Source organism: Bacillus rossius, chromosome 7 (genome assembly GCF_032445375.1).
Source record: "Bacillus rossius redtenbacheri isolate Brsri chromosome 7, Brsri_v3, whole genome shotgun sequence".
Classification (NCBI taxonomy): Eukaryota; Metazoa; Arthropoda; class Insecta; order Phasmatodea; family Bacillidae; genus Bacillus; species Bacillus rossius.
The window spans coordinates 55,374,856-55,497,328 of NC_086335.1; the positions used below are offsets into that span (position 1 = coordinate 55,374,856).

General features: G+C 38.9%; 3 protein-coding genes across 10 annotated transcripts; 1 reads left to right on the forward strand and 2 right to left on the reverse strand.

Annotated features, from left to right (window-relative positions):
• Positions 1 to 17,333: 17,333 nt before the first annotated feature.
• Positions 17,334 to 63,137, reverse strand: LOC134534064 (nucleoporin Nup188). 2 transcript variants are annotated; one of them, XM_063372056.1, is made up of 25 exons: positions 62,964 to 63,137; positions 61,222 to 61,456; positions 60,153 to 60,371; positions 59,439 to 59,690; positions 57,371 to 57,495; positions 53,163 to 53,400; positions 49,674 to 49,961; positions 46,820 to 47,074; positions 44,334 to 44,473; positions 41,153 to 41,432; positions 39,916 to 40,237; positions 36,739 to 36,869; positions 33,846 to 34,001; positions 32,399 to 32,686; positions 31,538 to 31,689; positions 31,013 to 31,157; positions 29,558 to 29,817; positions 27,430 to 27,587; positions 26,791 to 27,053; positions 26,272 to 26,415; positions 23,581 to 23,865; positions 21,998 to 22,161; positions 20,605 to 20,821; positions 18,288 to 18,506; positions 17,334 to 17,787 (listed from the first exon to the last, which is right to left on the reverse strand). In XM_063372056.1, the coding sequence occupies exons 1-25, from the start codon at positions 62,993 to 62,995 to the stop codon at positions 17,434 to 17,436; spliced, it is 5,322 nt and encodes a 1,773-aa protein (XP_063228126.1). In that variant the 5' UTR covers positions 62,996 to 63,137; the 3' UTR covers positions 17,334 to 17,433. The 2 variants fall into 2 exon arrangements, 1 of the variants encoding a protein (XP_063228126.1); XR_010075441.1 differs by lacking the exons at positions 17,334 to 17,787; positions 18,288 to 18,506 and having other exon boundaries at positions 20,716 to 20,821; positions 23,581 to 23,821.
• An 89-nt stretch (positions 63,138 to 63,226) lies between these two features.
• On the forward strand, positions 63,227 to 67,881 carry LOC134534066 (mevalonate kinase). 5 transcript variants are annotated; one of them, XM_063372059.1, is made up of 3 exons: positions 63,227 to 63,567; positions 64,865 to 65,884; positions 66,984 to 67,881. In XM_063372059.1, the coding sequence occupies exons 1-3, from the start codon at positions 63,562 to 63,564 to the stop codon at positions 67,239 to 67,241; spliced, it is 1,284 nt and encodes a 427-aa protein (XP_063228129.1). In that variant the 5' UTR covers positions 63,227 to 63,561; the 3' UTR covers positions 67,242 to 67,881. The 5 variants fall into 5 exon arrangements, with proteins under 5 accessions (XP_063228129.1, XP_063228130.1, XP_063228131.1 ...); XM_063372060.1 differs by having other exon boundaries at positions 63,227 to 63,520; XM_063372061.1 differs by lacking the exon at positions 63,227 to 63,567 and adding an exon at positions 63,586 to 63,774.
• A 1,760-nt stretch (positions 67,882 to 69,641) lies between these two features.
• Positions 69,642 to 118,834, reverse strand: LOC134534065 (SET domain-containing protein SmydA-8). Of its 3 annotated transcripts, XR_010075442.1 has the most exons (10): positions 118,737 to 118,834; positions 105,445 to 105,560; positions 98,010 to 98,150; positions 96,645 to 96,806; positions 95,810 to 96,005; positions 92,135 to 92,326; positions 90,037 to 90,272; positions 84,916 to 85,175; positions 71,658 to 71,747; positions 70,043 to 70,179 (listed from the first exon to the last, which is right to left on the reverse strand). XR_010075442.1 is itself a non-coding variant. In XM_063372057.1 (9 exons), exons 1-9 carry the CDS (start codon positions 118,758 to 118,760, stop codon positions 69,968 to 69,970), a joined length of 1,539 nt encoding a protein of 512 aa, XP_063228127.1. In that variant the 5' UTR covers positions 118,761 to 118,834; the 3' UTR covers positions 69,644 to 69,967. The 3 variants fall into 3 exon arrangements, 2 of the variants coding, with proteins under 2 accessions (XP_063228128.1, XP_063228127.1); XM_063372057.1 differs by lacking the exon at positions 71,658 to 71,747 and having other exon boundaries at positions 69,644 to 70,179; XM_063372058.1 differs by lacking the exons at positions 71,658 to 71,747; positions 105,445 to 105,560; positions 118,737 to 118,834 and adding an exon at positions 100,175 to 100,749 and having other exon boundaries at positions 69,642 to 70,179.
• Positions 118,835 to 122,473: the final 3,639 nt, after the last annotated feature.

Here is a 122,473-nt window from a genome sequence, read left to right on the forward strand (position 1 = left end):
CACCATAGTACTACTCACCGCCATGATGAAAAATATGACTGACTTCCGGCTGGAAGTCCAGGGCTGCCAACTATTGGCAGAGGATGCTGAATAATGGTTGCCACTACACAGCAGCGCGGGAAATACAAATTTGAAGTATTCAGAGACTTCTCAGAAGCACTGATTACGTTGAGGTCTAATAAATGTTACTAACACGAAATTACACACACTAATATACAGTCTGAACAGAAGGGCTATAATTAGGGACAAGATTATATGGTAAATTGCAATCAGACTGAAATAACACTACAAAGCATGTAGATAACACTGAAATGTAAGTTTACACCGTTTAGTACCGAAATGTAACTAAAACATGAAATCAAAAAACCAAATTTTAACACAAATGTTATCTTTAACTATAAAAAAAAATTGGTTGTCTGTAAAGTCGGTTTAAGGACGATAGTTTAACGTGATGTCATAACAAAACATTGTTGAAATGATTGCATAGTTTTATGAATAAAATTGAATCGTTTTTATTGAATTATCACTATTTTCTATGGATACAGAGGAGAAGTGAAATGAAATCTTCAATTTAATTGATAAATTTACTTTTATTTGCACTCATTAATTCAAATATGTTTATTACTTACTTTAAAGCAGTGGTTCCCAAACTGTTTCAGCTGGCGACCCACCTTTCCTCATAGGAATACCTCCACGGTCTATCGGTCCATGGTGGAGTATCCCTTCCTTATGTATTTATATAATTTACCATCAAATAATGCAAATATATATACACTTATATCAATGCTTTTTTTAAGATACCGATTGATATTGATAAACAATTTGTGTTTTGATTTGAAAATGGTTGACAAAATATAAGCACTTTGTAGCAAAACAGTTATTTTTTTGCACACAATTCGATTAGTTTCGATTTTTTCTTATATTTTCTGATGGTTCATTCGATGGTTATATACATATAGTTTTAGGATATAGTCGCGACCCACCTCTGACCCTTTCGCGAGCCACCAGTGGGACGCGACCCACCGTTTGGGAACCGCTGCTTTAAAGAACAGATTATTTTAACTATAATTTATATACATGTTTGCTATTTAACTTCAAGATCGTCGAGAATGTTTTATGCTTTTTCGCAATTACACATTTAACGACGAAGTTTGTTCATCGTGAAATTAAAAGTAGAATTTAATAAAAATGCCCTTGCAGTTAATAAAATAAGTATTAGTAAGTTTAAGAAAGAATTTCGGCTTTAATATCCAACCCAGACGCTCGTGGTGCGCTGGGGCCGAGATTTAAATTCGTCGAGAATATTTTACGTTTTTATGTCTTCCAGTGCTCAAAATGATATGCAATTGTGGCCCCGGGCACGAAATTTTATTTAATTCACTAGCAGACCCGGCCACGTATTGCTGTGGCTGAGTGATTTAGAAAGGATTTAAAAGACAAAATTTAACACAGATTAACATAACCTTTGCAGGAAAGGTAGAATTAATTAATACTTACAAATTTTTTAACATGAAATAAAATTTGATGAACTCTGATTTTCTAGCTAATATTGTTTCTTTATTATTATATCTGTAGATTGACAGCTGAAGATAGAAATCAATAATTGTAATAATACAAAAATGCGAGGTTATGTAGTACTACATTGATCAACAAAAATGTGCACAACATGGATAAAAATAAAATTTGAATTGAAACGTAGCACCATCTATGAGATTATTATGTCAGACAGTACAACAGTTGTCTGTAAAAACTGATTTAAGGCGCCATCTGTTTGTGATTTATGAAACTTACAATTAATAACACCAATCAACATTGATAATCAGTTTATTATTAATTATAAAAATACATTATTAAGACCATTAATCGAAATAAAAACTGTCCTATCTCTCAAGTTGGAAAAAATTACACATAAATGCCAATTTTCATCGAAATCGGTTGACTTGGTGAATAGTTCACTGGAAACAAACATCAGGACACTGGATTTATATATATTAAGATTAATAATAACGCCCCTTGCGATAAACAAAGGAAAATATGTATTAAAGAGTGCCTGGTTGCCGCGGAAGCGGATAGATAGCGCGATTTGATCAGTTCGCGTCCGTCACCGTAGATGACAGCACCGTAGGGGAATAATATTATTTTGTTTTTATAATACGATTTTATAACAAATACGCATCCCAAATACACCAAACTTGTTTATAATGTGTTACAATATTTTTTAAAACATTGTGCAAAAGATCCCGGGTGTTATTTGAATTATTACGTGTAACTGTAAAACACCATTGTTCATACAAAAACGTATTTGAAAATTCAACGTTACTTTTAAATAACCATACCGATTGTGCTGAAAATCGGTAGACGATCGTTAAATTACATAATATTAATAATTCAAATGACGAAAACATGATTGAAAAGTCAAATTGATGGTTGTTCCAATCGAGTGGACGAGATGCAGCGCAAGCGTACAATGAGCGTAGTGGGACAGTGTGCGTTACGGGACACTTTTTCGTGCGTGCAGCCGGCGTTCATCAATTTATTAGACGTCACGTCAAAAATTAATTAATCAAATGTAATTGATCTATAATGAATTTCGTACCAGAATGTACAAACCAAATGAATTATAAAAAATTAATATTTAATATATTATGTTGTTTGAACTTGCATCTCTCATTAGTAATGCTAATGACAGCTCATTTTTCAAACATACAAAAATTTGCTAATTGATTTTATTGTATTAGTGAATCATGTGTCATTCAAAATGAAAGTTTTGGTGAAATATGTAATTATATTGTTACGATTTCCCTGCGGGTTCGCAAAGGATAGCCCAATTAATAGATTTTATTTCACACACAGTTTTATTTATTACTACTACTTGTCACTTACAAATAATCTTCTAAATTGGCAGATAATTAATTACACGTAAAGAAATGTCAATTCCCCAGTCACTCGTTTCACACACCTCGCTGGGCCGCACTTCCGGCGCAACTCTCGTCGCAGCACCCCTCGTGGGTCTCCGCCGCGGGACTCCGTCGCCGCACTCCGCCGCCGCCGTCACACCCTTCGCCGAGATCCCACTCGACGACTCGCTCGCCACTTCACTCGGGACTCCGCCGCGCCCGCGACTCTATCGCCCGGAAACTCCCGACTCCACTGAACTCACTCACTCCCTGCCCTGGAACCTTCGTCCAAGGACTTCGCCACTATATCGCCCGGAAACTCCGCCGCGGGAGGACTCCCACTCAGTCTCTGACTGACTGACTTGGAACCCTCGTCCAAGGACTTCGCCACTCTGCCGCACCTGCGGCACTATCGCCCGGAAACTCCGCCGCGGGAGAACTCCCCACTGAACTCCTTACTGACTCGAAGGTCGGCCCAACCTCCTTAAATATCCCTTGGGTTCCCGTCCAGAACAATCGGGCATGTCTCCGAGATATCGCGCGACCTTCGTCGTCGAAATGCCCAGAAACGCGTCGTGAGTCCTCGAAGGACGCGGCGGCTGCTCAAAGAACGCCGATAAACTCAACAAGCATCGGGTTCCCACAAAACACACCGATAAACATGTCTGAGTCCCTCCATTCCGCAGTGCGGCCTCCCTTAAGTAACTCGATCTGAGGCAGGTGCGCGCCGCGACAGTCAGGATGTCGCGAGATAGTATGGCACGAGATACCAGGGAGAGGATGCAGGTGGAAGGGGGCGCAGACAGGCCGAACGAGCGCGGCGACGCCAAGCACTGCAGCCAAGCGCGATCGTAACATTGCCCCCTCCTTAAACCTGTTCGTCCCGAACAGGTAATGCATCTCCTCCTGGAGGTCCCCATGCTACTCGAAGTTTAGGCCTCCTGCCTTTTCTCCATCGCGGGCTGTACAGTCTCACCAGGTAACCCTCTCTCGCAGTAGATGTTGCTTCTCTCGTCACCCAGTGACACTTCTGCGTTGCTGATGACCAATGTCGTTCAGTCAGCTGCCCGAGACGGGCCGACCGTTGCCTTGGACGGACCCGATTCTCTTGAGAGCATTGCTCGTTGCCTCCCAATGGTTTGCTTGTTTCTTCCCTTTTTCTCTCTGTTTGTTCTCTCGTAGCTACTTGTTCACAAAGCATTTCTTCCCAGCTCTTCTTCGTCTCTTCTTGGTTCCTCATTCCCTCTTTGTTCTTATGAATATCGTCTGGACTGCTTTCAGTTACTCCTTGCACCATCTTCTTCACTCTTTGTGTTCTCATTTTCTCTTCTCGGTCTTTATTCCCCTGTTCTTGGTCCTTCTTCACCTCTTCTTGGTCTTCCTGTGTTTCTTCTTGGTCTTCCTTCGTTTCTTCTTTGCACTTCTCTATCTCTTCTTGACTCATGTACATCTCTTCTCGGCTTTTCTTCAGCTCTTTTGTGAATTTTTCCCTCTCTCTTTGGTTTATCTTCATTTCTTCTTGTTCAATATTCTTTACTTTGTAACTCATCTTCACTACTTCTATGCTTTTCTTCAGCTCTTCTTTCATCTTCATGTCCTGGCTGTTCTCCTCTCCTTGGCTAATGTCCTCTTCGCAGTGTTCTTCGCTGTTCTCTTCGCTGTTCTCTTCACTGTTCTCTTGGCAGGTCTCCTCTTCGCTGGTCTTCTCTTCGCTAGTCTTCTCTTCGCTAGTCTTCTCTTTGTGGTTCTTCTCTTCACTGTTATTCTCTTCACTGTTCTCTTCTTGGCTGGTCTTCATTTCTCTGTTCTTCTCTTCGCCGTGCTTCTCCTGACCGGTCTTCTGTTCGCCGTTCTTCTCTTCGCTGTTTTTCTCTTGGCTGTTCTTCCCTTCTATGCTTAACTTCACTTCGGTCTTCATTTCATTCCTCATTTCTTCTTGGCCATGCTTCAGTTCTTCCTGACCCTTCTTCATTTCCTCTAGGCTATTATTTGACCCGCTCTTCTTTTCTTCATGGTGGTTCTTACTCTCCTTCCTTCCACTCTTCATTTCTTCCGTAAATTTCTTTATACTGGTTACCATTTCTTCCTTAAAGTTCTTTGTACTAGATACCATTTCTTCCTTAAAGTTCTTCATACTAGCTAACATTTCTTCCTGACCCTTATTTATACTGGCTAACATTTCTTCCTGACCCTTCTTCATACTGGCTAACATTTCTTCCTGACCCTTCTTCATCTCGTCCAGCCTATTCTCCATTTTCTCCTGGCTACTCTTCATCTCGTCCAGCCTATTCTCCATTTTCTCCTGGCCATTCTTCATTTCTTCCCTGTTACTCTTCATTTCATTCTTCATTTCTTCCCTGTTACTCTTCATTTCATTCTTCATTTCTTCCTGGCCACTCTTCAGTTCGGCCAAGAATGCCAGGACATTCTTAAGCTCATCGGCAGCCATCTTTCTTGTCTACAAGCCTAAATATTTTTTTTTTCTAATACTGTTATTAATTTTAAATGACCTAGCCGAACCTTCTAATTTAACTAACAATAACTCTATTACATTCAAAACTAACACTGACTACAGTATACTCAAACTAACTGTAGAAAATTTCAAATTCACTGAAGTTCTAAACACTAACTATATTCTCGTAAACTAAATTCTATCCCTAACTTTTAATCTAATACTGTAACTGAATCCTAAATCTATTAATTAGGGCTATCCCACTTCTGACACCAAAATGTTACGATTTGCCGGCGGGTTCGTAAAGGATAGCCCAACTAATAGATTTTATTTCACACACAGTTTTATTTATTACTACTACTTGTCACTTACAAATAATCTTCTAAATTGGCAGATAATTAATTACACGTAAAGAAATGTCAATTCCCCAGTCACTCGTTTCACACACCTCGCTGGGCCGCACTTCCGGCGCAACTCTCGTCGCAGCACCCCTCGTGGGTCTCCGCCGCGGGACTCCGTCGCCGCACTCCGCCGCCGCCGTCACACCCTTCGCCGAGATCCCACTCGACGACTCGCTCGCCACTTCACTCGGGACTCCGCCGCGCCCGCGACTCTATCGCCCGGAAACTCCCGACTCCACTGAACTCACTCACTCCCTGCCCTGGAACCTTCGTCCAAGGACTTCGCCACTATATCGCCCGGAAACTCCGCCGCGGGAGGACTCCCACTCAGTCTCTGACTGACTGACTTGGAACCCTCGTCCAAGGACTTCGCCACTCTGCCGCACCTGCGGCACTATCGCCCGGAAACTCCGCCGCGGGAGAACTCCCCACTGAACTCCTTACTGACTCGAAGGTCGGCCCAACCTCCTTAAATATCCCTTGGGTTCCCGTCCAGAACAATCGGGCATGTCTCCGAGATATCGCGCGACCTTCGTCGTCGAAATGCCCAGAAACGCGTCGTGAGTCCTCGAAGGACGCGGCGGCTGCTCAAAGAACGCCGATAAACTCAACAAGCATCGGGTTCCCACAAAACACACCGATAAACATGTCTGAGTCCCTCCATTCCGCAGTGCGGCCTCCCTTAAGTAACTCGATCTGAGGCAGGTGCGCGCCGCGACAGTCAGGATGTCGCGAGATAGTATGGCACGAGATACCAGGGAGAGGATGCAGGTGGAAGGGGGCGCAGACAGGCCGAACGAGCGCGGCGACGCCAAGCACTGCAGCCAAGCGCGATCGTAACAATATATTAGAAATATTTTTGTCTCATATTTGATGAATAATTTAATTTTTCATTAATAAAGCCAAGGTATAAAAATAATAAAAAAAAAACAATAACACCAAAATCTCTAGCACACACATGAATTATGCTAGTGGGCACCATCGGGGTAGGCGGAGGGACAGCAATATACATTTTTTTAAAGGTTGTGTTTTCTTTAACATTTTTTGTAATTTTGCAAGATTCAAATTATGCACATTTCTCATTAAGTTATAACAGCGTCTGCCTACTTCAGTCAAGATGTGTAGTAGCTGCCTTGTATAACAAACAAAAAATTTATTAGTCCTTCTTAGCAGGGATGGACAAATACTGGTTTTTAAAATTAAATAATACACAAATACATGTTTTATTCAAATATTAATATATTTAAAGGAAAAAAAAAAAATCTAAATGCAACAAATTTCTGTTTACATTTACATGTTCAAAAATATTTCTTGATCCTTAAAACCTTAGTTTTAACAGGCTTTTATCATTAACAAATTCTGCTATTGTAATATTGCATTTGCAGTGCATATATCCATAGCAAAATATTTATCAAATTAAAACAAACTGCAGAAATATTATATGGCTTTCGAAAAAGAAAAAAAACTTTGTAAGAGATCTTCCAACTTTGCGATGGTTTCGAGCAGTGTTAGAACTAGACTTTACGCCAAAGACTTTAGTTCAGTAAATCCCCATTGCTACAACCTGTTTCGAGGAACTGTGAATTTTTTTTTTTTAAATTGAAAAAGATTTTTGTTAAAAAGTTGAAAATTTTAAGAAAAACAGCTGAACATATGACACAGTGTATATCCCCTTCCCCCAAAGAACAGTTCCATGACTCAGCAATATGGCCACCTGGCACCCGTCAAGTCAACCATTGTGACAGTTTCCTTCTGGACACACTACCCTCTTTGTTTGCAACTGTTATTACAACTTAAGATTAGTGTGATTTTGGATCTCTCTTGGCATTATAAAGGCAATATTTACCCTTTATAGAAAGTAAATATTTAATTTCCTTAGTATGTATTTTGTTTAATTACAATTTATTCCGCATGTTTACATTTTGTCATCTATGAGTAATTCAGATTTAAAGTTCTTTGGTTATCGTTTTGTACATGTATTACTCTATGTTAAATTTTATTTTAAATAATTGTCAAAGCTAGTATAGCAGTATTTTTTTGAAACTAATATTAATTTAAAGATGAACAACGACAGTAATTAGCAGTAATTTTAATAGTTTTTGTTTTATCAACAACTTTAAGAGAGTCGTTTATTAGTGACAGTGATAAAGATTCTTTAGAACAAATGGAGACGCGATGAAGGCAACATCTAAAAACGCAACAATTTCGACTTTAATTGATAATTTGACTATTCCTAGAAGAATTGAAAATGCTTATTAATGCTAATATTGAATCAGATTTAGAGGGAATTACTAATTTGAATCAACGAAGATAAAACTCAAACGTCAAGAATTCAAACCATTATTTAAGAAGAGAGGGCGACGAATATCCAGACTTCAAGAGAGCGTCGAATGAATATAAATTGTATTGAAACTACGAAGAATAGATGTCGTTGATCATCCTGAAGAAAGAAGAATTCAGTCGAATAATGAAAAGTAGCAGTTCGAGCCCGGGAAGGATGACCGTCGTGCAGTCCAGCCCAGTTCCCGCACGCAGCCCGAAGGATGGAGTCGTGACGGCGCGTATTCCTGCCGCCCGCTAGAGACCGGAGGAGCAACACCAAGTTCGCAGTCCTGACTGAGGCGAACCAAGGATCCTCCGAGAACCTACACGTCTCGTGGGTATTCTGCAGCAAGGTTTGGTCCCTTACCCCATCACCCGAAGACTCGCTGATTAAACAAGTATCCTCACTAACGACGATTTGAACAAAACGAACATTTTCACCGAACTAGAATTTTTTTTGTTATCAAACGTATTCTTTGTATAGAAAGACCGTGTACTTGTTCATCTTTAGATTTATCATTTAAATTACGGAATCGCGATCCCGAACCTAATAACATAAGACAGTATAGATGGAACTTGCTATTGAAAGTACATGTTGCTATTTTGTTTGACGGGTACTACAAGTTACGTACCCAGTAGTCCACGCTCTGCGGACTGAAGCTAGTTTTAAAATAAATAATACACAATTGATTAACATTTTAACCTAAAGATAAATTACTCTAATGAAAGAATTGGTAGAATCTTTGAAGTCGAGAATCATAACAAATTCCATCTGTATTTTAACATAAACTACTTTAGTTAAGATATTTATAGAAATTGTAATATTGTGTTTGTCGAAGTATATTGTCACCGTCTGCACAAAACCTTACACTCAAATATAAATATTACATTGGAATTTGTTTACACGTCATTACCAGGTCTAGCTACGAAATTAGCATTTAACATACTTTTGACACACTGTAATTTTGACTCTCAGACACAAGCTTCTAGAAACAATTCTTAAAACTGATAGAGGAAGGCTAGAGAAACTGGAATTATTAAGTACATTTAATAATTTACATAATTACACTAGCTGACTTTTCAGTTTAGGTGAACTATAAGATAGGAACACTTAAAACTGAAGATACTCTTCAGCATTGATTACTGTTTGTTGATGACTAAATAAATTTTGTGAACAGTTGTTGACAACTCGCACAATTTTTAACATAATATACAGACTTCTGATTTGTGTAAAATTAGTAGAAAGTAGGACTGTGTGGGATCCCATAATTGGGGAAAAGTTTAAGGATTGTTAAGACTTTTTTTTTTACATTGAACAGGTAACATTAATTTTTTTTTTTAAGGTTCATTTATTGGGGGGGGGGGGGGGGGGGTGTTATTTTCCACTACATTTTGTGATGTAAATTGAGAGAAAATTAATACAGAAATATACTGATTTTACATTGTTGGATCAGAGACATAACAACCCTGGTATGGGCTTACTTAATTTTACTAAGAGTAAAAATATATTAGAATGTTAGCAAACTCATAAAAAAATACATGTCAGTAAAACAGCTGGCACAACACTGGCCTGCAGTGTGGGTAAGGAATAAGTGTGGATCAGACAGAAAATATCCAGCTATAAACGTAAGATATGACTGTTGTGCCATGTTTATGGTTTGTTTGGTGATACAGTAAAACCTTTTTGTTGCGACCACCTCTCTATTACAAACCGATTTCGAGGAACCGTGAAAAAATTGCCGAAAATCCAAAGAAAATCAGACAGAAAATAAGTTTCTTGTGGTGAGTAGTATGTTACTGCGTTTCTCTTGCCGAGTGCTTCCTGTCGACCGCTGTCAGCGCTTAACAACCCCCATTCCACGTCCCTTTGCCGGCAGGGTGCAGATAAAGGTTTTTGTGGCAACGTATTTACATTTAGCTTTTTGCGAGTGTCTAGTGTGGCACACAGTTAAGGCAAAGCTACCTGCTGGATTTCTCTTGATTTTTGATTACTATCTGTTGACAATACACAGCGACCGACTGGATGCACGCCCGCCTCGACTTGTTTTAACTGCCGCAGCGATGTTTATTTTGACAGCTCAAGCAATTATCTTATCCCGTGTGTTGATAGAAAAAGGTCGCTTCACCCAGCATAAAAAAAAAGGCTACGCCACTTATTCCCCGCGCAGGAAACACACTGGCTGTTGTCTGTCTCCCCCGTATTTATCTTTCTTCTAACATTCCACGTCTCGCGCGAGCAATAACTAGGGCCACGATTATATGGTGAATCGCGAAATCGCGAAATTTTCCGCGAATTTATATGGAAAATGTGAAAAAAAAAAAAAAACCTATTTTTAAGAAAAACAGCTAAATAACACCGAAATTACACAATACAAGTCTCTTATGTTTTAATGTGAAAAGCTTGATAGTCAAGACTTGCCCGGGTCCTGGTTGATAAGCTGGAAAAATTTCCTGCCTTGCATTTATACATGCTTCCTCTAATCAGCTTTAGGGCGCCGTCTGGTCAGCGTGTGTGAAGCGGGATGATAAGAGCGACGCTCAATGGTAGTTCTAGCGCGGTAAAACCTCTAAGTGCAAGGCTCTGAACTGGCGCGCAGTCATCTCGTTCCCGTCAGATAACTGTGAAATTTGAGCGGTGACCGTAACATTATATGGCGGAAAAATAAAGATAAAGGTGTAATGCATTTCCCTCTGATACTTTCAAGAAATTTGTAATGGGTTTTTTACACCTAAAACTTCGAAAACATGCCTTTTAGCCATTTTATCTCAATAGAACCAGTTGGGCATTAACAAATTCTTAAATGCTTTTCGTAAACAGACTCCAGTCGGTTATCTAGTGTTTTTTAGAAATCGCGTAGGTTTTTCGTGGCTGTGCGTGGCACACGACTATAGTTTCCATGCGTCACGGGCCGAGAATGTTGTCCGGCAGGAAGGGCGAGTATAATTCAATTACGGTAAAAATGAATACTTTTACGTCCCTGCTAAATTTTTACATTAACCTTCCGTTAGGCGCGCGCGCCTGACAGGTGCATTCTTATCTTGTTTATGTTCCCTGCACGAGGTCGTGTGTCGGGGAGGGGGCTGCTATCGTCTAGCTTCCTAACTTTTGTTTCTTCTCTGGTTAGTTCATGCATGACTGTTGACGGAGTTACTTCAAGGCTGTGGCAGCCATTTTCACCCTGCAGGTGCAGCGCGACTACTGACGTAAGTTTTTCGACTATGATATTTTCAATTGCTATCTTCACCAAATTGCTTATTAATTCTATTCAATTACACACTTATTAGCTAAGATTGTGAATTTAACATTAACTACTGAAAAAAATAGAATCACCTAGTAGGTGTGACGCGACTTCATGTGTTTGTTTTACAATATGTGTTTCAGGATGGCTGGGAAAAAAATAATTTATAACTTGGATAATCCTGAAGACGTCAAGAAAATCCATAGTATGCTGTTTGATGATACTTCGGGAGATGAGGACTTTGGAGAACAATCTGATTCTGATAGTGAAGATCAGATACACGAGCGAGAGGAAAATTCAGACACTGAGCAAAGCTGTAATGAATCAGATGGTGATGATCCCGGTAATGCATCTTACTACATGGCAAACCATAAGAAAAATGGTTAGATCGTCGATTCGTACCAATGGAACAAATGCCCATGTCCGAACAAGAGGAGCAGAGGTAAGCAAAATTTGTTATTACACATCCCTGGGGTTATAGGAACAGCAATGAATGCTGAAACCATTTTAGATACCTGGCTTATTCTTTTTGATGAGTCAATACTCGACTCTGTTGTTGCATGGACAAACCAACATATTGAACTTGTAAGACCTCAATTTAATCGCCTCAGAGATGCACGTTCGACGGATGTAATAGAGATGAAGGCTTTTATGGGTTTGTTGTACCTAGCTGGTGTGTATCGTGGGTCACGCCTGAACTTAGAAGACCTTTGGGATCCCTCTGGGGATTGTGTTGAAACATTTAGGCTCACCATGTCCTTAAAACGCTTCCGATTTTTGATGAGGTGTATTCGATTTGACAACAAAGAGACGAGAAATGAAAGGAAAGAACTAGATCGAATTGCACCAATACGAGAATGTTTTGAAACATTTGTTGCTAATTGCCAGAAAAGTTACTCTCCTGGAGAGAATGTCACACTTGATGAAAAATTAGAAGCATTTCGGGGTCGTTGCGGTTTCCGCCAGTACATTCCCTCAAAACCTGCCAAATATGGAATCAAGATCTTTGCACTTGTAGATTCCAAAATGTATTACACTTTCAACATGGAAGTATATGCTGGGAAACAACCAGATGGACCGTATGCTGTCAGTAATCATTGTACAGATGTTGTTCATAGGATGGTATCGCCCATAGTCAACTCAGGACGAAATGTTACTACTGATAATTGGTTCAGTGATGTTCCACTTTTGAGTGATCTGGCCGATAAAAAACTATCCCTTGTTGCCACACTGAAAAAAAATAAATGGCAAATCCCTGACGTATTCAAACACATGGCTAACAGAAGTGAAAAGTCCAGTATATTTGGATTCAGAAAAGAAGGGACTTTAGTTTCCTATGTTCCTAGGAAAAACAAAAATGAATTTCTCATATCCAGCCTTCATTTTGACGATGCAATCGATGATTCTACTGGGCCTTCAAAAAAACCGGACATCGTAACATTAAACAATGAAACTAAAGGTGGTGTGGATACGGTGGATAAATTGTGTGCAACGTATAACGTGGCGAGAAATGCTCGGCGTTGGCCTTTGGTAATATTTTTTGCTATGCTCAATGTGGCCGGTATCAACGCACAAGTCATTTACTCTGGAAACGGTTATGTTGTAGCCAACCACAGGACATTTTTACGCCAACTTGCCAAAGGTCTTGTTTCAGAAGAAATGACACGACGCAGTGCTGAAAAACAGAATTTACACATAACACTTCGGCACAGATTGACAGAAGTAACCAAGCAGCCTCTCAAGTGTAGGGAATCGAACAGCAAATCACAAGAGATGAACGACCAAAACAATAAAAGGAAATTGTGTGAGCCTTGTCGCGAAGACAAACAACGCAAAAATACCAAATATTGTTGCGCTACTTGTGGCAAATATTTGTGTTTGAGTCATGTCACTATTATTTACAAAGATTGTTATGAATGTAAGACATCTTCTGCAGATGATGGTTTGGAAGTTGATAGTGAATAAGTGCAAAAGGCCTGTGAGTTGGTGAAAAAAAGACAGCTGAAAAACAAACAGTGTCTGCAATTTTTATATTTTATGTGTTCTCTGAATTTTTAGTGCTTTTGTTTTTTCATTTTATCATGCTATTTTACTTTAAAACATATTTCCATCTGGACTCATTTATACGAGAAGAAAAGTTTGTATATTACCTATTAATTTCACAAAGATTTGGATTGTGTATGTACCAAATAAGAAGTGTAAATAATGCATGGAATTAATCGAAATATAAGAACTTACATATTTCATAACATATCTCACTAAATTATGTTTTATTTAAATACTGAAAAATAATTTTAAAATATTATACCTGAATTTCTTTGTTACTGATCTACAGCTATTGTTTTGGATTTTTTATGCATTTATACTGTGGTAATATTAACAATAAATTATGAAGATTCTTATGTTAAATAAATTTTAAATTTACATTTTAAATCTTTACATATATACAGTTCAAATTTACATGGTATTGTAATGAAACTCTTCAGTAGTGGGGATTTATGTTGGTGGAAATAGGAGGAGCACCTCACAGGTGCATTGCGCCAATCCATGTTTGAAACATAGGTGCGCCTATCGGAAGGTTAAAAAAAATTTTGAAGTTTCAGTGATTTTCCAGCAGAAATAATGTTGTGTAACTAACAAACAAATTGTATCAAAACAATTAACGGCAAATGGCTGTCGTGGGGGCCCTTAAAAATTTTTCATTTTACCAGAAATGGACTATACAAACCTTGCTTTCGTTGCACGCAGTTTGGAGAAGGGGAGGAAGGATGTTGACAGTTTCACATGCCAAAGGACGGTGGAGAGAGACACGATGGTTTGTATGCCTGGGAGGGATGAACCTTGAAGTCTGGACAAGGGAAGGAGAGGTAAGCCGTATGACGTCATGCATCCGCCGCCTGTGCTGCCGCCAGCCTGTCTAGACGATATTCCCGCGCTCCCACTTACACTAGGCGCAATATAACTCCGAGCTTGAGCTACGTCACACATGAGGAGTAGGGACGGCAACACGTGTGGGGGGTCGGGTGGATGAGGAGGGGGTATAAGCAGATACGGCGACCTTTCACAGCAGGTAGAGAAAAGCAGAAAACATTGACCACTTACCACTGACGTTCCAAGCACTACCTCAGTTCTTCAACGCCACTGACTGTTCCATCCGAAGAGTCTGATGTGTAAACGTCACTGCTGTCACTGTTTGCATCACCTAACTGAACAATCACTTTATCAATTTTAATGTCAAAACGCACATCCTTATCCCAGTATTCGTTCTCGAGTGTCTTGACGTGATTGCAAATCGGTATCCAATTTTCTGGACCCATTCGGTTAAATATCTCCTCGCAAAGTTTTTTTTTTACATTTGCCAAATTGCAAGTAACATTTCTGGAAGCGACTTCTCCTTTCACTTTAGCCCTTATGCTTTCTATCGGATTCAAATCCGGATGATGGTCTGCCGAGTACTGCACTTGCGAAGGTTTGTGCTTCTTCATGAGGTTACACAAGTTTTGTTTGAGCATGTCGCTAGTAAAGGAAATATTCTCCTTACTTAACCACTGCTGCATTTCCAATTTTGTCGAGCTGGAGGTAGGCGTTTTATTTATTTTTACATTATGATAGGGAGCATTATCTATCACAACGACACTGTTTGGTGGAAGATTTGGTATGAATTGTTCGGTGAGCCATTTTTCATAATTATCTTTATTCGTGTTTTTGTGATAATCCCCTGTTGCCTGGTGCGACTTCCACATTGCAAGAGCAATTGGAATAAAACCTTTTTCGCCACCTGCGTGAATCATTATTAATCTTTGACCCTTCGCGACAGGCACTAATAAACCATTTGAGGACATGTCACTCCACATTTTATTTTTTACATGAGACGACAATATGTACGACTCATCCATGTATATAATTGTGCATTCATCGTATATTGATGCATACTCTTGAGATATTCTATACATTTTTGCTGAATATCTGATTTTTCTGTTAAAATTAAGCGCTGCGATTTGGTTTTCTGCCACCTGAATCCTAGCTTCTTCAAAGTCGTCCTTAAGGTTGTATTGCTATCTTGGTAATTTATGTCATTCTTTAGTTTACGTCGTACAGTTTCGACAGTCGGCACACGTTTTTCAAGTAAGTAAAAATTGTACACAGTACGTCGTACCACAGCTTCATCAAAGGTGTCAAGTTCGTGTTTACATGTTTTCTTTCGCTTCTTGTTGGGCGTCTCGAAATATGTTCCTTCACCAGCTTCATTCCTCTTAGCCTTCCTTTTAATTGTTTGTACAGTCGTGCGAGACACACCCGTCGCCTTAGCTGTTCTCAGCTGTGCTTTCTCTAATGAAATGGAGGGTTCCTGCAATCGCGCTTCATTTTCCATTAACTGCAGAACGTTATAGACGATTTCCCGCGCCTGCGAGTGCAGTTTTTTATTCTTAACTTTTGACAACACTGGAGGCATTTTATGTATAAAGTTGTACTTTACTGAAGTACTGCACTACATATGTAACACTGGCTCTGAACAAAAGTGATACACTACATGCACACAAACCTCAGATCCAAACTGTAAAGGAAAACGTTTAGTAAGTACCACGGATGTGTTAACGAACGTATTCGTCGGATTTCACCGAAGGACTACATTTTCACTCTGTGCAGTAGCGTGTAGCCCCTGTTATCAAGTTACGCATTATCGCTCGTTGCCGCGCCACGTCTGCCTTCTCCAATGTCGTGACTCACGTACACACATCCATTTTCTAACCGTCACCCAGGCTCGGAGTTATGCTGCGTCTACTATACGTTGCACAAGCTACTGCTGCCGTATTTTTAAAGGAAATGTCCCATTATTGTTTTGTTATTCTTACATGAACATTATTGGAAGTATTAAAGCCGACACAAAAATACGCTGTGTGTTAAAATTAACAGATTTTAATGATCTTTCATTTCGTTTTTTTTAAATTTTTTTTCTTCTGATTTTCACATTTTGGTCAAAATGTCCAATTTTTTGACGGTTCCCGAGAATGTATTCGTAGAATCACTGCTTCGTTAAATCCGGAGTTCGTGACATCGGGGTTCTAGTGTATTTAACTACGGCAAGCAGAAAACGTACATGTAAACTAACCAGTAAAAATAAACTGTCTATTGACATATTTTCTTTAGAGGTGGCCTGTAGGGCGACGGACTTGTCATGAAGGTTGAAGTGGGTTTAAAGCAAAGCCGTCTAGCATTGTGAGTGACAGCATCCTGCCCTTGTACGGCTGGTTTCTTAGCGAGTAGCGGTTTGGGTAGGGGGGAGGGGGGGGGGGGGGGGGGGGTTGAAATCAACTGAAAATTTCGGAAAACATCTATTACGACCCTATTCCTGGGAACCGTGAGAGGTCGTTTCAGAGAGGTTTGACTGTAGTTAAGTGGTCCAATATGCTTATCTTTTCGGAAGACTACTGTTAAAATAAATGTATATTTGAGTTGAAAACTCGTCAATTTCTTACCAAAGACGACAGAACACAGACTTGGCGAGAAACATTATTTTGATGTAAGGGTTCAGGGGGAAGGTCAAACAGTCCAAAATGTTTTATTACGAGTATATTCCTGGGAATGGTGAGGGGTCGTGACGAGGTTTTACTGTACAACATTCCCCTCGATGCCTACACACTGTAACTACTGCTGAAGATGGGGATGAGACAACCACAACACTCTACAGACTCGTACTGTTCCAGCCGACATAAAGGCAAGAACAAATGCCGTAAATCTTTACGTGGGCTCACATCTCTCTCAAATACCTCCAGATGGGTTAATGGAATCAAGATATTATTCCGAAACAAATTACTAGCCCTCACCCACCAAATTTTTTTTAGTTCCTAGAGCAAATACTTTGGCAGTGGTTAGCTGCTAAAATAAGAGATAATTGCTAACAACAAAAGCCCCATAAATTCATAAAAAGATAGGCAACAATCTTTCTGAGAATCTAATGTTGCAAACATTCACAAGAAATAAAACCACACTAGCATGGAAGAAATTAAATAAAACAATAAAACAGTCTGTCGCACATTAATGAAATTGTTAATAATACAAACTTTTCCATGGTTGTAACAATCACATACAAAATGCATTCAGTTATGTACAAGTATGAAAATCTATCGGTGGTGACCGAACACATTTATCAAGCACTGCAGACAATCCTCGCGTGCAAACAGGAACTGCGGAGGCACGTCGTTCTCCCCGCTGGACCTCCTCCGACCAGAGTCGGTGACCGGCGACTTGCCGGCCGAGCGCGGCACCGTGAGGTTCCTGGTAGGGGTCTTGCCGGCCCTCGGGGTGGCGGGCGACTTGGTCGTGCCGGACGGCGACGAGCCCAGCGACCTCTTCAACGACGTGGAGCCGGGGCTGTCCGCCACCGACGTCTCCCCGTCGCTCTGGACCACCGAGTGCTGCCTCAACGAGTCCCAGCTCTCGCGGAAATTACGGCGCGCGTACTCCAGCAGCAAAGTCTAAAAATAGCCAAGAGATAAAATGAACATGAGAAACATCTGCAGCCAAATTAAAAAAAAAAACGTTGTAGTAAAACCTTAATAAATAAAATTTATGAAAAACGAAATTGATATTACTTCAACAGAAACCAACCTTGAACCCACGCTGGCCCTTAAATTTTGATGTCCCTCCACCGTAATGTTAGTTATACTGGATTTATTGTGACAAAATGTGATGTATTTTGGGCATAGCTTGAGAGTAGAAGGAATACATACAGGAAATGAGGTATCTATGTACACATACATGTGATGAGTTTTAAGAGTACATATTCCCTCAATTTATACTTTTTTTCTTTGTTCCCCCTGAAAAGTGCAAATAAGGGTTGCTGCTGTACTAACATTATATAATTAACAAAATATCAACTCCGCTCAGCTCACTATAAGAAATATTTCTCATTTTAATCACATTTAAAAAGACTTGCACAGACGAAGGTTAAAAGTGAGAATGATGTGTCGCTCACCAGGACGGAGATGAGCTCTCGCTGCAGGTGGTGCTTGTCTCGGTCGGGCACAGTCGCGCTACGCAGCAGCAGTATTCCCTGAGCGCACGTCAACTGGAGGCTCATCTCCAGCGCCACGGCCACACTGCCCTTGTCCAGCACGCCCACCCACGAGGGGTTCAGGGCCGGGTGCACGGACGACGCGGAGAACATCCTGCGCGGGGACGGAGACCGCGCTGTCTGGAACACCCCGCCTCGCTCCGTCACAGCCCAATACACTTTGCATTACGGCTGTGCGAGCACTACGCAGTGAAATAAATACCAAAACATTCAGAACATGCACATCAAAGAAACAAAATTTTTGGAGTTAAATGAATGTGTGAGTACCTAACAAATGTTCATTTGATTTATGAAAAATTATTGATCTAGACTGAAGCATAATTTAAATTTTTAACAAAAAAATAATAATATTCTATCAACCAGATTTAGCATTACGTGTTCAGTTGTACATGATGACCTTAAATATAAGACCACCATGAACATAATACTAACTCAATTCTAAGACGACCTTGAATGTATTTCAACCTCGAAATATATATAAATTACTCCGCATGAAACGGTGAGCTGGAATAAAAAGGAGATCTTAAATATGTCAATACCAATAATGACTGATTGTAAATACTTGAATGCAGCAACAGCTATCATAAGGGGCAAAAAAAGTTTATATTAACTGTAACAGGGTGGCCACTCTTCTGGGATAATAAAATTCCTGGTTTTTTCCAGGTTTTTTCAAGGGTGGTTTTTATCAATATTTGCATACAATTTGTATTTTTATTACACAAAGCACACACAATATGATGTTTTATTGGCGTTAAACAATAGACAACTTAACTATAGGCTTAAAAATTAAATCAATGAAAGTGCTTAAAACAAAACCTACCACCAACAAAAAAATTTATAATCTCACGTCACAAAAATTACTTGACACCAAACGCACGTGTTTTGCCCCTCTTGCGTGGCTGGCTAATGCTGTTCTTCCCATCCATGCTACCGATATTGATTTTAACATTACACAAATTGCAAATAGCGTTTGTCCTGCACTTTGGATCTTTCTCCACCCATTCAAACTCTTCCGTATATTTGTCATTGTATGTGGTGACCGAACTCGTTGACATTTTGATAGTCTGCGCCAATTACATGTTAGATTAAAAAATTCAAAACAACGTACAGCACAACTAAACTTTTAAAAAAACTCGAGAAAAGTATCCGTGATACCGTGACGCAACAACACGAGTGCAAATAAAAACAAATATACATACAAAACTAGTGCTACCAACATGCTGTGCGAGAAATTACTACCACCCTACAACAACATTTTCAGCCAAAATGCTGTTGCTTTTGAATACAGAAACATAATAAGTATGGAAGTCTGAATTGTTAACGGTTTCTTACGCACTACAAAAGTTTTTAAATGCAATATGAACAAATTAACTTTCACAAAATATAGCTCACGAGCATACTGTCGTGCTTCGACGGGTGGTGAACGTGCTCATTTAACAGCCGTATGTTATTGCGATCGTTACTTCATAAAAAAAATTCCCGGTTCTAATAAAAATTCCTGGCTGATTCCAGGTATTCCTGGTTTTTTTAAGAAATCCTGGCTATTTCCCGTATTTCCCGATTTCCCGGTTGGCTGGCCACCCTGTGTAAGACAACGAAAAACTCTAAATGACTTTGAAATTATCTGAAAAGTGACCAACCTCACTTGTGAAATATGTATGTTCAATTTTAATTTCTGTCATATGAAATTTTGTAATACCTATAAATTCACGGGTGCGCGGGAAAAAGGGGATATGTCAAAATTACTTAAATTAAGATATTAAACATTTAATGTTCTTCCAAGTACGCAAGATCAGTAATTAATAATTCCAAAAGTTCAGTGCCGTAGAATAACACACAAGGGTGCTAGACTTAACCCATTTGGACCAATTTGTAGAGCTTTTTCTCCTTTTTTTATACCATAAAAAACATTTTTGCCAATATTTGACTTATCCCCTTATTCCCGCGCACCCGCAAATTTATATCATACCAAAGTAATCTAAAAAATAAAACACATTGTTAAAATGTAAAGGATACATACATATTACAATATAATTATAATAATAATAATAAAATAATAATAACTTAAGATGCTACAATTTTTTTAAACTTTTCTAAAAAAATATTGTTATTAGTAGTAGCTGGTTAGCGAAACTTCTAATCAGGCCAGTTGGACAATCACTATAATCAAATGTCACTGCCAGTTACAGCTGCTGAAAAACAATGTAACCGCATGTACCTTGAGGAGTGACTGGACGCAGGTGTGAATGATCTTCACGACGGTGCCAATGGCGAGCACGGACCTGGGCTCGCTGTGGACGCACGGAAGAGCAAAGCTGATCTCGACTATCGGCAGCCAAGTCCTCTCAGTCTCGGAGTACGAAGTGACCAGGTCATCCAGCCGCGGGCTGAACGGGAGGAGGCACGCTAGCGAAATTATGATGAGCTGCAGGAGCCTGCAACAGTTAGGACACCCGTAGTGATCATGTTGGCTTCCACCGAGTTTACACACGCACAGTTCTTTCAGAAGACAGTGAAAGGTTTCGGCACATTCTGTAATTTTGCACCAATTGATTCGCTCGTGTTTAGATTTTTTCCAGTGGGTTCCAGCTGTTGACCTTGTCGACCAGGTCACATTACCCCTCTGCTAGCATTTTTAGTTTACTCAGATATTATCGATACTGTCAGTTTTAATTTCAGTACAGTATTTCCGCTTCTCTAGCAGGTTAAATTTCCCCTTTCACATTTACACACAGGACATTCCTTTCAAAACTAAACTGACTTTTGATGATTTAGGCAAAATCGCTAATCTGGCATGTCCTTAATCCTGAATGGCCGTGCTAACAACCAGTCACAGAACCAACATAATTTGATTAAATTATCATTTTTACCTAAATATAATGCTATGAATTATACCACAACTGTGGAAACTAAAAGGGGGGTCGCATTATAATCGCAAACTTGAATATTGCCTCTGGGAACAACTTAAGTTGAAAAACTACGGGTTCTGCTTCTTAAATGTGTCATTAAAGCCCCTTTAGACCACTGTTAACACCATCTCCTAAACCTCCACTTAGTTGAAAAACTGCATCACTTATGCCAATTTAGTCCGGGGCTTCCTGAACCTCTGCACAGGAATGACAGAAGACCCAGGACCCACGAAGGAGAGGGTGCAAATGGAGTTTCACTGGATTCTTTCTGCTTCTCTTCACTGTGGCTGCTGGTGACGGCACCCTTTCCCTATTCTTTCACCCTCCCAGACAAGGGACAGCATTCTTTACTATCTGAACAGCCACTTTTGAACTACATAGTCATAAAAAACTTTTGTTTTCTAACTGTGGCTTGGTGTTCCACAAGCAACCATGTAACTCACTCTACTGATGAAAGTGGCACCAGAAAGGGTCTAGTACATATGAAATGAATTTAATAATTTAAATAATTTTCAAGTGCTATTATATAGTTGAATTGCAATTTCCAATCCATTAAGTTTTTTTTCGTGAACCCATTTTCAAAAAGTTTGGAGTCTAATTAGTTTCGGGGATACGGTAATAAAAACAGCTAGCATGTCATCAATACTACACTCGTGATATTGATTCATCATCTCAATTTGATACATAACGAATCCAACTCACCTATTACAAACACTGGCAAACTCGGCTGTGTGCTCGATTGGAGCAGACCGAAATTCATTTAATTTCTGTTTATTAGTGAGGAGTTTCTTTTCCAGCACATTACTGATCACTGCTGGTTTCACCCAGAACGACACGCAGTACTCCAAACAACTGATGATGCCACTCTATAAAATATAAAACATAACCACACAAAAAAAAAAATCAATGCTGAAATTTTTCTAAGATATATTATAAAAACTTTCAAAACAGGGCCTTTTATTTTAACTGTGCTAGTACAAATAAATATAATTTAGTTTTAGAAATACATATTAATTTTTTGATTTCGGAATTACATATATTTTATTGTTAGATCACTCATTGTAGCTTGTAGTGAAGAAAAAAAAAATTGATGTATAACTTCTTATTTAACAGCATTTTATAATAATTGTAGCATGCTGCATATTTTAAACTTTCCAAAAAACTCAAGATTCAAAACCAGAGTTTGATAACAGTACGAATAATTTTATTGTCTGCAAGAACCCTAAGGAATACATATTATTTTACTAAAGCAACAGACCCAATGTCTTTAGCCTGTGCAAGAAGTGAATGAGGTGAAATGTGATGGATACAGAGGAATGATGAAATGCTTTAGTAACAAAATTTGCGCATAATTTATAACTTGCAAACAAAACAGCTCTGGATTAATTGGGATTAAAAATAGGACCACCAAAAAACTGGTTAATTTTGTGGTTTTGAAATGACAAAGTGATATTTGAACTTCATCTAACAATTTTTATGCGCTATATCCCTAAAAACATTGATACCATTAATACTTGAAGAATGGTAAAGAAGAGACATGTTTTTAAACTGATAAAATAAATAAGTGAATTATTAGACAGACAAATAAAATTTTTGAAAGAAAAATTTAGTATGTTCCTAAATTTATTCAACATAATCTACTAATATTCCTAAACATAAGCACTATTAGTTCTAGTACAGCAAACAAGCTTTACTACAGCAGAATATCACACCAGTATTAAAACTTACTTAAAGACTGGTGATCATGAATTTTAAATACATAATACAGTAGTTACTTATTTATTTTAACCCTTTAGTTTCCAGCATTACATATATGTCAAGTGAAACATGCTTTGCCTCACAGAATACAATAAAGTAAGAGGCGGTACTGATCAGATGGATCAAAATGTCAACCAGTACAGGATAAAAATCTGAAATAGAAAATGCTACTGGGAATTTTTTTAGGAGCACTTGGACGAAACAATTAATAAAGCCTGGCTACTTCACTGCTAAACAAGAAATATATCTCGCAAAAATTTTTTTGCAAAGAAAAATGACTGGTCTACTTTAAGAAATATACTAAACCTACCGAAATTGCATTTTGGTGTTTTAGGGTGTATAAACTTGAATTTCGGTATTATATGGCGTACTGACATGTTTTTCGATGTTAATTCAGTTTTACTGCAGTTCACAGAATAATCTTGCCCGTAGGTATGATTTAACTTGCATTTCAATGCTGCACAGTATATTAAGGTGCATCTTGGTGTTACATGAGGGTAGAGGATGGAGCGAGTTGGGAAACTGACCAGTGCGTGGGTGAGGGACTGGTACTGCCGCTGAGCCCACTGGGCATGCCAGCGAGTCATCTCCTGCAGCAGGAGGAGGGCAGAGCGCGCCAGTTCGGTGTGCGTCTGCTCCAAGGAGTGCTGGGTGATGAGCATCGCCGACACCAGGTGGCGCTCGTGCACCGCCACGAAGGTGACAGCGTCGTCCAGGAAGTGGACCCCGTTCCTCCGCAGCAGCGAGGTCACAACCGTGAGCAGCGACCTGTACAGCGTCACCCACTGCGTCTGGAGCCACACCGCCTGTGGCTGCGCAGGGCACGCACGCTTGCATTACAACACAGCGCGCACAATACCATCGTGACAAGAATTGCACCCTATGATTCTGTCTCTGTGTCTGCCATGGCCTTTTGCAGGATAAATTCGAAGGAGGGTACAAAATGGCCATGAATAAACTTCAGATGCCCTATTTGCAATTAAACACCCTATTAACTAAAAAACCCAATAAAAATAGTATATATATTACATACATACCAATAGCTAGACCAATATAATATATAAAATGCATTCTTGAATGAATAAACAAATGAACGAATTAATAACAGCTTAACATCTCGTTAACAGAGAAGTCATTAGAGACAATGGTTGGTGACTGATGAGATGAGGGAGTATGTATTATAGAATAAATAGTTAGGGAAATAAAAAATCTAGAGAGAGAAAAACTGCAAGCTCTACTTGTTTTGAGACTTTTGGTTACCGTATTTACTCGCATAATGTCCGCAGTAATTTGGCTACATTTTTGACAAAAAAAAAAAAAAAAAAAAAAAATGGGTTGCTGACATGAGGTGAAGTCCAAAAAAAAAAAATTTTTTTTTCCCCCTCAAAATTTTACGTTTTGTGTAGAGTAAAAAAATTGTTCTCTCATAATTAGTTTACTAGCAGAGCGCTGGTGACTGGCGACCCTCCGCAGCAGACGTGAGAAATGTGACAGGTGTCGGCGATTAGTAGAAGACGCCACTCATTTTTTTTCCTTCTCATCTTTTTTTCTTCTCTCACTCGCGTGTGCGCTCTTACGTTCAGAAGCCGCAGCCAGCCTACACAAAATAAACGCTTTGCGTGAAAAGATATTTTTTTAATCTTTCATTGAGATGGCCACTGTCGGCATGGGGCAGATGTCTAACGTCTGCATTAGCCGGCGCCGGCGAGCCTCCCTCCCTGACCCTTGCCCACTGTGTGTATAAAAAAAACAGTGTGCATGTACCCCCACCACTTCTCCGCAACCTCCCCTACTTTGTGACGTAGTGTGAGTTGACGTGTACTGGCTTGTGCTATATATAGCTCATCCCCTTGCAACTCACGTGACGTCGCAGGCAGCTGCGCAGTGGAGTGTGAGTTTCTGAGTCCGGATGGTTTCACCAAGCTACAAAACCCTCTCAGCGACCGCTCCGGAGAAATGAACAACACAAGGTCAAAGCATCTGTAATTTTCCATCACGTTACTGTGCCTTTCAGGGGTGCCCAAGGTTGCTTTGTCTGGTGCGGACTTTATGCGGATTTTAAAAAATTGAAATTCCATTTCAAGTATTTAAAAAGAAATGTGCGGACATTATGCGATGGCGGACATTATGCGATTAAATACGGTATGTTAGGAAATTTTTTGTTACAAACATTGTGTGGTCACACTGGCTGGAAGTGTAAAATAATGTCTCAAGATGGCTGACAGGTAATGGTTGAATCATACATGGTCCTCCAGGAATTTTGTGTGATTGGAAGATGACTTTGTGTAATACCACTAATAAAAATCCAGGTTTGACCTTGCCAGGAATTGAACCTACATCGCTTTGGCAACAAGAGGGTAACAATTCATAAACTTTATCACATTGCCCCCCCTTTTTTTTCCCTCACCAAATCAAATCTTAATTAAAATTTTTACTGAACATAACATTCACCCAGTATTTAAACACTGAGCTAGTATGCTCTTTGCAAGCAAATTATCCACATGCACTATCAATTCTGAACTTCTGTAGTAAATATTATGGTTCCACCAATATACACTATACTCAAGTATGGAATTATTTCAATAAAATAACAATTTGTATTGATTCCATAAACTTATTAAGTGAAAAAAAAAAAAGTGTTGAATTTTTTAACACCATAGTTAATATATATTATTTCTTGTATATTATTTTATTAATCTATTTTAGACTCTTGAAACCTAAGTTCAGATTTGAGGGGTAGATTGGAGGAACTCATTGTGATACACATTCGAGATTTGGATTTGAGAAAATTGGGAGTTGACCCATCACTACGTTAAAAATCGAACAATACTTAGCAAGATCATTAATGAATTTTTAGTTGGATTAAGCAGAATCCAATTCTTTTATTGGCCTATCTATATATTTAATTGCATTCAAAGGATTCATAAGCCAAATGGTTTTTAAATCGAAGCTGTTTGCCTATGACCCAATAGATATACATATGTATTTGACTATTTGATTATAATTTTCTTTTGATTAAAACTAAAACATCATTTTTTACCAAATGTATCACATATTTGTAATTAAAACACCAAATGTTTTTTTTCTCTTAACATCACTGTACACTAATACAAATATTTTATATAAAGTAATGTAAAATTATTAATACAAGATGGTCATGATGGGTTCTACTTATTTAATAAAAAATTAATGAAATAAGTGAATGTTAATGTACTTACTCCATGAGTCTCTATAGGCGGCAACAAATGTATGAACAAATTCGTCGGCAAGTCCAAATTCTTTAGACTGGAGGAAAGCGATGAATTTGCAATTATTGCAATTACGTCCACACACTCAACCGCAAGCGGCAGGTGTGATGTTATCTGGAAGAGATGCGGTAAAAACAAAATCATTTATGGAAAAAATGTCTTATATTTTGAAATTAATGATCAAAAGATAAAAGTCACATCCACATCTGTATACAGATATTCATCATACATACAGAATAATTCTCAATTTAATATGAAGCTACAATTATGGTGATACATATTAGAACAAAATTTAACAAGTTTGCAGCATGCCAGAGAAAAATAATTTTGAATCAGCTGAACTGCAATCATTTTATTCATACAGACTGCTTCCATCCAAAATTACGGTATTCTCACGAACGCCAACTTTATTACTCTAGCTTTGATGCAATGACCTTGATTTTTCAGGCACAAATTTGTGAGCCACCTGACCCCAAGTACAAAGAATACCTGAAGGAACCTTCTCGTCGCTGCGAGAATAATGTCCATTATCCTAGTGGCTTTGAAGTGTGCTTTCCACGAGTCACTGCTGTCCAGTTCGAGCACCAGCTTGGACAGCAATCGCATTGCCAGCACGAAGGGCATAGACTTCTTGCTCAGTGCACTGCCATCCTTGGTCTGCTGTTCGTCAATGTCTGGAGACTGGCACAGGACAGATATCTCGTACGATACAAGAGTGATGCAGGACTGCATGATGCTTGAAGAAACCACGTCTGCAAGCAAAAGTTGCACTCGGTTAACAAACATATCAGTCACAGGCATAGGAATTAAGGATGGGCAAATCAAATCCTTAAATAAAAAATTCTATTTTTGTATATAACTGTTATAGTACAAGGCTGAATTGTAAATATTTACTTGATAATAGTGGTATCAGAGTTCCCCAGTTTAATACTCACCAAAAATTTTTAAGTTTTGTACAATTACTTAAAAATAATGATCTCATTTATTGTTTCTGTGTTTTTATATCATGCCAATCAAACAAGTTCTCTAGCTTGTCAGGAGGCATGTTACAAAATAAATAAATTATAAAAACTTCGCTATTGTAAAAACTTAAAAGATAGTCTGTATGTGAGTGTGCAAGTGGCACACCTTGTTTGAACTGTCCACTCAGGGCAGTGACTGCCGGCAGCGACAGGCCAAGCACTGCCTCCACGCAACGCGTGTGCAAGATGCTGCACGACTCCGCAACTGTCTGCAGCAGCCTCACTATCTGGTCCCGACCACGAACCTTATCTGCAAAACAGTCCCTGCAACACCCACACAACCTAAATTAGAATCTGCTACACGACTTTACAAACCAACACAGTAGATAAGTAGTAAAATATAAAAAAATTAAAAATGAAGTGACATTTTTTTTTACATATTAACAACAATTAAAAGTAGATGGAATAAATACATACATACTCTGTGAAAAAACTAGTCAACTCTCTATTATCCGCAGGCAGATTATTTGCTTTGCGGCCTACCCGCAAAACCTATAGAATCATAGAATAAGCTTATTTTATTTCCAAGAAATTACAGGTCCCAGGAAAAGTGGAAGAAATACGTAGCATGATAATTGATTTAGTGTATTTGAGCTCACTAAAAATTTATTGTAGGGGTTTTACTGTCACTACCCTTAATTTATATGCTCTATTATATCAAGATAATTAAATTTAAAAACTAAGACAATTTAAAAACTTCAGTCATAGTAGTTTGGAACCACTTCAGTATACTGCCCATGTAACCAGCACTCATATAGAAGAGACAATGGCTTCTTTGTTTACACCTGTCCCTCACTTCTCCTCGCTGGTATAGAAGATTTTGCTGTTGACAGTCTCGTACTGACTTATCAAACTATCCCTCCACTTCCACATGTAAGATACTCAAATTGCATACAGCCAAATGAAGCACACTTAAATGCATAGCCGTATACACGAAGTTGGTTTGGTAAAGTTCAACATTTATGCTTATTTTTTACACCTGAGGAGGCCTTAACTCATTTTGCAGAATGATTACGTATATATTTATTCCCAAGCCGTCTTTGTAATTAGAAAAAAATATCATTCAACTTTACTGAAAGATGACCTGGAAAATTAATTTCATATGTGCAAAATTTACTGAGTGACAATATACGGACTTTTCAAAATAATGAGAATTAAAATTTATAATCTAAGATAAAAACTTATTCAGAAAGACAAGTTGCAAATCAAAAAATAATTTAAATATAAGTTAATTTTTCTTATCTTAATTTAAATTTAATATGTTTAAGGTTAATGATGCTACCATATTTAATTTTTTTATAAACAGATTCTTGATTATCTTTATTGTTGTTATATAATTATGAAACTTGTTCTTGTTTATGTTAGTTGCTTGCTGTATTGTCTTGTGTATGTGTTATTATAGTATTGTCCTCAATGTTATTCGTTTTGTTTTATGTGTTCATTTTGTCTATGTAATTTTTTTATGTGTATCGTGCCTACCACCCATGGCCTCATGCCGTTGGTAGGCATGTAACAAATTGATAAATAAATAAATAATACTTCTTATACTCTAGCAAAAGAATGATTGAAAATAGTCTTGGCACTGGCCGCTTGTTACAAGGTTTGTTTAGTAACAAACTGTACATCATTGCCATAAGTTACCACTAACTAGTAAGTACTGTAGTATATATTTAACAGTGTTAGTTTGAAATAATTTCTTAAATCTATGTATCAGATATACTTACAGTTAGCAGTTTATCTGCAATTTTGGATTTTCTAAGGCAGCATTATTCTCGATTAGCACAAATGATCAAGAGTTTAGGAACTAAAACACAAATGAATAGCTGCTAAGCCATTATGGAGAATTGTTGTTTGCTGCTTTTTAAAAAAAAAAAAAAAAAAAAAAAAAAAAACACACCTAATGTGTACGGTGCCATTTGAATCAGGAACTACTGGTATGAAATATATTGATTTTTGCCTTTTACATATATAAAAAACTAAGGTGTTCTAAGGAGTTTAATACATTTTCGATTACTTCAGACATTAGTATTAACTTTTTTTTTGCAGTTATGAAAATAACCGGTTTTACTGTTGACAAAAGAATTACAGGCACTAAGAGTATGCAATAGAGCGTTGTGAAAAACTTGCAAATTGCATGTGGAAAACATTGCTTGCTGCTGAAGTCCAAAACAAATGTTTTTTTAAGTAGCTAGAATGAGGACCGTATGTAAACAAGGAGCAGAGGCCGCACGCACCCCTTCCAGTCGCCGATGAGGTAGAGGTAGAGCTCGGCCAGCAGGGCGCCGGTCAGCTGGTTGGCGCGCCGCCCCAGCTCGTCCAGCAGGGCCCCCATCACGCTGCCCGCCAGGAGACCGCGCTGCTCCGGGGCCACGTGCCGGTCCTCCATGCCCAGGGCGATCAGCAGGAAGTTCTTCCAGAGCAGCAGCAGCGCCACACCGTCCAGGCCGCCCCGCCCCTTGGCGCGGTGCTCCTCCAGCAGCGACGCGGGAACAAACTGAACCCCCCTTCCTTCACACCCTCCGCTGCTCGGGGACTTCAACCGGGCATGCTCAGGACCACGGCCATTTGTCAGCACATTGTGGTTTTAACGGTAGAGAAAAAAATACTTAACAGTATCATGGCATTTAAAACTACATAGTTGTAATGAGATGTTCTACAGAATGAAAAAAAAATACAGACGAGTGTTGGTCTCCCTTAAAAAAAATCATTACTGAAATGAGCGAAATGTAGCTAGCTGTGAAATGTAATGTAAACTGTTATCTTCACATCTCTACAAGGTATTCTACATTAAATAATGGTTCAGTATAAAAAACCTTTTTTTAATCCATTTTTTTTAAAACAGAGGATTTTGGTGTTATAATTTTTGTTTTTATAAAAAGCTCATTTTTAATACTTTCTCCACCAAAATAGGGGTAAAACTTATATGCTACATTTTTATACTAAATTAATCTAACATATAAAAATTAATGGGCGAGATAGAGGATAGAGATAGTGCTATGAAGAGATATATAGATATAGATATATATACAGGAAGAGTTAGAGTGATATAGGGAGAGATATATAGGGAGGTATACAAAGATATAGTGTATGTGTACCTATTTAAAAGTAATTACAAAAAAATTTAATGAGGCATTGCAACGCATGCAAGGCAATAGCTAGTTTTAAATAAATTGTTCTAAAACAGATATACTATTCAGAACAATAAAAATAAATTAGCAAGCATTTATGGTTTAAAATTTATTCAATAAGAAATCCACAATAAAACAAATTAAATCAATTTTTCTGATTCATACACTTTGGTACAATTTTTGTCCTGAAATAATGACATTTCTTGAATTTAAAATATTAAAAGATTCCTGTTTTTTTATGATTTGAATAAGTTTTGATTAATATTACTTAATTCCAAACTTGCAGTTTGATGCTATATGGTGTATTAACTCTTGCATTCAGGTGTTACACAGTGTTTTGACATGCTTCGGTGTTATTTCAGTTTTATCGCAATTCACCATATAATTTTGTCCCTAATTATTGAGTACCAAAATTATTTTTATGAGGTATGTATGTTGTAATGAGATTTCCCTGTAGATGTTACAGTAAATTTCTGTAAAGTATCAAAGATCCATGCAAGATCTTGTCATTGAGAGACTACAATGTGAACGACAGCATGGATCAGGAAGAATGAAACTAACCTTGGCCCACATCTCCAGGTACTTATTTGCTGGATCAAACAGCTTGTCGAGGTTCTCCTGCAGCTCAGGAGCCACTTTCCCATACAAGTCGAACAGTTCCATGCTGAGTATGTTGAAGATGTACTGGTAGCCACAAGTGTCAAAACTGGAAAAAAAAAAGAAAGAAGAAGAAAAAAAAAAAAAAAAAAAAAAAAAAAAAAAAAAAAAAAAAAAAAAAAAAAACTAGTGCTCTGAGCTCTACAAATATCACAACTCAGAGGTACTGAGGTCTTGAAATCTGAAATGCATCCAGTTAAATGCTTGATTAACAATAATAATAAAATACTCTCATAAGAAAATTTACTTCTTAGTTAAAAAAAAAAAACTATTTATACAAAGAAATAAATACCTACTTTCAACTTTTTAAAAAATAGTTTTTTAAGTACTAATAAACGTAAGTAGGTACCATCAGAAAGTCTGGGTAAGGTTTTAGAAACTAAACACAAACAACAAACATGACGAAAAAAATTTTTTTTTTAAACTTACTAAGGATTAATGAAGAGAGGATAGCAGAAATGGTTCCAAAAATTTTTTCGATTTCTTAAGAATTCAAGAATGCCAGTTCTCCTGTGAACCCATAGAGCATACAGCAGCTTCATGACTGAAGTGTATTCTTCGTGCTTTATCCTTTCAGGTTCCTGGTAAAAAAAAAAAAAGAAAGTTTTCCATGTCAATAAAGCAACCAGCCAAGAGAGCGAGTGAAGATTAGAATCTATGTCTTTACAAAGTTGTGGTGGCTCAAGGAAAGGGGTGTTTCATTTCAGGCTAGCATACAGCTGTGAATACGCTTGTCACATCCTCTCATCCCTCGCCTACAGCTACAAGTGTTTTAATGACTAAATCTGGAAAATATTTTGCCTACCTACTCGTCGCTACATTTAAGTTAGTGTAATCAAATTTTTTATTTTTTAAAGTTTGAATGTTTAAGGTTTTGTCCCCAAATTGAGTACTTATCACCAGAGACCCGGAAATTTCGCGGATTCATTTAGTCGCAAGCTAGAATGCAAACCTCCACACTGTCGCACTGTGTTCATGATTGGCACGCAGTTGTTTGGACACGCCCGTCTACGACCGTGAGCCAACGATGCCCAGCTAGGAGAGAAGTAAGCGAATCCAGGTAGTGCCAAATAACAAGGATAAAAATGTTCTTGCTAAGAAATCAACCAATGGGAAAGTAAACATGCGTCGAGCACACCTATGACTATGAATTCCATCCTGAGGCCAGAAGAATCCGCGAAATTTCAGGGTCTCTACCAAAACATAAGCTTGGCGTGCAAAAATTTGTGTCGCACACCCGCCAGTTAGCACAGAAGCGAACCACAGTGACGGGAAGGACGTAGGACGTACACTCAGCACGCTCTCGAGGACGAAGCAGGCGTACACCAGGCACCCGCCCTGCTCGCGCTCCTTGAAGGGCTTGGGAGGGAGCCAGGACAGGTCGTCCCGCTGCGGGCTCTGTATGCAGAACAACACGTCCGCCAGCCCGGCCTGCTTCTCCACGCACGCCCTCACGAAGTTCAGCACCGCCGCCTTCAGGTGGGGCGCCTCCTCCTTGTTCTTCAGCCCCGACAGGAACGTGAAGCGGATCACGTCCGGGTCCATGCCCATGCACATCTTCAAGGACGTGGGCAGCGCCTGCACGAACAACACGCTAGGTCTGTGCGAAGCTTCCACTCAGTGAATCAAATCAAAACTCTTTTAAATATTTTATTTGACTTCGCCAGGGAACTTCCTACTCATTTAATTTGAAGCTTGAAACGTGGTGAAAAGCTTCGCCTTTGTAGCGAAACTTTAAAACACTGGCCACCTAAGAACCGTCGCTTCTCAGTCGTAAGCCCGAATTTTTTTATTTTTGAAAGTGTGTTTCTTAATTTCACAAGTGCAAATGATCATAACTAAAATAAAGAGTTTTTTGGTTGGTGTGATTAGCTACATTAGTACAAGGAAACATATTTACATTATTTTTACATTTTCAGCAATTTATGCAGTTTTTGAAGGTATATTTGACATTTAAAATCACTATTAAACATTTCTTAAAGTATACTTCACAGAAAACCTTTTTTTAGGAATTCCAGTTTCCAATACCAACTTATCACGTGCGGTGGCAAAAATTCTTGATACTAAATATTTAATAGAAATATGTTTCATGTGGTTGCTTTGCACAGGCAATAGTAAAAGTAATTTACATTATGTGAAACCCTATATTATTGTTTTATTTTTTAAATTATATTTTGAAAACTTGGCATAAGTTAATTTAAAAATGTGTCCATCATAACATTGCAAACATATCTTTGCAATTCAAGCTATTAGTATTTTCCGTTGTTTGTAGTGGCAGCCATGCTATACAGAAACATCCTTTGTTATCTTCCAAGCAGCTTTGAAATTGTGTAACTGATAAGTGATGACCAAAATATCAGGTTTTTTTTAATGATAGCCTATATCAGAAAAAAAAAACCATTGATTAATACTGTAACAGTTAGATATTGCCCATCACTAATTCACACAACTCCCTAAAGACACACAACAAAGCTTTTTTTAAATAATAATAAAAAAAAACTGTATTTAAAACTATTTTGACACCTATTACAAGTAATAAAATTTAAGTGACTATTAAAAATCACAGCAGTTGGAAGATATTTGGTTTTATTAATAATTAAAACTATGAAACACAAAAGAGCTCACAAAGTGCTCAGGATGTTTCACTTTATCACTTCAAAACTAATTTGCAATAGAAGGAAAAATATTTAGTTAATAAGAAGCTCCACTCTTACAACACATCCAATTGCAAGCTCACCAGTGCAAATCTTCTGAGGACCTCCACGGCCAGCGTAGCGAGGTAGGAGTTGTAGCTGTTATGAACATAGCTGACCACCACTTCGATGATGCGACACCCGCAGCTATCGTTCCGGTCAGAGTAGATCAGTTCTTCCAGGGGGGACAACACACCTTTCTGAAACCGTTAACACACACACACACACGCACACACATTTATTTATGCCATATAATATATAAAATAAAAATGTTCGTTCGTTCAAAATCTTAAATCTCCGAAAATTCTTCACAGATTGCTTAAAAATTTTGACACAATGTTGCATTTGAATATACGTGTATTTTATATACCTATGTCACACCTGTGAAAGGTAAAAAGATATATTAAAAAAAGATAGGTAAAAACATATGTAATATTTTCATATATAGAGGAGAAAGAGAGATATAGAGGTACATATAGATAGGTATAGAGAGATGCTTTATATGAGTATGTATCTACTTCAAACAATTGCAATGCATGCCGGGCTTTAACTTAACTTATTTATATATTTTGTCCTTTCATTCAATGGCAGCACAGTAAAATACAAGTTAAATTGAGCAAATAAACGAAAAACATAAAAAATAACATGAATACAATTTGCACTAAATATAAGAACAATATTACTGCATTAACAAATGTCCTAAAATCTTCGAGACACCAAGAAAAAAACCTACACCTAACATTTAAGATAAATAAGAAAAACTAAACAATTCTGTAACCGCCATCAGCTAACTACATTTTCAATAGTTAAAACACATTTATTTTATAAGTCAGTGTTTTAGATAATAAATATAGAATTTGCCAATAATTAAAGGCCTGAAAAAGAGGAGGTTATTTTGTCGTTCATCAATCAAGTGTATAAAAAGTAGAAGTAAAATGGGTTGCCTTGATGTGAGAATTAGAGGGGGGGGGGGGGGGGGGGGGGGGGGGGTGAAAGGAAATGACGAAAAGAAGCAGAGAGAGAGGAAGTGAGAGGGACTCTATGACAATCTCCATTAGCCCAAGCTCTCCCCCCACCTCCTTTCCCCAAAATGTATTCCAAAGTGTTATTTTTTCTCATCTTTCACATCCCTGCCATTTACAATGCAGTAAAAAGTGGCTTACGTGATGCAGTTTAGGGGCAGAGCATGTAGTTTTTAAACTAAGCTCTTCCCAGCATTCAGGAGGGCTTCGTGTTACAGCAATAGAAGTACATAACAGCCACACAGCAGGGCATATAGAGATTTTCCAATTAAATTAAAGCATGAAAGATACAAAAAAAAAATTAGTAAAAACCTTTATTGTTCTAAAATAAAATTTGCAACAAAATTTATTGGCTGCATTTCCCTACATTTGCTGAGAAAACTGTGAAAAGCCAACATTAGTAAAATGAGAGGCACGTTTTGTAGGAATTAGTGTAAAGTGGAAAAAGATTAGAAAATCATATTTTAACTTTAAAGCAGCAGATATCTCCTTATTTTTTAAGTTTATAGTGATTGCAAATTTTTCAGGTACCTACCAAATCATGTATTCATATTTATACATTTATTATCCGAAAACACTTAGGTAATTATAACCATACATATTCTAATTGTTTTGGTTTTATGATAATATAAACTTTTTTTATTGTAAACCAAGAAGTAAATTTAAAAAAAAAATACTATAAGTATCATAATGTGATTTAGGGGAGTTGAACAAACTTAATGTAAAACTTGCTGAACCTAATTATCTTTCATAATGTATGTCGTAGGCCTGTGTGAATATTCAAATTTTCAGATACAAATACAATTCAATTCAACCTCAAATACTCACTTCGAAATAACAAATATTCATTTGCTTATGAATACTCATGAGTTTGTCGTATACCAAAGTTCACTGGTGAGATGAAGTCATTTGTGTGATAAAAAATACCTTTTTTTGGTGTTTAATGGAACGTCATAATCAAAAACGTGAAATATAACTACCTATATAAGCGACTTTTTTATCATGCAAAAATTATTTAAAGTTTTTTTTTCGCTACTGTATTGTGAAACAGTAACGGAATAAATCACATAAACAATTCAAAACACGACATATTAGTCATTTCATACTTGAAAACAAATTATTATTTGTATTCTTTTCACCACACACCAGAATTGGAAAAAATTAAAGAATCAAAAACCATAGATGAAATCATAAAACATGGACACTCCATTGAGATGGGCATGAAAAGAAGTAATTGCCATAGTTTCAACTGCATATAAATTGATAGTCACAATCGATCTAACACCATGTGATAGCTACAGCAGCAGCTCACCTGCTGTATATATCTGACGAAACCGATGTTGCGACTCAAAAGTAGATAAAAAAACTTAAATAATGGTTTAAGATGCACGATGAAATTAGCAAAAATTCGCCAACAACAAAAACTTGTGAATAACTAGGGTTTAAATAAGTAAATATGAGCTCATTCAATCACCAATTTGAAAATATAAAATTTAAAAATAAAAAAAAATCCACGTTTTTCGTAAAATAGACCGCAATTGAATTCACTGTATTTTGCAAAAATTTTCTGGATCAAAATGTAGGTAGAGTAGCAGGTTGTGGAAAATATGGTAAATAGGACCTGAAATGAAAGGTTGGTTGTTACGGTTATGTTAGGTTAGCAGCACAATTAAAAGAAGTTATTTCCTAATTTAATTAGTTTAAAAAACATTATCCATATAATTATTGTAGCTGACTTAACTTAGCCAACCTTTCTCAGTTTCAACTATGGAATAATTTTCTATGTAATTTGTAAATACCATAACCTGTGTAGTTTTTTTATTAATGAGGTTCCACTGTAAATAATAATTAAACCTGACTATTCTGTAACAAACAGCGCAGATCACACGAAGACAGGAGACATGGCAGCGGTCACCTTGTTGGAGTGAAGCAGCAGCACTCGGCCAAGGATGGCCAGAGCCAGCCGCACGATGCTGATGTACTTCAACCCCGGTCCCTCCAGCCAGCTCATTTGTTGCTCCATCAGAATGCACAGAACCTCGTTCCCTGCAACACCAACACACGTCTCCTCAAGGAAACACACCCCTGTACTGAGCTGATCACGGTGCCACAGACGTCAAGTACACTTCTGCTTTAGACAATTATACAACCAAGTGAAGTTGTTCATGACCGGGAAATAACAATGAAATCTGCTAACAATGGTTTATCTTAAATATTATGAGTCTTGAACAAAGTGTCTATGAAATAGCTCGAGAACCAATTTCAGGACCTTAAAAATTAAATTTTCTTAGAACTTTTTTATAACAAAGGGTCATTATTTGTACACAATAAGCAAAATTAAACATAATCAAAATAAATCTAGTATTCACAGGAATAAGCTGATCTTAAAGTGGACAGTCTCCACTAACTTTTTTTTTTTTTTTTTTTAAATATTTAATGTTTAATGTACGCTATAAACTTAAGTGAGACATCAAAAAACAAAAAGCAAGCATGCTGGATATTTAAAGTTTCTTGATTTCCACCACCATTAATATTTAATTAGGAACTTTCTGATGACTTTCATGACCAATCCTTCAGTTTAGCTACCTGTAAACATCTTGTAGAAGCTGTAGCATTGAAGACTCCTGCCCTCTCAAAGTTTGTAGAGTATTTTTATGCCATGTCGTTGGTCGTCACTTGCACATCTGCGAAAGTAGCTGTGTTAGGGGCCGCTCGCCAAATTTACCATTTAATGTAGTTCAGAATAATTTCATACTAGAGGTTTAGGCTGTGCTGAGGAACACGGTTTTGGACACTTTTAATTAGAAGTTTTCGACTACAGGCAGCAGTGTAGGCCCAGTTGGAGCCGTTTTTGTGATGGTGGCCACGCCAAGTAGACAAAAGGTATTTTGGACCTTTGTACCGTGCATCGCAAGCAATTGCAGGATTTTCGTTAATGAACTTTGAGTACAATATGATGAACTTTTTTTTCTGAGAATTTTTGTTTGTTTGCGATATATATTTTTTTTAGCTGTTTTCGGAGTTTAAATACTACTGCCTCGTCAATTGGCAGCTGTGTTCATCACTTGATAAAGGAAAAAATATATCAACCAACAAACTTTATTTGTGACTTTATTTATTCGAGGCAAAATTCAATATTAAATATTTTGTTTTATAAATTTAATTTTTTTGTTATTGGTTTTTTTATAAAAGCTGTTTTTTTTTCCACCAAAATTTATATCCTGCAATTTTACAGTATACTAATTTTAATGAATTGGTCTAAAACAGATAAATTCAGAACAACCAAAATAAATTAGTCAGCATTTTAGGTTTAAAATTGAGTCAATGAAAGTTGAACAACGAAATAATTAAATTAATTTTTCTGATCCATGCACTTTGGTACATTTTTTGTCCAGAAATAACTACATTGCTCGACTTACAAACTTTATATATTTTTTTATGAGTTTAATTAAGTTTTGGTTAAGTGCTACTTAATCACACGTGAACTTACATTCCGATGCTATATGGCGTATTAAATTGCATTTCGGTGTCATGCGGGTTTAAGACATTTTTTTAGAGCTGGGCGAACCTCATACAGAAATAATTGTTTTGAATTAAAATGAACCGACGACCAGCATTTTGGTCTTTAACTGAATGGTGAGAAAGAAAGGTTCTCCAGCCATATGTATGTAAAATTAAAACAATATATAGCTTAGCTTTATTAAAATATTGCAAAACATTTTATAAATAAAGTTTATGCAATAAATAATGAAGGAAAGAAAACAGTTTAGAGAAAATCATTTCACATTTAATTTCTTTATATACATATATATACTTTTAATTCATGAAGAAGTTCCATCTAAATTTCAAAAAGACTACCTTTCTTTTTCAGTGTACACTAACCTTCATTTAAAAAAAATATATTATTATAAAGATGACGAACATTCAGCATAAGGCCACATAACATATTTTTGTGGTAGACATAACCTAACATTTTTAATAAGTAAAACTTTTTAATAGGACATTAAAAAAAAGTTGAATGTGAATTAAGTTACCTATCTACATTACAAAACCCGCTGACTGCAGTTGCTGTTTTCTTGGAAGAATGCTGCTCGTCAGAAGAAACTTTAGACATTTTTTGGGGTGGTTCTAGGTAATCTGGGTCGTCATTATCTTTTCTCCATTTGGAAAACTTAAAACGACGTAAGCCTGCTCATCGCAAATCACCTCTGGAACAATAATATTGTAAACTTAACGTAAGAAGTGTGGTTATAAAAATTTGCGTCGAAAAAAAGAAAACACGAGAAATAATGATGGCTGCCGCTACTACGCTAGTCAACTTAGTGCCGTACTGTAAAATTTACTGAACCAGTACTTTTAATAAACAAGATTAAATTAATATTTTCAGTACCTGACTGTTATAACCAAAAAGGCCAAAGAAAATAAATACATCCCAGTAATTTAAAATACGTAATTTACGTAATAATTTCCTACCGCATTTATCTTGTGTTAACTTGATCACGTTAGTTTTGCCGAAATACGAGAGTTCTCGTACATGCGTTTTAGTTTAACGTATGGGGTACGTAATCTTTGGTGATTTTACAACACTTCTCGTACAAGCACTATAGTTAAAGGTATAATATACAATACCTTTGGCATTTATACGATAGTTTATATTACGTAGTACGAGAAATGCATAAAAAATTCTCTAAAGTAAACAAAAAACAAAGCGCGCCTTTATGAAAAAATGCTATGCGAGTTATTCAACGATTAATATATTTTTTATTTTTATTTTGTCTGCGCTTGAAACCGTTGAGGCGACGATTATGCGATAAAAGTCGGAATATTACAAGTAATGGAATTTTGTTGTGCTGTTTTGTGAATGGTCTCAAACGGGGGTTAGAAAAACATATTTTTTTTTTAAACGAACATTCGGTTTTTCGAATATATTTTAAGAGGTTTCGAACCGAACCGAACGTAAGGGTTCGGTTCGGTTCGGTTCGAAATTTTCGAACTTCGCCCAGCACTACATTTTTTTTTTTGGCGTTATTTCGGTTTCATCGCAATTCACCACATAACCTTGTCTCTGGTTATCGAAATAAAATGGAAAGACCTGTGCCGACAATCTTGAGCAGGGGCTTGGCCCCCTCCTCCTCCAGCAGGAACCGGTAGCACAGGCCGTGCAGCACAGACACGGGGGAGCTGCTCGCGACGCCCTCCTCGATGGCCAGCACCCTCTGCAGGGTCTGCAGGCAGGCGAGCGTCACCGCGTCGCGCTCGCCCCTGCTCTCGTACTGCCAGAAGCCGTGCTGAGGGAACACCTCCTGCAGCACGTACTGCACCGCCGGCAGCAGCAGCTTGTAGTTCTTCTCTATCGCAGCCTCCAGGGGCTTGGCCGAGGCGTCTGCACTCGCCTGACCGACGGCTGCGTCCGGCTGATTGCAAGGGGCGTGAAAAGAAAACACACACACACTGTTTGGGCATAGTGCTAGAATGTGTGGTGGTTTGGATATTTGAATTTGGCGCCATCGATCGTGAGTGCGTCACTGTGGCGACCATCGTGTTCAGCAGTGCCATCTGTAAATAGTTTCGTCAGTCTTTTACTGTTTCTCCGCGTTGCTGGGCGTCATGCAGCTAAACTATTAGTTTCAATTCAGTTTTGTGAACACACACTATTCATCCAATGTTGAATAAGCACTTTGAAAGCTCTGTCCAGCATTTAATATCAGCCAATAAATAAGAGTACAAATTTAATAGATTTCTATTGTAGTCCAAACTTGTTTTTTACTGTGTAAGGGCCACTTTCACCTACATCGTTTAAGATTTTAAACAAAGCTTAACAACCCTTAGGCTTCATTTAGTAACAAATTGCATTTCATAAAATATTTACCCTCATTTAAGATGAATAACCACTGCATAACTTTAAACGACCAATTTCTGTCTAACTTTTTAACAGCTGTTTAGCACACACCAAAACGGCCACACAATAGTGTCAGCTGATGCTTGAAGATGAAAACAAGTCACTTAAATACCCTCAAATTTTTAAGCAAGAAAAATTAGTTAATTATGATGGCGAGAATAAGACATATGTGATTTTTTTTAACAAAATAAAGAATGTGCTAAAGTAAACATTCAGGGTGGAAAATTTTAAATATAAGATGGTTTTTAAAATTTTTGTATTATTTTAATAACTTGCACTACAGTGTTACACAGTGTATTAAGATACATTTTGGTTTATTCACAATGCAACATAAAATCTTGTCTGTATTAATAAGACAAGACATGAAATTACTTTTTCTATCATTTGAAATTTAATATAAATTCTTAAGTAAACTACAGATAGTAGTTACCTTCATGAGTAGCTCCACAAACTTTAGGTAGCTGATAAGAAGCGGGTAACGCTTAGCACCACATTCAGTATTGATGATAATCAGCCCTAGAGAGCCACAATGATACATTTCTAACATATTGGAGTCAGTCGAGGGCAATACTTGGGCCTGGATGGACGGCAAGAACTTCAAAACCCCAAGACGAGTTGCGATTTCGCTGGAATATTTTGGCCACAATGCGGTCACTATGTCCAAGCAACGAGCTAATATCTCAGATGGAATCGAAGGAACATTGCTGAACCTACAATTAAAAAGAAAAGAAAAAGAACATTAACACCATGACATTAATATTAAAAATTATAATAAACATTCCCTTTTTTTCCTAGCAATAATATTTAAATGTACAATCTGCATACAGTATGTAGTACACCACAAACTAGTGTGCTTTTATAAGTCAATTTATTAACTTTTAAATTTGACAACTGAATTTTTTATATAATTTCTGGTAAATTCCTAGTAAATTTTTGACTAGCCTTGTACTTTGGAAAACTAAGTACTTCATTTTATTAAATGAAACAACTTGATGGAATTACAAATTAATGTCACTATCCACAATTTCTTAAAAAAATGTACACCTAAGTTTCAATATCCCTGCATAAAACAAAAAGTACACAAAAAAGAATTACAACAAATACATACTAGGCCAGTGCGAAGCTTTGACTACGCTAATCATGTAATCAATCAAAGCTCATTTTAATATTTGATTTGACTTCTCCAGAAAATTTTCTCTTCGTGTTATTTGAAGCTGCAGCTGTAATGCAAAGCTTCACGTCTGATGTGAATCTCCGCATTTGTTGCAAAGCTTTAAAACATTGGAAAGCTAAAATTCTATCTTGAATTTTTTTTTTTTGGTGTTGAATATGTTTTTCTTGAATAAAATTGGTAACTTAAAAAAAAATCAAAAGAAGCCACTTCCTTTGCTTTTATGAATGATTAATGTTAATAGCATGTGTGGTTATTTTTTTTATAGAATGATGTTATACATTATCAATTAATCAGTTCATCCATTACAAATGATAAAAGATTTTTTTTTTACTTCTCAATCCAGTATTTTATGAGTGTAATACCGCTTTGCTGACAACAATAGTCACAATTTGATTCAACTTTGTGAATATTTCAAAAATTGGATTTTATATTTGCTTCGTTTCAAAAAACTAGTACAGTAGAATCCCGCCGATGCGACCCCCCTCTGATGCGTCCATTCCGTTTATACGACAGTTTTTTTGAGAAACCGTAAAAAATTTGAGCAGAGAAAGTCGAAAATTTGAGTAAAATCGGCTGAAAAACAAGTCAGTTACACTTTGTTGGGCGCTATGTGTTGACGTTTATCTTGGCGAGCGCTGTACTGCAAGCAGGCAGGCATACAAAAGACGGCTAAAAATAGATACCACCCCTCTAGACTCTCCACTAGCCAATACCGGTAAACTGCGCACATCACCCGATAGCATCTACGCGCGCGTCTATTGCCGTCCCGGTCCCGTGCCTTTGTCTTGCGACTGGTTAGTGTGATGTGATCTTGCCAGCTGCATCTCAGGTGTCACTGCCCACACAAAGCTGTGTTCACTGTGTTAACGACATCGCCAGGTGTTTGGTTCTCGGCTATTTTTCTATAACATCGCTGACTTCGCACATGCGCAGCTAAACAAAAAAAAATTGCGTGGAATTATGCTATACACCTCGGACTTGCATACCCCGAACAATGTGTTCCAATAAATACTCACGCTAAGTGAACTCGCGTCATGCGAGTTCGGCTATGCTAGCCGGCTGGTGGTTATTTTCGTTCAAAACGTGGCGAAGGAACTTATGTGGATCAGGTAGAAAACATTCGGCTATAAACGAAAGATATAAGAACAATGCTATCCTGAAATGCTGTGACATGTTTTTGGAGTAGATAATCACAGCGACAGACCGACAGGATGTGCTCCCGCCCTAGCCGTCAACGATGTTTATTTTGACAGCTCAAGCATTTATCTTTTCCATGGCCCTTCACAGCGTAAAAAAAGAAAAAAACACGCTGGAATGCAGACGGAAAAGTAACTATGCAGTAAAATAAATATATTTACGGCCCTGCTAAATTTTTCTATTCAATAAAATTTGAGGTAGTAGTGATTTTTCAGCAGAAACTGCTGTGTGACTAATAAACAAATTGTATCATAATAACTTATAAAGTATTTATTAACGGCGCTGGACAGTCGTATAAGCCCATAAAAATATTTATTTTACCGAGAATGGACTATACAACCTGACTTTTGGTGCACGCTGTGTGGGAGGGGAGGAAATTGCTGACAGTTTCTCACGCAGAAGGTTGAAATAAGGGAGGGAATATGTTGAAATGTTAGTTGGAAAGGGGAGGGTTTTTTTTTACATGGTTTGTGGCTCTGGGAGGGATGAGCCTTGAAGAATTAGCAGGGGATGGGAGAGGTAAGCTTCGCGTCACGTCACGTCACGTATGTCAAGCCGCCGCTACCGCCAGCCTCGCCGGAAGAGTTTCTTACGCTCTCGCAGAAGCTACCACAGCGGCTTTTCGTGCGGGCGGGTGGGTAAGATAACATGACAGCTGAGACGGCTTTTCGTGCGATAGTGGAGGCGCCGAGCTCGGATAGACACTGCCCGAGCAGCATTCACGTGTATGTATCCGACGATGCGGTGACACCCCGAATTCTCTATTGCGACCATTCCGTTTATAAGTCTGTTTTTACGGAAACCGTGAGGGGTCGCATCAGCGGGATTCTACTGTATTCACAGAGGCCTAATATTTACGTAAGTGAAAAATTATTTACATTAAAACTATACAACCACTGTTTTACTACAGTATAAATCAAAAATGAATCAAAATGGGAGCAAAATATTTGATAAACAGAAAACACAAAAACCTTAAACCAAAAATCCCATCCCTCAACTTTAAATTACAATTAATATATGTAGATCCGGACAAGTTTATTTTATGACTCTAATGTAATGTTTGTTAAATTTTAACAAAAAAGAGCCTCACAAATAGTTTCAACCTAATTAATAGCACTCATCATCAAAATACTATACATACTACTACATTTGTTAATTTTAGTAACTCAAAGGGCATCACATAGTGTTTTATAATTAGTGGTGACAGTACATAAAACTGGAGCTATATAAATGAACTAACCTTTCTATCAGCTTGAAAATTGTTTCAACAGGAAAAACAATGTCACCTTCCACAATGCACTTTGAATTCATCAAGTTACTCAAGCATGTAAGAAGCGAGACCAATTTTGCAAACTTTTCAACATTGGAAGTCACATACACCTGAAAAAAAAAAAAAAAAGCTTTAAAAAGCAAGCAGTTGAACAAGAGCCTACATGTATTTGAATTGTAATTGAGAGTATGACCAATTTCTTGTACATTTCAGCATTTAGTGCAATTTGTATAAAGAATGGTTTGGAAAAAATTATGGAACATGGAAGTATTTTTAAAATGCACCATAACTAGGGACCCCAGAAAATGGTAAATAAAACTAGCTCATTTCGGTGTAAAAAAATGACAAAAGTGGTGCAAAAAATCGGTGTAAAAATAAGCAAGCGGTGCAAAAAATCTGTGTAAAAATAAGCAATCCGTAGAGACCCCAAAAAAGGTGAAAAAATTATGCCATTGGCGGTGTAAAAAAACCTCATAGCAGATAGGCACTACAAAGTAGCATACTCTGCCTTACATCGGCCCACTTTGTCTGTCGTTTCATCACACAAGAATACAATCTGTTTGTCTTCTACAGCGTGCCTTACTGCTTCCTTATTTGCCTGGCCAACTTTTGGGACATAAGTTTCTCTAAGAGTGTTGGCTGATGATGGCAAATCCCCTGCACCTAAAATGTATACATAACTTACAATATACTTATAAATAGGTAGCATTTATAAGGTCATCGCTGAAAAATATTAATGGGCTAATTTATTCAAAACAATTCTTAGCCAAACCTAACCTAACCTTTTCTAGATTAGGTACTGCTGGATTACAGAGTCAAACCATCAATCAATCAGTCAAAAATATATTGTGGTGTGCTCACCATTTCACAATGCAATCCATCCTATTTATGTGTTTGTCAATCTGAGGTACTTGCATATTTATTTGAAGTAAAGGTAAGTTAATCGATAATATTGTAGGCCTACATATGCTTATGAACTTTTATTAGAGGGGGAAAACATTTCTAAATAAATAAGGCTAACCTTCAACATGGGTGTTAAACCATTTCCTCATAGCTGGATGATAAGCTTTTTCCAAAGGAATGTTAACTTACAGCATCATATTAACAAAATCAGAAACAAATTCTTGTTTTCTGCACTTTCAAGCTTGTTTGCTTTTTATTCACGCTGTCGCCTATCGAGATTTGTTAAGACACGGTAGAATTTGCTTGACAAAATAATTGTCTTTTTTGTTTTGTGTGTGTCATTTGCCACATGCTTTTTACATGTGTCTTTGTGTGTCCAATCAAACCGCACGCTGCAGAACTTGCACATCATAATTTTGTCCCGCTGATCAAAAATATAAAATCCATCCGATTTCATCTCTCTTTCGCGATTAAACATTGTCGAAGTTTTCGGCATCTTAGCCATAAATTCAATTGTATCACTAAAATTACAAAATGTGGACGGTATTTGTAAACACTCATAGATATGTGCACGCAAAAAAGACTGCCATCTTAGCTCCATGCAATTAAATTAGGTTAGAAAAATTGACACCAGTGTGCCTTGCGGCAGAAACGACCATTATTCAAAACACGAAAACTGTGGACAGTCAATTTTGTTATGTTGGTAGTGCGCACATATCGATTGTTGATATTTGTTACATTTTGTTTTCATTTGCGATGGCAATATTTACTGTTTGTAAACAGAGTAACAAAAATACGTGGATTTTAGTAACGTGTCAAAACTAAGATAATATCACGGCACTAGTCTTTCAGTCTATGTTTATTTCACGCCTATGTTTATGATGGCGTAAATAAATAGAACTTGCGACATAAGGACATTATTTTGTGCGAAAAACGTGGATTTCGCACGAAAATGCGTGAATTTTGTGCGAAAATTCGTGAATTTCGCGAATATGTCGAAATCATAGGAAAGTCGCAAAATTCGTTTAAAGTTTCAAATTTTCGTGTTATTTTGTGAATTTTGCGCTTCACCATTTTTCGGGGTCTCTAACCATAACCCAAATCATAGATTTACACAATGCTTTTATAGCAAAATGAAACACTCTTACCATCATTTTCTATAAAATTGTGGGTTCAAGGAATATAAGAACATAACCTGACATTACAGCAAAACCTAATATACTACTTTATAATTTCAATAAAGAATATGGCTAATTTAATTTCTGTATCAGTTTACCATTTCCACACAGACATGCACTTTTAGTGAATGAACGAACAAGATCAGAGGTGAATGTGAAGTGAGCTGAATGAAGAAGCAACAGAATGCATTGGTGGGGACTCAATAGCTCATGGTTGGCAAGGTAGATCACGTTACCCGAGTCCTCCTAAAAAATTAATACCATGATCAAAAATTTATTAAGAAAAAGTTACTCGAAATAGTAAAACACAAAAACTTTTGTGTCGTGTCAGCAAAAAAAACATAACGGCTCGCGAGCACAAGTGTATGCGCGTACCTGGGAGACGAAAGTAGCGAGCTCATGGGAAACCACGTGGAAGAAACTGTAGGTGATGTCCCACGAGACGATGGTTGTTTCCTTCTTGACCAGGACGTGGCACACGGTGCCTGTCGGGACGGCCAGCCCCGTGCCGGTGGTGTGGTCGTGACGAGCAAGGAACACGCTGGAGGTGACCGGCTGCAGGAGCGAGGCGGCGGTGGCAGCATCTAGCTCGTCCCCGTAGCAAGGGATCGCCCGCAACACCTCCACCAGCTACGCACACAACACATTTGCCTCCTGAGAATGGGGCTTTTTTTTTTAAAACATTACTCACTTCAGTAAAAATCTATTTAGTTATATAATACTAGCCTGATGTGCTATTTGCTATTTTACCTTACAACTAGGGACTAGATTGCATGGCGAGTTGCGATAAAGCAGAAACAAAACAGAAATACAAGTTAGTACACCAAAAAGTGCCAAAATGCAAAAAAAAAATCTTGAAATCAGTACATTTAATCCAAACTCAACTCTGATTACAAAAACGTAATCTTTTAATATATTAAATTCAATGAATCTAATACTACTAAAAAAAAAAAAAAAAAAAAAAAATTTTTATATATATATGTGTGTGTGTGTGTGTATGTGTATGTGTGTGAGAGAGAGAGAGATATTGGAATCTCGGAAAGAGCTCTAACGTTGTTTGATAACGTTTTGCTTTTCAAGTTCACCTGAAAAGATAAATTAATTGTGCGATAAAAAAAAATGACGGGTCTTACAGGATTGGTGTGAACCAAGCGGTGATAAGTGAAGAAACATTTTTATTTTTCAACAATTAAAATACAAATATGCAGACAGTTTCACTGTCAGTAAAGGATGGTTTGGAAAGTTCGTGGAAAGGTATAGATGTGAGATGAAGGTTACTTCCAGGCGGGCAAGCCAACCAGCAGAATAATGATAGTTAGAGACAGGTGTTTTCGGTAAAAAAATTTGCACAATTTCGTTACTTTTTACGAGATTATTTCGGTATATTTTTCGCTATTTTATCAGTAGTTTCGTCAAAAATTTCGTTGATTTTAAAACTGCAATATGAGGTTTATAAATATAAGTTCTACATGAATGTGTTTATTATGTCATTAAGAGTAGAACTACACAGTTTCATACATAACTTTACCAAATATTTGCACAGAACAAGCAACAATTCAACAACTATGCAGAGCATTTACGTATTCTACTGGCAGACGGCCAGTTCCCAACGCCTTAAAAAAAAAAAAAAAAAAAAAAAAAAAAAAGGTGGTGGATAATTAAAATGTGTTGTAAAACTTTTAATGTAATATAATTAAATGTAACTCTCTCTTATACAAACCACAAAAATAAATACTTTTCTAGACCTATGTATGCGTTTTAAACTCTGTAACCTGTACGGCCTAGCACAATTCCGAGTACGATAATTCACAAGATATTATTGCCCAATTTATACAAACTTTTTTGTCTGCATTGTTCAGGTTTTAAAAAATAAATATATTTACTAGGCCTAAACATGTTACAAAGCACAGTACTGGAAACTGTTTTAAAAAATTTACTGACAAAAAAAAAAGCTATAGTCCTAACCTAAAAACAAATAAGTTACGTCTATATTTACCTGTGGCTAGGTTGTATCAACTTTTTCCAATAAGTGCTGTAAAAAACATGACTCGCAGCTATATGAATATTTCAAGAGTAGGTAGGCCTAACAAAATTTATTTTCGTAACGTTCTGTTTATCTGCTTAAGAATGCACAAAACTGTTAAAATATTGTACGCCCTACCTGCAATGTACTTGTGCATCCATTGACGAAGTTTCGGGTCATCCAGTTTTGAAATCGGGATTTTAGTTTCAATAAAAGCTCCAGTTGTTGACATAATGAACTCATTCTTGTCAAATTTTGCTTTTTTTGCTGGTAACAAGGCTGATTCCAGTGAAACTTGCCTTTTTGCACCAGATTGTTGACTTTCCTTGTTTTTGTTATATGAGACACTGTTTTTTATGTGTTTCAAGCACGTGTCTTTCCGTTGCCACTCTATTCTAACGTTGCAATACTTGCACGAGAATTTTTTGCACTTTGTCAAAGACATAGAATCCTTCGCTCGCAAACTCCGCCACCCTGTCAAATACTGTCACAACCATTTTAAAATCAACGTTTTAAAAAAAGAAACAGAGCAAAATCGTTTGATTACATCCACGCCATTTTTACAAACTGTGGCGAATGGCGACTCTGGCAAGGCGATAGCGCGACACGAATACGACTTCCTAGACTATCGAAAGTCGTTAACAATAGATTATAATCGACTACTGTTATCGGGTCATCAAAATACGGACGTTTAGCTATTTTCAGTGTGTTTTTTCTTAACTTTTTTCGTGATTTCTCTAAGTAATTGATAATTTCACGTTTTTAAGTTTATGTATATTAAGTTCGTTAATATTTCGTGATTTCGCGCATCGCGAAAAACACCTGTCTCTAACGATAGTACATAACAATGTATCTCATGTTACGCAGTGTCGTATTGTCATACAAAGTATTCGATGGTAGGCTTATAAAGATAGTAAATGGTGTGACACATTTATTGTTGAGTTTCATTTTACGCATTGATATTACGTACGAAATATTTCCCCACACATTTTGGAACCCATTAAGTAAATTAGCCTTGCTATTTATGGAGACTAGTTTCAGAATACGCGATTTTGAATAACAAAAACATTTGCGGGAATGCATTAGTCGTGCTAAGTGAGGGATCGGCGTACTTCATTATTTCACTTGCTGTATGATAATTTGTAAAAATAATCTGTTGCACAAACTATCAAATTCAGTAATGTATCCAGCAGAGTGAACGCTAACCCTGCGGACGCTGGCCGGGCCACACTGCGCCAGCGACTCCACGATCGAGCTGAAGGGCAGCGGCACCGCCGGGAAGCTCCTGGCCGCGAGGCTGCACAAGGAGTTGAGGCCACGTCCCGGCTCCTCGCCCCAGTACAGGTCCAGCGTCGCTCTGTTTCGCAGGCACACTGCCGTCGCAGAGTAGATCTTCGGCAGGTCGTTCCAGTCGTCCACTTCGAAGTTATCCACCAGTGAAAACAGCAGCCAATAAACTACTTCGTGGGCAATGGCTGCACAGTTAGGTTGCTCCTGAAATCATTGTAAAATTATAGCCTAGATACCAACTTAAAAAGGCATATTTTGAAACAATGTTCAATGTGAGAGAAAATAATTATTGTAAAATTGTACAAAAACTGTAAATTGATAGGAAATACTTAATGTAAGATAAAAGCATTAAAAAGGATATAAGGATGTAAAAAGGGGTTCTAAGGTCATCTTAAAACTTATGGTTACAAACTTTGGAAATATATCTAAAAACTTCAAAAATCTATTTTCTACATCCAACAGCAACTTCCTCACAAGCTTTGAAAGTTCTGCAGAGGACAGCAACAGTATTAAGTACAAAAATGATAAAGGCTAACACATCTCTCTGTGTTAATTTGCAAGGTGATAAACTAACAAAAGTAGAACACAGAAAACCAACAATACACTAGAGTCCCGTTATAGCGAGGTGTCACGGTTCGGGGTTTGATCCTCGCTATAACCGTGTCCTCGCTATAACCGAATTGGACAGATTTTGGCCCAAAAAAAAAAAAAAATAACCGAAAATAGCATAAAAATTGTGTTAAAACCTGTATAATTGGAAAATAACAGGTTATATTAACGAAATCTTAATTTCTGTGAGCAGATGTGTGAATTCTCTTTAAAATGATACCCCATAAGTACGGATGCGATCACCGATTGCATCAAAATAACCAGAGAATACCCTACCACGCCACGACGCCACGTAAGTATAGCATCTCAGCCCGCGGCCGACGCAGCATTGTCCTGCTATCTATTGCCGACGCGGGCTGTCTGCTGGCGGCCATGTTGGTTCGGGATGTTACTAACAGGTGGTGCTAGTGTAGCGCGACGATTTAATTCCTTACAAAATAGCAGGAGTGCAGCTGCGGCAACGCACGTACGCCTCAAACGAAATAGTCGCTGGAAAACTATACTTTTCATTTAAAGAAACCTGTCAACTTTTTTAGAAAATAAATTTGGGATTAAACTCAAACCCCTTTCCCGGACAAATACCCCAACAACTGACCGAAACAAAAGTTACAAGAAAACTGTCTAGCGATTCGGAAATAAATACGGTAGTGCCTACTAGAGGTGTAAAAGTAACGAAAAAATGTGTACCCGTATGTATTCGTTACGTACTATAACAATTAGTACTCGTTAATATCTTTACATTACTCGTTACATCTGATACCGCATAATTTGCTATGTTATGTTGCAGCAACGAATCCAGTCGTGTTGCGTGCGCGTGCAGTATGACGTCGCGTAAATAATAATAAATGGAATATAAACGATTAATAGTTTTTGTTAACCAAGAAACAATTAAATCTCATTAGAGCGGCTTTTTAATATTATCTCTTTTAAGATAACAAAAAAAAACGTGAAAATATACGCGATTATAAAAACCAAAACATACATATTTCTAATTTGTAAAAAATACTTTCTTACGTTGTTTCTGTTCCAATATCAAACTTTGTCTACACACGGCACCGATAACTAACGGAAGTTTGATAAAATAAAGAAAGGACGGGATTCTATTTTTAAAGCCACGCACTTAGGTGGCGACTGCACGGCTGAAGAATGTGACAGGCGTCAACGGCAAGATGTCTAGTGGCGAGCGAGAGGGGTGGAGATAAAGAAGACAAATAACAAAAGCGCGCTTCAAGCGATCACGCCGTAAATTCCTCAAAAATAGCTCGTTATAGCCGTGTTCTCGCTATTACCGTGCTCGATATAACGAGATTCTACTGTACTTTCTAGCAAGATCAATTCTTTCATATTCAAAGGGCATGCAATATGTAGAATAAAGGCGAGACAGAAAATTCCGAAAATGATTCTTTCTGTAGTCTGCTAGATCTCAGCACTTCTAATTTACCTATTCTTAACATGAAATAAAATAGTATCTTCTTGAGCACACTTTTTTATTATTAGAGATTTTTAATAGATTCATTTCTTCTGATATCTGCAACACTTGTTACCATGTAAATAAAATAAATACAGCAGACTCCTGATTATCTTAGTGCAAGTTATCAGTTTGTGGGTTAACCATGCTTTATTCCACTTCCATAAACCATTTAACACAAAAATAATATTTGACTATTTATTTTTATTTTTGTGTTCTATTGATGTGGTAAGAGCATTTTATGCTATGATTCAAGTCAAAAATTGCTGCCAAACATAGTGCGTACATAGCTGGTGTGTTTGGAAACTGCTAGAGCACATTACAAACACACCCCTGTAAGCCGGGTGCGTTTTGTTCCACGTGCCCCTGGTGGCTGTACCGTGACTCAAGCAAGCAATAACTAGCCTGCGTAGTTTCAAGGCAGCAGTCACAACCCACCAGTATTTTTTTTTCTGTTGTAATCTTTAGACAGTAATGTCTCGTAATTAACACAAACACGTGGACGCACGCACGCATGTGTGTGTGTGTGTGTCACCCAATTCATTTTTAAATGTTTACTGATATTTGTTTTAATGAGGCTAATTTTTTCAAAGCACCATTTGCTTTCCATTAATTACATAGTTGAATTTTTATGGTGAGAGAGAGTAGTAAATGTCATCACCACAAACCATCTCATTAAATCATTCACCTGCAAACTGTATTTATTTAAAATTAAGTACTGTTCTTTCACATGTGAACTGAACAAATCCTTTGCCATTCTATTTTGACATTTCAATACTAACTCAGAAATGTTATTTTATTAGCATGATACCTTTTCTGTCACTAATTTTATGGCACTAACAAAAACCATCCTCAAACAACCTTTAATGCTAACCACGTATGTAAAAATACCGCTGACCCCCCCCCCCCCCCCACACACACACACACACACACACACACTCAAACACACACACACACACACACCATAATTGATACTCTCTAATCTGACACAGGTGGATCAAAAATCAATGAAAGATTATATCCTGTCAAACAGTGTCATTAATCACTCAAAACAAGGATATTGTTTTATTTAACATTATATAGAGAGTTAACGACATATCGAAAGTACAATAATTGAAATTACAGAAATTTGGCAATTAAATGAACCAGCAAAAAATATTTAAGTCCGTACACATCAAAATTACTATCGGACATTGTCTAAAATCTTGACAATTTTACAGTTTTTTCCATAATTTCTATAATCTTTAATGTTCTGGTGTCCTTTAATAAGAAAAAAAATGTTTTGTGCCAGCTAAACATGTGCGAAGAGCGAACGAACAGCAACACACCTTGAACGCAGTCTCGGAAAGCAAGCTCTCCAAGAAAGTGAAGACGTCCAGCTTGATGACCTGGGAGCCGAGTCTCGCGTACTTGCTCTTGGCATCTTGGTCCATGTCCGGGTGGCACTGGACCACGATCATCCACGCCAGCAGGACGGGGCCGTGCTCCGGCCGGTGCCCGAGCTTGTCCATCATCGAGCTCACCTCCCTGAACACGACCTCTTCCCGGTACAGCTGGCTTTCTTCCCTTCACAGAAAACAAGAGCAAAATAACACATAGTATGCAAGTTGAAAGCTCATACATGAATAAGTAGGGACACAATATACCGTATTTACTCGTGTATAGCGCGCCCTCGTGTATAGCGCGCACCACGATTTTTGCAACTAATTCCAAAGAAAAAAAATTTGTTTTTCCCGTAAATAAATTGTACTAACATTTTGTGGTACCTGTTAAGTAATTACGTATGAAACAAATGATAATTTAAATTGATGTGTGGTGATGCGTCAGGAAAATACTTAAACTCTGCTGTGTAGACGGAAGATAATGAAGCGCTTTATCGTCACAACTGGTACGTGGGCGGGAGGAAGGGAGGGAGGCAGGCAGGAATGTGACACGGAGGACTAGATGACTCACCGGTAGCAGCTGCGACAAAGCGAAGGAAGTGGAAGGGTGGGACTGGTGTCAACATTCTCTCTCTCTCTCTCTCTTTTTTATTTTACTAGCTGCGTTGGCTTTCTGTAGAGGGAGAGGTCTAAAAATAAACAAGAGACCTGCGAGCTTGCGCGCGCACGTGTGTGTGTGTGTGTGAGAGAGAGAGACCAGGTTGTGTGCGTGCGTGTGTGTGTGTGTGAAAGAGAGGCCTTGTTGCTTGTGCGTATGTGTTGGGGGCTGGCCAGAAACGTCACCCGTCACCGGCAGTTAACGACTTCCACTCCCCGCCGCATCTACTCACTTTTTTTTTTCCGTGTATAGCGCGCATCCTTATTTTTTTCCTTTACTTGAGGGGAAAAAAGGGCGCGCTATACACGAGTATATACGGTACGGTCCAAAAAGCAAGTCAATTCACCGCGTAACACCACAATGCATTTTAATACAACATTACATACAGCACCAAAATACCAGTTATATCATGGAATCCAAAATTAAAAAAAAAACTAAAAAAGTAATCCTTAGTGCTTTTAATTCGAGGAATGTTTTTTTCCAGACAAAAGATTATAATTAAGCGTATAGATCAGAAAAAATTATTTAATTAGTCTGTACACCTTTATACCACAAATGCTTGCCCATTTTTATTTTTATTGTTTGAATATATCTGTTTTTGACCAATTTGGCATGTAATAAAAGCAAAATATAAATATTACCATTATTTTGTGGAGTAAGTAATTACAAAACAACATTTATAAACATAAACACAATAACACCAAAATATTGTTTCAAAAACAAAATAGGACTAAAAATAAAACTATTAAAAACTTGTCTCTAATTATATGACAATAAAACTAAACAATTTAAAACACCACAGACTTAAGATATTACAAAAAATACCTAGATTAAATCATTACACTTAATATTAGATAATATTTCTATATGAGTGCAAAAATTCAAAAATAAAAATAAATAATTTATTACATATTCAAATTCAGTTCAAATACATCTGTTTATATTCAAGTGTAGTGAAGCTATCTCATATCAACTAGTGTAGCAATCAAAATTAAGGTTATAAGTCTTTCTTGTACAATATAAAAATATAAATGTGTACATCCCAGTTTCAATATATTATAGGCTCGATAAAAACACTCAGGTTATTACAATGTGCACACAGTGAACAGCAGACCTGCACAAGTTCCATACCATGTTTGAGTATTTGTTAAAATTAGGGTTAGGAGTTTTCTGCACACCAAAGGCCAAAATTCTGCGATAGTGAAACACAAATTCTGCGATAGAAAACAAGAAATTCTGTGATAAGAAATGTAAAGTTCTGCAATTTATTAAAAATAGTTTATCACTTTTGAAACATGTACATACAACCTAAAGAAGCCAGTTTTTCCAACGAGCTAACAAAAACAATTTTGAATAGCTGTTTTACCCCCGTTTCTGTTTCTTTAAAAACGTATTTACTCAAAGACATTTTCATTTACTTTAGTGGATCACGATATATCTATATATTTATATTTTTTAATATGCTGTGTGTCCTACATCTTGCGCCAACGGCCATAAGGCCATTCTTTCGTATTCAAAGCCTTGTATCGATCGATTAGTCGATTGATGCGCACATATTTCCATCGACTGTGACTACAGTCGTTTCATAAACGCCGGTAGGATCGCTCGCTCAGTGTGCTACTCATCTCATAATCTTATCTTTGGATTCTCTGCTATAGAAATTTATTTTGCCGTAAGTGATATTTTGGTAATTCAAACTTGTATTTTTAACGGCATTGCTGCATTAATTAAATGAAAATGTATGTTTTGTACAATGTTTGGAAATTATTCACTCTGCCCATAATAATTAAGATATTATTTGGAAGAACATAACCCTTGCACGCATTATTACTGCACTCAAAATGGACAAAAAAGGTACAGCAAAATCTGTGATTCTGCGATTATGCGGGACTCTCGTAATTCTGCGAAATATTCCGCGATCACGGAATCGCGGAAAACTCCTAACCCTAGTTAAAATATGACTTATACACATCATAAAAAAGTTGGATAGAAACAATTATCTTTTATTTTTCAAATTTGATATAATTGTTTTAAAATATTTTGAAAATTGTCTTTAAATTCAATTTTAATTAAAAACTAATAGCAAAACCCCTTATTTGCACTTTTCATGGGGACAACGTAAAAAAGTGTAAAAAGCGGGAAAGTGTAAATAAAGGGAAAAGTATAAAAAGGAGTACAGTTTACCTTATTTAGAATTTTTTTCCTTTTGTTTAATAGCACATACTACAATGCAGGTACAAACACACTAACAACAAATTTTACTTTAGTATTTAATCCATTATTAATTTACCACATTTGACAAACATAAAAAAAAGAATGAAAGCCAAAATGTTTTTCTGATTACTTCCTAAAAATAAATTTGAAATTTTCTTCTGCTTGCTTTTTTGGCTGTTCAAGATTATTTGCCTCTCCAAATTATAAATACAGTTGCAACCGGCAGGGTTTATAACAAATACGGGCTACATACACATTGCTCACAGTAAAAATTTTTTTAAGAAAAGGCCGCAAATTGTTGAATATTTACCGTCAATAGCGCGCCAAACGCGGAGAAAGGTCATTGTACTCGGTCAGCTGCTGTAACGACGCGGCGGCGCATGCGCACTCTATGCTCCGCCCAGACTCATGACGCCATCAGCCGCCAACCAATAGATGCGAGCTTAGCGGAAAAAAATATAAGCTCCACCTCCCGTGTACCAATTTTATCCAGTTCTAATACCAGTTTATTGGTATACGCACCAGTTTTCTCGCTGCCGTGACATGTTCAAGTTTACGTTTATCATGATGTCTTGATACCAATAATTAATTATTTACGATCCCCAGAAATAAATGGTTAGTTTAAAAAATATGGCGTCAACTGTACAACACTTCCCAAATTATAAAAGACGTATAAAACAGTTACCAAGACACCGCTCATTTTATCTTGTGAAGTTTATGTCTCGTACCAGTATTTCGGCTAAGTTGTGACATAAATACAGTATCAGAACTTACAAGCAGCCATGTTTGTACATTCATGAGTTTACGTTTTTCCCTCGTGCATTTTAGATTGTCTCCTGCTATAATTACTCGTACTTTTACACGCCTAGGCTTAAATTATTACATGTTTAGAAATAAAAGCAACTTTTCATGTTATAAAATATGTATATTTTGCTATTTAAAATGTTCATTGCCTACTAGCTCCACGGTATTTTCTGGTTGTTTATGGTTGTTACGTGACGTAAATAGCGGGATTGATTCGATTTTTGAGACGTAATTCGCGGGAAAGTATTGTATTGGACTATATGGGAACCAAACGGGACCTGAAGAATATAGTGCAAATAACGGGAAAACGTAAATAACGGTAACGTAAATAAGGGGTTTCGCTGTATTCATACAGGCCAAAAAATGAACCCTTTTGGTTATACGTTATATTAAACTGCACACTTAAAAAACAATAAAAGCAAGGACATATCTAGTACCTATTAATGTACTGTATACCAATATAACCAAGAGTACTCACAAACTGTCCAGAGCCAAGGACTTCAGAATCACAAGCACCTCCAGGTACCCTATTTTCTGAAACAGGTTCCTGGCTTTCTCCTCAAACACAGAGACATCTGGCTGGCGCCGGCCGAAATCGTGTGACTAAAACATTTTATATTCATAAGCCAGTCACATTACAATCCTAATTTCATTAGGTCTATATAACACAAAATGGTCTCTACATTTTTTTTTAAATCAGTGTCCATGTAAAAACATAAGAAAGTTCAAGTAAGAATAAACAGTTTTGCACATACACAAATATACATAAAAAATTTTTCTTCAACTCAAAACACAAAATTTAAAAGTTTCAAAAGTTGCAATTTTTTGTTTAGTAAGTGAAGTAGTTTAATCATGTCAACCTTATGCAACCTCACTATATAAACTATGCTCTCACGTCACACTCCACCATTTCTTTTATCTAATAAGAATTAAAATAGAGAAGTCAATAATTTAAAAACAATTTATATATTTTTTTAAAATTTGAATAGGTCTTGTGTGTGCGAGTCCAAAGTGACTTCTCTATTCCTAATTAAGCCACTACATGGTCAGAAACTGAGTGAATTTTGTAGCATCTTGTCTGGAGTTTTGTGTCATGTCTCTTATAATATACCGTATTGGCCCGAATATAAGGCGACCCCGAATATAAGGCGACCTGCAGTTTCAGGAGGCCAAACAAATGTAAAAGTAATTTTTGGTAGAAATTAATGTGAAAATTCATTAGACATACATTTTGTGTTGATAAATCGTTTTTGAATTTATGTATAACAATTAATTTATATTTATCACATTACTTATTTAAAATAAGTTTGAATGGCCTACCCTAAAAGTCAAAAGAAAACAATTAGAAAATATTTACATTTTTAAGTATTACACTATAAATTTTTTCGTATGTTTACTCTAATGAAGCTGCATAATTGTCATCTTCAGAGCTGTTTATTTGTCTAGACCTCGTTCCCCGCCATTCCACTGATGTGTGATTGTTCATTTTTCACAGTTTACTGTATCTACGAATTTAAAATTTTTACAATGGCTATTAATCACTCTTAAAATACAGCAATTAACTTTCCGTTTGACTTAAGCTACGTATTACCACAGAACAAGGCGTATTACTATTTTGTAGTGTGTTAAACGTAAAAAAAGCAAACAAAGAATGCATCTTGCCGGAACAAAACAAGTGGCTAGCTGACATGATGAAGCATACGGCCAAGAATAACTTCGGTTACGTGACCGCGTATATTTGTCCATATTACTCTCTGACAGAGAGAGTCTGTTCTATGAATTTGAAAGAATAATCTATTATAATTATGAAAGGTTTTTACATAAATAAGGAGTGGATTATTAAAATAGCTTTTGAAGCAACGTACCAAATTCCTGTTAATATGGCGTCTTCGTGCGTGTTCGGCAATGTTCGTTTTACAACAAAGAAATATTGTGGAAAGACAGTTGGCAGCCGTGAATTTCCAAACATTACATCCGAAATGTTTGTAAACGTAAACAATCGTTCTGAAAATAACTGTGATATTTTAGTACAAATATTTCCGTTAAAAATCTGAAGATAAATTACCGTAAATATTAACACGCGGTTGTACACAAAGTACAAATATGAATTGTGAAATAAAAGGTTGCCATTTTGAGATGCTTCAACATTCACGTTTTTACTCAATCACAAATATTTTAATTTTCAACTTCAAACAATTGTGAATTACTGCAATATTAGGTGGATTTATCGTTTTTCTCCGTGTGAGGTAACAAAGTTTTAGTTAATATAAAAAATCGTGAACGTTTTGTTAAACAATGTTTCTACTGTAGCTTTCAGCTTGGAACTAATGTTTGCGGTTCTGGCGTCTTGGGTGCGAAAATAAGGCGACTTCCAATTTTTGCATCTCTCGTTTATGTAAAAATGGTCGCCTTATATTCGGACCAATACGGTATGTACTAATGTTATCACACACAATAATCAATACACTGTGTTATCTCTGGTTGTACTGTACACTAGTTTCAGGCAAAGTGGGGCATCTCGATGACGCTCACTCCCACAAACTCACCACGCACAGGGCCACAATTTCCTGCACCGAGCTCGGCTCAACCCTGTGGCCCGACACGGACAGCAGCAGGTTGTGGGCAGCGTCGACCTGTTCCTGGAGGTTCCTGTAGTACCACTGCTTCTGGTAGGCCTTGGTCACCAGCTCCCCGTGGGAGCGCGCAGAGGGCACAGCCGCCGACAGCAGCGACCGCACTTGCGAGATCGTCGACTGCACGATGCTTGCCTCCGCGCCCATCACCTCTCGCAACAGATCCTGCAACACAGCTTCCTTCCTTTGTCCGAACATCTCGTCGTAACACTTGAAAGTAGGGGAACCGACTGTTACAAATTACATGGAACATTCGCCTCAGCAACACACCTAATTAAAAGAATTAAGGCCTAAGCTGACACAATTTTTTTTTGTTTTGAAAATACATTATATTTATAAATCATTTAGCATTACGTTATTTTACTGAAATTTTGAAGCTATAAGATTCAGATTCTTCTTTGACGAATGATAAGTTTTAAAATATGCTATGGATTACTAATTAGAAAATTTTTAATTTACTTATAGATTACTCATTAAAAGAACTTTTAAATTCAGATTTAAATATTCACGTTCAAGAAAAAGATAATAAACCTGATGCATGCCCGGAATGAAACAGTTCGCAGAGATAACCATTTGGCAGATTCTGTATCATTAACACAGCCCATGGGTGAGCAAGTCGCGACTCACTTTTAGAGGGTGACTCTCCATCCCCGAGAAAGTTAATGCTGCATTGATACATTTGAGCAGATGAAGCCTTTCACTCCTGTAGAACTTCTCAATGTCTTTCGAGATCAACTCGTTCTTATGGCGATCCTCCAAGTACAATGCCAAGTCCTCCGGCTCGCCCTTGAATCCGTACAGAAGATAGTAGCGCATTAAGTCCCAGGCCTGCTCTGCATCCAGGGCCTGCAACACGGGGCGTGACAAGGACGTCCCAAAAATCTCTATATACAGATTTGTCTCACAACTTCTATTCTCTAATGAAACACAATTGAAACAAGTTATTAAATATTTACGAAAATAAACAAAACCCCAAATTCTTCATTAATATTCACTTCTTAGTGAATCAAATCAATTATTAAAAGTTTAGATTTCTGACAGAAATTGAAGAAAAAAAAATTGGGTGGATACAATATTTAAAATATAAATATCGGAATGAAATTTGATTGCATCAGTTATAGTTCTTACAGAAGAATGGAGTTTACTTGTAAATAGTATACATATTTCATTAATACTAAATAAACATTTATCTGACCCTCAAATATTAATTTAAGTAAAATGTTAAATTCAACATTATTAATTAAAAGCAGTTATTTAAATTGTTTTAACTGAATGACCATACTGAATATTCGCAGAGTGCTACATAATCTTAACAGGTTTTAATTTTCAAACTTCTATGAAAGTCTTTTAACATAAGCCAAAACAAAACCAACACCAAAGAACACAAATTGTATGCAACAAAATTCCTGTGTTGAATTTATAATATTTACTTTAATAATTATGACTTCACATGCAAATGTTAAATGCTTTATGTACTATGACTGCACTAGATGAGTACAATCACATTACATTCGCCACTCAAATTCACAGCAAAAACACACTGTAACCTATAATCTTTAACGTTTTAACTATATCACACTTGTTTGTGTTGTTAGATTTCTACGTGTTTTCAATCTTCAAATTTATACACACCCAAAAAGGTAGGTATAAATATATTAATACATTTTTTTTTTGCAATCATAAATACATGTCTTACCAGAAATTTGTTAATTCTTTCGAAAAGGAGATTGCAGAGGACATCCCTTCCAGCACTGGCTCTCATCGCTGCTTCGACATACTTCTTTACTCGAGCGTCAGATGCCTCGCTCGGAGGCTTGAAGAACTGCACGCCGCCCCTGAGCTGCTGAGCCGCTGCTTGTAACTGCTCGCTCACAAACGACTTGGGCAAGCAGTTGTGGCTCGATATCACCTTCCATAGGGTTCTGTTGCACCTGCAGCCCCCAGCAAACAAACACGCTTCACCAAAGGATAATAATTAAGCCTCACGACATTTTATCGTCAATTAATAAGTGAATGGAAAAGCAGTTATTTTGGTCTGAATCGTTATGAATATAAGTACGGTGAAAGGTCTTTAATCAGGCATCTCTTCAGAGAAGTGGCGTATAAGAAATAAAGGTGGAATTACAATAGCCAGTCCGTCCATCAGTACCACGCATAGCCAAGCGATTTACAAATTGACATCATCTGTCCGTCAGAATATTTTCCCAAATGAGTGCTACCAACATATCTGTTTTTCTCTCGGAGATTTGTATAGATGTTGTTTGATAATTATGCTACTTTATTTTATGTATTGTATTAGCATTTCCTCGGAAAAATTCAGTTTCCTGATGAAATTGTTTAGACATGAGTTTTTGGAACCGCAATGTTACTATAAAATCCATCTGAACAATCTACCAAACACCACAGATCTATATTCTGGTAACAATTGGCTTTAGTGACCAAAACCATAGTTATTATCCATTTGTCCGTCCATCAAAAGAGCTTGCCAAGCTTTTGACGGATGGACAGATAAAATTTTTTGAGCCATTCAATTGACTGCTGGTCACATTACCAATGGACAGATAGATGGAGGCGACATGCTATTGTAATTCCACCTTAATAAAAATAGTTAGTGAAAATTTGGTTAGGTTACATCAAATACATTAATAAATAAAATTGTAAAAATATTTGAATTTTAGGAGGTAATTTTGCAGACTTGTAGCTTTTCCTATTAAAAAAAAAAAAAATTAAAATAAGTTATTTGTACCTAAGTGCTTAGCATATCTGATAAATTTGTAAACCAGTATTGCAATATTGCAAATATTTTACTACCTGAAAACAAAGTTATGATTTTAAGAACTTTGTTACAGTTTTGTCAGTGGCATTAATCTGGCATGCACTGTTGCAATATATCCTATAAATTGAAAACCTAACTTATATTTTTAGGCATACAGAACCTGCTTGCTCCTTGAAAAACATCAAAATGTGTGTTGACATTCATTTAAATTTTCTCTACTATTTCAACTTGAAATTGGTCGGTGTAAAGGAGCCTTCCATTCCCACCCTACACCTCTCTCGCAATCAACTCTTAGTGCCCTCGCTTGCCTAACTCCTAACAACTGCCCCTCCAACTCATTTCAATTCTTCCCTCAAAAATAAGAGGTTTTTCCTCTACAGATTCCTCCACACCCTATACAAATTTCCAATCGTTCCTTTCTTTGTAGAATCCTTCCTGTAGAGTATCTGCAGTTCATGTCCAAAGACCATTTCCAGGGGTGTGAAAGAAAAAAATTGCTTGTCGCATCAATTGTTCAAGCAATGATTAAAAAAAAATTAATATTTGAGATAGAGTATTTTTACTTTACATGAAGTCAATAAAAAACAAGTGTGTCTAAAAAAAACTCACTTAGCTATGATACTACAAAATATAAAACACCTTATTATTTCATTAATACTTACACAAAAATCGCTTTAAATTCCGACAAATCCATATTTAAATGAAATTACTACTGATCTAGCCATATATTTAGGCTTATTCTCCAACTATAAAATTCAAAACCACTGAAATCTCTATCATTGAAAAATAATATTTATCCACTAAAGCCATGCATGCCGGAATGCCGCCAGATCTAAACACAGGTTACCAATGTTACCAATGACATTGAGTTCTTTCATTTGTAATGGTTTCCCACAGTGTAAATACTATATAGAGTATGGTTCATATAGACCGTGTGTTCATTCGTTCATACTATGAATGAATATCTGAGGCACGGATGGCGGTGATAACTCTTTCATACGGAATTGTACATATCATTTTATTTTTTTTATTATAAATGTCGATGTTAAAATTCATTGTCTTTTAAACAACTGACAAGAGCCGCATTGCTTCGCCTACATCAGATTATGTGACTAATGATCAAACAGACAATTTACAAGCAAAGGTTATGTGTGGGTAGTACCAAATATTTGGTAGTACCTTATCTAGGAATACAACTGCATGTGCAGTGCTGAAACTTGTAAGTATAGGTAATTGAATTTTTAAAGATCATGCTAGTAAATGTCGGTAAGTATTTACTAACCGTGTGAACTGTAAAACTAACGTGTAAAATAGAACATTGTTATTAAGTATGTATTTATCTAAAAGTTTAACTGACTGTTGAATTCCGTATTACAGCCGACCGTAGCGTAGTCAAATGCACATCGGTTTTCGGTACGAGGGGTTGTGGGTTCGAGCAAGTATTGCAGGCATTGGTTCGAGCTCGAGTTACGAGTAAGACGGGTGTAATAATTTGACTGCTTCAAAATATACTTGTGATAAATATAATAGTGAAACGAATAATTAAATTGTATCTGTTTTACCGTAGTAAAACATAATATTTTTGTGTGATGTGTGCATTTTTATTTTAATTGGAGTATTGACTTAGTTACAGCTTCTAATTCAACTGCAAAATTAAAATATGTGTATATTTGTATAGTTATGTTTTGTCTGTTTCTGCTTATAAAGCCAATTTAAAATGAGCAGTGGGTCGCCCTTTTTCACAAATAAATAGCGTTTCAGGTGTCTACATATAGTTTCCCCTTTTTTTAAACATTGTACATAAGCTTAATATGATCTTGCATAACCTAGAAAAAAAATTATAGTTAATTACACAACCCTTCATCCTCACTTTTATTATTTTTTTTAAATTATTTTATTTTATATATTTTTATTTAATTATTTTAACAATATATTTAAGGCAAATGTGTATGTAGAGGGTTTATATACCTCTTTCCCCCTTTACCAAATTTCTAAAACATCTATCATTACCACCTAAAATGTAATTCTGTGTATGCTCTTGATTAATGTGGGAATGGGTTTTACAAAATCCCTATACCTGCTTTTGATTTCAGACTTGCTTATGAACACTAAATATCTTTTTAATAAAATTAAAATATGTGATTTTGTATAATCTGTAAGTATAAATAAAATTTTTAAAATATTTTTTAGGTATGTACTCTTATTTTATATGATACATATGTACAGTGGTATGTCTATGTTTCAAGTAGTTAACCATTTTGAACAGTTAATAGGTTAGATCAGCTACTGTATAAATACTGTAAATAGGTGTAAATTATTGGTTAGCTTACCAACATTTAAAATATTTAACGATTTTTGGTATAAATAGTAGGTCTACTTACTCAAAAATACAATTTTCAGATTCTTTTTTCTATAGAAAAGTCACTTCTCTAGGAAATTACAGAATCGATAAAAAAAATTACTTTATCTCTGTTAAACCTTTTAGCAGACTAAAAGTACCTTTAAAAATTAGTTAAGTTTTTCTCAAGCATTTAAGTCACAGTTAATTTTTTTTTTTTTACAGGAAATGTCATTGAAACAAAATGAAACATGCTTCAGTGTATCTGCTCCTGGAAAAATTATTCTTCACGGTGAACATTCAGTTGTGTATGGCAAGACTGCTTTAGCAGCTAGTATAAGTCGTCGAACGCGTGTTACTTGGAAAGTGAACAACAGAGATGACAGGTTAAAGCTCTCTCTTTCTGCAATAAATCTTGAGAAGGAATACAATTTAAAAAACATCCATGACTGTTTGTTGGCTGTTCCACCGCCCATTGTTGAGCAGTCTGAATTGGCTAGCTTCAACGTGGGGACGCCAGAACTGCTAGACTTGGCCGAGCTGTTGCCTGTGTTGACCAAGTTTATTCCAGATGCACCTTCGCTAACGAAAGAACACAGAAATCCATTGCTGGCATTCTTTACGTTATTTGTCGGCATGCTTTCAAGTGTGGCAGTGGAAATAAAATCATGCAGCATTTCTGTGACTTCAGAGCTGGATATTGGGGCGGGACTCGGGAGCTCAGCTTCGTACTCTGTCGCGTTGGCCGCTGGGTTTTTGCAATTCATTCGCACGTGTGTTGAAAGACAACATAAGGGACAGCAGAACATCACTAGAGAGGGCTTCAAAACTATCCCTTCGATCTGTAGCCCAAATGCAGAGTTCAGTGACGGGGAGAGAGACCTCATCTCGCGCTGGGCGTACCAGTGCGAGAGAATCATGCACGGAAACCCTTCCGGCATCGACAACTTGGTCTGTACGTACGGGTTCGTCCTCCAATTCAGGAAGAACGTGAGTAGGCAAGGCGTGACCTGGAAGAAGCTGCCGCCGGTGAAAGAACTCAGTGTTTTGTTGGTGAATACGAAGGTGAGCCGCAGCACTGCTGCTCTGGTCGAGAAAGTGGCTCAGAAGAAGGCCAAGTTCCCCTCGGTGATAGAAGCTGTCTTCCAAGTGATAGACCAGGTGGCATTGTCAGCCTCGTCTGTGTTTGAAAGCATGTCTGATGCAAACAGCAGTGAGCTGGAGCAGCATCTACATACTCTAGAGGTAAGTCAATGTTTCTGCTTGCACATGGTAAGTGCAGTGGTTGAAAATTATTTTCTTTTTTTGTTTTAGCACATTTTTAAGTAATATCGAAAGTATGTATTGTGTTACTTCGCCCAAACTATCAAAGTAATTTATTTGTAAGTATTAGATTGCTTTTTCCTTAGGAAGATCCTTTTTTTTTTTTTAATTTCTCAAGACTTAAAAAATTATGACTTATTAAGAGGTTGATATATCAGTTTATATATCAAATTTTATAATTGGGAAAACATGTTGACTTTGGGACTTCGTATAAGGCTTTTGCTGTATTTGGAAGAAAAAAAATTGTCTTTTTAATATGATTGCTTAAGTCACTCGCATCACAGTATGTTCCGAGTACCAGCTATAAAGCTTTTTCAATGCAGCATGTGTAATTGCTAAGCACAAGATTATTGCGATAAAACCGAAATAACACCGCAATGCATATCAATACACCAAATAACACCAAAATACAAGTTGATAAGACTTTAGCACTGATCTGTAACTAAAAACATAAAATCAATCAGCAGTTTGACAAAACTTTACTCATATTTACAAAAATTTTTAACTTTTATAGTAATGGTAAATTCATTCAGTGTAATTTATTACGCATGTATTTTGTACCAAAATGCATGAACTAAATGGATTGGACAAAATTAATACATGTTACGTTGTTTGAACTTGCAACTCCTATTTGAAAACACATTTAGTCATTAATGAAGTTGGCACATTTTTAAAATACACAAAAAAAATTTGTAGATTTATTTTCTTTTTTTTCTGAGTAGCACTTTTCAAGACATGTTTATTACTAATCATTTCATTGTACATGTGCATCGTGTGTCTATCAAAATGAGACCATTTTGGTGACATATAAGTAAAAAAGAAATACCTATCTTAGTTTCATATTTGTTGAATAATGTACAAATTAAGGAATGGTGATTATGTAATAAAATTAAAACAATAATACAGAAGTCTCCTGTTTTTAAAAATAAAAATTTCCTTTAAATTAAACAACAAGATCTTGTCCCTAGTAATTGCATACTGCGTGTGAGGAGTCTGACAGAGCAACTGCACGTGTTGGCAGGAGCTGGTGGACTTGAACCAGGGGCAGCTGGCGTCCCTAGGGGTGTCCCACCCTCGGCTGGACCGGGTGTGTGCGGCCGCCGCCGCTCGTGGCATGCACGCCAAGCTGACGGGGGCAGGAGGAGGGGGCAACGCCTTCGTGCTGGTCCGCCCCTCGCCCTGCGACGCCGAGGAGCTCCGGCGAGAGCTGGAGGAGGAGGGTTACGACTGTTTCGTCACCGGGATCGGCCGGGAAGGGGTTACGGTCGATAGCCTATGATGATTCCTGTTACTTAAGAGGCCACTCCAGTGTTTCAGGGGCACTACGCAACCTGCTTTAACCTCATAAGATTCAATGCTATTTTCATTTTGCTTATAACTAATTAACTAATATAGAATTCGAAATGATGCTTGCTTGATATGTAAGACAAGGATGCTCTTATCAAAGCCCCTTTCTTCAAAAACGTGCGTAAATTATGGTTTTATACTAATCTTTACTAATATGCTTAAGTGTATTGTCTAGGTGTGAACCATAATTTATGCACATTTTTGAAGAAAGGGGCTTTGTTAAGAGCTGTGTTGTCTTACATATCAAGCAAGCATCATTTCGAAATCTATATTAGTTAATTAGTTATAAGAAAAATGAAAATAGCATTGAATCTTATGATGTTAATGCGGGTTGCGTAGTGCCCCTAAAACACTGGAGTGGCCTCTTAAGAACTCCATCTTGGGGGAAGTTATTGTAGGTCTACGTGTTATCTAATGGTGGCTGGACAGGTTTGACAAACTGAGCAAACTAATAATGAAGGCAGCGCAGTAATGCGAGACCTGGTGGCCTAGGTTACGTAAAACAGTTTAGATGCTATCTTCTAAAAATATAACTAAACTTATACCATCAAAATAAAGCCTTTTATAATTTTTTTACAACACAATTATTACTAAAGGAAACCTCTTCACAGACAATCCAGTCATCCAGTCTCTGGTTGCTTCCTGAAACCAAACTGTGACCACCAGGCCTATCCCCTGTAACAATATGAGTGCATTTTTATATGTTCATAACCCCCTTCCTTTTCCTTCTTTTTGCTTCCCTTTAGACACTAAGCACATATACATACAGTACTTTGATAACCTGTAGTTTAAGAGGTTAGCAAAATAATCAAAGTTGATAAATGCCAAGTGATCTCTGCTTGCTGGGATCACTGACAGTGTTGGCAGTGCAAATCTCTAGGATTCGCAAAAGGGGAGGGGGGGGAGGGGGGCTCCCAGTCTGAGAATTTTGGGCATGGGTTTTAACCGACACAAGTCATCTCTGGATACAGTGCTCGTATGTTGTACAATGCCCATATTTTAGCCTATAAGCATGCAATAAGCAGAAAACTGTAAATTATACATTAATTATAATTAAACATAGTTTTGTGTTTACATTTATCAATGCCGTTTCACAGTCACGATTTTGCAAGTTTAATGAGAGGGGCTTGTTAATTTCAGGGGGGCCCGTCTCTACTCCCCCCCTCCCCAAGGGCAGATCCAGAATTTTGGTCAGGGGAGGGCCAAATTAAATTTTCTTATACATTTTAGTAGCTTTAGAATTGAAATATTTATTACATTTTATTTGCGGATTTAAAAAATGTCCTGCTATGTTTACCACTGCTGTAAAATAATACTTAAGTAAGTTTGGTTAACTGTTATAAGGAATTAGAAGAAGATTTAAAAATTATTCAGGGGGGGGGGGAGATGCCACTTAAGCCCCTCCGCTGGATTTCCCCAGTGACAACCCGCCTCCCCCCATGCCCAGGATCTATGACCATGGTGTTCATCAGCTTGTGACCCTGAACTGGCTGATGCAGTAAGTTGCCAGTTCTGTTGATATTCAACCAAGCACAGCTGAACTGGCCTGTAGTAATCACAGAAACATTTTTTCTGTGCCCAGACATAGTTTTTCATGTTGTAGAAATATGAATATTCTGTGAGGACATGACCTCACACAAGAATGTGCCAAAAGGTGGCACATGAAGGTAGTGTATGCAGGATTTCATTTTGGTGTGAAGAGAGGGGATAAAACTTAAATTAAAGTAATCTACTAATTTCATTAATGTGGGAATTAAAATTTTGAATAGGTACATGTTTTTTTCAGAAAATAACAACAATTTTCTTTCATCCATTCTCATTTTTCATGGTCTTACATGACACTGAACTAATTAAAAAAATATCAAAGAAGATAGGGTGGGAAATAAGCTGATTTTGAATGAAAATCACGTGTACAGTACCCTTTACTTTCTCTCCCTTCCTCTATATTTGGCTCATAATGCCGGAACTTCCCTCAGTCCATGTAGCAATTGCAAACATCTTGCATCGGCCAACTCCTTGACTACTCTATGTTGCAGCGTAGACAGCAGTACGGTTGAGGTGCCTTTTTCTTTAGGATAATGAGAGAGCTGCTTTGTAAGATGGTAATTTTGTAATTTTCGCAGTTAAGAATTAACTAAAAACAATTTTCCTTGGAAATTTTTTCCTGTTAAAATAACAAGACAGATATTTTATATTTTTTTTCTTATATTATTTTGCATCAAAGCACTAATTCATTTTAACTCAAATGACATGCAGAACTAATTACCTTTCTGGTTTGTACTTAATTTATGTATGGATTTTTTAAAACTCTGCAGCTGAAAAAAAAAAAACACAACAAAACTTTATGAAAATATGTATTTTAAAGTTGATAATGCTATCACTTGAAATCCAATACAAGAACAGAAAAATTAATGTACATACTTATACTTACTTTGAATTACATGATTTAAATTAACTCGACAAACACTTGTAAATCTTTGGTTACTACCATGTTAGGAAGAAAATACTGTTGCATCAGTTTTACCGTGACTGATATTCCACACGCACTGACACCGATTGTAACGTGGCATGTCGCACGTGTGTGTTAAATGTCGGTAACTTGCAGGCTATGTAGATGTAATACTGTTTGCGTGCACCAGAGAAGAGTGCGGCTGCTCTTCAGATGTCGGGTGCGGACTTCCTGAGGTGGGCGAGGGCTTGGCGGGCGGCCGCACCCATGTCGCCCTCCGGGGAGCCGAGGGGCTCGAAGCCGAGTATGACGCTTGCTTCCTCCAGACACCGCATCACCTCCTTGAGTTGCTGCGGCGAGAACCGGGGGCTCCGCGAGAGGAGCACCATCAGTGGGGCATGCAGCTCGTACAGGATAGTGCCTGCCGACAACAAGCATTCACTTCGACACAGTTTACCACACCGAACTACTTTCATAACAGCACTAATCGCGATGTCCCTTACTGTTACATGGTTCGAACCCTACCCTCAGCATGACACATATTCAGCACCTAATTGGTTAGAAGCCTCTCTGCTTTGATCTTGCAACATTCAAATTTAATTTTTCTTATGTGTAGTTAGACTTCTATGACATAAGTATGCATAAAATTCTGAGCCAACATTTCATATAAAACTGGTGCTTGTGAATCCTGAGATTCTGTCGTGTCATTATTGTGCAAGCTTGAAAGATAATATCCTGGTGAAACAGTCTTTGTGTTAATCGGGTTTAAAACATTTGTCAGTTGTTCAGTTTAAGTGGGCATTGAGAGGGATGGGCCAAGAGAACAATGGAGTTTTGTAAAAATATCCTTGAATTTTATTATTAAGCACACCAATCCCTTACTTAGCACGACTAATGTGTTCCTAAAAATGTTCAAAATCGCATAATCTGAAGCATTAGTCTCCAAAAATAGCAAGGCTAATTTATTTAATGTGTTCCAAAATGTATAGGGAAATAGTCTTATGAAATATAAATGCTTAGAATAACACTCAACGATAAATATGTCACACCATTTATCTTTATAAACCTACCATTGAAAACTTTGTGTAAAAAATACGACACGCATAACGATAGGTAGGTGGTTATGTACTTATCGTCAGTCAGCTGGTTGGCTTACTCGCCTGGGCGTGACCTTCAACTCACATCGCGTACCTTTCCACAACTTTCCAAACCATCCTTTACTGGCAGTGAAACCGATATTACTGTCCAGATATTTACATTTTAATTTTTCAAAAATTAAGATCTTATTCATGTATCACCGCTCGGTTCACACCAATCCTGTCAGGCCTGTGATTTATTTTTTCATTGCACATTTCATTTAACAACCTTTTCCATGTGAATCATCTGTTCATTTCTGTTCCGGTACCTAATTTCAAATATATTCCCGCTAGTACAACCAATAGCATCAGACTTACATAAACATTTGATAGAGCCCTTATTTTGTACGATCGTGCTCTCAGTTGACTTGCTAAAACGAAAGTACAGCTAACAAAAATGAGCCTTCATGACATTCTACATGCCGTAATACTTCTAGTTTTTTTCTCAAATACTTGAACACAATGCATTATTTAAAACATACTAGGTTACTCTTAAAATAAAGCCAGAACAATTCTAGGCTAAAAGAGGATGAATTGATTATCATTTTATAGAAGGTAAGTAGGTTCTTGAAGACTTGGTTAAATAAAAGTAGAAGAGCACATACCACACATGACCTTATCAAAGAATCCAAAGTTTGTTATCCATGCATCAAATAAATTAATAGGAACCTGCAGTTGAAGATCGGGAAGAATAGGATGAAATGCAAGTCTGCGAGAAAGCAAGAGTAAGCTGCTGTGGCAGAACATACATTCAAATATGTACCTTCCGTCAAAACTCCTCAGTGACCATGCATGATGCACCACAGTGGCATCAAGCATGTGCCGAGGGTCCCAGGTCAGTTGATGGCTGGTACTGAGACAGTTTATGAGTAACAAGTCCGGGGCAGAGAGTTTTTTTTTAAAAAAAAACCTGCAGCAATTTCAACTATATCCTATGTGTTACAGTCGCTATTTTGTCATAACAGAAACAACCAATTTTCACAAGAATACAAATTGCTGCCAAGGTTATCCCCACATGAAATATTGCAAAGTACATAACACTTGTATTATTTCTTATAAAGATACTTAAAAAATTTAAAGTACAATTTTGAAAAGTAATATCAATGTAATAAACTTTAAAGTAATATTTTTGTGAAATGTGGTCCTCCCTCAAAAAACCGTCCTTTCTGGTACCGAACCTCAAGCATGAATTGTAGCAGTTCCAAACAGTAGTTGTTTGATGTTATGTCACAAAGTGAAATCATACTTTGTATGTTATCTGATTTAATATAATTCTTACATTCATTTTCACATAAATATGTGATTTAAAACTTAAAACTTAAAAAAAAAAAAATGCATCTTTTTTGTAAGTTTTATTCATGACTGAATTTCAAAAGAAAATTGATTGACACACTAAAATTTCTTTAAGAACTCAAATGTTCACTCATAAAAATTTAAGTTGGTAATGATTTTGATTGAGGGAAGAAAACTGAACATTTTATGTATTTTTTTTAAAAATGTAATGGTTTTAAAATACATGAAGTTTGTATGAAAGACATGCTTAGAGTAACACATGTGCAAATTGGCAATGAATATAGACCACGTGGCTTGGAGACATAATTCCTGCCGCTTTTGTGTACGAAGCATGTGGGGCTATATTGGGGAGAAAACATTACTGTAGCACTGGGCTGGCTGGCAGCCCGGCGGGAATCGACAGAATTCGGCCTTGAAACAACCGGTGCCATCCAAAACTAATGCGGACATAAAGTGCAAGCCCCCAACCCCCTGCATGGTAGACTCTTACCTACTCTATTCAACTCTTCCAGAACCATCCTTCGGTTTCCCGTAACCAACCTGCTTGATATTACTGCATGAAATTTTGCATCCCGCATGTAAGTGCCCGGGGTTTTTCCTTTTCTATGCAAGTTTTACCTGGGCCCAGCTTATCTAGTTTTAGTCAGTGAGGGGAGTTAGCCATGCCGCCAATTGCGGCCATGGCTAGCCAATCCCCCTCCTAGCACATGATCCATGCTACCCCTCCTGCATGGCTAACACCCTGCATGATTAAAGCATATAGGCTTCGGCCTGAGATTTACTAAGTCTTCCTCCCTAACCCGTAACCCTCCCAAATACACTTAGTTTTAGTTAGGTTAGGGAAAAAAAAATCGTCACTGTAGCCCACTAAAGATTACAATAACCCTTCAAAAATAATTTCTCTGTAATCATATATAGCTAAGTTGCTATATATTTTTTAATTTCTAAACCGGGAGGGTCCGGACCCCACGGACATCCACCCTGGCTACGTCTCTGCCCACCGGGAATCGCTCCCTGTGCATGAGTCACGAGCTGTGAGTCACTAAGAGGTTCCGCCAAATAAGCGACGTCAGGAAGTGACGCGTGTGTGCACCTGCGAGGCTAGGGACCGCCCACTGCACTGTCTTCATTTACGACAGGGCCTCCCCGCGCACGTGTGACCCCACCAACCCTCGATACCTATCTGGAGCTTTACCGCGGCCATTTTAAGATTTCACGGACCTCGACGTTCCTGTAATATTCTTGGCAACTTGAACCCCCGGCGTGGGCGTGATTGATGGCGAGCAGGGGCTCAACAACAGGGGGGGGGGGAGCAAGGGTATTTTGCCCCCCCCCCCTTCTGAAACCTTGAAGTGGGGGCAAACGGGGGCAAAGAAAGTGCTGTGTAATCAATTTTTAGATAATAAAACTGCTTAAATAGCACCATTTTCCACCTTGAAATACAAATTTTCTCGGGGGAGGACCCCCGGACCCCCCCGCTTCAATAGGGGGGATCGATGATTCTTTATAAAAAGGTATATTGCCGCCCCCCCTTTTTTTGGTGGGGGCAGTGGCATAGCCAGGATTTGTGTATGGGGGGTGTTAAGAAGCATGGTTCCGGGGGTTCTCCCCCGGGAAAATTTGGATTTTAAGGTGTCAAATAGTGCTATTTTAGCAGTTTTCGGTTCTTAAATTTAAATATTGTAATGGAAATTTTTTTATTAATTTTAATATGAAATTTGTTTGAGTGATGAATAAGAAATTAATTAAAGATTCAGTGCTAAGGGGGGGGGGGGGTTGAACCCCTAACCCCCCCCCCCCCCCACTTGGGTGGGGGATTTTAAACGATGCTTGGCCGAAAGCAGATATTGCAGTACAGTAGTATACGAATGTATGTCCGGAAACAGGCCTCAGGCGGTGGTGCTGTGGTGCCGACCGCCATCTTGGATTTGTGACGTCACGGGCGGCAAAAATTCCTCAAAATTGACTCAAAATGACTCAAAAATTCCCGTTTTAAGAAAAAATTTCCCGTTTTCGAGGGAAAAATTCCCGTTTCGAGGGAAAATTTCCCGTTTTAGTCCGTAAAAATCCCAGCGGCTAGAAATGTCCTTAAAGAGGCTTAAGCATCCTTAACTCAAGCCTCAGTTAAGCCTCTATCAGGACTTGACCTTGACCTCGACGGTCATCCTTATTCGGGGACAGGCTTCAGGCTGTGGAGCCGAGAGCCGAGCCACATCTCTGACGTCACGTCCATCTCTGACGTCACGTCGGCCATCTTGGATAAGCGTAACGGGACACAGCGTAACGGGGCATAACGTAACGGGACAAGTATATCACGCGGCCATTTTGTATCCGCCATCTTTAAATCGAGCGCCCCACTCATTATGATGGAAAATTCGTCTCCGTCGCCATATTGACTTTTTTCTGTTCCACTGGAGGCCGCCATCTTGGATATCGTCGACTTTGTTTCTGCTGTATGTTCCTAGATAGCGCCAGCGGCGCTCATGTTTTTTTCTGTTCCGCCGCAGGCCGCCATCTTGGATACCGTCGACTTTGTTTCTGTCGTTTGTTCCTAGAGAGCGCCAGCGTCGCCCGTTCTCATCACATAAGGTCGATTTTCCATTACCTACCATAGCTATTATGAACCTTATCGACATTTTAAATTATTTTTTTTTATGAAAAATATATTGGAAATGCTGTGATTCGAACCATCGCAGCTCTGATCTCTAGGTTGGAAAACATACGCTTTTAACCGCTCGGCCATCGAGACATTTTCCAGATTGAAAATTAAATAAGGTATATATAAAAATTACATGCATATTTGGACTTGTAATTTTTTTTTAAATTTAAAGTAATAATAGCACCACCTGTTCGAGACAGAAGCACCATCATGGATTATGAGGTCACCGTTGCAATTACCGTTATGGTCGCCATCTTTGAAATCCGTAATTTTAATGCTAGAGATTCGGGAAAAAGTTCAAAATTCATTAAATAAATTTGTAATCTATATACTGATTGATTAGATCGACTTAGGTCCTTGGTTCGATCCCTGGACGATACAAAACAACTTTAATACTTTAAAAAAGTACCACTAAAGTGACAGGTTTGAGAAAATAAAAACACCACAAGTTCCTTAAAAAAAACTTTTATTACATACATACTACACTACTACAAGTACAAAAAAATACACAGGCAAATTACTAAAGTTTTGTGGATTTCTCGACGTCTGCATCTGCCACCCACGAATTAAAGCGAGGTGGAAAGCCCCACCACTTGACGTAGGACAGTCCATTTCTTCGTTTTATAATCTTCTCCACCAAGTACGTATCGGGATACAATGTAGGCTGAATCTCTTCGGCATAGAAGCCGCCATGGATAGGTTTGTGGTCCAAATCTTCGAGGTAGTAGGTCCTAGGCTCTGATTCACGAACATGTGTCACACGGAAAAGTTCGGGACTCCAGTTCGCAGTGAAACCTTTCTCGAAGATACCTTTCTGCTTGGAGATTCGCACAATGTCACCGACGTTAGCTTTACGCTTTCGTGGATATTTCTTCTTCGTGTTGGAAAACACTGTTTGAAGCAGGCGATTGTCCGTTACGTCCTTTGGCTTCATTTTCGTGGTAGAATGCACCGTGGAATTATACTCGCACTTAACTTTCTCGATAGCATTTTTTATAATGATGATGTAAGCTATCGAGACGTGAAATTAGTTTATTACATTTTATACACTGAAATTGTATTCTTTGAGCATTATTCTGACAGCTGCTTCTTTCATGTCTGCGCGCATTCGTAGGTTTAGTAAAAGATGCGTCACAATATTTGCATTGATGCGCTGTACGCTCTTCATTAATTGATGTCTGGAATGCAGATGGTGAAACTTCAGCTGATGGAGGAACAGCACGTATCGTTGTCTCCTCTGCAGCAGGTATCGGGATCTCCGACGCCATCATCGTTGCTGCCATCGAGGTCCCCGCTGCTGATGGTAAACAGTCTATCCCGGACGACATTGGAGCAGTAACTAAATCTCACGAAACTTACTGGAGAGAGCACGTCCGTACTGCACCGCGGCCAGAGGTGAACTGAGGACTCAGTCGTCCGAACCTCGCTTATATACCCGTGGTCTACTGGTATACTACATGAGTCAAAATATCGTCTGTATTTAAAGTTTTTTAGGTACCTTACAATAATTATAGAAATAAAAAACACACGAGTTCAAGTTTTACACATTTATTTATAAAAAGTACACAAATACATATTAGGTTAAGGAATTAAGCATTTTCACAAGCAAAGTCTTTAATGCCACACGAACTGACTCGTCGACTCCGGTTCCAACTGGTTCGTTGACTCCGGTTCCAACTGGTTCGCCGGTCACGCGATCAGGAACACAGGTTTCCAGCTGGTCATCTTCTGCAACGTCGACAACTCCGACAAGACATGGTCGGTGACGTCTGTGACCACGTCTACGCCTGGGCTTAGGCTCAGTGCTAGTTGGGACAGATTCACTGCCTGAACTGCGACGACGAGATGCACACCGTTTGGACGTCTGCATAGAAGCATCATAGGTCGCAACAGGTTGCAACACGTTCATGTTTGGTGTTGCACATGCAGACGAGGCGACTACCTCAGCGATGCTAGCAGGAAGGATTGTGTGTGGTCTCATGTGATAGATGGCGCAGTTTCCAGGTTCGCAGCAATCTACCAGCTGCTGAGTCGGTTCGTAGGACACAGGAAAGTGCGCAAACCGACAATGCTGAGCGCCTCCATCGCAGGTTTCTGTATATGTACGTAGATACCCGGAATCCCAGTAGCTGTACTCGACACTGCTGAAGCTAGGTCTTGCGCTCACGTACACGTTAGCAGGATGAAACGTAAACATCTTCTTGCAGGCCGAACGTCAACTGAAGGCACGTACGTAGGTACGACATTTATATATGCAATTTACACGCAATAAATGTAATGATTACACAGTACACACAGGAAACGGAACGTACACACAGTACACACAGGAAACGGAATGTACACACAGTACACACAGGAAACTAAACGGACACACAGTACACACAGGAAACGGAACGTACACACAGTACACACAGGAAACGGAATGTACACACAGTACACACAGGAAACTAAACGGACACACAGTACACACAGGAAACTAAACGGACACACAGTACACACAGGAAACTGAACGTACACACAGTACACACAGGAAAGGAACGTACACACAGGAAACGGAACGTACACACAGTACACACAGGAAACTGAACGTACACACAGGAAACTGAACGTACACACAGTACACACAGGAAACTAAACGTACACACAGTACACACAGGAAACGGAACGTACACACAGTACACACAGGAAACGGAACGTACACACAGTACACACAGGAAACTGAACGTACACACAGTACACACAGGAAACGGAACGTACACACAGGAAACTAAACGTACACACAGTACACACAGGAAACGGAACGTACACACCATACACACAGGAAACGGAACGTACACACAGTACACACAGGAAACGGAACGTACACACAGGAAACTGAACGTACACACAGTACACACAGGAAACGGAACGTACACACAGTACACACAGGAAACGTAATGATCACACATACAGTAGCGGAAACACACAGGCTTAGTTGGAAATCAGAATACAAGAAATAAAAAACATTAAAATTTTACTTTCAATATTTTATTACTTCTCAACATTACACAAATACAAGTAAAAGAAGCCATTATTGTATGTAGCCTGTTTTCCTCAGTTCTTTGAGTATGAAGGATATTTCTTTGATGCACGGATAGTTTCCTGCACAAAGCGAGCCATGCAGAAGTCTTAGCCGGTCAACCAATATGTTTGGATCTTTCCATGATGTGTAATCAATCTCTTCTACCACCATCTTACTTGCTTGTTTATTATAAATACTTTTAATATCACAATCATCCCAGTGATCATAATAAGCATTATCAGATTTATTATAACACGACGTTTCCATCGTTTCGGTCTCAGGACATCGCCACATTCTTCGATCTTGTCAGCTCTAGGTGCTTCATCACAGTCTATGCCTTTGTCAACAGCCTCAGAGTCACTGTAACAATCACTGTAGAAGACATCCTCTTCACCCAGATTACCGTATGAATTCGCTATCGATGATGTCGAAGTGTCTTCATCGTCTTCATGCTTCCTTTTTAGGAGTCCATCATTTTTACAAAGAATGGAGGATCTACTGAATATAGGCTTGAATGTATTCTCACTTTTCACGGTGTTGATACTTCCATTAGTTTCAGTCTTCCCGAAGCCATTAGCATCCTTCAATTATTTATGTTCTTCCTCACGATCGGGTGAGCTAATACCATCACGCTCAGGACAAGGAAAATTATTGTCATAATGCAGATCACTCTTCTTTAGTCTAGTGGATCCATCGGTGTCCTCTATGCCGTAAGTAGTCTTGACTTTACATGTTCTACCATGTCTTTTTAAGCTGTCAATTCGTGTTAACAACCTTCTACAACGATTACAGCTTAACATGTTGCGTAGTGGGTTTCTAGCACAATCATTCTCCTCATGACGTCTAGCATTCCTTCTCATGACAAAATCCTTGCCACAGTATCTACAGCGGCTTCCTTCCGATTCAGCTATAGATAACAAACCACGATCCATGGTAGCTTCTGTGACTAATGTTAGATACAAACTGTCAGTTTTCTACAATTGGAACCATTTCTTAAATAGAGTTTTTGAAATATTTCATCAGCGAGAGTTAAGTTATCTAATGCAAAGCAAATTTATGCAAGTAGTTCCGGCTGTCGTCAACAGATGGCGCCACGTGTTGCTTGCAGGTAAATAATATATATTTCATTAATGTGGGATGCGGAACGCTCACTATCGATCGCAAAGGGAGGTTGGCTTCGATAGTATCCAAGGAAAAAAAAGTTCGTCCTTCCTGCTAGTGCTTCTCAGATTTCTCACGGTCCACAATCTTGGATTACGACGTCACAGCGGCCATATTGGATGGGTGTGACCTTGACCTTTGACCGAAACCGCAGGAATGATCGCAAGCACACGGATTAACCATCAAAATATAGATAAGAATAATCAGGAGCACACAGAGAAAACCATCATAATATTGGCAAGAATAATCAGGAGCACACGAAGAAAACCACCACAAGTTTTCTTTGATATCATTAAAATACAAAAAAGAATTAATAAATAATAAAAACGAAAAAAAATTCAAACATTCTGCTAGCTTGTGAACTTCTCATTGTTGAGCAAAGATAGAGTTCTAGTACAAGCCAGAATGTTTGAATTTTTTTTCGTTTTTATTATTTATTAATTTTTTTTGTATTTTAATGATATCAAAGAAAACTTGTGGCGGTTTTCTTCGTGTGCTCCTGATTATTCTTGCCAATATTATGATGGTTTTCTCTGTGTGCTCCTGATTATTCTTATCTATATTTTGATGGTTAATCCGTGTGCTTGCGATCATTCCTGCGGTTTCGGTCAAAGGTCAAGGTCACACCCATCCAATATGGCCGCTGTGACGTCGTAATCCAAGATTGTGGACCGTGAGAAATCTGAGAAGCACTAGCAGGAAGGACGAACTTTTTTCTCCTTGGATACTATCGAAGCCAACCTCCCTTTGCGATCGATAGTGAGCGTTCCGCATCCCACATTAATGAAATATATATTATTTACCTGCAAGCAACACGTGGCGCCATCTGTTGACGACAGCCGGAACTACTTGCATAAATTTGCTTTGCATTAGATAACTTAACTCTCGCTGATGAAATATTTCAAAAACTCTATTTAAGAAATGGTTCCAATTGGAAAAAACTGACAGTTTGTATCTAACATTAGTCACAGAAGCTACCATGGATCGTGGTTTGTTATCTATAGCTGAATCGGAAGGAAGCCGCTGTAGATACTGTGGCAAGGATTTTGTCATGAGAAGGAATGCTAGACGTCATGAGGAGAATGATTGTGCTAGAAACCCACTACGCAACATGTTAAGCTGTAATCGTTGTAGAAGGTTGTTAATACGTATTGACAGCTTAAAAAGACATGGTAGAACATGTAAAGTCAAGACTACTTACGGCATAGAGGACACCGATGGATCCACTAGACTAAAGAAGAGTGATCTGCATTATGACAATAATTTTCCTTGTCCTGAGCGTGATGGTATTAGCTCACCCGATCGTGAGGAAGAACATAAATAATTGAAGGATGCTAATGGCTTCGGGAAGACTGAAACTAATGGAAGTATCAACACCGTGAAAAGTGAGAATACATTCAAGCCTATATTCAGTAGATCCTCCATTCTTTGTAAAAATGATGGACTCCTAAAAAGGAAGCATGAAGACGATGAAGACACTTCGACATCATCGATAGCGAATTCATACGGTAATCTGGGTGAAGAGGATGTCTTCTACAGTGATTGTTACAGTGACTCTGAGGCTGTTGACAAAGGCATAGACTGTGATGAAGCACCTAGAGCTGACAAGATCGAAGAATGTGGCGATGTCCTGAGACCGAAACGATGGAAACGTCGTGTTATAATAAATCTGATAATGCTTATTATGATCACTGGGATGATTGTGATATTAAAAGTATTTATAATAAACAAGCAAGTAAGATGGTGGTAGAAGAGATTGATTACACATCATGGAAAGATCCAAACATATTGGTTGACCGGCTAAGACTTCTGCATGGCTCGCTTTGTGCAGGAAACTATCCGTGCATCAAAGAAATATCCTTCATACTCAAAGAACTGAGGAAAACAGGCTACATACAATAATGGCTTCTTTTACTTGTATTTGTGTAATGTTGAGAAGTAATAAAATATTGAAAGTAAAATTTTAATGTTTTTTATTTCTTGTATTCTGATTTCCAACTAAGCCTGTGTGTTTCCGCTACTGTATGTGTGATCATTACGTTTCCTGTGTGTACTGTGTGTACGTTCCGTTTCCTGTGTGTACTGTGTGTACGTTCAGTTTCCTGTGTGTACGTTCCGTTTCCTGTGTGTACTGTGTGTACGTTCCGTTTCCTGTGTGTATGGTGTGTACGTTCCGTTTCCTGTGTGTACTGTGTGTACGTTTAGTTTCCTGTGTGTACGTTCCGTTTCCTGTGTGTACTGTGTGTACGTTCAGTTTCCTGTGTGTACTGTGTGTACGTTCCGTTTCCTGTGTGTACTGTGTGTACGTTCCGTTTCCTGTGTGTACTGTGTGTACGTTTAGTTTCCTGTGTGTACTGTGTGTACGTTCAGTTTCCTGTGTGTACTGTGTGTACGTTCAGTTTCCTGTGTGTACTGTGTGTACGTTCCGTTTCCTGTGTGTACGTTCCTTTCCTGTGTGTACTGTGTGTACGTTCAGTTTCCTGTGTGTACTGTGTGTCCGTTTAGTTTCCTGTGTGTACTGTGTGTCCGTTTAGTTTCCTGTGTGTACTGTGTGTACATTCCGTTTCCTGTGTGTACTGTGTGTACGTTCCGTTTCCTGTGTGTACTGTGTGTCCGTTTAGTTTCCTGTGTGTACTGTGTGTACATTCCGTTTCCTGTGTGTACTGTGTGTACGTTCCGTTTCCTGTGTGTACTGTGTAATCATTACATTTATTGCGTGTAAATTGCATATATAAATGTCGTACCTACGTACGTGCCTTCAGTTGACGTTCGGCCTGCAAGAAGATGTTTACGTTTCATCCTGCTAACGTGTACGTGAGCGCAAGACCTAGCTTCAGCAGTGTCGAGTACAGCTACTGGGATTCCGGGTATCTACGTACATATACAGAAACCTGCGATGGAGGCGCTCAGCATTGTCGGTTTGCGCACTTTCCTGTGTCCTACGAACCGACTCAGCAGCTGGTAGATTGCTGCGAACCTGGAAACTGCGCCATCTATCACATGAGACCACACACAATCCTTCCTGCTAGCATCGCTGAGGTAGTCGCCTCGTCTGCATGTGCAACACCAAACATGAACGTGTTGCAACCTGTTGCGACCTATGATGCTTCTATGCAGACGTCCAAACGGTGTGCATCTCGTCGTCGCAGTTCAGGCAGTGAATCTGTCCCAACTAGCACTGAGCCTAAGCCCAGGCGTAGACGTGGTCACAGACGTCACCGACCATGTCTTGTCGGAGTTGTCGACGTTGCAGAAGATGACCAGCTGGAAACCTGTGTTCCTGATCGCGTGACCGGCGAACCAGTTGGAACCGGAGTCAACGAACCAGTTGGAACCGGAGTCGACGAGTCAGTTCGTGTGGCATTAAAGACTTTGCTTGTGAAAATGCTTAATTCCTTAACCTAATATGTATTTGTGTACTTTTTATAAATAAATGTGTAAAACTTGAACTCGTGTGTTTTTTATTTCTATAATTATTGTAAGGTACCTAAAAAACTTTAAATACAGACGATATTTTGACTCATGTAGTATACCAGTAGACCACGGGTATATAAGCGAGGTTCGGACGACTGAGTCCTCAGTTCACCTCTGGCCGCGGTGCAGTACGGACGTGCTCTCTCCAGTAAGTTTCGTGAGATTTAGTTACTGCTCCAATGTCGTCCGGGATAGACTGTTTACCATCAGCAGCGGGGACCTCGATGGCAGCAACGATGATGGCGTCGGAGATCCCGATACCTGCTGCAGAGGAGACAACGATACGTGCTGTTCCTCCATCAGCTGAAGTTTCACCATCTGCATTCCAGACATCAATTAATGAAGAGCGTACAGCGCATCAATGCAAATATTGTGACGCATCTTTTACTAAACCTACGAATGCGCGCAGACATGAAAGAAGCAGCTGTCAGAATAATGCTCAAAGAATACAATTTCAGTGTATAAAATGTAATAAACTAATTTCACGTCTCGATAGCTTACATCATCATTATAAAAAATGCTATCGAGAAAGTTAAGTGCGAGTATAATTCCACGGTGCATTCTACCACGAAAATGAAGCCAAAGGACGTAACGGACAATCGCCTGCTTCAAACAGTGTTTTCCAACACGAAGAAGAAATATCCACGAAAGCGTAAAGCTAACGTCGGTGACATTGTGCGAATCTCCAAGCAGAAAGGTATCTTCGAGAAAGGTTTCACTGCGAACTGGAGTCCCGAACTTTTCCGTGTGACACATGTTCGTGAATCAGAGCCTAGGACCTACTACCTCGAAGATTTGGACCACAAACCTATCCATGGCGGCTTCTATGCCGAAGAGATTCAGCCTACATTGTATCCCGATACGTACTTGGTGGAGAAGATTATAAAACGAAGAAATGGACTGTCCTACGTCAAGTGGTGGGGCTTTCCACCTCGCTTTAATTCGTGGGTGGCAGATGCAGACGTCGAGAAATCCACAAAACTTTAGTAATTTGCCTGTGTATTTTTTTGTACTTGTAGTAGTGTAGTATGTATGTAATAAAAGTTTTTTTTAAGGAACTTGTGGTGTTTTTATTTTCTCAAACCTGTCACTTTAGTGGTACTTTTTTAAAGTATTAAAGTTGTTTTGTATCGTCCAGGGATCGAACCAAGGACCTAAGTCGATCTAATCAATCAGTATATAGATTACAAATTTATTTAATGAATTTTGAACTTTTTCCCGAATCTCTAGCATTAAAATTACGGATTTCAAAGATGGCGACCATAACGGTAATTGCAACGGTGACCTCATAATCCATGATGGTGCTTCTGTCTCGAACAGGTGGTGCTATTATTACTTTAAATTTAAAAAAAAATTACAAGTCCAAATATGCATGTAATTTTTATATATACCTTATTTAATTTTCAATCTGGAAAATGTCTCGATGGCCGAGCGGTTAAAGGCGTATGTTTTCCAACCTAGAGATCAGAGCTGCGATGGTTCGAATCACAGCATTTCCAATATATTTTTCATAAAAAAAAAAAATTTAAAATGTCGATAAGGTTCATAATAGCTATGGTAGGTAATGGAAAATCGACCTTATGTGATGAGACAGGGCGACGCTGGCGCTCTCTAGGAACAAACGACAGAAACAAAGTCGAGGGTATCCAAGATGGCGGCCTGCGGCGGAACAGAATAAAACATGAGCGCCGCTGGCGCTATCTAGGAACATACAGCAGAAACAAAGTCGACGATATCCAAGATGGCGGCCTCCAGTGGAACAGAAAAAAGTCAATATGGCGACGGAGACGAATTTTCCATCATAATGAGTGGGGCGCTCGATTTAAAGATGGCGGATACAAAATGGCCGCGTGATATACTTGTCCCGTTACGATATGCCCCGTTACGCTGTCCCGTTACGCTGTGTCCCGTTACGCTTATCCAAGATGGCCGACGTGACGTCAGAGATGGACGTGACGTCAGAGATGTGGCTCGGCTCTCGGCTCCACAGCCTGAAGCCTGTCCCCGAATAAGGATGACCGTCGAGGTCAAGGTCAAGTCCTGATAGAGGCTTAACTGAGGCTTGAGTTAAGGATGCTTAAGCCTCTTTAAGGACATTTCTAGCCGCTGGGATTTTTACGGACTAAAACGGGAAATTTTCCCTCGAAACGGGAATTTTTCCCTCGAAAACGGGAAATTTTTTCTTAAAACGGGAATTTTTGAGTCATTTTGAGTCAATTTTGAGGAATTTTGAGGAATTTTTGCCGCCCGTGACGTCACAAATCCAAGATGGCGGTCGGCACCACAGCACCACCGCCTGAGGCCTGTTTCCGGACATACATTCGTATACTACTCAGTACGGCAACGTGTGAAAGCGGGAACAAGACGGAGCACCTCTGAGCCTGGTGTAGCCCGGCTCCAGCACGTCGCACACGCCCAGCAGCTGGCGGCAGATGTCCCTCTTCCTGAGCAGCAGTCGCTCGGGCAGCTGGTCGATGAGGTAGCCGTCCACCTTGCCGTACAGCTGGCTCAGGCTGTGCAGCGCGCCCAGGAACAGGTAGTGGTTGGCGTGCAGCACGTTGCGGTACTTGAGCAGGAAGCTCTCCAGCGCCTCCACGTCGTTGCCGTCGATGGCCTCCGCCTCCTCGCCTATCCTGCGGCACGCCATGCAGCGAGACACGTTTAACAGTTGCCGATCCGACCAGTTTGTCTGTCAGTACTGTTTTAAAGTGAATTACAGGGCCGGCGCGTGCATTTAGGCGAACTAGGCAACCGCCTAGGGCGCCAAGTAGCTGGGGGCGGCGCAGCACGACACATAACAGCTCATATCATATGTTTAACGATTATTAAAACTAGATGAAAATGGATTTTTGTAACAGTTTGGAATATTTATATTGATATAAGTAATTATTTAAAGTCCACGGTGACCTGTTTATGATTTGTAATAAGTAAAAAAGTAACAAAAAAACACAAGCCTGCTTACATTTGGTTGTTGACAAAATATTAGGTTTACGTGATGTATTTTGAGGCAAAAAATTTTTTTTCGGGTGTCCGGCCATGGTGGAGGGGGGGGGGGGGTGGAGGGTGGCATTAAGGTTTTCGCCTAGGGCGCCAATTTACCTTGCACCGGCCCTGCGTGAATACCGCGTGTGAAAACAGGAAACTCCGTACTGAAATGAAAACCGACAGCAACGATAAACTCTGAGCAGGGGCTGATACATAAAAAAATTTTCGGTGGAGGGAGGGGGGTTTGAAAACGGAATATACATTTATTTATTTAAAATTTGAACACGTGTATTAACAAAAACGTACATATATATAGACAAATACACCGACATGTGGGCCTACGGAAGCAGCCGTAAGCGATGAGGCTTCTCGCAGAATTGAAACTTGCAGGTGTAGCAACAGCTCACCTTGCCTTTGTCACTGATATTTTGCCAATTTTTTCATAGCTTACAAGAGGAGGGGCTTAAATCCCTTCCCCCTTTTGAACCCTCCGCTGACTTGAATTAAGAAGCCCCTCCAATGAGGGGCCTGCTTGCGCTAGCAAAATCGTGACTGTAAAACGTGTTGGATAAACGAAAACGTCAAAAAAATGTTTTATGGAAAACTATTTTTTTTTTTTTTTTTTTAATTTTTTGCTTATTGTGTGCATATAGGCAAAAATATGTGCAGCATATATACAAGCACGCTAGCCAGAGAGGACGTGAGTCGGTTAAAACCCACGCGCAATACACTCGGGGCCCCTCCCGGCGAATTTCCACATGCCCCCCTTGCGAACCAACATATTTAAGTCCCTGTAACAGGCATATGTGTTTGAAGTGTAACATTTTAGCTCTCTGTATACTGTATTTGGTAGGAGTCATTTCGTGAATTGAACGGAAGTCGGGTGGAACGAAAATGTGCTGCCACATGTGGCGGATGGCGCGAATCAAAGTTCACAATGCCACAGGGAAACTTTATAGTGTTAACGGTTTAATAATTTGAACAATATGAACTGTATTTCAATAAAATCCCTTTCTGAAAATCAGGTCCGAAGCCCGGATTTGTTTTTGTTTTTTCTTCATGTTAGTTTTGCTTTTATCGGAGTCGTTTCATTATAATAGTTTAAATTTTCGCTCTGCAATTGGAATGATCCGAAAGTCAACGTAGCTGCTTCGGCAGCGAATTGTAGCGGCGGAAACTTAGTGTGATTCGCGTCCAGAAATGTATTTGAAAACACTATTGCAATGTCGTGTGCTTTTTTCGTATTATAAGTGTTTTTGCAACACGAGAACACGTGGATTTTCTCGTTGCCGAGGTTAGATGTTGCACATCCTGGCGAGTATTGAAGACTGGCTCACTAAGGGCGCGGTTACACGGGACCCTGAACTACTTCAGGTGAACATGTTTAAGTAAACACGTTTACAAACGCGAAAGTGTACGGTTACACGGTAGTTGCTGAAAAGTGTGTTCAGCTCTAAAACCGATTGTCTACTGTCAACGAATGACTGTTGTTGATCTTCTCTATTTTGTATCCAGTAAACGCGGGATTTTCTCACTTGTTTATACAGTATTATCAGCAGAAATGGAATGTGTTTTCATATTGCTCAATATTTTTTTAACAAATCGGGAATTCAAACAACATGCACAGTAAAATTTCTTAAACTTATTTTTTATTATTTTTTGAGCGAGAGTACCTATCTCAGTTTTAAGAAAATTAAGGTCAGGATCAATTAAATAAATATATATATATATATATATATATATATATATATATATATATAATTACCTGTTTTTTTTTGTTGCATTCGGTAGAATATTACTTGAACTTGTGCCAGGAACACTTTCCATCATGAATTTCTGCAAAGGGCTGTTTATATTTTAAGCAACCAATCAGAGGCTAATGTAGAAGATATGTCGATCTGAACTACTTTGCCAACCTGTTTAAGTTAAATGGGAAATGGCCTCGAACGAAACATGTTCAGACTGTGTGTAACCGCACTCAACAGCTGAACATGTTCACCTGAAGTAGTTCAGACTCCCGTGTAACCGCGCTCTAAGTCTTATCCCACGCCCGCGAAGAACATTCGGCCAAGGATGGCATCTCGGTGACGGGTGGGCAGGTCGCAACAGGTGTGGCCCGGCCGGGCGACGAGCGGAAACATCGCGGGGACTGGCCGTCCGCCAGTGAGGGCGGGGCTCTTGAGTAAACAGCGGGGGAAGAGCGCGCGGCCCCGCCGGCCATTGTTGCAATGCTGCGTCCCTCGCAGCGGGGCTGTCACGTCGCTGCCTCGACCTTGTTCACATTGTACAGGCTCGAACATTAACTTTACCGTCGGATTTCGATTGCATCACATTGATTGCATGAGCTTAAGTCGTCACCCGTCTAGTTACTGCCCAGCACACACACACACTTACAAGAACCTGAGCGCAGGGGCGTAGCCAGGGGAGGGGGGGGGGGATAAAGGGGTTTAACCTCCCTCCCCCCCTTAGCACCAAATCTTTAATTAATTTCTTATTCATCACTCAAACAAATTTCATATTAAAATTAATAACATTTTTACCATTACAATATTTAAATTTAAATACCGAAAACTGCTAAAATAGCACTATTTTACACCTTAAAATCCAAATTTTCCCGGGGTAGGACCCCCGGACCCCCCGCTTTAATACGGGGGGGGGGGGGGGGAGCGCATGTTTGTTAACACCCCCCATACACAAATCCTGGCTACGCCACTGCCTAAGCGCCCCGCTATCACGCCGTTTCTAAGTCTTCCGTGCCTTCGCGGTCGCGGCCGACAACGAGACAACATGCGGCGGGGAGAGGCACCGCAGCGTCGTCAGTGCCTCCCCAAGAAGTCCCTCATTCGGGCGCGGCTGCCGTATTTGAAACCGCTGGTCCGCGGCGGTGTTGGCAATCCTCGTTCCTTCTCTCTCTCTCTCTCTCTCTCTCCAAAAATCAAATTTCACATCCATCCAGTGTGGCAGCAGTGCGTCATGGATGGTCCCGGTTAAGGTTAATTCTACTACAGGTTGGGAAGATCAATGTTATAAGTTTGGCACACTATTTGGTTTCGCCGCCAGATAGCAGTGGTGTTCGATGAGGTGGTCACTTTCATCTGTTTCAATGCATTTAAAGGGGCCGTTTTAATTTTTCAAAGTGAAATAACAATATGTGTAAAACTTCTCAGTTCGTTTTGAATTTAAAATTAGGATAGCTTAACTTTCATCTTTAAGTAGTTTTTAATTTAGTTTTTCAATATGCCTAAGTGTTGATTTGTGCCCGGTTGCAAAACTGGATGTAGTAGAAAGTACGACGCAAGCATTAAAGTATTTAAGGCTCCTGCAGACGAAAAAAAAAAAAAAGATAATTATGGAACAGAAAGATCCCAAGGAGTGATAGAGACTTGAGGAAATTTGATTATGTTTGTGAAATTCATTTCGAGGTTCGTGAAAAGAAATTTTATATCCTAACCAATTCCATCCCGACTTCCAGCTTGATAGTCACGTTAGGCTCTGTAGTAGGATGAGTTAGTTGGTATCAAACCAGATATAAAAATGGTATTACAACATGCATTATGATCTTTTTGTTTATGTTAAGCTTCGTGTTCGTTTCTTTATCATTATTTAAAAAACTTCAGGTTACATCTTTTGTATGCCAATAACCCCAAACTATATTAAAAAAAAATTGGCATTCATATTTTCAGTATGTTTTGGGCTGTTGATAAATGTAATAGGTATAGTTTTTATTTACGTATCAAAAAGCCATAAAGTTGTGAAATTCACACATTCTTTACGGAAGACTTGTTCAATATAATTCTTGCAAACAAAAAGCACATAACCAAATACCATACCGACTATTTTATTTAACTTCAATGAGGTTCACCCTCATAAAATGGCAGTGTGTTAACCTTTCGCTACACCAGCGCACCTAGCGGCAGAAATTTTCCCTGTGCCAAACTCGCCCATAAGAAAACCCGTTTTCTTCCTAACCTGTAGTAGAATTAACCTTACCCCCGGTCAAACAGGGCAATGGTTTTTCTTGCAGACGGCCGCCAATCACAAGGGAACAATCGTTAGCGCGGACATACTTTATTGCCGTCTAATGGGCGATTAGGTTTATTGGCGAAGAATACATGCCCCTATCCAAGTGGACACGGGTGGAACATTTGTGTGTTGGGGGGGGGGGGGGGGCATGGCTCGCGCTTCGCCAGTGATAATTGCCGTAGAGACCTGCAAAATTCGCGGATTCAATGACCTCCAGGATAGACTCTACTACACTCTACACACTCGGGAAAATGCCACCTGTTCATTGGCTGCTGACTTGTGAGTCGTCTCGACCGAGTGTCTGTGATTCGACACTTCTTTGAGCGAGGGTCTCTAATTGGCCCTCATTACTCCAGATTAACAGTGAACCAATTGCAGAAGCAGCGCTAAGGTATAAATATTTGAATTGTAGCATATCACGAAATTAATCCGCGAATTTTGCAGGTCTCTAATAATTGGTCGTATCGCGATATCTGGGAGAGGCACCTGTCGAGCAACAGGCCGACGGCCGGCGCCTCGACGCTGTAGTCGTGGCAGCGGGCGCAGCGCCAGGGCGCCGCCGCGTCGAGCGGCCGGCTGGACAGCACGCAGCCCTCGGCGAGGCAGCGCGGGCACAGCAGCGCGCCGGCGTGGGTGCCCAGCTCCGTGGGGTCGCTGCAGCGCGCGCAGCGGCACTCGAAGAACTTGCTGTCGCGCAGGTGCTCGCGCCGCTTCAGCGTGCCCTGCCAACACCACCGGACAACCTCTCACAGACAGTGGCGTTGCCAGGATTTGTGCATGGGGGGTGTTAAGAAGCATGCCCCCCACCACCCAGTATTAAAGCGGGGGGTCCGGGGGTCCCCCCCCCCCCGGGAAAATTTGGATTTTAAGGTGTAAAATAGTGCTATTTTAGCAGTTTTCAGTATTTAAATTTAAATATTGTAATGGTAATAATTTTATTAATTTTAATATGAAATTTGTTTGAGTGATGAATAAGAAATTAATTAAAGATTTATTGCTAGGGGGGGACGGGGTTGAACCCCTAACCCCCCCCCCCCCCCTGGCTACGTCCCTGCTCAAAGACACTGTTTCTCAAGTAGTTGTGCTCCCGTCCGCTAGATGGAAGCTTTCATAATACTACTGTGTTACTCAAATAGCTACACTGCGTTGTGACGAGCAGTGCATCCGCTTTTTATCAGGCAAACAAACCAGAAAAAAACTAAATCCGGATGCAGACTTTACACTTACTATTCTTAAATACTTTTCATAAACATACGTCACTCTGATATCTTGAGCAGTTTTGAATTCGCTGGTTTCTTGTGAAGCTCTGCACACCATGCTGTCTCACTCCTTGCCAGTAATTTAGTCGATTGGGCGGAAAAAAAAAAAAACAATACTTCGTCCGTTTCACTTCCGTCCATTAATCACGTGACCTCCAGTCAATCACGATGGTTTTACAAAATCTACCCGTCCATCTTTTAGAAGCTTCCCAAACTTTAACTTTTGACGGACGGATGAAATTATAACCTCCGAAATGTTGAAGTTTTTGAAGTTTTTTTATTTGTTTACCTGCTACCATTAAATGTTTTTGACTTCTGTTGAACACATTTGAATTTTTGATACAAAAATTGACCTAGACAAAGAAGTGTAATTTTTTACGTATGGTAAAACTGAACATACAATAATGAATACAAGAGCGGGGAAAAAAAATTGAGTTTAATGATTTATAAGTGCTTAACTTTAATGATCGTCAATCTAATCTACCTAGACAAGATAAATGTAACCACTATTTTTTATGCCTACTAGTCCTTTGGCAGCATAGGATCAAAAATGCAGAAGTATTTGACAACGTGCGGATTATTGTTAAATTGTGGTCGCAACGGATCACTTAAACGAGTGAAGTCTCACACAAGGTGAGAAGCGAGTTCAGATGCTCGAGTGCCGAGCTGTGAATATGCAATCAACTGAAGAACTCGAAGGGCGAGTGGAGAGTGGGGTGGGGTGGGCGATGCTACTCGATCGTCCAGTAATTCATTTCTTGGATCGAGCTCACTCGTCATATACTGTACGCGTGCGTACGCAATACGACTCGATTCGTTGCTCTAACATAACATAGCATGTTATGAGGTATCAGAAGTAACGAGTAACGTACCTAACGATACGATAGTAACGAGTGGTAATAGTTATAGTAACGAATACATACGGGTACGCTTTTTTTTTCGTTACTTTTACACCTCTAAAATAAATATCTACAAAAAATGCAGTGGCGTAGCCAGGATTTGTGTATAGGGGATGTTAAGAAGCATGACGCCTCCCCCCCTCCCCCCGTATTAAAGTGCGGTCCGGGGGTCCTCCGCCGGGAAAATTTGGATTTTAAGGTACTTAGATTTAAACATTGTAATGGTAAAAATTTTATTAATTTTTAATATGAAATTTGTTTGAGTGATTAATAAGATATTAATTAATGATTTGGTGCTAAAGGGGGGGGGAGGGGTTGAACCCCTAAACCTCCCCCCACCCTGGCTAAGCCCCTGCAATAATGTAGCGTGCTGCATGACGCGAACCAAGCGAACGCGGCTCGTTGCCGCGGAGGACGTGCACCCACCTGCAGCGTGTAGGCGTAGCTGAGCGTGATGGCCTCGCCCTTCCTGATGGGCGTGGACGCGCGCACGTACAGGCGGTAGCCGGCGTCGTCCGTGTGGTTGGTGTTGGGGACGCAGTCGTGCGCCATGTAGAAGGCGGTGGGGTACAAGGCGCGGATGCTCACGCCACCCTGGCCCACCTCGAAGCAGTTCACCTGCGCTCACGCGTCACGATTCGTTCACTTCGTGCTCTTCTGGTTGTGAACTGGTTGAACGAGTTAGTGATTCTCGAGATGTAGCGGACGAGTGAGTGGTGCGAGGCGGTGTGTTGGGACCGAGGTGCGCGGTAAGAGACGGACAGTAGGGAGAGCCACTGTCTAGCCGAGCTCCAGTGGGGAGAGCACATAGTGGACTTTGAAAGTGTAATAGATTTGTGGACCGGCATTTAAAATGTTAAAGTTGTGCTAATAGTGCAAATATTAGCTAATAAATAAAACTCTAGTTAATTAATTGTGCTATCCATTACGGACCTGTGTTTTTCCCGCTCGTAACAATACTGTTTTCAGAAGAGAACATAAATTTTGTTTATTGCTTTTCAAATGTTTAGAATTAAGTGAATTTTTGATTTTAAACGGTTTTGAGTCCACAAAAAAAAAGCTGAAACAAATTTTTGCACAAAAAATTAATAAATTTTTCAATTACCTAGTACTATACAGTGATGTAATTTAATTTGCATCAACACACAGCTCAAGTAATAGTCAGCTGGCCAGCTCTTGTATTTTTATCTCGCAGTTGAGATGCGTCTGCAGTTTGGCAGCTCTTGCGTGTGTGCGGGCCAATAATAAACACGTAATTAGAGCGACCGAGGTGTCCGAAGCCAAGACAAACGCAAGGCAAACGCGGTCCCCACGAACATTGCTGAGGTCGTAACTGTGGTTCCCAGTGACGAGGTCAGTGTCACGTTTCGTGTGGCAACACGATACAGAATTAATGCCACTACACAAATTATATAACATTCTTGTAACTTTCTTTTTTTTTATATCATGTATAGTAATCAAAATGTGAGCGAGTTTTTCAGTACTTTCAGTACTTTCAGACGTGTAACATCTAACCTTGTTAACGCGCAAAATCACGTGTTCTCATGTTTCAAAAACACTTATAATACGAAACTCAGCCACACGATTTAACATAGAATTCTTTAGAATAATGACGAGCGTGATAGAAAAATTCGCAAATTGTGTGTTTCAACTACATTTCTGGACGCGAATCACACGTAGTTTTCGCACCCGTCGCTAGAATTCGTTGTCGGAGCAGCTACGTTGACTATTGAATCGTTCGATTTACAGAACGAAATTTTAAATTATATAATAAAACGGCTCCGATAAAAACGAATAAAAAAATAAAAAATACGAAACCCTGGCTTTGTACCTGATTTTCGACAAGGAAATTAATTTAAATGCTGCCCATCTTGTTAAAATTCATTAAACTGCCATTCTTTAAAGTTTCCCTTTGGCTATGTGAACTTTAGCTCGCGCCATTCCATTCACGAAATTACTCCTACCAAATGCCGTACACCGAGAGCTAAGACAACTTAAAAATATATGAATTTTTATGAGAAAAAAATTTAAATGAATAGAAACGAGACATAACTAAAAATAATAGAATGAAACAAACGAGTAAATTTGAAATGTATCTTCAAATGAAACAAAATGAACTTACTAATCAAACTAAAAATGTTTTATATTTTTAATTATTTTGGCAGCAATTTAATAATGACTTTCCAGAAGTAATCGAATAGAAGGGGGTTGTCTGTAAAGTCGGTTTACGGACGATAATTTTACGTGATAACGTCATAAGAAAACATTGATAAAAAATTTGCATACCTTAACCTGTTTGATATTATAGAAGATTTTCTCGCACGGTGGTTGGCCGGTTCTTGCAAGCTCGGCTCAGGCGGAACGTGACAATGAGTCATGCTTTTTCGTGCGTGCAGCCGGCGTTCATCGATTTATAAGACGTTATCACGTCAAAAATACGATGGAATCCTTAGTTAACATTGAAATGTAGAGATAGCGCAGCGTTCATCATACCCAAGGGACATATCAAATTGTTTGCCAAAATATACTCGACGTCATGAAAAATCTAAAAAATATTGTAGCCGTAACTGGCAAATGTGATATACGAGTAACGTATAACTTGTGAGTAGAGACCCGGAAAATTCGCGGGTTCAATGACCTCCAGGATAGACTCCAATATCCTCTACACACTCGGGCAAATACCAACTGTTCATTGTTTGCTGACTTGTGAGTCGTCTCGATTGGGTGGCCTGTGATTCGACACTTCTATGAGTGAGGGTCTCTAATTGGCCCTCAGTCCTCCAGATTAACCGTGAACCAATGACAGAAGCAGCACTAAGGTATAATTATATGAATTATAGCATAACACGAAATGAACCCGCGAATTTTCCGGGTCTCTACTTGTGAGGTTTTATATATAGTCTATTAATAATTTTGTAGCTGAGTCAGGCTCCCCGCGGATATTGTCAACCCCCTTACCTTACCCCGCTCGACGGCCCTGAGTTTGTTCGCCGCATCTCGGGGGATTGTCGCGCACAACTTGCATGTCGATGACAGAATCGATAATTTCGCTAAATGCCTACTGCCTCGAGCAGGCGACAGGCGACCCACCGGTCCTCTGGAGTGCGGCCCGATGCACCAGCACGCGATTTAATTAATTATTTATACGTGCAACAATATTAGGAAATCTATATTTAAGTTAATTTAGATTTCATTACACGATAATTCTCCTCTTTGTAAGTTTCAGGAGCTGACTGGCAGCTAGGTGGGTGACGAAGGCTCGGTCGCCCGCCAGTGTTACCAAATCCCAGATGCGGAAACACTCCTAATGCTGGCCTCGTGTCCAAGCACCCAAACAACGCATGCATGGTAGAGACTTTTCTTCCCAGCCAAACTCTTCTCCTGGGCCATCCTGTTTTGACCCTTTACTTAACCTGCACTCTTCATGCAAGCCATATTGCACCCCGCATGACCGAGCCCAGGGTTTAACATGTGTGTCTGTGCAGGTTCTACCCGGGCCCAATTTAACTATTTATATTCTAGAGTTAAAGACAGAGGAGTTAGTCATGGCATCAACCGCTGTCGTGGATGGCCAATCCCCGATTAAAGCGTACGATGCATGCTACCCTACCTACATGGTTGAAAACCAGGTTACATGCTTCGTCCTGAGACGAATGTAAATGTTGGTTTTTTTAAATATTTTTATTAACATTTTATTAATTGAATTTTTTTATTAATTTTAAATTTTTTTTCATTAAATTCGGTTAATAAATAAGGATTTTCAATATGGCGGACGTAACGAAAACGTGCAACGCTCAAATTTCAAAATGGCGGAATTTTACAGAATACAAAATGGCTGCGATCGTAAAACAACATGGCGGCGATGACGCCATAAAACAAAATGGCGCCCTAATACAAAATGGCGGTCCAACATGGCCGCCAAGGTCAAGGTCAAAGGTCAAGGTCACACTCATCCAAGCTGGCCACCGTGACGTCACAATCCAATATGACGGTCGGCACCACAAACCACACACCAGACTCCGACTCCAGGCGCAGGGGCCCCTATTATATACTAGGCCTACTTCCCTGACCCGCACCCCTCCAGCACGGGAGACGGCTCACCTCCAGCACGCCGCACACGGTGTGTATCTCCGACTCGTCGAAGCCCGGCACGCGCCACAGGCGGCGGATGCGGTCCACCACGGCGCTCTGGTTGCTGCTCCAGATGGAGGGGATGGCCCGGCGCAGCTCGTCGTGCGACTCCATGCCGCGCAGGGCGCGCCACCTGTCGGGCGCGCCGGCCTTCAGCAGCAGACACCTGCACACCTCACCCCTCACACGCTCTTGCACCTGCTCCAAGTTCAATCCAACACCGGCCAAATAAATAAAACTTTACATGCCACTGGTTGTTAGATACTAAATTCTGACTGGAAGTGCCTTCAACTTAATGAAACTTTTAAATTAATGGCTTTAAAATATGAAACTGATCTTAAAAAAAATATATCGTATATTGCACATTCTGAATTTCGGGAAGAAGAGAAATGTCATGTGTGCTGTCCATCAGTGGCGTAGCCAGGATTTGTGTATGGGGGGATGTTAAGAAGCATGCGCCCCCCCCCCTCCCCCGTATTAAAGCGGGTGGTCCGGGGGTTCTCCCCCGGGAAAATTTGGATTTTAAGGTGTAAAATAGTGCTATTTTAGCAGTTTTCGTGTACTTAAATTTAAATATTGAAATGGTAAAAATTTTATTAATTTTAATATGAAATTTGTCTGAGTGATGAATAAGAAATTAATTAAAGATTTGGTGCTAAGGGGGGGGGGGGTTGAACACCTACCCCCCCCCCCCCGTCTACGCCCCTGCTGTCCATGCATGTAACATTTGACGTCAGCTGATATCGGCTGCACGGCGAATGACCGTGTAACAGGGGGGAAGGCAAGATGGCGGCGGCGCGCGCACCTGAGCGGCACGAGGGCGCGGTACTGCGCGCGCAGGTCCTCGACAAGATGGCGGCGGGCGTCGCTGGCGGCCAGCGCCTCGCACTCCCGCCCGCTGTGTCCGTGCTCGGCGCCCCTGCCCGGGCAGTCGGCGGCGCACAGAGGCCAGCCGCACCTCTCGCACCTGCCGCACACGGCCACTGAAGTCACTGCGCGCCTGAGATATGCCTACAATAGAGGAAAATAAGGATGATATGTGCGGGGCTTTACGGTGTATCAGTGTGGTGTCGCCTCTGAGACTATTGAGATGGTAACAAGGAAAAACTAAGAAGCACATATAAAGTTCCGCCATTCCCGATTACACCCGAACAATTCACCTTCGGCCAACTTCGGGATTTATTTTATTTTTGCGCAGGAAAAATGAATTCATATATTAAAAGTGGTCGGTAGGTTAGATATATTAAAAACACTTTAAAACACTATGGACGGTTAGTTAGGTTAGTATAGCTAGGTACATTAAAATAAACAGAGAAATATAAATATATATAAATAAACCCGAGGTTGGCGAAGGTAAATTGTTCGGGTGTAATCGGGAATGGCAGAACTTTATGTGCATCTTAGGCTTCCCTGGTAACAAAACCTGTGGTTAAATTTTCTAAACTGTTAACCAGTTGATGAATAGTAAAAGTTAAAATGGTTTTCTAGTAATTTTCCGAGGAATAAATTCAGACAATAGATTATTTAAAGAGGTAATTAATTGGTTATTACCTATGAGTGAATATAAAACGAGCCTAAATCGGAATTTGAATTCGTAAGGTAGTTAATTACTAAGTCAAAAATCAACGATACCACGTTGCAGTAGCGTGGGACGAAACACAACACGTTATGCCTGGCAGATAGGCAAATCGTGACGCGTGCAGCGTTCGCTTGAAGCCTGCTGAGATAAACTTGTAGAGGTAGCCTGACTCTTGGCAGTGTACATTCGGATTTTTTTTTTCCACTATATAAACATCACGTTGTTTGTTTTGCTGCAAAATATGTTACCAGATAACACACATAATATACGCTAACGCTATTTGTAAAATTTCTGACACTTAATCACTTTTTGTTTGACTTATTGCGCTGTGATTGTTCTGCAAAATTGTTTTTGTTTCCTGAATTTCTACCATCGGGCGAAGCATATTATTATTTTTAATATTTCTTCGTAAAAACGTGAAATTAGAACTAAATATTTAAAATGGCGTGTAGAGCCGAATATCAATGGACCCCCCCCCCCCCCTTCAGCCCCCGGGCCAAATCACAGTTGCAACGTGATGAATATTGCATCGTTACCCAACCATGTTTTTCTTTGATCGGCGGCACACGCTACACAATGTACACGCCGTACCTGAAGTCCTGCGCCGCGAGGTCCAGCCTCCTGTAGCAGCCCACGCAGAGCGGCTGGCAGTCGTAGCACGGCCCCACCACCAGGGGGTCCTCGCTGATGATGAGCTCCCCGGGCCGCAGGTCGCGCGACGCCACCAGGTACCTGCGGGGTCCGCGCCTCGTGCATCACACGCGTCTGACAACTGTCCTCAGTTAAGTACCTCTAAGGCACGTTAGCACGGCCTCGCCCGCGCAACATGCATTTATCGTAATAAGCTTAGTTTGTAGGATGTTTAATTTTCTTCCTTCTAGTTATAGGTGCTGCTGTCTGGAGCGGATGTGAGTGGTTCGTGTTCATACTCACCGCCAGGGGCGCTTGCGTCCCTGGCCGTCAAATTCCAGTCCCAGAGAAGACAACAAAGCGGACCTCGAGTCCAAGTGCCCAACCCCCGCATGGTAGACTCTTTCTACTCAGACCAACTCTTCATCCAGACCATCCTCTGACTCCTGTACTTTCCTACATTTAATGCATGCAAACTTGCATCCCGCATGAAAGTGCCCAGGGTTTTCCCTGTGTCTATGCAGGTTTTACCTGGGCCCAACTTAACTAGTAGTTTAGACTAGAGATAAGAGTGAGGGGAGTTAGTCATGGCAACAATCGCTGCCATGGCTGGCCAATCCCCTCCTAGCACATGATGCATGCGACCCTCTCCCTGCATGGCTAATCCCAGCATGACTAAGGCGTGATAGGCTTCGGCCTGAGACGCACTTAGGTCCCTCCCTAACCCGGATCCCTCCCAAACACACTTAGTTTTTAGTTAGGTTAGGAAAAAAAATTGTTAGTTAGAGCGACCATCACTTCAGCCGAGGCCACACAGTGACATGTCCGCCATCTTGTTTTCGTCTGCTGGTGGCCGCCATATTTTATGACGACACATCCGCCATCTTGGTTTATTTCCTGTCCTGCTGGAGGCCGCCATTTTGGTTACCGACAACATTCATTCTGCTGTTTACTCCTAGAGAGCGCCAGTCAGGGCCGGATTTAGGGGAGGGCAACTGGGGCGAAATCCCCGGGGCCTCTACAAACGGAGGGCCCCCACAAACGGAGGGCCCCCACACTAATTTCATATAATTCTTGTCTCCGATTATATTTATGTATGTTTTTTTTTAAATACTAACAGAATCTACTTGATTTCACAATAAATTATTTATTGGAAAACTCGACTGAAAAAAATTTTTCATTTTGTTTGGAAAATAATTTGGGGCCAGTGGGCCTCCGCTCCTCTGTTGCCCCGAGGCCTCCAGATCTCTAAATCCGGCCCTGGCGCCAGTTTGGCTTTGTCTCGTCACAGACAGCTACGCTATGTTCGCGAAGTTCGCTGTGTTCTGCTGCGCCAGGCGGCAAGACAGGATAGTCTAGTTCGCGACGTAGGAGAGACGCATGCCGTGGGATTCGAGTGATGATTCGGGCGATGATAATATTCTTCTGGCTCTCACAGCACGCGAACTTAAAAAGAAAAAGAAAAGGGTTCTTGAATTTAATATCAAAACAAAAGAATTTGAAGAATTTCATTTGATGAAGCAGTTGTTAATGAGGACGAAACCAAATTCTGGATTATTTCAGGATAAATTCAACCAAGTTAGATAGAATCCCATTGAAATATAATCCCGGGAATTGTCCTGCATATCCTGCCTCCTATATTCTTCCATAGGTTTATTCCATAAACATGGTTATTTCGTAATCTTTAAATTAATTTTCCCCGTCAAATTGACTATTTAAAGCACAATACTGAGAGAAATTAAAGTTCATAAAAAGCAAACGCAGAAGTACAGTACAATTCCCCTGCGAAAACAGATATTGTTTATCTGTACATGCACAAAGTCAGCGATGTTTTAGAAAAATAGCCGAGAACCAAACACCTGGCGACATCGCCCAACATAGCGAACATAGCGAATACAGCTTTGTGTGGCCAGTGACATCTGAAATGCAGCTGGCTATGTTTTACACCTAAGAACAGACCTAACTTAAAAACATGCAACTTAGAAACACGCTACCCCGAGCAACACCAAAATAACTATTTTGTGTCTCAGACATATTTTGTTTAGAATATCAAACTCAAAACGTGTTCCTAGGCAAGTTAAGAACAACGGAAGCAGATTAACGAACGAACAAACAAACTGGAAAACCTTTTGAAATAAAAACAATATCTTTCAGGCATTTTTGAGGTTATAGTTTCATCCGTCCGTCCGTCGAAAATTTAAGATTTGACGTCCGGGCAGATGAAATATTTTGGGGCCATCTGATTGGCTGAATGTCGCGTGATTGTCTGACGGACAGATGAGACGGATCACTGAGAGTCCACTCAGGCTTGAATCCAGGTTGTCTAGAGAGCATGGCCCCCACACTCGATTACGGGCCCTGGACCGAGGATCAGAGACGCTCCTCCCCTCCTCAAATTTACAGTCACCTCAAATTTACAGTCACGTGCTACAATAAAATTGCATGGTTATTTCTTACCTACACTCTTTTTAGAATGTATTTAACCTGAAAATACAGGGTATAATAATATGGTTACTATTTTCTAAGTCCAAACTAAGCTTTATTTATGAAATTATTTTACTTTAAAATGACCACAGCGAGTATGTATATTTATCTCACACACGGAGATAAATAAACAAGACAGGGCCCGGGTCCTGGACCCAGGGGTCCACCCAGCCCCACCCTTGTGGGGGCCATGCTAGAGAGGACTGCTGGTGTCGCGAAAGTCAGGCCCGCAGAGCGGGTGCAAGATGGTTACTGGCACGTCCAACCGTCTCTCATTGGCGACTCGCCCAGAGTTGGGAAGGTCTCTGGAACTCACCCGCTATCTCTAAATTTATAACAGAAATATATGTTGCTCCTGTGGGTTAAGAGTGTTGGGGAAATCCTAGCACTCTCGCTGGGCGCAGAAACGCTGTCTCGCAGGGCGTGTTGAGGATCGTCTCTTGTTCGACAGCAGACTCGGGAAGTTCCGAGAGTGTGCGAGGGTGTCCAATGAGTTTCACCACAATCGCCTACGGTAAAAAATAAGCATCTGCCATCCAAGCGGGTCGAGGCCAAGTGGTATGAAGAGGTTCCGTCATCTCTATAAAGGCCCTGTCACACTGTCGCGCTATAGTTTACAACCAAGTTTGATAGGTTACATAGTACGAACTATGGCTTCCAATTTTCTCTACGAAATAGACGAGCACCACATTTATAAGGGGGGAGGCTAAACTAGTAATCAGTAATTTTTACTTGAATATCATAGTGTTAGAACACAAAAAAAAATGTCGGATGGCAGATGAACTAAATCATTTGTATTGAAAGATACACAAATGTATTTCGTCAAATATTTAGAAACAAAATAGGCATGTATTTTCGTTTACTATCCAACTTACAATGTATTAAAAATGAAAATAACTGCAAATAAATCTATTTATTTACTATCTAAGTTGAATAAAAAAATATTTGGAACAGTGTAATTAATATGAGATGTTGTCGGGAAATGTTTTGGTTTGGTTGGCTTGAAAAAAAATAAAAGGAGGTGGGAGGGCTACCAAGATGAGTTCTTGCCCCGGGTGGAAACTAGTTGAGTTAATTCCCTGTACCTTCAATAGTTCGATTATCTAAAAGAAGACTTCATATTTGTAAAAAAAAAAAAAAAAAAAAAAAAAAAAAAAAAATTGGAAATACTGGCACCCGTTTTAACCATATCGTCGCCTGAGAATTGGAGTGTTCTATGTCCATTGAAGTCGGAACTGAGATATAAGCATTTGAAAGTTCAAATAACTATGAATATCATGACATATAACAAAATATTATTGGTCTTAAATTAAGAACAAACATTTTTATGTGCGTAGACGTGTGTGGATATAGAACAAATGAATACTAATATTAATTTCGTGTCCATAGCATAAAAAACCTAAAAAGTGGACATAGAACACTCCAATTCTCAGGCGGCGCATTCCAAACACACGCGCAAACACAACTTAGGGAGCATTAAATGAACTGAAACACAGCTAGGTAAATGTGAAGCTTGTCAGGTGCCGGTTGAAGCCGGACCTAACATCGCAATGGTCAGTACCTAAACGGTGCACCCAGACTCTCCGACAGCGTTGTGACTTTATAAGGGTCATTACTTCTCGTCGATGGCGAGTTCGTTAGAGACGGTAACGCACCACTAAACGAAACAGGAAAATTCAGGAAGAAATCGCCCTTGGCCTGTATGGCAGGGAACCATCCCATCCCTTACCATGGATAAAATTCCGAGGAAAAAGCACGAAAAAAAATAGCATAACTCCGAACAGACAAATTAGGATTTGAACTTTAGTACTCTAAAACGCGCATACCGCGTCTTAAAACTTTTTTTTCATGGAAAAGATGATAGGCACACTGGCAAGTTTGACAGTCATATGTGAGCCAACCTTACATTGTTGTGTTATTTTTTGTAACCCCGAGTTGTTGTATTTGTGTGTGTAAGCGTCAAGTAGACGACAAATCACATCCATGTCTTAAGGGCCCCGCGTATCCGGGAACACGTGGTGCAGAGCTCCAGGAAAAAAAACACGCGATTCGTAAATCGCTCAAGATTTTAGATTGGAGTTGGTTTACGAATGTGCTAAAGGCGAATGGGTAGTTTTTGTTTTCCGGATTGAGTTTTTAAAATTTTATTTTATACGAGGTGAAATGGCTATTTGGCATGAAAACAACGGGTACAGGTTTTCCTGAAAGCGATTGAGGGACTTGCGTTACGCAAACAACCGGTACAGATTCTTGAAAGCGATAGAGGGCCTTGCGACCCGGTGCGACGGAGGCCTTCCTCCATGACGTGTTCTCCCGCGAGTTCGCTTGGCGCTGGTCGCGGTCGTTTGGGGCTCCGCTGTTCTTAGCAGACCCACTGGCACCCGGAACGTGCCAAGTGCTCACGTGAGCCCCTTCGGACGCTCGCTTCGTCCCTAATGAACGTGCATCTCACAAATCTGCAGCCGCGCTGGCAATTAAGGCCCGTCTACATTTGTCCTAACCTGTGCGTGGTCCGCGTCCTTATCCGAATGTGAATGACGTCACATTGACGCACGGAAAACAGCTTGGTCTACAATTGATGTCCGAAACTATTGATTTCTAAAGTTGTCACCAGAGCGCAGTAAATATCTTTCGATTTTTTTTTTTTATTGTTTTCGTGCATGATTTGCAAACGGGAACAGGAAACTCGAATATCTTTAGTGTTCTGTTGCTGTTCAATGCTACCAAAAGACACAGGTTGGGAGAAAAAGTTCAAATTGACGAATGTCTTCGGACAAATTAGGTTCGGACCTTCGCCCACATGACGCATGGCGTCAGAGGGTCACGTGGACCAATCACCGACGAGTGTCCTTCGGACACAGGTTAGGACATTGCAATTGTAGACTAGGCTTTACCCTCCTGCCTTTTTCCCCTTCTCCCAGCGGCTAAAGCGGAAAGAGAACAGAGACTTTAACGGAGTGCCAAATACAGTGTATCCATGACAAAAATGTCCCAGTTATAAATTTGAATAGTATAAACTGCAAGCGTTGTAGAGTGTTGGTTCAAGATCACAATTAAAAAGTAACTCAAACAGTTTTAGAAAAGCTCATGCGTGAATACTACTTTGTAGTTTCCTCGTTTGCAGCGCGAAAGAATAGCTATTTCCCCAATTAGCAGAGGGTGAACCTGTAAACTTTATTTGGCAAAAGGATGGAGCCCCTTCCCCATTGGAATCTCTTTGTACGAGAGTGGTTGAACGTCGAAGTCCCTGACCGTTGGCTTGGTCGTAATGGTCGAGACGACAAGAGCTCTTTTTCGCCAGCATCCGCGTTCACCTGGCATAACGCCATGCGATTTTTTTTTCCTTAGGGGCTTTACAAAAGATCGTGTGTGCGTTTCGCCGCTTCCTAATGATTTGCCAGAGTTGAGACACAGAATTGAAGAGGCTATTTATTGCTTCCATCACTCTGGACTTGTTAGCCGAAAGGTGGGAAGAGTTGGATTTTAGGTAGGATGTGCGTGCACATTATTGAACATTTGTAAGGCAATCTAGGTTAGTTTACCTTCAAATGTTATATGATTTGTTGTAAATAGTCTAAATTAAACTGCTATAATATACCAGCTGAAACTGGGAAATTCTTTTAAGGACATTCTGTATTTAGGGCAATGTACCTAAAGCCGGAATTAAAATAGCCTCCGTCCGTCGGTCACGTGACCTGCAGCCAATCTGACAGCCCGAAAACTGATATCCGTCTGTCCGTCGAAAGCTTGGCAAGCTCTAACTTTAGACAGACGGACGGATGGATTATAACTATGGTTATTGCTGCGGAAGTCAATTGTTACTAGAATACAGGCTTGTGGTATTTGCATGCAAATAATTAATGGAAATAAAATAATAAAAGAACTGGGTGATATTACGAATAAGGTTGGTAAAGTATAAATTCAGCCAAATCAAAAATATAAATACTTAGTATTCCTGTTAATATAAACACATGTGCAAAATAGATTATTTAATTTAATAAAATAATCGAGATAAATTTTAATTAATAATGAAAATAAATAAATATGCTGAATGTTTATTCTAAATTATTGGTTTTAGTTATTTATTAAATAATAACGTAATAATTTATAATTAAAATAAATTATACATACAGGAAAATTACCTAACGTATATAAATAAAATTGTAAACGTTTATAGCCACAATTTTCTATCAATATTCACGAAAATAAATGGTTTTAATAAATGGAGCAGTATTCAAAGCACATAGGCCTTTTTTTCCTAATAAAAATTTCGTTGCCTGGTGCACGCGGATCGTAAAAAAATCACTTTCATAATTTTTTTTTCATTACGCACCTAAAGACGTATGATTTTTTTAAAATTTTTCATTAAATTTTAAATGGTTAAAAATGATGTCCTAATTTTTCCTTCTTAACATACAAATAATATATGTATTCCAATATTAAAAGCAATTGTAATATTAAAGAAAATAATGTTTATTTGGTATATGTTGATAAGAATAGTACGCGTGATTTAAAAGTGTTTGAAATCCCTTTCCAACTGTCCCACTCTGCCTGGTTAGCGGACCGAGCTGAGTGAAGTGCGAGGTGTCTGCAGGAGCGACGAGGCGACGAGGTGACTACGGGCACGCACCACAACGCCGAAATACCACAACGCCGAAATACATTAACGCCGAAAAAATGTCATTGCAGGACTGCCACAAAGGTTACGTTAGGTAAGGTTAACACACAAATTCATTCAGTTGTTTTTTTCATTTTGCTCCTGTGGCCCCTCCTTCCCCGCAAAATCATTTTTCGGCGTTGTGGTACACAGCAGTTTTCTAGCTTGTCGGCGTTGTGGTCAATTTTGACAATCGGCGTTATGGTATTCGGCGTTATTGTACGTTCGGCGTTGTGGTGACGACCCGGTGACTACCTGCCCATCTCGGCGGACACCTGGATGGTGTACGGCAGGTCGCCTCCCTCGGGCTGCTCCGGCTGGGCGTCGCTGTCCGGCCTGCGGCGACCGCTCCTGTCCTTGTGCGCAGGCTTCTGCGCACCAGAGAACACCGTGACGCGGCTGTCGCCCTTTCCCGGCTGCAGAAGCCTAAGAAGTACGGGAAGCCTACAAATCACGTAGTTTCGGTTCCCTGCAAGAATTTCCGAAGATTTCCGAAGTTTTGCGTTTTGGTATTAACGCCATTTCAGCCGCTAAATCAGAAGTTTCCAATGAAAAAAAAAGCATGTTGTGACTGACCTAACCTAACATAACCCTTCGATTTGTTTAATTTCCATTTTTTAAAGAAATCCGAAGTTGCACGAACGTGGTAGGGAACCGAAACTACGTGAGTTGTAGGCTTCCCCAGAAGTACATCACGTTCTGTCCCTGCCCGAACACGCCCGAATACTCACCTTCGGCCAACCTCGGGATTTGTTTTATTTTTGCGCAGGAAAAAAAATGAATTCAAATATTAAAAGTGGTCGGTTAGGTTAGCTACTTAAAAACACTATTGGCGGTTAGGTTGGTATAGCTACATTAAAATAAACAGAGAAATATGAATATATATATATATAATATATATAAACCCGAGGTTGACCGAAGGTGAATATTCGGGCGTGTTCGGGCAGGGACAGAACTTGATGTAGGTACATCTTAGGCTTCCCTCCAGGCTGGCTTCTCCCATTGCGACCAGGCGAAACTTCCTGCTGCGTCACTCATGGCCTCCACATTCGATCACGGGCCCTGCACCCAGGATCGGAGACGCCCCCCTCCACCCACCGACCCCATCTTACAGTCACGTGCTACATTATAATTGCATGGTTATTTCTTACCTACACTCTTTTTAGAATGTTATAGGGTATAATTATGGTTACTATTTTATAAGTTCAAACTAAGCTTCATTTATAAAATTAATTCACTTAAAAATAACCACAGCGAGTAAGTATATTTATTTCACACACTGAAATAAAAATAAACAAAACCGGGCCCGGGGCCTGGACCCAGGGGGGGGGGGGGGGCATGAGTGTCACACATCAGCTCTCGGTTGCATCAAAAACACATTTTCACAAAGTTTTATGTTATTATCCCTACGAATTATAATACATTAAAACGGATGTATAATTCGACGTATTATAGCAATTTTTTTAAAAATTATACTTCCCCATTTTTACCCCTTTGGGCGAATATTGCCCATTATGAAACTCGACAGATATTTTATACTGTAATATTTTATGTAACAGTTTGGAAGCTATTTGTGAAAAATATTACGGCAGTTATTGTGTCCTTAAGAATGTGTATACTACTGAGTTGAAAATGGTTGTTGGGTGTATGGTTCATGAAACGAAAAACGAAATAAATTTTTTCCCTAGTCACACCATGGTAACGGCTACAATATGTAGTATTACATTACAAAGTGCTAACATTTTGCTAGCATGGCACACTAGTTTGTATAAATTCTAAATCCTTTTTTAACTATGTTTTACGTGCCATTTTTCTTGTGCTTTTTAAATAATTACATTTTGGGACCACAAATTTATTTCAGAAATCATTTATTCCAAGTATAACCACTTCACCTTTTCAAAATTCTTTGAACAAAAACGTCATTGTTTACTTAATTTAATCAATATAGCCAGGATTTAAGAAAAATAGCTTTGGAATGATTTGATAATCGATGTAGTTGCTCAGGCAGCGGAAAATACATGTGGTTCGCGTCCAGAAATTTAGTTGAAAACATATTCTGCGTATATTTATCACGCGAGTTTCGTATTATAAGATAAATACCTACACTTAGTGCATTTATAAGTGAGAATTCGTTACCAAGGTTAGATGTTACACATCGCTGCCGAGTACTTTCAGAAGTAAGCACGTGTTAATAAAAAAAGCGACAATTCGTGTAATAACATCATATCACTGTTAAGAAGAATGCAAGTATCCGCTCTACCACTCTGGTTCTGGGGTAGAGCGCCTGCCTTGTAACTTGTAGGACCCGGGTTCGCGCCCCGGCTCCTCCAAGGCGGATTGCCCAGACAAAATGGTGGCATTTTCTCTGGTATGAATACAATCCCTTGTAACAAGTCAGGCTACCAAAGAAACGGTGGGTGGAACAGAAAAAAACCTTCCAGGTGGCTTCCAAATGGGGAGCCCGTTTCTTTTCTTGGGCTCCCCATGCGGTGGCCATTCCGGGGGTTTCTCCGGGGGAACGGAGTTTTGCAAAAAAAAAAATAAATTCTTGGTTTGTTTAAGATAATTGTAGCGTAATAATCCCACCATGTTATAAGTAAAATATCAACGAGAAAAATTACGTTAAATATATTTGCTATTTTTACTGTACATAAAATATTTTAAAACAAATTTTTGAAGTTACACTTCTTTAGGCGCGTTATGAAAAAATGATGAGAGATGCAATGATTTCAGATGCAAGCGCATCACTGTAACACAAAATTAACAGGTTGAAGCTACCAACAGCGTCGCCTCTGATCACTGTTTTCATATTTATAATATTTATCCACATGTTTCTAGTTTCTTCATTCACAACATACACAACAAGTTTCATACAAGTGCGAATTATATATGTGCTAGTAAATTATATTCAGTAGTTATTTAAATTCGTAAATATTAGGAAAAAATTAATCAATACTAAATATTATTAATGTTAAATATTTATTATTGGTTATTTAATATTTACAAAATAAATTTAATAAAAAATTTGTGATAAAAATTAAAATCGAACATCAAATTAAAATATTAGTTTTTTATATTTATTATTAAATTGAATAATTAATAAATATTCATAAAAATAAATTAACAAATTAAATGAAAACTTTTTGATAAAAATTTTAATGATGCCAAAGTAGTATAACTTCTCACGCGCGTACATAAGTACACGCACACTTTTTTTTTTGTATTGCAACATGAAAACACAAAATTTGATCGTTACAGATGTTAGATTACTGGAAGTTTCTCTTACTCTTTTTTAAACACCTCTACAATCATCAGAAACATATATTCCACTTTTTTCTGTTGTCACACCACTGGTGCTTACATTGTTTTGAACTAATGTGGGGAGAACTGGGCCCAATTATTTTTATTACCGTTTCATTTATTACTAATATTTACATTAATAATAAACGATTGTACTTAAAAATGTGTTATCACCAATCACTCGCAAGTCACTCAATGTCTGTCAAGTTGCTCAGTTCGCACCCCTCACTGGAGCCAGGCTAGTGGTTTCGCCGCTTACCGCACGCCACTCAATCGCACTCTGTGGATCCCGTCGCGCCTCCTCGCCCAAGTCTCACTCCTCTTCACTCGCGAAACACTCGGGACTGCCGCGAAGGCTTATATCTCCATGACGTCCTTCTCAAAGGGGCGTCAGCGGCTTTCACAGAACAAAGATTTATAGAAGTGCGACTCTTACAGTGGAAAATGAGACCATGTTTTGCAGGACATGTGACGCTATCTGTTGGGCGGGCCCATAACTACTAGCAAAAAAAAAAACTTGGGCCAGATGTTGAAATCCAAAGTTTTTAGGTTTATAATGTTAATTTAACTACGTACTTGACTACTAATTGCTTAGTAAAAGAGATCTAAACTGCGCGTAAAAACATTAATGGTGTTTCGTAATAAAAAAAAACATGTTCTATATGAATGAGTAAATGAGTAGGAAATGCAAAATTTCTGGTATGCTCCACCACAATCACAAAATAGTTGGCAACCAAAGACTGGTTTGTGTGCCTCACAAGCGTGCATTAATTCTCATAGTCAATGTAGCCATGTCATAAATATACATATTATGAATGCTACTTCAAAAAAAACTATGTCTCAGTCTCGGCAATTAAGAGTTTCTCCCCCGTGGCGGCTGTGTGGGCCGACCCGACGCCACACCTAGTGGTGGCCTCGGGGGAACTCGGGTAATTACAAGGCCACTTAAAGTGTCGGTGTCAATAGTCGGGGCCTGATGGTCCGCGGGAGCGGAGGGGATGGTTAGCCAGACCCTTGTAATCCGGCCGGGCACTCGTGACATGCGTGACTTCAGCTCCCGTGCTGGGCCGCAGCCAGACTCGCTGGAAGCCTTGCCTCCTAGCACGCACGTAACAATATCTTCGCAGTGCTGTTTTTGTTTTGTTTTTACGTGAATACGTCTTTAAAATTGCTTCCATAGTGGGAGATAATTCAAAAATCGAATGATAACAAAGTCGTGGGATACAGTTTGGTGTTGCAGCTACATAGCTATCATCTACATCCAAAATTTAATTACACCACTGGATAGCTAAAGGATCAAATAATTCGTTACGCCAAGCGAGGACTGTGACGCATCGCGCGCGATGGAGGGGGAAGCGCCACCATTTTGAGGTCATTTTGCTGCGTTTCGAGATTTCCATTTAGTATGACTTTTGACTCGGAGAAGCTACGACGTTCGTTTAGGTTTCAATCGTCTGCTCTTGTCAAAATCGATCGATCGCATATATAAAATATTAGTGTTAAATAGTTACAGTGAATATATATGGTGTTAAAATAAAAAAAAATAGCGTATTTTATATTTTGTTTAGAAAATATTACCTGCTACGTACACGCATTCACGTACAACACACGGTCGTGCGTCCATGACACAGCAACACCACATTTCTTTTTGTGTAGCCAGCCAAATTTAAATATATCAGTGTGAAGAATGTTCTTCACTATATTGTGACAATAAGTATGATGTAATCTTCGAATTACTGATTCCAAACTGAATGCTGTCAGGTTGTTCTCAACAGTGCGTATTTTTATATATTATTTTCTAAAGCAAGCTGCTTATCACGTAATCGCTATATTCTGTATTTCCCCTTCAGATAAGTCTCACAATTACAGAAATCTATTATTTAACTGCAAAATTAGGTTTCCAATCAGTACTTAGGGGTACGTTTATCTTTTTTTCTAAAGTAATGTAAGTTAATACAAGTGTAGGTACATTAAAATTCGCGTGGCAATATAATGGCTAGATGAAACATTGTAAATAATAATACCAATTCAGTTAACAGTGAACTTGCATCCGTAACAAGCCAATTCAAAATTAAACCTTTATTTTGTTCTGAGATTTGTGATTAACCATTATTAAAATTTTGCGAGAATAAACTCAATTCCGCCACGTTATTATTTTGTAAGGAAGTGTCATTGCTTTATTTATTCTCTTTTGTTAATATGACACACATTCTCGTGTCATATTATCCAACTACTATTATAACTCGTGCTAGATTAACGCCAATATCGTCTGCCATAGCTCCTATAAACGTATGTGTGCAGAACAAGAAAAAAATTGTCCGCGGATCGGACAGGTCCTGACCGGTTTTCCAATCCAGCGGTTCGGTTCTGCATGCCCTTCCCCATTGATTCCAACCAGTAGAGAACACGAGAAGGACATTTCCCACAAGTTAATTTTCAAACCGGCCCGCAATCTAACTCGGAAACTTCGACTCACCAAACAGAAGCTCTAAAAATTGGTTGTCTGTAAAGTCGGTTTACGGACGATAGTTTAACGTGACAACGTCATAACAAAACATTGATGAAATGATTGCATACTTTTGTGAATAAAATTGCATCATTTTTATTGATTTATCACTATTTTGTATGGATACAAAGAAGGAGTGAAATAAAATCTACAATTTAATTGATAAATTTACTTTTATTTGCACTCATTAATTCAAATATGTTTATTACTTTAACGAAGAGATTATTTTAACTACAACTTTTATACATGTTTGCTATTTAACTTCTTCCAATCTGTGTTATTCTGTTAAGGATAGGACGATGATAGGAAAAGTAGGAAACGAATGGGAGTGTTTCAAGTTTAATGTGCTTCGAAAAAGTCAAATCGAGGGTTGTTCCAATCGAGTGGAAGAGAGATAGATGCGGCGCAAGCTTAATATGAGCGTAACGGGACAATGAGTCATCCTTTTTCGTGCGTGCAGCCGGCGTTCATCGATTTATTTGACGTTGTCACGTCAAAAAACTGTGCCAACAGGTCGTGAGAATGAATATTCTAATGTTACTATGCTGTAATTACGAAGTGAGCACGCCTTTAAACATCCTGCAATTTATTAAGTACCCCGTGAAGCCTTCATTTAGACGATAAAAATAAAATATTTTCAGTTGCGTAGGTGTTACGAAACTCTAATTTTAAATAATAATATAGTGTTTAATGTTTTTTTTACCAGGATTACTAAATATTACTGTAGGTATAGATTTTTTATTTATGAAACTCGAGTAACGTTTGAAGTCGAGTTATATCTTAAAGAATATTAAATTAGTTTGTTTGTTCATATACAAACCGTCCTGTGTTTATGCTTTAATTTATGGTTTAAGGAAGCTCGTTCTGGGCAAGGTTTATAGATTTTTGGGTGAGACAGCAGCACTTACCTTAATAAAGGTCTATTGTTAGAACTGGAACGCTTTTAGAAGATAACGTCATGGCCAGGCAGATTTTTCTATCCTTATTTTACTCAAGGATCCATTATAGCTGCTGAGGTTTACAAACTCTTTTTATTAATTTTCTTCCCCCTCCCCCAATTTTTCTTATAATAAGCGTAGCACGTGTCCTAAAATACTCACGTCCTCCTCCAACAACCAGAGTAGGCCACGAACAATATCGTGAACCAGTAACGGTCGTATCCTAGAAGGAGTGGTTCTTTATAAATTTACAAATAAATAAATTATTTATATACATAAATTTGTGTCCCGTATGCGTTCCTAAACCATTCATCCGACTGAGTTGAAACTTTGCACATTAGAACTTCCAAACATGATGAAGGCCATTGTGTACATGAGATTTCGAAAACAGATCTTCAACATTACTTTATGAAAATTGGTTCACTTTGCGTTCGAAATAAGGGTAAAATTACTGTCTATAATTACATTACGGTCTACATTAAACAAAACAACACACTACCCACTTTTCTCAGGCCCTAGAACACATTTTTGTTTTGTTCTTTTTGGTAACTTTGCGTTTAAATTAAGGAGGAAATTGCTGTCTTCAACTGATTTAGACAAATGGGAAATTAAATAATAATAATAAAACAACCACATACCCCTTTTCCACCCTTTAAGGCATAATTTGGCACTTCTTGATGATAATTTGCACACATGGCATTCAAAATAGGAAGAAAATAATTGCATAACATATAATTTAAGGAAAAATATAAGGTCACTGCCTACATGAGATTTAGAACAAAACACACCATCCCCCTTTTTCATCCCTTAAAGCACAATGTTGGTACAAATAAATGAAATTAAGCACAATTACTGTTAAAAACAAGAGGAAACGTATTGCTTTATCTCCAGCTTCCTGTCCACACGAGATTTAATAAACCACCCCGTCACCCTTTCCCATCCCCTAAAACAAGATATTGGTATTTATTTATGAAATTTTGCTTGATTTTCAAAAAAGGAAGAAAATTAATTGTCTATATCTAATTTTCATAAAAAATGTTTATTCAATATATATTTTAAAAAATTCCCCATATCCTTTTCCCACCCCATTATGGAGAATTTTTCACTCCTTGATGAAATTTTTCACACTTGAAATATTACTATTACATCTGCCCTTCTTCCCAGACTTTACTTCCCTTTAAAGCGGTTTTTTTGCTCTCCTTGGTGAAATTTAGAAATGGTTCACATACAAAAAAGGAAATTTTATCTTTAACGTCCAATTTAAGAAAAAGAAGCTTACGAAAAACATGAGATTACGAAAAACATGAGATTACGAAAAACCACCCCCATTACCTTTTGCTACACCTTAAAGCATTATTTTGCCCTCCCAGATAAAATTTTGCTCACTTGAAGTTGAAAATAAGAACACAACTATCTACATCTGATTTTAACAAACAGTCAATTCATACATGAGATTTTTGAAATACTACTTTCCTTCCGCCCCTCCCCCTCCTTGCCACATTGCCTTTTCCTACTCCTTGAATCAGAACTTGGGCAACTCTTGATGAAATTTGCACACTTGACGTTCAAATTAAGAAAAAATATACTGCCTACAACCGATTTCGAGAAAAAGAATCCCTTCACCCCGTTTTCAACCCAAGCAATGCCGGGTACTTCAGCTAGTAATTTATAATTTAGTATCTATAATTATACTAAATTTTATGATAAGTTATTTTTTTTATGTTTATGTTTGTATGGTCAGCTCTTTGTACTGTTACGAGTATAATGTAGGGAGAAAACTGGGTTCGTAAGGAATATCCCAATTAATTGGTTCTGTTTTATTTATTACTAACGTCTACACCATAAATGTAATTAATACACTAAAAATCTCTAACAGCAATTAGTCTTACACTGGTCATTGAAACATTAACACTTTCCGCTGGAGCTTGGCTCGACAGTGGCTCGCTCTTCTGTCCGCCTCTGTCCGCTTCCTTCGCACACTCACCAACACATCGCGCCGCAGCACAGTCAACTATCGCAAGTCACACCCGACTGGCTCGCCGGGCATTCACTCGCAGGTATCGCCTCCCTATAGGCCCGGTTCGCTCAGCAAGGTTCACTTTCCCTCTTCACCTCTCGCTGATCGCACGGGTATCGCCGGTATCACTCCCCGAGTGGGAGATTCTCTCCGCTGCTCCGCTCTTCGCTCTTCGCTCGGAACTCTCGCGGAGGCCGGGGTCACTGCTTTTATACTCTTGGCAGACTTTCTGGAACCGACTGGGGTGGTTGGAAGTGTCGCGTCACCTTGGGCCGACCCGACGCCCGAAAAGTCCAGAAAGACGGTGTTTATTCGCGCCACTCCGCGCGGTGACCTCGGGACATCCCGCAGAATTCCCAGGCAGCTAAAAGGGCAGTTGACAAAGGGCAGAGGTGGGATTGTGCGAGAGGAGCGGAAGGGGGCAGGGGGTAGCGAGGACCCTTGTAATCCGTCCAGGCACGCGTGGCATGCCTTACGTCAGTGTACGGTGCATGACGTCAGTGGCCGTGCGGGGCCGCCAGCCAGCTCCGCTTCTGACACGCGTCGCGGTTCTGTTTGCGTTCGTAACAGTACCACTACTACTATTACTGTTTTGTAGCCTTATTGAATGTTTTTATTCACGGTGCCAGGAAAAAAAAAGTGTTTTTTGTGTGGAGTTGATGCTTATATAGCACTCCAATCGTTTAAAGCCTAGCACCTATTAAACAGGAGTCTCATTCCTTACGATTTCAACAAATACACAGTTAATAAGGAGGAAACTTCACGAAATGTTATATTTCCTTAAAAAAAAAAAAAGTTTATTCATAGACATCACAGGATCTTCAACGGGGGTTATTCCCCGCTTTATAAAAAATAAAAATAATAACTAACAACTCAACCTGTAAAAAAAACATAAATGTTAAACACACCCTCATTAAAACGAACTCATGCTTTGATAGATGCTTTATGGACAAACCCCTAGGTGTCTAGAACGGATAAGCAAAATTGCTTCGAAATGTTTATTCACAAATGCAATGTGGTCGCTTTATTTTTTACCAGTTACGCGATTTTCAGTTCAAAACAAAACGTGGTATTAAATTTAAACATGTTATAATTACCGTGTAACATTTGACATAGAAAGGATTGTTAAACGGGCGGTATTACTTAAAAATTAATAGTGTTTTTTTTTTACATTTTATAATTGAATCATTATGTACCGTCAAGTCGTTAATAGAAACTCAAAACTTTTATTGCATTTTTTTGCCAACTTTGTCGAGTTCACGCGTGCTCGCGTATCGCCGCGAACAAATAGCGAGGGAGACAGCGCTGTCAGTAGGAAGCCCCTCTGGCCGAAGATGTTCTTTTCTTTAGAGGCTCACGCTATGTCAATGGAACTGTCAACATACGCTGATGTACACAGCGACACGTGTGGTTGTTTGCCTATGTCATGCCTACCGACGCGCGTTTTTATTAAAAACTATTGAATGTGTGGATGTCTTCAGATGCAGTAGGCAGGGTCGAAGGGCGGGTGGGGGGAAGGGGTCACCATGGTGTCCGGACCCCTCCCTTCTAGGTATTAAATGAAAAAAAAATGGGTGCGTGTACTTATGTACGTGCGTGAGAAGTTATACTTCTTTGGCATCATTAAAAAATAGTTTTTACTTTCATGCAAATAATTTATTACAATAAAATAATAAAAGTGCTGGAAAAAGATAGTCAACTCAGTCAATAAAGTTCAGTTTAAATTTGAAAAATTAAAATAAAATTTAGAGAATAATAAATATATATGACATAATTTTTACTAAATATTATAAGATTCTTAATTTTAAATATTTATTATTGATTATTTAATATTTTAAAAGAAAATAAATAAATTCAAAATATTAATTTAAGTTTATTCTTTTTTTAAATATTTATTATTTTCTTAATTTAATATTCACTTTTCGTTTTCATTAAATTCGTTCATTTATTTTGCTAAATATTTATTATTTATTCAATTTAATAATAAATATTAAAAATTAATATTTTAATTTGATGTTCGATTATAATTTTTATCACAAATTTTTTATTTAATGTTTTATTAAATGTATTGATTTATTTTATAAATATTAAATAAACAATAATAAATATTTAACATTAATAATTAATAATATTTAGTATTAATTATATTAAATAATAATATTTTAATTTATATAAATAAATAATACATACTGATAGTTAACCTAAATTATATTGGAGCACTTGAAAAAGTATAAGGGCACAATATGTTTTACTAATATTTATAAATAGTAAATAATATTAATCAAAATATTCACTTTAAATCACTAATGAATATAATTTATTAGCACATATATATAATTCCCACTTGTATGAAACTAAAACACGTGTTGTGAATGAAGAAACTAGTAAAATGTGGATAAATCTTTATATATATATTTCTTGTGTGCGTGTGTACGTCACTGAACCCCTCCTAGACGGCTGGACCGATTTTGATGAAATTTTTTGTGTGAGTTCACGGGGATTCGAGGATGGTTTAGATTCACAATTGGATATTTTATCTCGATTCTGAGTTAAGAAAAAACTAAAAAAAAAAAAAACACGATTTAAAAGCAAAAAACTAAGCATTGTTGATAATTAGCCTCCATGGCAAAGGGCTTTTGCATTGTTGTTGCCTTCTGCGTAAACATGGGAAAGGTTTTTGGAAACGGCAGTGGCGTGCCCAAGAGGAGGGGTATGTATAATGAGAAGATACAAAATGTCCAGCGTATAAATACTTACCGCCATATGTACATTTTGGCAGGACAATGTCTATCGGGTCCGCTAGAAAGATATATAGAGATATATATGTAGAAAGATATATAGAGATAGAGATATAAATAGAAAGATAGAGAGAGTTATAGAGATATACATAGAGAGATAGAGAATTAGAGAGATAAAGAGAGATGCTTAGTATACGTTTAAAAAATTGATTGAGGCATTGCAACGCATGCCGGGCATTATCTAGTAATATTATAAATATGAAAACAGTGATCAGAGGCGCCAAGCGTGCCAACATGCGCGACTAATAGAGGTTCTACTTCTATTTTGTTGGTAGCTTTTTTCGAGACTTAATGAGCTGTTTAGCGGGCAGCTTCAACCTGTTAATTTTGTGTCACAGTGATGCGCGCGCATCTTAAAATTTCACTCTCATCATTTTTTCATAACGCGCCTAAAAAAGTATAACTTCAAAAAAAGTAAAAAAAAAAAAAAAAACCCTACCACCGAGTTTTGAACCACGGTCTTCCAGCATATTTACCGCGCAGTATCACCACTGCTCTGACAGAAGGGTACGACGAACATGTGTGTTATATTTGATGTAATACCAAAATAATGTGTTTTTTAAACCTTGGAATTTACTCTTTACTATGACTATTTTAGTTTACCAAAATAAATTCCACGGTAATTTCACTATCATAAAGTTTCATTTGGCACACCAATACGTTTGGTATGTCCCCTAATGTGGGTTGGGTTTATGTTCGTACACGTGGGTCCGCCATCTTGCTGTCGTCACATGGTGCGCGCGCAGCTTCAACCTGTTAATTTTGTGTTACAGTGATGCGCGCGCATCTTAAAAATTCACTCTCATTATTTTTTCATAACGCGCCTAAAGAAGTATAACTTAAAAAATTAAACAGTGTAGACAGAATGAGAAAATGACAGCTACTAAGCTACTTACGGTTACAGAGTGCATTTTTGGAAGGATTGGTGTAATCCTTATAGTGAACTACAGTAAATACATTTCCTCCCACATCTAGCGCAGCATGCAGTATGCACAGAAGCGGCGGGGATTGTATTTGCTGGTTTGTACACGTGTTAGTTGTAATGATATCTTTCATAAAAACTTGACAATTTTGCTTTGTGTATTAAATAACATTAATATAGGGCCTATATGTATTTACGACTTGTTTTACCGCAAACATCAAACAAATGACTTAGAAAAACCAGTATTAAAAATAGTGCGTGGAGTCCCTCCGCGCGGAAGAAGTGAAACTTCGTAATGTGGAACTGAAAATAGGAAGGGGTAGAAATTTATTTTTAGTGAAATCATATTGTTTCTTTAAGACAAACTTTATTAACATTGCTTACAATTCACAATTGATCGCATCTTTTAATTATCATTTTCGAGTGGAGAAATATCCAAATCTATAACATTTACAATGGGATTATGATAACTAAAGTAAGATACGCTGGCCTGCAACAGGTATACTACGCGCATGCGTTCGAGTGCCACGCATTCACTCTCGCCCTGTCTCTTTCTATTCCCTCTCCCCAGGAGCGTTGAACGTTTAACGCAACAGTGCTTTCATACCCCCTCCATGGTAGCGTTAAACGTTTAACGCAACCTTGTTGGAAGTCGCATTAGAAGTTTCAGTTCAACAATTAAATAACATCCAAAATATCAAATGTTCATTCTTATTTTCGTAAGCAAAATCATTACTTAAATTGTATATGTAAAAGTTCAACTTATAACAATTCTACTGTTCGCTGAGATTTTAATGTGACAATTAAACAACTCAATCAAAATTTAAAGTTACACAAAAAATGTTTTAATGGTATTACTGAATCCCCTAATTAAGAAAAATCCTCGCTACGGCCGTGCAGAAATCGAGAAATGCCGAACCCTAGCTGTGTTTGATCTCTGGCATCAAACAGTTGCGAGGCGTTATAACCTCAACAACACCCGCCAGCTCTACCGGCAGGCAAGCCGAATGGCCGGCCCCGAGGGGGCAGGGCACCCTTCAGCGCCGACTGCTGCCCCCGCACTGACCTTGTTCTTCCTGGAGCGGTTCATGGTGTCCGCGGCAGGAGCCACCGGTCTATAAATACCGGAGCGGGAGGACGCGCGACGCAGACTCCGCCGGCGACGGCGACAGCGACGACGAAGACGCCGCGGCGCGCGCTGGCACACCGGCGCCTCACGGCGCATGCGCGCCCCGCGACTATTTATACTGGCGGGCCGCGCAACAATGGGCCGGTGGCGGGCGCGGCTGCAAGGATGGCAGCAAGTGGCTCCATCTCGAGTTGCGACAAGCGCTTCTCACACGAAAAGGGGGTTTGTCTGTAAAGTCGGTTTACGGACGCCATTGATGAAAAATTGCATACTTTTTAATTTTCAAATCTTATTTATCTTTGTTTGCAATATTAATTTAATTAATTTGTTTGAATATAATCACGAAAAATTAGTTAAAAAGCCCGCCTTAACCTGTTTAATATTACGTATGCCCGGCATACGTACATTGATGACGCCAGCGCGGCGCCTAACCGCGCGCTGGATGCGACGTGTTCAACACCAGTTGTCGCGCGCTGCGCGGAAAGCATCGGAGCCGCTCGGAAATGCTCAGCGAACTTCGTTGGGCAGGCTTTGTACCAGACATCGGGCTCTAGTTATAGTCTAGATTTAAGAGTGAGGGGAGTTAGTCATGGCGCCAATCGCTGCCATGGCTGGCCAATCCCCTCCTAGCACATGATGCATGCGACCCTCTCCCTGCATGGCTAATCCCAGCATGACTAAGCGTATAGGCTTCGGCCTGAGACGCACCTAGGTCCCTCCCTAACCTGGACCCCTCCAAAACACACTTATTTATAGTTAGGTTAGGAAAAAATTATTTAATCGGACATCGGGTGTGCGGCGTGTTCCGGTCTTGTAGGCCCAGAACAATCTCCAATGTTTTTTTACCTCGAGTTCCAGAGTATATAAGGTCCCCTATTTTGCCCTGGGTGAGAGACAGCTCCGAGACGACAACCGAGGCGGGGAGCTGCTGCCCGCGACTGCTACACCGTCAGAAATCTCGCCTGCCTGCCGTCACGCTGTCCGAGCAACTTCCAACCACTTCTACACTTCTACGTAAAACTGATTGCCAAGCTAAGAGCAACAGCGTTAAGACAGCGATATCAGTTGGATCAATATTTATAAATTCAGAAGAGGGGCTAGCGTTGACGGAGGCATGGTTTGGAGATGACGGCGTTTGAGCTTAAAACCACCCAGAAGAGACATTTTCTTTGATTCGACAAATAACAGTAACTCCCGGATTCAACAGTCAGAACTACGTGTTTTTCAGTTATAAATAAACTAACACGTAAATTGAGATACAAGAAGAATTTTGAACATTGAGGACTTTAAACGTTGATCAAATTAGCAGTCACTCCCTCGCTTGGTTTAGTGATGTTTAATAATTATGTTCCTAAGAATTAATATCATACTTAAGAGAGTTAACGTAAATGATAAGAGTTTTAGATTTGTGTGTTTGAAAATCATAAAACTTGTTTACTATTCGTTCGTCAAGGAACTGCAGATACCTATCCTTATTCTTGTAATATATTTCGTTAACGTGCATCAATGTTCTGCCTTCAGCATTAAAGTATGGTTTACTGTCGCTTTTGTTGTAAATTCACGTAATTTGAATTGACATTGTAACCCGACGCATTGCCGCGGGTGTTATGTACTAGTTGAGTAGCCCCAAGCGCAGTGTTTTGTTAAGGCGCTTTCACTTAAGTGAGGGCTGTCCTAATCCTTTTTGTATTTTCTGTTCACAGAGACTTTCCAGCTGTGAAACAAGTGAAAGCTCTAGAAACAAATGTGATTTGTTTATATCTTGAAGTTAACATTTGTTTGTGATAAAGGGTATGTGTATTTGAAGAAAACAAAGTTGATATCTAACACTTAGCACCCATCTGTCTACCAATTCCTTGTTCCTCTTGCGTTTGACACGAGAGGTACTAAGATTATAGAAGATTTTCTCGCACGGTGGTTGGCCGGTTCTTGCACGCTCGGTTCAGGAGGAACGTGACAATTTTTCGTGCGTGCAGCAGGCGTTCATCGATTTATAAGACGTTATCACGTCAAAAACCCTGCATACCTTTGGAAACCAAGTAACCAAGAAACAGTTTCTAGTACTGCAAGAAATATAGTGGAATTGCTTGCCTTCTGGGTTATAGCCGCGTCGAAGGCGAATATGTCACCAACATTTTGGTCGACGTTGCAGTCGCCATCGGTAGGTAATTGCTCACTGATGCAACATCGACCAAAACGTGGGTGATATCTTCAATAGTGTAACTTTTCTCATCTTCAGATTGCCTTGTTGTGTTGCCCCATGCTAAAATAATACATAACCATTAAATGGATTTTTATACTGTAACAGTTAAAACATAATGCATGTTTTATACTATTAGACGTAGAAATATTACACAACCAAAATATTTAAAACACGGTATTCCTACTTTTGTTACAATTAATTTTACAAATAATTAAATAGCATCGTCACTACGATGTACACATATATTTAAACAACTTTATGTGGTTGTGTACTCAATGAAGTTCATGTTTAATAATACCTATGATCTAATTAAGTTTCTGACGGTTTCATTGTATGAAATAAAACATTTATGCTACTGCTTAACTCTGATTTATTCTCGTGCTTAACCCTGAGATAAACTATACTCAAGAATTCTGTACTCAGGAGTATTGCAAGTTCCAAAAAAATATAGTTGTATTCAAATACTGTGAATATTTCTAAATAAGTAAGCAAACTCACAAAACTAGTATAATCTAAATTCTTAGTCTTCACAAACTGATCAATTTAAGGTCAGTACTATCATTACCGGAAATTCCGGCGATGTATCATTTCTTTGGCATCTTCAACATTATCATAGATTTCTGTGGCTTAAAAACCAAATAATTAAAATGTGTGTACAATAACTTCATGCTTGTAAGCACACCCATATTTTAACTAAACGCACTCCTTTAATATCCATCATCTATTTTAAAATAACTCTTACATATTTTTTTACTAGTCGATATTTCTATATAATTATTGTACAGCGGGACTGTGAATTGTTTTCCGGGAAATCAACTAAAAAATTGCCAGACTAGTTATACAAATTATAATTCACTGTTATGAAATTACTTAATTCATGCTGAACGAACAACATAAGAACACATAAATTTGTTCGTTACCGAGGTTACATGTTACTGCACGTACGGCACGTGTTAAGGACACACTTGTGGAATAACATCATATCAGTGTTAAGAAGACTGCAAGTATCCGCTCTACCACTCTGGTTCTGGGGTAGAGCGCCTGCCTTGTGACTTGTAGGACCCGGGTTCGCGCCCCGGCTCCTCCAAGGCGGATTGCCCAGACAAAATGGTGGCATTTTCTCTGGTAGGAATACAATCCCTTGTAACAAGTCAGGCTACCAAAGAAACGGTGGGTGGAACAGAAAAAAACCTTCCAGGTGGCTTCCAAATGGGGAGCCCGTTTCTTTTCTTGGGCTCCCCATGCGGTGGCCATTCCGGGGGTTTCTCCGGGGGAACGGAGTTTTGCAAAAATATATATTTTTTTTTTTTTAGTTTTGTAGCGTTTTAGTTTTTATTAACTGTAGCATTATCTTTCCAACATGTTATAAATACAGCTCAAACATACATTTAAAACATTTTCAAAAATTTTGATTTTGAACATAAAATGTTTGTATTAAGTTTGTATCAGTCAGTGAGTGGTTGTATACCGA

Bases quoted from the DNA above. Each gene is read 5' to 3' on its own strand.
- LOC134534064 (XM_063372056.1), bottom strand. From the start codon at position 62,995: ATGGATTTGTCGGAATTTAAAGCGATTTTTGT. The intron at 61,457-62,963 runs GTAAGTATTAAT...TGGGGGCTGCAG, and splicing joins GAATTTAAAGCGATTTTTGT to GTGCAACAGAACCCTATGGA. The intron at 40,238-41,152 runs GTAACTACTATC...CCTTGCAATCAG, and splicing joins TTGTGGAGCTACTCATGAAG to CCGGACGCAGCCGTCGGTCA.
- LOC134534066 (XM_063372059.1), top strand. The intron at 65,885-66,983 runs GTAAGTCAATGT...ACGTGTTGGCAG, and splicing joins AGCATCTACATACTCTAGAG to GAGCTGGTGGACTTGAACCA.
- LOC134534065 (XM_063372057.1), bottom strand. From the start codon at position 118,760: ATGAACCGCTCCAGGAAGAACAAG. The intron at 90,273-92,134 runs GTGGGTGCACGT...TGGTGTTGGCAG, and splicing joins GCTACGCCTACACGCTGCAG to GGCACGCTGAAGCGGCGCGA. The intron at 85,176-90,036 runs GTGCCTCTCCCA...GGCGTGCCGCAG, and splicing joins GTCGGCCTGTTGCTCGACAG to GATAGGCGAGGAGGCGGAGG.